The sequence below is a fragment of the Sciurus carolinensis genome, chromosome X, assembly GCF_902686445.1.
Source record: "Sciurus carolinensis chromosome X, mSciCar1.2, whole genome shotgun sequence".
NCBI lineage: Eukaryota > Metazoa > Chordata > Mammalia > Rodentia > Sciuridae > Sciurus > Sciurus carolinensis.
The window spans coordinates 83,759,959-83,904,137 of record NC_062232.1 but is presented as its reverse complement, the minus strand read 5'-3'; the positions used below and the strand labels follow the sequence as shown (position 1 = coordinate 83,904,137).

The 144,179-nt window shown below is 36.8% G+C and overlaps 2 long non-coding RNA genes and 2 pseudogenes across 4 annotated transcripts; 3 read left to right on the top strand and 1 right to left on the bottom strand.

Moving 5' to 3' along the window:
* Positions 1 to 30,927: 30,927 nt before the first annotated feature.
* LOC124972441 (uncharacterized) lies at positions 30,928 to 87,505 on the top strand. 3 transcript variants are annotated; one of them, XR_007106462.1, is made up of 8 exons: positions 30,928 to 31,178; positions 44,916 to 44,987; positions 45,419 to 45,652; positions 46,132 to 46,183; positions 47,529 to 47,627; positions 61,229 to 61,278; positions 64,957 to 65,101; positions 87,032 to 87,505. It is a non-coding gene; the product is annotated as an uncharacterized LOC124972441 (long non-coding RNA). The 3 variants fall into 3 exon arrangements; XR_007106461.1 differs by lacking the exon at positions 87,032 to 87,505 and having other exon boundaries at positions 64,957 to 65,217; XR_007106463.1 differs by lacking the exons at positions 64,957 to 65,101; positions 87,032 to 87,505 and adding an exon at positions 61,629 to 61,667.
* LOC124972442 (uncharacterized) lies at positions 72,173 to 81,801 on the top strand. The gene is made up of 3 exons (XR_007106464.1): positions 72,173 to 73,870; positions 79,678 to 79,767; positions 81,157 to 81,801. It is a non-coding gene; the product is annotated as an uncharacterized LOC124972442 (long non-coding RNA).
* Positions 87,506 to 88,322: 817 nt separating the features above from the next.
* On the top strand, positions 88,323 to 89,719 carry LOC124971572 (transmembrane protein 47-like; annotated as a pseudogene).
* Positions 89,720 to 110,931: 21,212 nt separating this feature from the next.
* LOC124971309 (transmembrane protein 230-like) lies at positions 110,932 to 111,293 on the bottom strand (annotated as a pseudogene).
* Positions 111,294 to 144,179: the final 32,886 nt, after the last annotated feature.

The following is a 144,179-nucleotide window of genomic DNA, read 5'->3' as shown; positions in this document are numbered from 1 at the left end:
GCTACTGAGCATGTGAAACATGGTGCATGCTATTAATGAATTGAGATCATAATTTTATTTATTATATTTAAATTTTCATGTGTTGTTAATGGCTACTATGTTGAGCAACACCAGTTCTTCACATTTTTCTGCATCTTACACTTTTTCACTTAAAATGTATCCTGGAGATCAATCTATATCAGGACAGAGAGGGAATCCTCTTTGCTTCCTGTACCTACATAGTGCTCTCACTTTTAGATGTATCCTAGATTACTTAATCAGTCATCTGTTAGTGTATATCTGTTTATGTTTCTAGTTTTCTACCATAGTAAATTATTCTGCCAGAACGATTGCTAGTTCCAAAAGTAAATACCTATGTAATTTTAGAGATAGCGTCAAATCCCCTCTACAAGGTTTATACCATTTTGACATTACCTGCAACACTGTCCAGTTCAAACCCATATGAGAAACCTTCCTAATGCTTGCATTTCAGACCTGCTGTCACAAGATTTCAAGCAATACAGTATAATTCCTTTTTCCTCTAAGGGGAATGCAGAGGGGAGGTAATGTTAATATCTATGAAAACCATTTCACTAAATCAGAATTAGATATTCAGACTGGGATCCTAGTCCCATGCTTGTCTTTTGAGAACTTGTTCTTTACTCCTTTTTGTTTCCTATGGATTTGGATCCAGTCACACAAGTGAAAGGAACCAAGACTAAAACCAAAATACGGTTGTCTTTGTCTTTCTCTCTGTGAGGGAGAGTCAGTTACCTGTTAGCATTATCCTGTTACCACTATGCAAGACGATGGAGGTACAGGTTAAAAGGTGCCTCAGTTTCCTAAGGTAGCAACCTCTGTTTACTCAGTCATATCAATTTTTTGTGTAGATGCTGTGGGAAGCTTGGCAAAATAAACTTGTTATATAGTTTGTTTGAATCATTCATTTTGTGTGGGCCCTATCACCCATTTTTCTCCCTGTCTGCATTTTCCTTTATGTAGGTCTAGAAATCAAAAGGGTGAAGTTGTGGAATGCAGATCTGGAATCGAATTGCTAATGCCTGGCACATAGTGAACTCCAAAAACATATTAATAAACCAATGACATGTAGATTCAAGGAGGGCTCTGTCTACAGCCAGCTTCTCTTAGAACAGGCCCGCCCAGTGAGAGGATTTCCATGCAGAACCAGCCCCCAACCCTGGACCCAGTAGCGGGCTAGGGACAGCTTTCTTTGGAAGCACTGCATTATCAAGTTCCTCCAAGACTTCAGGCTACTGAAGGCTGGGAGGTGATACACTGGAAATCTACAGGGACACTATAAGACAATAGAAGAAATCTGCAATATCTCAGAGTCGCACTGATATCTGACCAATAGGAGAAAACAAGGGAAGAAAATGTCGCAAACAAACCTAGAGACTATATCAATAAAACCCAATGACAGCACAGCAGAAGAAATGTCAGAAAGGGAGTTCAGAATGTACAGAATTAAAACAATCAGGGAAGCAAACGAGAAGATGAAAGAGCAAATACAGGCATTGAAGGATGAGATGAAAGAGCAAATGCAGGCATTAAATGATCGCACCAATCAACAGTGAAAAGAGCAAATACGGGAAGCAAAAGATCATTTCAATAAAGAGTTAGAGATACTGAAAAAAAAAACCAGACAGAAATCCTTGAAATGAAGGAAACAATAAACCAAATTAAAAACTCCATAGAAAGCATAACCAATAGGATAGAACACCTGGAAGACAGAACCTCAGACATTGAAGACAAAATATTTAATCTTTAAAACAAAGTTGACCAAACGGAGAAGATGGTAAGAGATCATGAACAGAATCTACAAGAATTATGAGATATCGTGAAAAGGCCAAATTTAAGAATTATTGGGATTTAGGAAGGCTTAGAGAAACAAACCAAAGGAATGAATAATCTATTCAATGAAATAATATCAGAAAATTTCCCGCTTCTGAAGAATGAAACGGAAAACCAAGTACAAGAGACTTATAGGACTCCAAATATACAAAATTACAACAGATCCACACCAAAGCACATTATAATGAAAATACCTAACATACAAAATAAAGACAGAATTTTAAAGGCCGCGAGAGAAAAGAATCAAATTACATTCAGGGGGAAACCATAAGAATATCAGATTTTTCAATCCTGACCCTAAAAGCTAGAAGGCCCTGGAACAACATTTACCAAGCCCTGAAAGAAAACGGATACCAACCAAGAATCTTATACCCAGCAAAACTTACTTTCAGATTTAACGATGAAATAAAATCCTTCCATGATAAACAAAAGCTAAAAGAATTTACAAAAAGAAAGCCAGCATTACAGAACATTCTCAGGAAAATATTCCTTGAGGAAGAGATGAAAAACAACGATGTAAATCAGCAACGGGAGGAACTAGCCTAAAGGAATAGCCAAATAAAGGAGAAACCAAATCATGTCAAAAAACAAAAATGAGTCAAATGACTGGGAATACAAATCATATCACAATAATAACCCTGAATGTTAATGGCCTGAACTCATCAATCAAAAGACAGACACTGGCAGATTGGATTAAAAAGAAACATCCAACAATTTGCTGCCTGCAAGAGACTCATCTCATACAAAGAGATACCCACAGACTAAAGGTGAAAGGATGGGGAAAAACATACCATGCACACGGACACAGCAAAAAAGCTGGAGTATCCATCCTCATTTCACATAATGTGGACTTCAAGCCAAAACTAGTCAGAAGGGATAAAGCAGGACATTACATACTGCTTAAGGGAAGCATAAATCAGCAAGACATAACAATCATAAATATCTATGCCCCGAACATTGATTCATCCATGAACGTCAAACAAACCCTTCTCAATTCCAGAAATCAAATAGACCACAACACAATAATACTAGGTGATTTCAACACACCTCTCTCACCACTGGATAGATCTTCCAAACAAAAATTGAATAAAGACCATAGATCTCAATAACACAATCAACAATTTAGACTTAACGGACATATATAGAATATACCATCCAACAAAGAGCGAATACACTTTCTTCTCAGCAGCACATGTATCCTTCTCTAAAATAGACCATATTTTATGCCACAAAGCGACTCTTAGCAAATACAAGAAGATAGAGATATTACCTTGTATTCAATCAGATCATAATGGATTGAAATTAGAAATAAATGACAGAATAAAAAAACAGAAACTACTCCAATACCTGGAGATTAAATAATACGCTATTGAATGATGAATGGATAACAGAAGATATCAGGAGGGAAATAAAAATTCTTGGAGGTAAGTGAGAACAAAGATACATCATATCAAAATCTCTGGGACACTATGAAAGTAGTAGTTAGAGGGAAATTTATTTCATGGAGCGCATTCAATAAAAGAAGAAACAAAATCAACAAATAAACAGCCTAACACTACAGCCCTAGAAAAAGAAGAACAGAGCAACACCAAAATAGTAGAACACAGGAAATAGTTAAAATCAGAGCTGAAATCAATGAAATTGAAACAAAAGAAACAATCAAAAAAATTGACAAAATAAAAAGTTGGTTCTTTGAAAAAAAAAAAACAAAATTGATAAACCCTTAGCCACACTGACAAAGAGAAGGAGAGAGAAAACTCAAATTACTAAAAATTGGGATGAACAAGGAAATATCATGACAGACACAATTGAAATACAAAACATAATTAGAAACTACTTTGAAAATCTATACTCCAACAAAATAGAAAATCTTGAAGACATCAACAGGTTTCTAGAGACATATGAATTATGTAAACTGAACATACAGGAGGACATACACAATTTAAATAGATCAATTTCAAGTAATGAAATAGACGAAGTCATCAAAAGCCTACCAACAAAGAAAAGTCTGGGACCACAAGGATTCTCAGCCGAGTTCTACAAAACCTTTAAAGAAGAGCTCATTCCAATACTCCTCAAAGTATTCCATGAAATAGAAGAGGAGGGAACCCTCCCAAACTCATTCTATGAAGCCAATATCTCCCTGATACCTAAACCAGACAGAGACACATCAAGGAAAGAAAATTTCAGACCAATATCCTTAATGAACATTGATGTGAAAATTCAACAAAATTTTAGCAAACTGCATCCAAAAATATATTGAAGAGATAGTGCACCACAATCAAGTGGGTTTTATCCCAGGGTGCAAGGTTGGTTCAACATCCGGAAATCAATAAATGTCATTCACCATATCAATAGACTTAAAGTAAAAAATCACATGATTATTTCGATAAATGCAGAAAAAGCAGTTGATAAAATACAGCATCCCTTCATGCTCAAAACACTAGAAAAAATAGGATAGTTGGAACATTCCTTAACATTGTAAAGGTTATCTATGCTAAGCCCACGGCCAATATCATTCTAAATGCTGAAAAACTGAAAGCATTCCCCCTAAAAACTGGAACAAGGCAGGGATGCCCTCGTTCACCACTTCTATTCAATATTGTCCTCAAAACTTTAGCTAGAGCAATTAGACAGACCAAAGAAATTAAAGGGATATGAATAGGAAAAGAACTCAAACTATCCCTATTTGCTGATTACATGATTATATATCTAGAGGAGCCAGAAAATTCCACCAGAAAACTTTTAGAACTCATAAGTGAATTCAGTAAAGTAGCAGGATGTAAGATCAATGCTCACAAATCTAATGTATTTTCACACGTAAGTAATGAATCCTCAGAAAGAAAAGTTAGGAAAACTTCCCCATTCACAATAGCATCGAAAAAAATAAAATACTTGGGAATCAATCTAGCAAAAGAGGTGAAAGACCTCTACATTGAGAACTACAGAACGCTAAAGAAAGAAATTAAAGAAAACCTTAGAAGATGGAAAGATCTTCCATGTTCTTGGATAGGCAGAATTAATATTGTCAAAATGGCCATACTACCAAAAGTGCTATACTAATTCAATGCAATTCCAATTAAAATCCCAATGACGTACCTCACGGAAATAGAGCAAGCAATCATGAAATTCATCTGGAAGAATAGGAAACCCAGAATAGCTAAAGCAATGCTTAGCAGGAAGAGTAAAGCAGGGGGTATTGCAATACCTGAACTTCAACTATACTACAAAGCAATAGTAAAAAGACAGCATGATATTGGCACAAAAATAGGTAGATCAATGGTACAGAATAGAGGACATGGACACAAACCCAAATAAATACAGTTTTGTCATACTAGACAAAGGTGCCAAAAACATGTAATGGAGAAACAACAGCCTGTTCAACATATGGTGCTGGGAAAACTGGAAATCCACATGCAGCAGAATGAAACTAAACCCCTATCTCTCAACCTGCACAAAACTCAATTCGAATTGGATCAAGGACCTTGGAAATAGACCAGAGACCCTGCATCTTATAGAAGATAAAGTAAGTCCAAATCTTCCACATGTCAGCTTAGGATCAGACTTCCTTAACAGGACTCCCATAGCACAAGAAATAAAAGCAAGAATCAACAACTGGGATAGATTCAAACTAAAAAGCTTTTTCTCAGCAAAGGAAACTATTAACAATGTGAAGAGAGAGCCTACAGAGTGGAAGAAAATCTTTGCCCCTCATACTTCAGGTAGAGCACTAATTTCCAGAATATATAAAGAACTTAAAAAACTTTACACCAAGAATACAAATAACCCAATCAACAAATGGGCTAAGGATATGAACAGACACTTCAAAGAAGATCTACAAGCAATCAACAGATATATGAAAAAATGTTCAACATCTCTAGTAATTAGAGAAATGGGTACCCTAAGAGTCCATCTCACCCCAATTAGAATGGCAATTATCAAGAATACAAGCAACAATAGGTGTTGGAGAGGATGTGGGGAAAAAGGTACACTCGTACATTGCTGGTGGGGTTGTAAATTAGTGTAACCACTCTGGAAAGCAGTGTGGAGATTCCTCAGAAAACTTGGAATGGAACCACCATTTGACCCAGCTATCCCACTCCTTGGCCTATACCCAAAGGACTTAAAATCAGCATACTACAGTGATGCAGTCATATCAATGTTCATAGCTGCTCAATTCACAATAGCCAGATTGTGGAACCAACCTAGATGCCCTTCAATTGATGAATGGATAAAGAAACTGTGGTATATATATATACAATGGAATATTACTCAGTCATAAAGAATAATAAAATTATGGCATTTGCAGGCAAATGAACGTAATTGGAGAATATCATGCTAAGTGAGATAAGCCAATCTCAAAAAATGAAAGGACAAATGATCTCACTGATAAGCGGATGATGATACATAATGGGGGGGTGGGAGGGAGGCACGAATGAAGGAAGGAGGGACTGTATAAAGGGAAAAGAGGGATGGTAGGGGTGGGGGAAGGAGAAAATAACAGAATGAATCAAACACCATTACCCTATGTAAATGTATGATTACACAAATGGTATGCCTCTACTTCATGTACAACCAGCAAAATAAGATGTACCCCGTTTGTTTACAATAAAACAAAAAGAAAATGAAGCTGGATGCCTCCTGGTTAATATAGTCAAAATTGTAGTAATAAGACTGTTGTAGGGCACTTGGCAAGGGTAGGAAGTCTGGAGGTTTTGACAGATGTACATATATTCCATTGTATAGGCCAGTGCTTCCCAGAAATTTTCATACCCTGGTAGCAATCTTGTTATATTTGCACTATCCTATAATCTTCAGATCCTAGGGGTGAAAGTTCAGTCCCTATGTAAACTGAAGAGAATGTTGCATCACTTAATTTGTTATCAAAATTTTATTCAACATATTTGATATAATTAAAACACTAATGTGTACCTTCTGAATTATTACAAAATTATTTTTTGAAAAACTGAACATTGAATCCAGGGCCTAGCACATACTAGGCAAACATTCTACCACTGAGCTACATGCCCAGCCCTTTTGATTTTTTAATTTGAGACAGGTGTTACTAAGTTGCCAAAGTTGGCCTCAAATTTGCTATCTTCCTGGCTCAGCTTCCTCTGTAACTAGGATTGCAGGCATGCATCACCATGTCTGGCTCCAAATTATTATTTTTAATGTGATATCATAATACCAGAATAAGGAACATGATTCTAAATCAATAAATATATGTCTCTACTATCACTTTCAGATTTATGTCATATATGTCCTGTTTTTTTTTGGGGGGGGGTACCGGGAATTGAACTCAGGGGCACTGGACCACTGAGCCACATCCCCAGTCCTATTTTGTATTTTGTTTAGAGACAAGGTCTCATTGAGTTGCTAAGGCCTTGCTTTTGCTGAGACTGACTTTGAACTCACCATCCTCCAGCCTCGGCCTCCCAAGCTGCTGGGATTACAGGTGTGTGCCACTGTGCCCGGCTTATAGTTCCTGTTTTTATTAAACTCTATAACTGTTTGGTAGTACCAATTAATAGCTTTTTGTCGTTTAATAAGTATCAATATAGAAATGTATATTTAGAAGCTGAAATTATTCTGTCCTTCTTTGCACCACCTCCTCTGTTCCATAATGCAAAATATTACTTCTGTTAACTTATTGTTGCCTATTTACTATATATTTTTCTTTGTATGTAATCCACTGAATTATGTTTAATCACACAAGTGTAACATCTACTGTTATGGTTACTTTTTGTGTCAACTGGACTGGTCATCAAGTGTCCAGCTTTTGGGTTAAATATTACTCTCAGTGTGTCTATGAAGGTGCTACTAGATGACATTAACATTTGATTCTTTAGACTGAGTTAAACCAGTTGACATACTCAATGTGTAGGGACCTCATCCCATCATTTTAAGGCCAAATTAGAATTAAAAGACTGAATGTCCTGTAATAGGGAACTCCTGCTATCTGACTTCCTTCAAGCTGGAATGCAGTTTTTTTTCTTGCATTTGGACTAGAACTGAAATATTAGCACTTCTTGGATCTTGAGCTGACTGGTCTTTGAATGGAAACTACACTGTTGGTGCTTCTGGTTCTCAGTCATTTGATCTGACATTGGAACTACACAGTTGGTTCTCTTGGGGCTCCATCTTCCTAACTGCAGAATTTGGGACTTGTCAGCAACCATAGCTGCATAAGTTAATATCTTATAATGAATGTCTGTCAATCTACCTATTTATCTGTCTCCATCCTATAAGTTATCTGTATTGGAGAGCCCCAATACAGATTTTAGTACCAAGAGTGTTTCCAGAGGCACAGAGTTTTAATGGTGCATTTCTGAATTTGTTTTGGGATTTCTCAAGTTAGTACTTTAAATCTGATTAGATTTAAAGATGCTAGGGACTCTATTTCCAATAGTGAAGACAGCACTGATAGGACATAGAATTATCTGGCAATAGAAATACATAAAATACTACCATTAGAAAATCCTAAAATTCTAGTTATAAGAAGTAAGGATCTGGGTGACTGTGTGTATAATTACTTTGAATATTTTGGTCAAACTAAAACAATGATATTGATACAATGTCATTGGAAAAAATGAAGAAAAATGGGATTTCCTTGGGGGTTCAAATTCCAAGATCAAATGCAGCATACATTTACCTGAAAGCTTCTATAGGTGCCCTGAATGAATCCGTTATCTCCTTGGGCTGTAGGGCTGAGATTTCTGAAAATCAAACAAAGCATCTCATCCTGAGACTGGCTAAATTCCAACACAACTTGAATTTCCAGGCTTTCAGGGAATAGACTGTTAAAGTGATTTTCCCATTGACTGGAAAGAATGGTACAGAAGTCCCCCTTACCAACAGTTTTGCTTTCAATAATTTTAGTTACTTGTGGTCAATCACAATCTGAAAATATTAAATGCAAAATTCCAGAAATGAACAGTTCATAAGTTTTAAATTGCACATCATTCTGAGTAACATAAGGAAATCTCACATTATCCCACTCTATCCTGGACAGGATGATCCCCTTGTCCATTGTATCTACACTGTATATACTACCTGCCTATTAATCATTTAGTAGTTGTCCAAGTTATCAGATTAACTATTGAAGAATTGAAGTGCTTCATAATGGCTCCAAAGCATAAAAGTAGTAATGAAAAATAAATATCAGGACATAAAACATGGAAGGAAAGGTTTACTCTGCTTGTGACCATACTGCAGGTCATACAGGAAAAAACATGTACACATAGGGTTCAGTACACTCTTTTTCAAGCATCCATTGGGGGTCTTGGAAAATAGTTTTTTGCAGTGATAGGGATTGAACCCAGGGCTTTGTGTGTGCTAGGCAAGTACTCTACCACTGGGCCACATACCCAGTCTTTGGAACATATCTTTTAGGACCACTGTGTCCTAAAAGTCTGAATAGGTGTGTGTGGGAAGACCCTGATGAAAGTGGGGGTATTAAACCTGAAAATTCTGATGATTCTTCTTTGCCAGAGATAGATACCTCTCCATCCAGCAGAAGTGACCTCTCTGCTCCTACTGAAATTACTTTCTCTACCCCTATTTGAGGGGATTAATACTGTGTTGCCTGAAGAAACTGTAATGGCTTCTCCCTAGGCAGTTGACATGCAAAACAATGATGAGTCTCCTCAGGAGCCACCCTGACCACCTCTATTTGCCTCTAGATCTATAACTAGGCTAAAATCCCAGCAGGCATGGTTAAAGTGTGGTACATAGTGTGACCCATGAAACAGTGCACTATACTCCAAAAGAACTACTAGAGGTTTCTAAATTATGAAGATAGAAATCAGAGAACAGGTATGGGGATGGATGTTCAAGGTATGGAATAATGGTGAAAGGAACATAAAGTTGGATCAGGCTGAATTTCTTTATATGGGTTCACTAAGTAGGGATCTTATGTTTAATGGTGCTGTTAGTGGAGTTAAAATAGAATCTGTTTGGTTGACTGAAATATGGACCAAAATGTAACTCACAGTGAGCTAGTTAGAAATGCCAGACTTGCTTTAGTTTAATGTAGTGGAATGGATTCAGAGGCTTAAGGAGATTAGAATGTTAGAGTAGACTTGTCACTTAAAACCTCCTCATGTACCCCTTTAGGGTTCTGAAGACATACCTTTCACCATGACCTTGAGAAATAAATTTGTGAGGGAGTCCCCAAATCCTTGAGGAGCTCTGTTATGACTACTCTGTAGGTCAGACTTTTCAGTGGCCACTGAATTGGGAAATCTAAATGCAGTGGGGAGTAATTGAACCCCAAGTAACAAGGGAAAAGTTGTGGCACTCAACCATCAAAGGGAAAGTGGGCATGGGTACCATATGAGTAGTGGCATCAAAGCTGCTATCAGAATATTATGGCTTGCTCAGGCCTATGACATTAACTATTTGGTCTTGGTGTTCCTAGATGTGAAATAAATAGGAAGTCTACTAAAATCTTACTTGATCTGTATAAGCAGAAATGTTCTAGGTCTGGTTAATAATAGTCTAACTTGAATCATAAAAAGAGAGTGATGGCCCCTAAGTTAATTCCCAGGTTGAGCTAATTTATAGACCCGTATTACTGCAAGGAAGAACCCTAGTGCACTGCCAAAATTTATACTGTCGGTTTTTTTTTTTCCTCCCTGCCTACTCCAATGAGACCTAGGACCTTTTATCAGGTAACTTGGGTAAATGAAATATTCAGACCCTTTGGGGACTACTGGACATTGGTTCTGAGCTGCTTTTGATTCCAGGGGACCCAAAATGTCACAGTGACCCACCAGTAAAAGTAGGGACTTATGAAGGAAGTCAGATAACCAATAGAGTTTTACTGAGTTCCATTACATAGTGGACCCAGTGAGTCACCAAGCACATTCTATGATTATTTCTTCAGTTTCAGAATGCACAATTGGAGTGAACATACTGAGAAGCTGGAAGAATTCCCACTTTCCTTACTGACCTGTGGAATGAGGGCTATTATGGTGGGAAAGGTCAAGCAAAGCCACTAGAATGGTCTCTATCAAGGAATGTAGTAACCCTGAAGCTGTCGCTCTCGCCAGCAAGAACGACCCGGAGACGTGATGGGTGGCAAACTTCTTTATTAACAGCAGATTCTTCTTCTTCCTTTAGGGAAGTTATTGTCACTTATATAGGTTATATCAACTAATTAGAATATTCATGATATGTGGGGAGAAGATAGACGTATATGGGTATAACTTGAAGCACCTAAGAATCACGCAAGAATCATGCAGAGGCCCTGACCAATTACTGAGACTTCCTCAAGGTGAAGTTAGTTGTTTGCGTGCAGAATAGCAGTTTTTCAACCACACTGGCAGCTTGCCAGGCGCCATCTTGGCCAGGCTCCACCTAGGGCCAGGGGTCCGGCCGAAACCCCGACAGTTCCCCCTTTTTTCTTTTAAAAGAAAAGCTCGGGACCAAGCCTGTCTTAGGCGGAGTGGTCAACCACCGTCCTTACCCGTCATCGGATAACTGCAGAGCATGCTACAGCTCCTGTCTTAGGTCGGTACGGGGGTCACCTCCTTCCTTACCCGTCTGGTCAATGGTACAGCCTCGCGAGCCACACTTGTGGGGAGCTGCCGGCCTCTAGGGCAGCCATGGCCTGATGGAAGATGATACGATCTCTCGCTTGACTCTGGCGCACACGCATGATAGTGCGTGAGAGGAAGATAACAGCAATGATCATAAGCATGCATAATGCTCCCATACCAGCCCACTGCTTAATAAAACTGAAAGAAGAGGATAACCAATTTAGTACTTCAGACATTGGAGCTACATCAACTCTAGTAGCATTAAGGCTAACAATTTGAGATCTAAGAATAGCTGTAAGATTATCAAATTCATAAGACCAGTTAGCGCGTAACTGAACAGACAAGCTTCTAGACAAATTTGCTGCATAGCTGAAGTTATGGTAAGCTACAGGTGTAACGCACAGTCCCGCCAGATGATAAATACATCCCACGTTTAACAGTTCCTGTAAAATGTCCATTTGTTCTTGAAGTAAGTCCACTCGCTGGTTCACTAAAAGAATCCCTGCTTTTAAGTGTTGATCCACTGTCTGCTGAGTAGATAAGGCAGTAGCAGTCTGTTGAACCACATTATTGAGTGTGGCTGCAGATTGTACAGACGTAGTTAAGGCTACAGCTGCTGCAGTGGCAGCTGCCACTGATGCAACTATGGCGGTAATGACTGCTGCGGTGATTCCAAAGTCCCTCTTATTTTTGGAAAGCAATACTGGCAATTCATCATCTGTAACAGAGACTGGCATAGGCAAGAAGGTAGGAACACACATTAAGTCTGCCAGCAGGAACCTAGAAGCATTTTAACATTGAGAGATAGCACAAATCTGAAGTACAATTGAGAGAAGCAGTTGTTTTGTTACATAGTTGAACTGTTCCTCCTAAGAGACTAAAAAGAGGTAGTAAGTTAGTTTATTTTGTGGAAACACACAAACTGAGCCGCAGCTCCAGTAAAGCACCGAGTTACCCTTATTACCCAGAGTTAAAAAACCCCAAACAAAGAGACAAAGAGAAAGTTTATCTTTAGGGGACCTGAAGGTCTCCTCTATTCCCCCTTTTTGTTTATAAAGAGCATTTTTGAGGGTGAGATGTGTATGTTCGACAATACTTTGTTTTTGTGGGTAATAAGGTACATCTGTGGTTAGAGTTATTTTAATTTTAGTGAGGAATTGGTTCTTACCAATTTTAGTTTTTAAAGAAAAATTTAGACTTTATAACGTAGTACAATCTTTAACAGTTGCTTAACCATAATTGTATAAACCCCTATTTTTAAGACAATTGTTCTAAAGAATAAAACTTAAGAGACACAAAGTTAAGAGTAAATTAGTGTTTCTAAGAAATCCTTGTCATTTTACCATGTCATTTTACCATATAGATTGAACTTTGGCTTATATCAGAACATTAGTATTTTACCTTAGGAAAAACCTTAAATAGCTTTAGCTGTTTTACATACATATAACCAACTTAGTTACACACAGACTTGTTGAAACTTGTCCTTTATTACACACAGACTTTTTTACCCAGAAACATTTCCTTTTACCTTTTACTAAATATATTTCTATACCCAAAACCTTTTATTTATTTATTTATTTATTTTTATCTGTTGATACCTTTTTGTTCACATTTTGAAACAACTCTTATGAAATTTCTGAATTTAGATAAATCACCCTATTTTAATAAGATTAAATATTTTGTTGTTTATAGTACTCTTAATTGAAACACAGTTGAAACTTTTGGGACCCTTTATATATAGAATTCCACTTGTTAGGACATAACTTTTAGTAACCTTGTTTTTAGTTTAGTGATGACACAAAGCAAGTTTAAACCCTTTTTATTTACCAACCTATGAAAACACCAATAATGTTTAAGTATGATACCCCATGTAATTTAAGAAGTTAAAAGTACTTGATGTTATTTAACAATTAGCATTTTAACTTTGTAAATTAACCAGACGTCTCTACAAACACATTTGAGTAATCCCATACATGTTAACTCCAATTTATTTATTTTATAAAAACCAAGATATCAGACAAGTGTCCTGAACAGGATCCGTTGCCTCTTTCCTGCTGAAGAAAAGTCCTAGAAGCAATTGATATTAGACATTGTTTAACATTAACATTTCATTTGCTTGACCACCTAGAGACTTGTGAGTTATTTTCAAAGACATTTTACTTTCATTAGTTTACCCAATTTGAATTGAACCTTAAATCACGTGAATAAAAGTATTTGGATCCATTTTTAAATTTTAATTTTTAGGAGCGCTCAGTATTGACGCAGACAAAACATGACATTAGACAGCACAACATAACACATAACACAGAATCAAAGGCCTTGTAACTTTATAGGTAAATGTTCATTGCAATGAAACAGCTGTTCAAAAACTTCAGTTGAATAAAAAATAGAACTGATCAAAAATAAAATCATTAACCTAGGTATGTAGGATCAAAATTATGAGCTCAAAAATACAGCATTAAAGAAAAAACAAAACAAAACAAGAATCCTGAAGAATAAGTTAGTTTTGTGTAGCGGCCCAGGAGTTTAAAACGGACACCTTTTTTTTTTTTTTTTTCTTTTCTTCTTATCTTCAGGTTACCCCCCTTTTCTCCTTGAGACACTGCAGTTACATTCCAATGTGGCTTTAGCAAGGACAGGCAGGGGGAGGGAGGATCACCCAGGACTTTTTAACCCCTTTTTTACCTGGTTGAGAAATCAGGTTAGGTTTGAATGCAGAAAATCACAAAACATTATTTTTTTTACTACTTTTAAGGAATGGAGCTGCTGAGCTCTCTGCCTAGGGGGACCCTTCCCTAAACTGATTTTTTTTTTTCTTTGTGCTCTGTTTGTGGTTTTGTTTGTACTTTCTCCTTTTTTTTTTTTTTCCACTGCGCCACTGTATATTTTTGTAAGCTCAACTCTTGTAAAGCCTTTTGTAACGCCTTTTTTTTTGTCTTCTAACTGCTGCCCTATGCTCTCCAATTCCCTTAATGCCTGTTGACTAATTGAACCAGCTTGAGAACACTTTGTTTCTTCACTAATTTTATTTAACTCCATCTCTGAGAGTCCCTCTTCGCTCTCATCAGAATCTGACTGAGTGCTAACAGAGCCCTTTTGTGACTCTTCTTTTACCTTTTCTAACACTTCCTCTCCCTGCGCAACTGCCTTTTGTAAAGCCTCCCGAAGGGAACGCAAGCAAGTTCTGACTAATGACCAAACTGCTAACGTCCCTGGGAGCATTACCGGACAGCGCTTTAAATCTTCCCCCAGGTGTTCCCACTGTGGGATAGTTAGCAATCCTTCCTCCAGAAACCAAGGTGAAATCTCCTCTACCTGCTTTAAAAATGCCCGAGCGGTTTTTGTCTTTAAGGAAGTGCCGTTAGCTTTAAGAATTTCTTTCAAGGGACCTTCCATTCGATATCTAGCAACCTCGTTCCCCATTTTTTGAGGAAACTTTCACCTCTCGTTCCTAGGAACTTTATCGCAATCACAATATTCTCGTCTCTAGGAAACCTCCCTGTCCACTGACAGATCTGGGTGCACACTTTCACCGATCCATTGCTCACCTCACTCACCTCTCCGCAGCACGTAAGACTCCCGGGTTTCGGCACTACTTGTCGCTCTCACCAGCAAGAACGACCCGGAGACGTGATGGGTGGCAAACTTCTTTATTAACAGCAGATTCTTCTTCTTCCTTTAGGGAAGTTATTGTCACTTATATAGGTTATATCAACTAATTAGAATATTCATGATATGTGGGGAGAAGATAGACGTATATGGGTATAACTTGAAGCACCTAAGAATCACGCAAGAATCATGCAGAGGCCCTGACCAATTACTGAGACTTCCTCAAGGTGAAGTTAGTTGTTTGCGTGCAGAATAGCAGTTTTTCAACCGCACTGGCAGCTTGCCAGGCGCCATCTTGGCCAGGCTCCACCTAGGGCCAGGGGTCCGGCCGAAACCCCGACATGAAGCAACATTGCATTTCTGGATGGATTGCAGAGATTAGTGCCACTATCAAGGACTTGAAATTTGCAGAAGTGGCGGTTTTCACTTATTGCTTTTAAACTTGCTATCTATCCCATGCACAAGACTTAGATCTTGGAGGATGACAGTGTATTATTATAGGTTTAACTTGGTGGTTACTCCAATTGCAACTGCTATACCATATGTGGTTTCCTTCACTGAGCAAATGACATACACACTGGCACATAGTATGCAGCTGTGAATCAGGCAAATGTTTTTTTCCCTGTGAATCTGTCAATAAGTAACACCACCAGTGCCAGTTTGAATTCAGTGGTAAATCAAGCAATACACCTTCAATATCCTATCATGGGATATATCAATTATCCAAGCCTATGCCATAATTTGGTTTTCAGGGATAGATTGTCTTTCTTGTCCATTAGATATTATACTAGTATATTGATGACATTTTGCTGATGCATCTAGTGAGCAGGAAGTAGCAACTCCTCAAAAAATGGATATGTCCATTTGGCACTTACTTACACTGTATGTGAAAATTTTCCCCATCAGCACCAGGAAACTAACACCAGCTAAATACATTTTTATGATTAATCTGAAGAAAATTTGAAAGCATACAAAATAACTTATTAAATGAAATTGGCTTGTTGATATTTTTTGTTCCAGATGCAAAAATCTCATGAATTGAGTGATGAGATGATAAATGATTGATGTGCCTTATTCTTAATAAGACACCATCCAGCTGGATATGGCAGTCCAGTATGGGCTCCTGGAGCTACCTCTACTTCACTTCCTGAATCATTTTCTGTGGACTAAAAAGTATGCTCCATCTGTGACTCTTTTTTTTCTTTTCTTCAGTACTGGGGATTGAACCCAGGGCCTCGGGCTTCCAAGGCAAACTCTCTGCCAACTGAGTTATATTCCCAGCCCTAGGATGTATGACTTCTGGAAATTAGTTATGGGGAGGAATGCTAGGAAAGTCATATGCAGAAGCCATGAGAGGTGGGCAACTTGATGCAAAAATTGAGTGAAAATGCTGGACATGGTGGCACATGCCTGTAATCCCAGCAACTCAGAAGGCTGATGTGGGAGGATCACAAAATCAAAACCAGCCTCAATAACTTAGGGGAGGAATGCTAGAGAAGTGTCAGCATACACAGAAACTATGACAGAAGGGTGTGATGGCTAAATGTGATGCTCCTCATTAATAAACTACACGAAGCTGCCTTTTGAGGAGAAGCAAACCTGATTCTTGCCATTTTGGAAACAGTTCCCCTGAGAGAGAGAGAAGCCAAGAAACCAGTCCCTTACAAGGGTGGTCCTGAAAATGCACCACCATCCTGTGTCTGTGTAAAACAGGCCCCATGCTAGTAGAACCCCTTCATGTTAAGGAGACCCTGGGGTGCTTGGAAAATGGAGGAGTCAACTGCCAGTGGAGCAGTCTGTCCAGAGCACAGAATGCTTGGCATACAGGCAGGACCATGGGGTGGGGCAGGGAGTCTTGGAGGGAAGAAGATGTGGACTGCTTTTGAGAATGCTTTGGAGGTATGATTTTTATCTGTTTTTCTTATAGCACCAGCATTATCTGGGGCCACTCTTCCTTCTAGGGACTATATTTGGCTCTGAGCCTCTGTTGCTATGCAACAGCCTGCCTCTGAGCTCAGAGCATGATTCAGGGAAATTGGTTTGGGCAGCTGTGTCCATGGAGTCCTAGAGTGAGGAAAGACAGTGAGGGTGTGGGGAGAAAGTGTGGGCAGCCATTACAGGGGTGGGGTCTTGGAGTCCTGATGGCCTGCTTTCTGGGAGGGGCCACACATGTGTACATGTGGACAGGTCTGCCAACACTGATAAGGGAACAGTGTAAGTAAAGGAGATGGTCAATGAACAAAGTTAGATATGGAGTCAACATCTAATGAACTTATGTTTTAGTTTTGTGATGCAAGTAGGGCTTACCCAAACAGAACTGACAACATACTCTCCAAATTGTTTCATGAATTATTCTAAAGAATAACATAAATGTTTTTTCACTTCTAAAATTAGAGGTTTTAATGTTTTAGAAAGCAGAGCCAAAAGCAACATGGAGGAAGATGCACTTTTGCTTATTTGTTGCTTTATGATTCTCAGATGGGAGGAAGATAGGGACCTAGACTTCATAGTATCAGCCATGGTCTTTTGGAATTTTCCACCTTGTGGCATCAGTTGTTCTGTATACAATATATTTTGGGATCTCTAAGCTTTAAGACAGAAAGCCCAGCTCCTCTTGAGGTGGAGAGATAGGTACATCCATGTTACCACAAATGGAAGAATGTCCATATTTATAGCTAGATAATATTTCATTTTACACACACACGCACACACACACACACACACACACACACACTACAATTATCCTTACCATCAACAGACATTTGTTTCTCTATCTTGGCTAATGTGAGTACTACTACAGTAAATATACTAATGTTTTATTCATTAGGTATATATCCAGAAGAAGAATTGGATTGTTGGATCAAAAGATAGATGTATTTTTAATTTTTTGAGGAACCACCATAGTGTTTTGCATAATGTGGGTATAGATTTACATTCCTACTATCAGTGTATATGGGTTCTGTTTTCTCCATATCCTTGCCAAAACTTCTTATCTTTATTTGTATTCATATCTGTGTTAGTCAAGTTTCTGATGTGGTGACAAAATACATGTGATAAAAACTTAAAAGGAGGAAAGATTTTGATTTGTGGTTTCAGAGGTTTTAGTCCATGGTCATCTAGCTGCATTGTTTTTAGGACTCTGGTGAAGAGAACATCATGGTGGGGAGTACATTGAGGAACAAAGTTACTCAACTCATTGAAGTGGAGAGTTTACTTTTATCACAAAGCTCCTCTTCCCAAACCCATGAAGCTATGAGTCCACAAATGGATTAATCCATCCATGAGGTCAAAGCCCTCATGTTCCAATCCCCTCCCAAAGGCCCCATTTCTGAACACTGCTGTGTTGGGGACCAAGCTTTCAACACATGAACTTTTAGGGACATTTAAATCCAAACCATAACAATAGCCATCCTAAAAAATGTGAGGTGATGTCTCATTGTGGTTTGTACTTGAGTTTCCCCTATGAATACTGAGGTTTACCATCTTTTCATATACCTGTTGTTCATTTATATGTCTTCTTTGAAATATGTCCCTTCAGTTCCTTTATCTATTTTTAAATCAATTGTTCTTTGCTATTTTGTTGTGTGAATTCCATATTATTTTGAATATTAAACTTATCATATATGTGGTTTAAAATATTCTCTCATTCCATAGGTTGTCTTTCATCGATTGTTTCCTTTGCTATATAAACAATTTTTAGCTTTGTAGTTTACCTTTTCTTTTAGTTTTGGATGTACCTTTTCTTTTATTTATTTTTATGTGGTGCTTAGGATCAAACCCAGTGACTCTCACATGCCAGGCAAGCACAATACCACTAAGCCACAGCCCCAGACCTGTAGTTTACCTTTTTAACTCCACTTGTTTCTTTTTTTCTTGGTTTCCTGAACTTTTGCTGTTATTTCCACACACAAAAAAATCATTGCTAACACCACTGTCATAGAACTTATCCTCTATGTTTTCTTCTAGGATTTTTACATCTTATCTTATATGTAAGTCTTTGCTCTATTTTAGTCGATAATTTCACCCTTTTACATGTTGATATTCAGTTTCCTAGCACTATTTATGGAAGAGATGATGCATTTTCAATTGCAAATTCGTGGCACCCTTGCCAAAAATATGTTTTCTTAGTATGCTTGGATTTATTTCTGAGCTGTCTTTCCTGCTCAATAATCTATGTGTCTGTTTTTATGCTAGTATCTTGCTGTTTTGATTACTGTGGCTTGGTAATGTACACTTTCAAATGAAATCTCTGTTGCTGTCATTTATCCTTTCTGTTGGTTATTAAATATGCTTTATACTTCAAGATAATCACATTTAGTTTTGCTAAGCATTTTCATATTGCTCTTCAGAGTGGCTGTATACTCAGAGACATGTGTCAATTACCCTTGCCTCAATCCTTCATCTGAAGGGGGGGTCTTTTCCCTGTGGACTATTCAGTATAACAGACTTGAATTGGGAAAATATCTTTAGCTAATTTTCATAGAAAAAAAGTCCTCACCCCTTTTTCATGATTTCTGGGCTTGGGCTTCCCTTCTAAAATGTCTAAATAACAGATTCTGACATTAATATAATATATATGTTAAATTATTATTTTAGTTAAAATTTTAGCCACAAGTGGTGGCTCACACCTATAATCCCAGCAACTCCGGAAGCTGAATCAGGAGAATCTCAAGTTCAAAGTCAGCCTCAACAATTTAGTGGGGCCCTAAGCAACTTAATAAGACCCTGTCTCCAAATAAAACATAAAAAGGACTGGGAATGTGTCTCAATCCCTGGGGAAAAAAAAAAAACAAAGCAAAAACAAAAACCTAAACCTCACTCCTTAGTTGCTTTCTGGTTTCTTGTTTGCAATGTAATCCCTTTTTCCAGCACATACTCCTGCATTCTACCATAGGGTCCTCACCAGAGCCTGTGTTCAGCCTGTGCCATGTTGTTCAGACTGTCGGCCTCAAAAACTATGAGCTACATAAACCTCTTTTCTACATAAGTAGATATTTTTATAGTAAAGCAAAAAATGACAAATACAGTATCAAATTGTAATAATTAAGAAGTATAAATTTATATCATAATCCCTTATTCTGAATTAAAATGGCAAGTACCTACAACACCGTTTTTTATTAATAACCTTTTAAATAACATTTTATTCAAGCCAGACTATCTGAAACATTCATCACAGACAAAAATGGAAGGGCAAGAGAAAGAAATAGAGATCATTAAAAGTTTGTTACTCATGAATGAACATGATTAAGCTTGACAAAATATATCTCATTAAGAAATTCTATGCAAATGTAATCAAGTGTATTTATAAATATCAGTGAGATAATACCTTACTTATAGCTTTGGAAACTGTTTTTTTGACATTTGTCATATATGAAGATTGATCCATGCCAATCTATATAAATAGAACAGAGATGACAGAAACATTGATGGCCAATTTAGTATGAGAGTAATAAAAACAAAAATGTTTATTGCTGACTTACTCAGTACCCAACACTCTTTTAAGTGATAACCTACACCTTCAAATTCAATCCCCACCACAACCTGTGAGGAGGAGCTATTAGCCCAACTTTAGACATCAGGGAATTGAGGCACAGCAAGGGCAGGGCTAGAAAACGGTGGGCTGGATTTGAATACAGGCTATGATGCTCCCAGTTATACACATCTGATCAGTATCTACTATTGCCTCTCATATGAAAAGATCAGCTTCACTGTTAAACAGGCCACAACACAATAGAACAAATTAAGGTTCCATATTTTTTTCTGTTAACTTGTCAGAAATTGAAAATACTGATAGTAATGTATGTTGTTTTGAATTTAAAGGAAATATGTCTAGTAATACTGTGGATAAGTGCTTCACAGCATCTTACCAGTTTTTCTGTGCCTTGGGGATGTGCCCATTCTACAGTGAGTAGCTTTCCTATGGTTGGGGCAGAGAATGATTTTTTCCCAACCATTGTGATATTTTGTATAATTGTAACTGCGATAAGTATTTATTATAGATAACAAAATAGATAGCATAGAAGAGAAAATAGCAAAACCAAAACATCACATAGCAATAAGGCATTCTAATGTTTTTATCTGCATTATAGTCTTCCAGAAGTTTTCTTATACAGGGATTTCTATATTTATGCATATATACAAAACATATCTGATCTTAGTTTTGTAACTTGGTTGCTTCACTGCAGTGGGTTAAATTGTGTCTCCTCTGTAAAATTCACACATGTATTAAAACAGTTCTATTTTGTCTTGACTACAAATCTTTTTTATTCTTTTCTTTTTCTTGGTACTGGGTATTGAACCCAGGGGTAAACTACTACTGAGCTACATCCCTGCCCCCACCCCATTTTAATTTAGAGACATGATCTCACTAAGTTGTCTAGGCTGACCTCAAACTTCCAATCCTCCTGCCTCAGCCTCCAGAATCTGCAATTACAGGCATGTATCACTGCACCTGGCTGCAAATCTACATTTTATTCATGGATTTACCTCCTTCCTCCTCAATTTAGTTTGAAGTGTCCACACTGTAGAGGGGTACCTCTCAGAGACTGTGGCATTCCCCCTCCATTACCCCACCTCTGCACAGGCTTTCTAAACCCTCACCTACCCCCATCAGTCACAGCTGGCTGGACCCCGCAACAGTGCTAGCATCCTTTCTCAGTCATTTCCTGCCTTCCCTGTGCTGCTCTATGCATGCCCACCTGCTATAGCCAAGGTGGGTTCCAACTACCTGGTATTTCATCATATGTATGCCCTGCAATATATGTGGGTTTTTTTGCATTCCTTTGCACAAATAAGTTGTAAGATAAAATTAGAATCATTCTGAAACTAGAATTGGGGACAGGCAGTTAGTGTAGAAATTTGGATCTGGTCAAATGCAGGAAATGGAGGCCATGAAAGCCATCTGCATCTGGAAGTTGGAGACTGCCCCTGGGAGAATGGAATGTCAAAGACCTTTGGAGCCCATTGATTACCAAATCTACCTGTCCTTATTGAGGACTACAAGCAGAGAGTTGCTAATTAATGCCCCCTGGGTCCCTACCTGCCTGAATCCTCCCTGCCATCCTCCCTGCCATCTGCTGTTCACCTTTTTTGCTATGTCACCAGCAGCTCCTGGGACTAGTCAGACAGGCAGGAAGGAGAGAGCTAAGCGGGGAGACAACAGGAGAACAAAAGAGACCCTAACCTATAAAAGATGTAGGGTGTGCTCACTTCTTGGGATTCTAGAACATCAGCCATAGCCCCCTTCTCCCTCCTGGGAGAAGTCTGTATTACCTTTAAATAAAACCTGCTTAATATGCTTGCCTTGGCGTGCTTCTCTAATGTTCAAACTTCAACATTTGAGGAAGAACTCATCACCGGTGAACAGCGGTATCAATTCTCATGCTTCTACGTAGTTCTATTAGCTAGGATTTTAGAGACGTCACTGAAATTTTTATCTTTGCATTCACTTCTTTCTAGAGAAAGTTGATGGTGGAGGTACGTTGGTGCTACCCTGTGACAGAATCTTGAACTGCAGCTTGAATGGGGCTGAACAGGAAGGTGAGACGGAGGGGCTATGGGCTAACCCAACTCTATAGGGTTTTCTGAAATTCTGGGTATAAAAAAGGCATACACAGATACTAAGGCTCTGTAACAGGAAGGTAAGACTTACTATGTTAAAGATAAAGCTATGTATGGAGAGAAACAAAAGGTCATTTTAATTATTTTGCATTCAGACCTCTAAATAAGTAGCTAGAAACAAATATAAGCAAAAATAGCATTAGGCCATTTATGATCTTTGCAACCTGCATTTACCCTTATTATGAACATCTTTCCCTATAAAAGCATTGTATGGCAACATTTAAAATTATACCAAGATTTCAGTTGCATTGTTTATTTCTCATGGCCCAAATGTTTTATTGTGTGGATGCCCCCAAATTTATTTCATGAGTATCCTAGTGATGAAAATCTACTTCTCTTATTGATTTTCTGTTATAAACGATAGTGTACTTAAGACACTGCTATATATACACAGATATGTTTATAAGCTTTTCTTCATAATAAATTCCTAAAAGTGTTATTTCAAAACCCTTTGAAATATAAAATTTTATATTAATTTAATTAATCCAACCACTAATTTATATTCCTAACGTAAATATGAAAATGTCTATTTCTCCACATATTATAAATAATGTAAATTATTAACCTAATATACAAGAAATCATCTCTCTCACTGTTTTCAGTGATGTTATAACTTATTTCTCTGCCTTCTGGAATTCCATTCTATGGATGTGACATAATCAGTTTTCACAGTCCCATGTTATTTAGAGAGTTGTGATATTCCCTGTTGTCTATGTTGTGGAGTGGCATCTTCTCAGAGTCTGTATACTATTAAAGGGCACGGTTCAGAGCAGAATTCTGTTTGCCTTACTGAGCAGAATAGGTCTTCTTTGAGCCCAGAAAACTGTCTTTTGAAAATTCTAGTACTGTGTTAACAGAAACTGGTTGATGTAGTAGTGCTGCCAACACATTTCCTATGCTTCCTTCTGCCTCTTCACAGGTTTGTGTCCTGTTGGTTTTCCCTTCTCAAATTTAGGCCCAGAAATGAAGGAAGAGAATTCTCAGGATTGCAATCCTAATAGCCAGATCCTTATCAACATCTTTACTACATTCTAAAGATAAACTCTATAAGGGATACTGGTGGCCCGAAAGCTATGCACCTTACTAAAGCCCTTTAGTAAGGACTGATACTCATAAAGCTAGTGCCATTGGGACTCCCTGGGTAGAGTCCCTTGAAGAAATCTGGAGAAGAGTGAAGACTAGTCATACTGATATCATGTCAAAGAGGGTGGGTCCTGGAGTCTGTTATAGACGCATTATTGAGCTATTTGGCAGATATGGAAGCAGTTGAATGTCATTGAATTTTGTGAACAAGTGTCACCTGAGGTAGCATGTGTGGGGAAGGACAGTCATTGGTTGGAGGAACAAAGGACATAGTGTCAGCAGGGTTGGAATGTAGCCACAGTTTCATATATGATTGTGTTTATATTAAATATGTGAATCAAGACCTTTGGAAAAGTCGGATTATTGATCCCCAGCACTGAAAGAAAAAGGTGGCTCTGTACTGTGGCATAACAAAAGACCAGACCAATACCACATTTTTAATCACTTTTCTTGCAATGTAATTTACAGATAATACAATTCATAAATTGTAGGGGTATAGTTTGATGATTTAAAAAATGTAGAAAATTGTGCAACCCTCACTATAATCAAGTTTTAGGTTTTTCATCACCACAAAAAGTTCCATTGTGTTCAAATGCAGTTAAATCCCTTACTTGACCCCGTCTGAAGAACAACAGATATGATTTCCATCTCTAGATTTGCATACTCTGGACATTTCATATAAATGGAATCATACAAATATTTTGTCTTTTGTATCTGGTTGTTTTTCACTTCTTAGAATATTTTCAAGGCTTATCAAAGTTGTACTTCATTTCTTTTTATTGCTGAATATTATGCTACAGTCTATTTATCCAGTAGTATGGGTTGTTGCTTACTTTTTTAAAAAAAAGACACAATCACTTTAATAACAAGACTATAACTAATTTTAATAATTCAAATGAGCATATGTAATCTAACACATTAATTATGCTTGTTTTTATTGTTTCTCTTTTATTATTAGAGCTTCATGGTTACACGTATTAGTTGGGTTCATCTCAAAAAACTCATACATGCATGGAAATTGAATTCAGTTCATGATCCTCCCTTTTCTCTCCTGTCCTCCCTCTCCTCTCCCACTCTCCTTCCTCTACTCCACTAGACTTCCTTTCACTCATCTATTAATTTGGGTTTGGTTGGTTCTTTATGTAATCATATCCTTCCCTCCCTTTCTGTTATTTTACTCTAGCTTTTGCCTATGATAGAAAATGTTTGACCTTTGAGTTTCTGGGTTTGGCTAATTTCACTTAGCATGATATTCTCCATTTCCATCCATTTTACTGGCAAATATCATAATGTCATTCTTTTTAATGACTTAGTAGAACTCTACTGTGTATATATATATATATATATATATATATATATATATATATTCTTAATCCATTTATCTATTGATGGACACCTAGGTTGGCCCCATAATTTAGTTATTGTGGATTGTGCTGCTATAAACATTGATATGGTTGTGTTGCTGTAGTATGCCAATTTTAGATATTTTACTAAATACCAAGGAGTAGGATACCTGGATCTTATGGTGGTTCCATTCCTAGTTTTTTGAGGAATCTCCATATGGCTTTCCAGATTGGTGCTACCTTTTGACTATTATTAAGAATGTTCCTACATAATTTGAATACAATTTTTTATTTAGCCATATGTTTTAACCTTGGGTATGTACCTAGGCATGAATTTGCTGGGTTATAGGGTAATTCTCTGTTTATCCATTTGAGGGACTTCCAGATAACTTTTATTGCCCTTAAAGTCATGGAAAGAACATGTTTAGGCTGTCATTTTTCCTGTGATTAGACTATGATTATTGGTTTTGGAAAAGAATATCACAGATTTGAAGTGCCCTTGTTCTCATATCACATCTAGATTTACATGATGGCTACATGAAGTCACCACTGGTGATACTAACTTTTAAGGCAGTGTTTGGCATATTTCTCCAGTGTACAGTAACTATTTTCTATTCACCTATGTGTTCTTTGATGCGAGTCACTAAGTGACCATGCCCTCTGGGAATAAAGGACAGAATTAAGCTTCACCTAATGGAGGGTAGGTAACTACATATGATATTTGAAATTATTTGATAAGGATAATTTGTCTCCTTTTACCTCTTAATTAAAATTTTATTTATAACTACATTTATACATGTAAGTATACATGAATTCATGTATACTTATTTTACAGTTCGTATTATTTTATTGAATGAATACATCACAATAGAAATTCCTGGTTTCTTTCATGCACCCCAGAATGTGAGTTTCCAAGGAGATTAGAATACTCAGATTCCTGGCAGCACAATTAGGACACAAATGTTTAGTGAAATTCCAGTCCACCACTGAGCAGATATTAACAACACAGTTTCACTGATTTACTTAAGCTTTCCTAACTTCCTATAATCTGATGTAAACTGTGGATTTAGTAATAGGTTACTTAAGTAAAAGTTAAAGTTAAAGGAGAAGCAAATTAGAGTACTAATTGGTTATATTGCTTTTAAAAGCACTAATATTCTATCCCCAGAAGAATCACCTGGTTTTCCAACAGCCCCTATTTGTTTACAACCTTAAAAGCTAATCAGTTCACATGGTGCCTATTATGGTTTGAATATGAGCTGAGAAGCTCCTGTGTTAATGCAGGAGGTTAAAGGATTGGATTATGAGAGCTATAACCTAATCAGTGGATTAATCCATTTGATGATTAAGAATTTGAATTGATTACTGGGTGATACCTGTAGGCGGGTGGAGCATGGCTGGAGGAGGTGGGTTATTGGTGGAATACCCTTGGGGATTATATCTTGTCCCCTGGCTCCTTTTTTGTTCTCTGCTTCTTGGCTGCCTTAAGCTAAGCAGGTTCGCCCTTCTGCAATGATGTTCTGCCTCATCTTGGGCCCAGAACAATGGAGTCAGCCATCCATAGACTGGATCTCTGAAACCATGAACCCCAAATAAACTTTTTCTTCTCAAAGTTGTTTTTGACAGGTATTTTGGTCACACTGATGAAAAGAAGACTAACACAAATAAGTTATAAAGAAAATTTAGTCCTGGAGCAAGATTTTGCTTCCACCATCTTCATCATGAAGAGAGGTTTTTGAGTGAGTGTGGGGACAACAAAATGAAAGTCCCTAAACCTTCCTTGGTGGCTCATCATCCACACAAGAAGTTACAGAGTATATGCAGTGTTTCTTAACTTCTTTCATTATCATACATCAAAAGAGGATTTTAGATATTGAGTTTTCTTCTTATCAAGCCATTCTTCTCTGGAACATGAATTTTTAATACCACAAATGTAAGGCTGTTTATGTACACAAACCATTATAATGTGTATTAACTCTCTGCCTTCGAGAACTATTTTTAACCCCTCAGAGGCAACACTTCCCCTGTTAAGATACTTGGAACATTGCCATGGATACAAAAACTGAAACCCCACTTCTTCCCCTTGCTTGTGTGATACTGAAACATTCTTAGCTTTTTTCTCCTATTGATTATGTACAAAAGGTAACTCACAATACCTTCCTTACAAAACTGCTCCATGAGGGGTAAAATGTAAAGTTCTATGCAGCATAGATAGCACATACTAGGATGCTAATAAATGTTCATCCTGGACCAACTTTCTACTCCCTTCTTGAAAATTGATGACAGCATAAACCAAACAGCACAACTACTATAGAGACAATTTGGAAATATAGCAGTAAGAAACAGTACATAGTCACATTGTAAATGAAATATTGGGACTCATTTGTATGCTTCAGGAGGACCTTGCTGAAGGATTTGGGGAGAGGGAAGAAGATCATCAACAATTTATTTAATTCTGTTTAATTTTATGTCCCTTTATCTGATCTTCTAGTTTGATATCAGAAAAGCAGAATGCTACTAAGGCCACAATGAAGAGACAGTGCATATAAAGAGGAAGTAGGAAACCTTAGACCCTGATACCAGATGCTCTGCCATCTACAGGACACTGCACTGGGATTTCCTCTGCATTGTCAGCTTTTTCAGTGACAGGAGTTGTTGAGTAAGTATCCATGTGAACAAAAGACTATAAATGTGTAAAAATATATTTTTAAATTTCTAGCAGTTAATCATTGATAACAGACTGTTGGGTGTCCTTTGGAAAGGATAAGAATTAGAATTCCATTCTTGCTACTTAATAGATGACTTCAAAGATTGATTTTTCACCAGTGAGTTTCATTTTGTCATCTTAAAATTGTGAATAATAGTGCCTTCCTGACAGGGTTATGAGAAAATAATGCAAATACATGAGTGATATCATAGAATAATTGCCCTTTTGCAACTTTTCAGTATCTGAAAATGAAGCCCCTGAAATCTAATAAGGTGATTTGGTACAACTAGCTATTCTGACATGACCATTCTTGCACAAGTGCTCCAAGATTATCTGTAGGCCAAACTTAATGGTATAGTAGCTGATGGGACCTCATCTTCTTCTCTCATAGATGTTGCCAAATATCTTTGTAAACGGGTTATATGAATATGTCCACCACTACTGCTGTATGGAGCTCTCCCCAATATTTTCCATGTAAGTGGGATGTAGCATAAACCCATACTCAGTCATCAGGGTATTTTTTCAAACTCAAGAATTATTCCAAGACATATTCTGAGGTATAAATGTGAACTATGCAATTTATTGGAAAACATGATAGGGAACATGAAAAATAGTTTGGCATTCTAACAATAGGATATCAGATTACTAAATATGAAAAAATCATGAAATTCATTATTTGTTCAGGTGTGAAAGAAACAGGTACTCTCTTCTCATACTTGTTTGGGACATACACTAATAAAAAGATTGTAGAACTCATTTAGACAGTGCATATTAACAGTGTTAAGTTTTCATGCTCTTTGGGGAAGCAGTCTCACTTGTGGGCATTTTATTGTCTTGTTGTAGCAGAGGAGCCTCTGACATCATTCATCTATCCACATCACTTGGCACAGCTGAACACTTCCCTAGCTGGCTCAGAGCCTTCAAGCTCCCTGTGTCTAAAGCACTGTTTTACAATGTAGGTTTTTACTATTATTCAGGTATAGTGAGGTCAAAACACCAGGGAACGTTTGCCACTGAGAAGATAGTTGTTTACTCATCATTCCTAGGAGGAGTATGCAGCTCCTCATGCCCTGCAAGTCCACACAGAGAAGAAGCAGATAAGGTTAAGAGGCAGAGGAAGTGGAAAGAAAACATGACAAGGGTCTTTACTGTGATTCTTATGCAAAGTGACAGACACGACAAGGTATCTTAATATTCAGTACCCTGAAGAATTGCGTCAGACTCTGGAGCATAGGAGCTGCCTGAATTGTCTGGCATCAATCCCTGGTATGATTATAGCACAGAATTATTGACCTGGAATAAAAAAGTCCAGTAGAGGAGGTATGACTATGTATGTATGGGAGCTCTGAATTGGTTAGTTTGAATATGACAGGTGAGTTGCTTGCTAGATCTAGGAATTAGCTACCCTGGGAAGGGAAGTCCCTTCCAAGTCAGAAAGGCCCCAAATGCCAGACCCTCAAGCGTACAAGAAATATTTTTTTTTTAAAAAATAGTTAATACAGAGGCATCTATCCCTCAATCCCAACATAAAAATCTTCCTCATAACTGGATACTTACCTTATGTGCTTTATGGTCTTTTCAGAAGCCACCCCAAGCATTGATATGGGGAAATTCTGAGGTCCCTACTCCTAGAGTTACCTGTACACTTTCTACCACACCCTAAAGGGAAAAAATCCCTCAGGAATTTTTTTCAACTCTCTATGTCCACAGAGGCCTTTCCTTCCCTATCTTGTACAAGTGACCCATTATTTTCTATAAGTTAAAGTTTTCATAAAGAATGGAGGAAACTTTGGCTTCAGATTGCCTCTGCTTCCAGCCCTGCCAATTACTTCCTCTGATGCAGGGGAAGGGACATTAAACCTGGTTTCCTGAAGGAATAATAACTACAGGAAGAAAAAAGATGGACCATTTCAAGTCTATGAGTCCTGATATGTTTGGTACAGATATTCTATAAGCAACTCAAGGTGTTTAGGCTGGCAGTTTCTGACCCTGGCTCTGGCAGAATGCTTGGTGAATAACTTCTTTGCCAACTAGCTCTGTATTTAAGAGCACATGCTTTGAAGTCACATCAAATAGAGAGAGGCTATTAATATCTTAATAGCAGGGTTGTGGAGAAGATTAATTCCAGCCACTAATATGAAGGATACAGCATTTGGTTCTGCTAAAAATCACTAGTTTAGAACTCAAATTTGGAGCAGTGGGCTCTTTGGGGGCCCTTTGAAGATGCAAGAATTTTGGAGGAAGAACATAAGAATAATTGGGAAGCCAGGGAGAACAGAAATAGGGGTAGAATTGTGGAGCTATTGTAAGACCTAAGCCTTAGGGCAGAGAAGAAAAGTGCTCCTGGACAGAAGCTTGCTACCAAGAGGGTTGAAGGGAAATGACCTGGGCTCTGCATTGTTTTCCAGATGCACCAATCATGTAAGTCATTCCTCCATAGATCAGGAGTGAGTGAGTAGAGAGGCTAGATGTGTTTTTTATGAATGGTCCACCCCATAGAAGAAAATATCAGAAATGGAACATAAGAATTCCCCAGGATAAAGTATTATATGGTTGAACTAAGTTTCTGCCTACTAAATGGCTGTACTATTGTAGGTCTCCCTTCCTAAAGTGACTTAGAGATTCCTCAAATGACATTTTTTGGTGTTCTTAGATCATTTAGTCATGGATTATGGACAGTTTTAGTTTCTTACAGATGGCTAACTGTATAGCACAGTGCATGAGTTCTGCATGTTCCCCTCAGAAGGCTAGTTCATCTCTTAGAGCCCTGGAATACCTCCCTTGGTCTTTGTTTACTGAAAATACTCCTCCAAGGTCATTTTTAAGGCAAATAAAATTCCTGGTAACAGACATATGCTTTGTTCCAACGACATGGGCAAAGCGTTCCAAATTGCCTGCATACCCGCCTAGGTTCTCTAATTAGTGTGCTTTCTCAGGTGGTCTGAAGAGTGAAGGTGTTTTGCTTTAAGGGAAAGGCAAGGCAGACAGAAGGGAAGACTGCGTGGAAGTCACTTCCGGAGTATAGGAACAGTCAGTGCATCACGGTTACCACAGAAACCTGATGTCATTAGGGCGACAGTGACGACATTCTAAAGGAGACCGACTTGCTCTGGTTGGAGAGCAGGGCCTCACTTCTAGGTGTCTGGACTCTGCAGAGGGTGTGGGTGCCTCGCGGTGGGGGCTGAGCCCTCCTGGGGTGTGGGGAGATGAAGGGATCCCAGACCCAAGTCGCCTCGTTCCTGCTCTGGGACTCGGTGCCCCGCTGACTGGAGAGGGAGAGAGATGCGGGACCCTCCTGACCCCAGGCAGCGATATGTCCTGCTCCAGGGTGTCCTGGATCGGCTTTCCGTGTGAAGGCGGGGTGCAGGAGAATAACACAGGGTACCGCTCTCTGTGAGCCAGCGCTCCTCTGTAAAATGGGTAAGAGCCAGGCGCTGTAGCACGCGTCTGTAATCTAGTAAATGGGAGTCTGAGGCAGTAGAATCTAAAGTTGGAGGCCAACCTCGGCAAGTTAGCAAGACCCTGCCTCAAAATTAAAAAAAAAAAAAAATTAAAAGGGCTGGGGATATAGTTCAGTGATAAAGTGCTCCTGGGTTCGATCCCCAATTAAAAAAAAAAAAAGGATAAGAATGCTCACCCTTAGGGTTGCGGGAACCTTCAGTGATAAAAATACATGCAAACCCATAACCCAGTGGTTATTGTGGAACCATAAATACCTGTATGAATTCAGGATATTTACTATTCCTTTTCAAATATGTTTTTAGGGGACAGCTGAGGCAAGGAGAAGAAAAAAGGCCCCGGTTAGAAACCCATTGTACCTTTTTTGTTGTTTTCGTCATGATCACTACCCGATTGTATTACTGTCACTGGTTTCAGATCAGTGCCTCGTCTACTGCAGGCACATAGACTCCAATAAAGCATCATGATTGCTGGATTCTTTGTCCCTGAGAATCTCTTGATGTGGATGACTGAGGTCATATCAAATGGCGAAAACATGTCAGAGAGCTTCACAAAATAGCCCGATAGTAGAGAAGTAATTTTGAACTCATCATTGGAGAATAGTTTTAGCAGGTGGAATTTCCTTACACCAACAGTTACATGTTTTGTAATAGACCTTGAGAGCCATCGTAGACCTGTCCTCTTTGTCTTAAAGCAATTATCCAGCTTGGAGAAGAAACCTGATTTTAACATGTGCTTGTGGCAAATGTACATATATTTTTCTGACTGCATAAACAATAATCAGTGATTGCCATATCTCTCAGGTGTTGAAATATATAGTTATAGGGAAGAACTTCTTAGCATTCTGAGATTGTAAATGAATTTTTCCCCAGTAACCACAGTTTTATCCTTTCTATACTGACATTTTTTGAAAGCTAGGAACACACCAGGTATTAATTAAATATATTAATTACAAAAATTTATAATTGTTAAAAAGTATAATTATCTATGTATTGTCACTATTTTTATTTATTCTTTTTAATTGTAGACAACACCAGAATACACAGACATGATCACAAAAGCATGAAATACAACCTGCTCCAAATCAGTCCCCAGCACTTTCCTCCTATCCCCTGCTCCTCTCCTTCCACTCCACCAATCCATCTTCAGTCAATTTACAGTTTACTTTTTTAAAACATTGCTGTCCCATGGATACACCCAGTGCCAGGATACATTGTGCCACATCCATGCATGTACTTATGAAAGTTTGGTCAGATTCATTCCACTGTTCTTTGCTTTTCTTGTCCCTTCTCTCTCCTCCTCAATCCCCTTTGTCTACTCTAATGATCTTTCCTCTATTTTGATGAAGTCCCCCCTTCTAACTATACCCAACAAAATCCTTTATAACCAAAATTCTAAAATATTATTATGATTATGTTCCCAGGACATTATAATCTAGTTTCTGTATACTTGACAGCCCTCTCCCCAGCCATGCCCTGTCCCAAGGCAAGTACTGATCTTTTATTGAATCAGTTTTGATTTCCTATTATTCCATGTAAATGAAATCATATAGTTTCATTTTTTGGAGGGAATTAGTATGGCTTGATAATTTTAACCTCTTTATAGTTTTAAAAATTATATTTTATTAGAAATGAACCTATGAAGCAACATAAGCATTATTTGTGGACACTTGGGGAACATGAACATGAATATTTGATGTATACTGTCCACTAGAGAAAGACTTATGCTTGAGAAACCTGGGGATTGCCAATTCTTTTATGGATCATCAAAATATTCTATTATAAATACACCAAAAAAGAAATACCCGCAGAATTATGTTGAGATTTAGGATTATAGAAAATACTTAACAATGAATATAACAAATTGGAGTGGTAAAACTCTCCTAAAAATATATGCTATGGATTGAATGTTTATGTCTCCCTAAATTCACATGTTGATTCCCTAATCCTAATGTGGTAGTGTTAGGAAATGTGGCCTTTGGAAGGTAATTAGGTTTAGATGAGATCATGAGGGTAGAACACCTAAATGGGATTCATGCCCTGGCAAGAATAGATGAGAGATCTCTCTGGTTTTGTCTCCACTGTGTGAACACACAGTAAGAAAGGGGCTATCTGCAAAACCAGGAAAGGGGGTCTAACCAGATAGGGAATATATGGGTCTCTGGATCTTGGATTTCTCAGCCTTCATAACTATAAGGAAAAAAACTTATTTAAGCCACTTAATTCATGAAAGCAACTTGCACTGACTAAACCAAGGTGCGATAAAAATACGAGTAATTTTGCCAGTTATGAATCAGCTATTGGATTTTGATGATGATAGAAATCAATGCATGAAAATGAGTTGGTTCCTACCCTTACTGTTTTGTGCCTACACATCTAAGTCCAAGAATAGGGAAGTTGTTAAGAAAATAATAATCACATAAATATTTTCAACTTCAGTAATTTTATAAATATTCATGTAACATATCCTTAGATGTAATTTATTACATATGTGGATTAAGTACATATAATTTTTGTCCTACTTATTGGTGAATGTAGTAAACGGATTATTTTAAACCTATGTAATATTAATAGTTTTCATCAGAAACTTTCACTAGCTATTGTAGACCAGTGTTTTTTAGATTTTTTAACAGTTGATTTACTATAAACATAATTGTTTATAACTAGAACCAGTAAATAATGCCTTATGTCCTGAAACCCACTGTATATTTAATTCCATTTGTCTTAATCTTTTCTTTAGTTCCCTTTAAAAATGCCCTGCCAAATTATTTTACAAGCCACTAATGTTTGTAGCTAACTATGTGAAAATCCCATTCTAGACATAAAAATCATATATCTGATAAAGAACTGTCTCTAAGACATAGGTCAAAGATCTGCTATTACTAGATTTTCCCTGCCTTTCATCTACCTGGGGGTACTGATGGTATAGGTATCCCTCCTCATGGTCACTATTGACTTTCAAATGAAAACATGCCTCTATCAATAAATATGAACACCCATTTCCTTTTAGAACCTGTAGCCATCATTTTTGGTACCAGGGATTGAACCCAGGAGCACTTAACCACTGAGTCATATGCTCAGCCCTTATTCATATTATATTTAGAGACAGCGTCTCGAGAGTTGCTCAGGGCTTCACTAAATTGCTGAGGATGGCTTTAAACTTGCAATCCTCCTGCCTCAGCCTCCTGCGCTACCAGGGTTACAGGTGTGTGCCACCACACCTGGCTTAAATTCTTCTTTTTAGTGTACAACTAAGTGGTTTTTAGTATTTAATAATGTCGTACAAACATTACCACTATCTAAATTTGTTGTTTTTTTTGCTCAAAATATGGTGTAATTTCATGAATGTTCCATGTGAGCTTGAGAAGAATATATATTCTGTTGTTGAATGAAATAATCTATAAAAATCAATTATATACAATTGATTGATGGTACTGTTGTTTACCTATATCCTTATTGATTTTCAGTCTGCTGGATCTTTCCATTTTTGAGAGAGGGGTGATGAAACATCCAACTATAATAGTGGATTAATCTGTTTCTCTATGCAGTTTATCTATTTTTGCCTCATGCCTCATTTATTTTGATACTCTTATAAAACACGTATACCTCTTATATTCAGTGTGAGACCTTAGTGGAATCCCTAGTGGTAAAACTTACTACATTGTGGGAGGCCCCTGTGACTGGCACCCCTGGACTTTTAAAAAAGAAATTATTATGGCAGTCAGGAAGTCTTCAGCTGCCACTGGAGCTCCCTTGTTTGGATGCCAGGTGCCAGAGCACGATGGCACATCTCACAGATAGGTTTCTTCACCTTCGGACAATTCTGAAGCCACATAGACCAACAGACATGTCTGCAGAGCACCTATACCATCTTCTCATCCACCTCTAAGCACATGGACCTTGGGAACCTGACTAGGGTATTGGCTTCTGTCATGGACCCTGCCAACCCTACACCAAGCCTCACAATCAAGCCGTTGTACCTATATCTTGCTGCCAAGTGCTTGAAAACTGTGGTGCAACTCACAGAGAGGTTTCTACCTTGCCAACACTTGACATGATTATTCTATAATTTTGATCATTTTCACAGAATATAATGGTATATCAAAGTAGTTTTTTTAATTTGTTCTTTAGGTACATATGACAGTAGGGTGTATTTTGGCATATCATATGTACATGGGGTATAACTTAATTCTGATTAGGATTCTATTCTTGTAGTTGTACATGATCTGGAGTTACCTTGGTCATGTGTTCATATCACAAGGATAGGAAAGTTATGTCTGATGTCATTTTACTTTACATGCCCCTAATGGCTAATAATGATGTCCATATTCACCATTTCTATATCTTCTTTGGTCAAGTGTCACTTCAGATCTTTTTTATTTCAATTTAGCTACTGCTACTGCAGTGTCTCTGTTTTCTTCTTATTGGCTTATGAGGGATTTTCTCTATTTTTGTATGCAAGTCCTTTATCAGATATATGATTTTCAAATATTTGCTTCTATTAAGTGGTTTGTGTTTTATCTTATTAACACTGATTTTGAAGTAACAGTTATTTTTAACATTCAGGAAGTCTTATTTGTGAATTTGTTCACTTATTGATAGTGGTTTTCTTGTCCCATCTAAAAGTCTTCACCTGATTCAAAGTCAAAAGGATTTCCCTTATGTTTTTCTTTCTGTAACTTTTTTTTTCTTGACCCAGACATGCAGAGTAACAAAGTACAGATTTATTGAAGGTGAAGGTGAAAGTAGTACTCTCTAAGGTACACAGAGTGAACCAAGTGAGAGAGAGAGGCTCAAGTTCTTTTCTGGAACATTTATAGCTTATATTGGGTGTTTGGTATTTTTTAGTTATTTTTTATATGTGAGATGATATATGAATTACAGTTTACATTTGAGTGTATGTATATTCATCTATCCCAGTAACATTTGTTGAAAAGATGGTGCTTTCTCCACCTTCGTACCTTTGTTGAAAGTCAGTTGTCCATATGTGCATGAATCCTTTTCTGGATTCCATATTCTGTTCTGCTAATCTAATGTCTTATCCTGTTGCAAGAAGCTCACTGTCTTTTGATTACCATAGGTTTATAATTATTCTTGAAAACAGTTCTTCCTTTTTTGAAGGTGTTTTTTCATAGTCTATATCTTCTGGATTTACACATGAATTTTAGTATTACCTTGCCAGTTTCTGAATTTCCACATCAATTTTAGTGTTACCTTGCCAGTTTCTGGAAAAAAAACTGCTAGAATTTGATTGGAAATACATGTAAGTGTTGATTGTTTGGGGAGAAATATACAAGTTTACAAAACTGAGTCTTCCAACTCAAGGAGAGGACAAAAAGTGTCCTAGAGAAAATTTTGCAAGTCATCTACAGAAAAACAAATCTCTAAAAGAATAGTTGTGGTTTTTCCATCTTTGTATTTGTGGTGAATCTGTTGAATAATGGTATTTTTCTTCTTTACCCATGCCTAGCATACCTACCTCAATGAATTCTGGTTTCTTTAATGGTAAGAGAAAGAGGGAAAGTGTGTGTGTATGTGTGTGTGTGTGTGTGTGTGTGTGTGTGTGTGTGTACCTGTGTGTACTTATATATAAAATTGCTGATTTTGCAAGGAGTAAATAGTATGAAATACTAGATGGAAAATACTAAGGTCATGCCATTCCCTTTCAGGTTCTACCACATTATATGAAATAAATCAGCGATGTTTTTTCTCACCTTTCCTTGTCCAACATAGTTACCACATGACCCAGTGACTGCTGTGGGATTTTGTCCAGATAGCATCCCCTTAGTGTTCTTGCCTGAATCACTAACATCTAGTTGCCTGTCTGTCAGGTATAGTATTACCTTTGATCTTATATGTAGTTGATCACTTTTCAAAGGCTCAGAGAAAACTTGCTTCACTTCTCTGATGTAAACCTATAGTTAACATGGGCAGACGATGAGTAGCTTAGAAGAAAAGGAAATGGGTTGATAATATTCTTATCCTGCCCCAAACTTCACTGGGAAATTAGAAGAAAAATTCCTGAAATCACACTGCATGTAGTCTTTTGTGTCTGGCTTTTTTTCAATCAGCATAATGTGTGTGAGATTAACATTTATTGTTTTCTTTCATTGTAGATTGATTATCCTCATTGTCATAAGGTATTATATGTACTCTTAATTTTCGTTGTTGAAAATATCATAAGTTGAAAATGGATTTAACATACCCAATCTATGGAACATAGCTTACCAACACAGTACATTGTAGAGAATCAGGTGTTTACCCTTGTGATTGATACCAGTGATGAGAATCAGGGCCCAGTTCAGTTTCCCCAGATGTGAAGATTGAACACCTGAGAAACACTGAGGCAAGTGTAGAAAGCAAGTTTTATTTAAAGACTAGAGCAGAGACAGACTTCTCCTGGGAGGAAGAAGGGGATCCAGAGCTGGTATCTGCGGGAAGGGGTGAATCTTGTATTTTTATAGTTTCCAGGTTTCTTCTCATGCTCCCTTCTATCCCACCTATGAGGCAAAAAGGTGGGAAAGGGGGCAATCCAGGGGTACCTCTTCCTATTTTCCATTGTCTGCCCAGAAAAGCAGAAAGGGAGCGGCCCAGGGGATACTCATTAACAATTCCTTGCTGGGATGAACAGTCCCTCTAGAGGCAGGTGACTCTAACTGCATGTGAGGGGAGGGGGATATATCTTGAAGGTATTAATATTTCAATCCCCCAGAGGCAGGTGACTTTGACCTCAAGTGTGTGGGGGGGATCGTGTCCTGAAGGTATTAACATTCCCTTCCCTTTGAGTTAGCTTCCATCTTGCAGACCCAACCCATCTATCTACATTAATTGCCTGGCCTCTGTCCTTGCTTCACGATTGTGTGACTAAATGGGAGCTTAAGTTTACTGCCACTGCCCAGTATCACAAGAGAGTATTATACTGCATTTTGATAGCCCAGGAAAAGATCCAACTTCAAAACACAGTTTGTACTGAATGCATAGCCCTCTTGCACCATTATAAAGTAAAAAAAATCATTAAGTTTAACCATTGTAAGCCAGGGACCATCTGTATTTGTTTCATAGTTCACAATATAGTTATCTATTAGGGCTATTTTGGTGTTTTCCAGTTTATGGTATCATGAATAATGGTATAATGAAAGTTGGATAGACCCTTATTTTCATTTCTTTTGGGCAGGTAATAAAGAATGACATTTCTGATAGGGTATATGTATTTTTTCTTTTGCCCAGTACATCCTGCCAAGCAGTTTTTCAAATAGGTTGTTTCAAATTGTATTCCCACCAACTTTGTACAAGTGAAACTCCACTTTCTCCACATTCTTGCAAACACTTGGTATTTTCTATCTTTTTCCATTTTGATGTTCTAGGTAGCATATGGCAACATCTCATGGTGGACTTAGTAATTCCTTTGAATTTTAATTAAAAGAAGATTCATCAATTTATAGGTAATCCTTTTTATCAATTTGTGGTTTAACCTTGTAATTTCTAAAACACGAGCAAATGTGTTTACATTAGATTTCTCCTATTTCAAAGTATAAAAATCAATGTACTCTAGATTGGTAGATTCCAATAGAATTCCCACAGAGATGAAAATATTCTGTGTCTACATTGTCCAACACACTGGGTTCTCTAACAGCATACCTTGTAGGTTATTTATTATAAGTAAACCTGAGCCTGTAACATAGAGATAGTGGAGTTATGAATGACAAATAAAGATGGAGAAAAAAAAGAAATAAATGTACTCTGTGTCAAATATTTATAAGGTATTGACCATGTAATGCTGATAGCTCCTAATAAGGTAGATATTGTGGCTGATATCCATTGCATAGTTGAAAAAATGAGGAACAGAGATAATAATGGCTTTGCCCAAGACTGCACAGTTAGGGAGTGGGATAGCTTAAAATTGTACCCAATACGTGATACTCCAGAGCCTGAGTACCTCTCAAAAATTTGTTGTTAAGTGAAATATGTAGTCTACAAAAACAAACATTTTAGAAGGACATTGAATTTAATACTCGTATGTTGGTACATCCATGCAGAATAACTGCCTCTACTTACAAAAAGTGGTTTATGACCTTGATGAGATCACATTCATTGCAGTCCCAGTGTCAGCAGCCCTAGTGCAGTGGAATAAGGAGTCAATGGAAAGTGAAGAATGTTAACAGGGAATAGAATAAAATACATGGAAAAGTATAAAATACTCTGGAACATTGAAGAAGAAGAAGAGAGAGAAAGGATCTCACAGTAGAGGTGAGATCCTTTGGCTAAATGGAGATTAAAAAATCTTCATTTCCTTGTTACTGGAGCAAGTTTAAAAGTAAAAGTGAAGGAGCCATTTCATCCCAGGTTAACCTTTGAAGTTGGTCATATATTCATTTCTCTTCTTACCTCCTTATTTTTACTTTATGAGATGCCCTTGGTAGAATAGCATGGATTATGAGCTCAGTACAAAACTTTCAGTTATTAGTGAATGAAAGAACAAACAACTATATGTTAAGGAAATTCTATTAATTATTGGATTTGTGTAAGGAAGCAGGTATCTGAAACCCTGATGCATTGGGGCCAGATAATGTATCATCTGAGGACCCTGCACTGGTGATGAGGGTCCAGGTCAGAATTTTCTACACAAATGTTAACATAGTCAGGAATAATCATTAGGCAGACACCATGCCTTGCTTCCCTGATGTGATCTGTCACTGAGATCCCCACACGAGTTCAAAGGCATTCCTGTCTTTCCATCGTGGGAAACTGGATTTGGGACTGCTCAGAGAGAGGCACAATGTGAAACAGCTCTTTTGAGCTGATGAAACACCAAAAAGGAGAGCATCTTCCGTCACTAAAACTTTGAACTCATGGTGTATCAGAGAGAGAGATATTTGCTTCCTTCATCTAGAGGAAGGGTAAACAATGAGCAGTGAATTTTTACAATGGTTACCTTAGGCCTAAGTCTGAACCTCAGGTCGTTTTGTGGCATTTGCTTAACAGAAATGGATATCCAAATATGTTTCTGATGAACTTTACCTCTTTTGTGATATGTTATTATTAAATAAGAAATTCTCTTATTCTTGAAGGTGGGCTTCATTATGATTTTGTCAAGTCTGTGCATGGATTTATGTGTCTATATAAATTTCTGAAGATTTCATCAATTTTTTTCTTAAAGAGATTTCCAAGGGTAATTTTCACAATCTATGATTTTCAAACTACCTTGGAAGTTTGAGCCTCTACTGCAGTCACGTTAATGAAGATACTGAGAGGCTGTTGACATAAACCACTCCGTAAAGAAAGGCTTGTGAGCTGGCTTAGTGAGTATTCATTCCAAACAAGGCACATTTATTTACTTTGGAGAAGTGTTTCTTAAAGAAGGTATCCTGAAGACACTGTCTCTTGCTACAGGGTCCCTTCAAAAGGAAGTCACTTTCTTTAGGCACACAGACAGGACTCCTTCAGCAGACAGCAGAAAGTTATGCATTGCAATCCTTCAACTTCGTGACTATCCCAAAACAGCACTCAGTTGGATGAGACTGTCCAGTTCTGGGGTTCATTTAGAAGGGCAACTTACTAGCAAATCTAAGTCAATATTCTCCAATATTACTTTTATAAGAAATCAAGTCAATATATTGCTTCTCTTATTCTTCAATCACATTGCTTAGTTTGTTAAAACTCCCACTATGAGTAGGAACATATTTTGGGGGCCTTTTAAAGATCCTGTTACCAAGCTTGATCCTTCTCCCTGAGGCTAATCCAAAAATGAGGACAAGGTTTGGAGAAAAATAAGTTTTTTTGCTTTGCTAGCAAAGGAGAAGCACAGGGAACTCCTGTCTTAAATGCTGTGATTCTCTCAGGGGAAACAGAGGGCTTTTTAACTGGTGATTCAAAGGCTACTTTCCAACTGTGTTCAGTCAAGGGTGATAATTCACTTGTAACATTGAGAGGTAGCCATTTCTTAGAACTTCTGGTACCAGACCTGAAGTCTGGATTCCTTCATTCTTGTGTTGCATGAGCTTAAGGACAGATAACTGGGCCTAGAACAGGAAGGTTAATCGTCCTTCCCTCATGGTTAGGGAGAGGGAGAAAAGAAAGGAATAAAAAAAAAAAAAACTTGTGTCAGTTTTAAAATAAGCCACAATGACAGAGCAGAAAGGGTTACATTCAGAGCATGAAGTAGACTCCTATCACAATCCAAGTACTGGGAAGTAAGTCTATAGGAAAAACTGAGAGGCTAAGGACACAAATAAAGAGGAATAGAGCTTTGATCCTATTATAATAATCACCCTTGAGAGTAGAGCAGAATGAGCATTCTGAAGGTCAGCCTCTTACCAAAATTATTGAAGGGAGAGGATCTGGACTGAGCAACACCTTTTTTTTCTTCCAAACTTATGAATTAGGACATATGGATATGCAAAGACTTTTCAGATGTGAGCGACAGGTCTGTGCATAGTGGTAGCCATAGAAACCTGATGACATTATGGTGACCATGACAACTTTTTAATGGAGGCTGATATGATCTGGTTTGAGAAAAGGGTCCCACTTCTAGGTGTTTGGTCCCAGTGAGGGTGTGGGTACCCTGTCCATGGGAGCTGAACTTCCCTGGGGTGTGGGGAGAGGAAGAGATCCCAGACCCAAGTCACCTCATTCTAACTGGGACTCAATGCCCCCTGTCTCAAGAGGGAGAGGGATGTGGGAACTTCCTGTTCCCAACGAGTGTGGTGTCCTGCTCCAGGGTGTCCTGGACCTACTTTCCATGTAAAGGGGCAATGGAGGATAAGACAGGGAATGACCCTATGTGACCCAGCTTCTCCTTTGTAAAATTAGAGTAAGAATGCTCACACATGGGATTGATAGGACCTTCAGGGGTAACACTTGCTCAAATAATTATCAGTGATCCCTGTGTATCTTTCTCTTGAATGTTGAAACATGCCATTGGTTATATGTTCTCCCTAGCAATTTGAGATTTTGGTATGCATTCTAAAATGGTCACCATTATATATCCTATAATGAAATTTATTAAGTCAGAATTATGTCAAGTGTAGTTAAACATGTCGGAATGTCAGGTTTGGTTTCTCTTATGTGTATAATTTATTTAAAAAGTTGATCTGAATGCAGAATAGTGATCACTAGAGAGTTGCAAAGTGGGGAAAGAGGATGGATAAAAGGGAGGGTGGTGATGATCATGTATGCTGTATGTATGTAGTGAAATATTGTGGTAACCCCATCAACATATACAATTAATACATATTAATAAAGATAAAATTTAAAAAGAATTCTGTATTTTCAAAAAATAATAATTACCTTATAGTTTGCTATATTATGATGATACCCAGTCACGTCCCCTAAAATAACTCTATAGACCTAAACATCATTAGCATTTTCCAAGACTTAACATTTTTAGTTCTGTGGTATCCAGTCTCCCCACCCCTCTACTGCCCCGGTCTCAGGCAAACACAGAAATTCAATAAATTATAAATTAGATTTCATGACCTACAAATTTATTTAAATGCAATCATACAAATGGGGTTGTTTGTTTTCAGCACAGTCCAGCTTCTTTCATTCACTCTAATTATCCATTTTTTATATGTCAGTACTTCATTCTTTTTTTAATTGCTGAATAGTGTTCTGGCATATGACTATCCCACACTTTTTTTTAATACCAGGGATTAAACCCAGGGGAACTTAACCACTGAGTCACATCCCCAGCCCTTTTTGTATTTTATTTTGAGACAGGGTCTCACTAAGTTGCTTAGGGCCTCACTAAGTTGCGGAGGCTGGCTTTGAAGTTGCAATTCTACTGCCTCAGCCTCCCAAGCCCCTGGGATTACAGGTATGCACCATCATACCCAGCTATCCACAAATTTTATTATCCATTTACTTGTTGATAGACTTTTGAATTATTTCCATTTTTAGGCTCTTGTAGGTAAAGATTTTGTGAACATTAGTGATTCTTTTCATGGAAATATGCAATATTTCCCTAGGGTTTATACTTAGGTATTCAAAGACTGGATCATATGGTAAATGTAAGATTTACTTTGTAAGAAACCATAAAATTGTTTTGAAGGAGTTGTACCATTTTTATTGCCACCAGCAGTATTTGAGAATTTCATCCTCCAAAAATGTTCCAGTAGTTGTTATAGCCAGTTGTTTAAGTTTTGGTCATTCTCCTGAAATTTAATATCTCATTGTAGCTTTTATTTACATTTTTTAATGATTAATAATGTTGAGTATTTTTCACTTGTTTATTTCACATTTGCATATCTTCTTTAGTGGAGTCTGTTTTCAAATCCTTTCCCAATTTGTTTATTGGATTGTCAGTTTTCTTATTGTTTGTTCAAAGTTTCCTATAATCTGGCCAGGCACAGTGGTCCACTTCTGTAGTCCCAGTGGCTTGAGAGGCTGAGGCAGGAGGATAACAACTTCAACCAGCCTTAGCAACTTAGCGAGGTCCTAAGCAACTTAGCGAGTCCCTATCTCTAAATAAAAGGGCTGAGGATATGCCTCAGTGGTTAAGCATCCCTGGGTTCAATCCCTGGTACCCCCCAAAATAATAATTTTTTCTATGATCTGGATGCAAGTCCTTTACCAAATATACGATTTTTCAAATGTTTTCTCCCAACCAGGGCCTTATCTTTTTTCTTTTTTCAACCATGTATTTGGAAGAGTCAAAATTTTTAACTTTGAGGAAGTTGTCAATTTCTTTTACTTATGGATTGTGGTTTGGGTGTTTCATATATGAACTCTTTTCCTAACCCTTGTCCAGCATGACAAGGGTTTTCTCTTGTCTATGATTTTTTTTTTTTTTTGCTCAAAGTTGTATAGCTTTAAGTCTTATGGTTAGACCTGTTATCTATATTGAGTTGACACTTACATCACAGGTTGTATTTGTGAATGTAGATATCCACGTGTCCCAGCACAATTTCTTGAAAAGACTATCCTTTTTGAATGTCATGACTTTGTGCCTTTGTCAAAAATCAATTGTCAATATTACTATATGTCAATTTCTCAATTCTTTATTCCTTTCTTCTGACTGAATTTTTTTTATGTTGATGCCAGCATCACTCTTTGAATTCCTGCAGGTTTATAAGGAGTGTTGAAATCAGATAGTTTGCCCCCTTGCGTTTTTATTTTTTACAGTTCCTTCATATTCTACATCCTTTGCATTTCCACATGAAATTTAGGCTCAGCCAGTCAATTTCTTTAAAAGAAAATGTCTGTTGGTCTTTTTTCAGTTTGAGGAGAATAGACATCTTTACAATAATGAGTCATCAAATTTATGAATATGGTATGTCATTCTATTTAGATTTGTTATCTCTCAGTGATGTTTAGTAATGTTCAGTCTGCAGGTATTATATATCAGTAAGAAGATATTCCTAATTATTTCATACTTACTGATGCTATTATATATAACATTTTAAATTATAATTTTCATGTATTTTATTATCACTGAGATGTCAGCAGCAAAATTTTTGACAGTAATTGTTAAGTAATCTATGACATTAATGTCTCAGGATACTTACTGTGTAGTTGCTTATGTCACCTTTTGATGTTATTGTGAATGTATTGAAACTAGGGAGAAAAATATCCTAGAGCTAAGTCAACAGATCACTTCCAGAAGAATCCATTTCTAAAAGAGTTTAGTTGCTTTCAGTTACATATGTGTGACCAAAACTAATTGTGTTTAATCATGTGGTTTCTTTTCTTTATCCCCCAGCAATCTATCTCCATGAATTCCTGGGAATTTGAGTGATAATGGTGCAGGGGAAGATAACATGTATATATGTAGGTTTGTATGTATACATGAATATGTATTTTGCTGATAATTTGGGGTGTTCTTATTGTGAGGGGACCTGCATGAAGTTAATCACTGTGCATCATATTAGCCCCAGTTGGTTCCTAGAACATATTACAAACAAGATCAGGGTGGTGGTTATTTTCTTCCAGCTTTCCTTGTTTAGCATCGTTACCACAGACTCAATGACTGCTGTAGGTTTGGTACAAACTGAGCATCCATTTATGATTCTTACCTTAATCATTTACTACAATGACAAACATTGCTCTTCTGATACTGTTATTTGTTCTACAATAATTACTTGGAATTTTTATACAAAGCTTTCACTTTTCCCTTGTTTATGTGTTTATTAATATATTAGTATAACTCAGAGATTCACATTTTTCTCAAAAATTTACTCTCTGTTATTCTCTTTTCATATTTAGATGCTGAAATTGCTGTAGAATTGACCAGCAGAAGCACCTTCAAGTTGACCTCAGTATCTATTTTTGATAACTCCCTAGAATTCCTTGAGAATGTACTTTGATCTCTGAGCCTTATCATCTCCACATCTGTAGAAAGGAAGTCATGATGCCTATCTCAAAGCATTGCTTTGAGGACTGGAAGAGAAAAAGCCTGAAAATAACAACCTATGGTGTCTAAAAGGCCTTCAACAAAATGTTAGTTCCCCATTCTAACTTTACTTCATTCTGTCAGTGAGATACCTCTCACATTAACATGATACCATAACTACAGAGAGAATACCTGTAAATATAGCAGCAAGCAATGATAAGCCCATGTTTCCATTATGAGTGAGCTACAGTGTCTCTGCTATGTGTGGGAGGGTTGTGGGATAAATCTGGGGAAAAAAACTGGGTGGGGATAGGCAAGACATCATCCCCCTATCGCTTGCATTTCATGTTCTTTCCCACCCTCTTACTTTCCTCTATTCCACTTGCTTTTTAAAAAAAATCCCTAGTTTAACATCAGAGAAGCATGTGGACTATGCATCCTAGAAAGAGGAATACCATTAACAATTTCTCTATTGCTTTTCACTTCATGATTATTGCAGTCTCTGCAGACAGCCAACTAAAGCTGCATTTCATAAAATGTTATAAAATGATGATGTTCTAATTCTGATTTATTTTACATTCATCAGTTGGAATTATGTAAAAGAAACTTCCCCTCATCAACTACTTGGATATACTGAGGTATGGTAAGTTGCATACAGGAAGGGTAGGGTGTATATTTAATTCTTTTTCAGTATCTCTACTTTTTTCTAGTTTCCCTAGGACCCTTCAAAGAGAAACATTGAGTTCGTTTTGTTTGTGTTTTGCTTTTTGGTAGAATGTCTTTGTGAACTCATAGGTGTTCTTGTATTTGGTGTACTTTAATACCCTGTGAGCATTAACCTTTTTGGTGTTCTTTGTCTAGTGGCAGCTTCTTCAGCTTGACTTTTGCATCTTTTCAACATATTCTTTGGTATGATATTTTGGTCCATACTGGTCTAGTACAATCCAGACTCTACACTTAGAATCAGATATTTCTCAAGGGGAACTCACTTTTTAAAAAGAGGATGAAGTTTTAGAGGATTCAGTCTGAGTGCTAGAGTATCTCATTGATACTTTGATGCTCATTGTTTCTATCCTTTTAAGTATATGAATCCACTAAATATGTATTCTATTTTTTAGAGAATAGACATCATCCACTTCCATCCTGGGCTACTTCTCTGTTGTTATTTTAATATGCCACTATAAAAATATAACCAAATACAATATGTAAATTATTTCTCTCCCCTGTTTATAGCTAGAATGTTGCATATTATACACCAACACTGTCCAGTAAATATTTCTGTGGACATGAAAATGTTCTGCATCATCACATATGGTAGCTAGTAGCTGGTGATGTATGGTGAAGGTTAATGAAGAGCTGAGTTTGCAATTTAAATTTGATCAATTTTAAATTACCAACTGTAGCTATTGGCTCCTACATTGGAAAGTGACAGCTAGCACTTCTTTCTGCACCTTTGTTTTTCACTTAACAATCTATCCCAGAGATGGCTCCATAGCAGTATCGTTAGAGTCTTCACTGCTTCTTATGATTACATAGTAACACTGAATATTGATGTACCTTAGGTTACTCAATCAGTTCCCACTTAGTGGTCAACTGTGATGTTTCCAGTCTTCTGCTGTTCCTCTAGGAAGAATTTTGTGTTATACCATTTGTCTTTTCATACCGTTTCTTTGGTATCAATCTTAGAAGAGATAGTGCTGGTTTCTAGAATAAATGCCTGCATAATTTTTCCCATGTAATTTTACTAGACAGTATCAAATCCCCTCCAGAGGTGTTGTTCCATTTGATATTACCACCAACAATGCCTAAAAGTGCCTATGTCCTTACAGTTTCTAAGAAGAACTGAAGGAATACTAACATCATGTAAGAAATTTGTGAAAATTATTCCATTAGTAAGAATGATTAGATGTTTGGACTGGGGCCTAGTTCTGTGCTTGTTTTTGAGAATTCAATCTTTATTATTTTCTGTCTCTGTGGCTCTAGGTCATTGCTGCCAACTAGGAGAGGGGGTCTTGCATGAATCAAAACTCCACATTTCATCAGAAGATTCAATAGGAGGAACCTCCCTCCCAGGGAAAAGAGGTAATTATGCAGTTCAGAAATCCACTACTCTGACTTAGCAAAAGGTTAAAGGAAAAAAGATGTAGATCTCTATCCGTGAGAAGAACTGAGACTATAATTGATTACACACAAGGGTTTCCTCATCCTTTACTCTCTGTGAGTGAGGTACCATGGGGAGAAGGTTGCCCATTAGCACTAGGTTCCTCAATTTCCCACAGTTCCATGTCTCCCCATTCAGCCATATAATTTCCTGTTTAGGGCCTCCTAGAATGGAGTTTGAGGTCATATACCATGGGCTGGGCAGCAACATCCATGTTTCTCCCTGTGGACATTTCCAGTTGTGCAAGGGTAATGTGGGATGCACATACAGAATTGGATTGACAGTGCCTGGAAGGCAATAATAAGTAAATTAAATGTAAGCAAATTAATTACATGTAGATGTAGGAGTAAGTAGGAAATGAAACTAAGTATATGACATTTCATTCCTCTTATTCACATATGAGTTTTTCAAAGACAGTTGCAGTTTCAGTGTACTATTTCTTTAGTCATCAGCTTTGAGGAAAAAATATCTTCTGATTATAAAAATTATGCCTTTTCATTGAAAAAAAAATGACCTGTAGAAAATGGAGCATGATACCAGTTGGGTGAAGAAGATGCCTGAATTCCTTTGTATAGTCCAAAACTTTCTGGACTTTTCTACATACCAGTGGCAATCCTACTATCTTCATGTCTACTCTGGGACCTTTCTTCCCTGGGACTGTAAGTGCAGGCCCTATGTGAACTGAGTAAAAAACCAAATAAGATAGTATATGAGTACTTACTACAAAGAAGTTTGAGACACAAGAAACAGATACCCCCACAGATACACTGTCAAATAATTGTTTTATGCTTCTTTTAAACATAAAGCAATATACCATGAACATGTTTCCAAATCAATGAATATATGAGCATCATGTTTATAATCAATTCACAACTAGGTTTTCAACATTTTATACAAAAAGGATCCTGTATATAAAATACTAGAAAATATACCTTCATAAAAGTAACAAATCTTCAGTCAGTACCTACACACCAAATTATTGATTTTTAATGTGCTATTTTCACTGAGTATATGAACATGATACTTCATCAACAACTGTTTTTCTGCACTTCATTTTGTAACCCAGTTTACACATTTTCCTCATCTACAAAATTTTTTCTTCATAACTTTGTCACATTATTTGTTAATTTCTTTTGTTATTTAAGATGTATCAAACATAACAAAAATTATGGTAGAAGTTAAAAATACTCTGCTTCTCATTCTGTTCTCACCATTTAATCCTCCATATTAGAATCTCTTTAATTTATTGGTATATGTTCTCCAAATGTTTTCTCTTATTTAGCCTACTAACATATTTAGTTATCATATAATCCTCAAAAACCATGTTGATTTATATATTCCATTGTATCAAGAGTTTATAATTTATATTATAGTTTACAATTTGTATGACTAAATATGATTCATTTTTTATTGCATGTTTTATTATGCCTCTGAGTGGTTTTCAGGATTGTTTTTATGTTTATTGTCTCTTGAAGTATTTGGGCAATCTGTATTTTTTAAGAGTATTTTATACATTGGAAGTATAAAATCTGATTGAATATGGGTTGAGAATAACTTCTCCCAAATTTTCACTCTTATATATTTTAATGACTTTTGGTGTGAAAGGAATTTCTTTTTTTGTGATGCTGGGGATTGAACCCAGGGCCTTAGGCATTCTAGGTAAGTCTTCAACTACTGAACTATATCCTTTGTCCAATGTCTTTTAGCATTTAAAACATACTTTAAAAAGGTGTCTTGATGTTTCTTATTGGAGAGGGCAGCATTTAAAAATATTGATAATTATCACTGTGGTTTGAAATCTTGGGAAAACGTTCTGTTATACAGTGGTAAGTTCTCCTTCAATATCTTGTCTTCCTTCCTGAGCCTAACAAACATTCCTCATACTGAAAATGAGTATCTTTTCTGTGATTAGAACTATAAATGCTTAAATTTCCCTGCCATTGTATTATTTTGTGTAATTGCAATACCAATAGGGGCATATTATAGTTAAAAATAAATAACATAGGAAGAGAAATAAAATAATATTACCCTAAAACAGACCATACAAATTGAAGTCTTGATAATGTCTTTATCTCTATAACATTTTCATAGAAAATTTCTCATGCAGTTATTTGTGCAGAGATGTATGCATTTATATGTTTTTATTCAAAAGATAAATTTTGGGGTTGCAGCTCAGTGGCAGAGTGCTTGTCTAGCATGTCTGAGGCACTGTGGCTTGATCCTTAGCACCACATAAAAATAAACACAAAAAATAAAGGCATGCTGTCCATCTGCAACTACAAAAATTTTTTTTTACAAAAATTTTTTAAAAAAGAAAAGTCTCATTCTAAAAATTTAAAATAAAAGTTTTGTAACCTGCAAGTCTTACTAAGAGCATATTTCAAAGGTCATTGAATGTGAATAAATATAAATCTATGTTTATAAAAACAGTAAAAATACTAATGGCCAATAAAGATAGAAAAAAAATAAATAAAAATAGGTAGAATGTAATGTACAAATATTTTTAAGGTATTGAGTTGTTTAATGCTCACAGCACCCTTACAATACTGCTAATATTGCTAACATCCTTTTTATACATGAATAACTGAGGACATAATATGGACATTGCCTAAGACTGCACAGTTAGGGAAAAGGACAGCTCGGATTTGAGCCATGTATGTTGTGCTTCAGAGCCTGGGAAACTGTCAAATAAATATGTCCTTTGAGTGAACAAGCAGTCTGCATAAACATGCATATTTTAGGTCATTAAAAGTATTTCTCAGTATATTTATTGACACAAACAATTGGACCTAGTGACAAAAAAATAGTTTGTGACCTTGGAAAACCCTAATATTGCAATCCTGAGGACAGAAACCATAGTGCAGTAGGATGACTCAGTGGGAAGTAACAAATGTTAAAAGGAAATGTCTGAAACTTTTTCAGAACTTTAAATGGGAAAGGGAAGAAAGAGGCAGAATATTTATCTGGTGCAGGTATGGGTAAATGGGGCCAAGAGGGATTGTTGAAAACCTCCAATATCTTGAAACTAGAACAAGTATAAAATTTAAGTTGAAGGAGCCATCTAATCTCAGACTTAACCTTTAAAATCACCCATGTATTTGTCTTTTCATTTCCACATTAGAGCACATGAGATGCCTCCAGTGAAATAGTATGGGTTTTAAGCACAAGAGTTATTCTAATGAAACATGGAAAAATGTGTGTAAAAGAAATGCCAGTAACAATTGGATTGTTGTCTCTGTGAAAGACACAAAGGATGACTGAACAATGTGATAAGACTGGATAGTATGTGATCTGAGGACATTGTGACTGTGGGATGTCTCAAATTTTCCTCTAAATATATTATCATATTGAGCAGTCTAGGAACAGCTATTAGGCAAACTCACTAGTGTTATCTATCACCGAGTTTACCAGATGAGTTCAGACACACCTGTCTTCCCATTGTGGGGAACTGGAATTGGATCTGCTCAGGTGAATGATATGGAACCACTTTATAAGGTAATGAAAAATCCAAGAATATAGAAAAACTTCTGTTTCTAAAACTGACTTCAAGCCATCTGTGAGAGAGATTTGCTTCCATTGTCCAGCTCTCTGTGTTCTTATTAGCAGAAACACTGAGAAATGATTTCACAATGCTTACCTTAGTTAGCCCTAAGGCTTCTAGTGCTGTGTCCCCAACATTTTAAAGGACACTGAAGTCCTGCTCTATGCCATACTCTCTGGGCAAGTTTTCTTAGTTACCCTCAGGTCAGTCCTATTTAATGGATGACCAAGTCAAGGCTCACAAAGCCTAAGTCACAGTAGCAGGACTGAAATGAGGTTCCATCCTTTACTCTCCCTACAGGTCACAGAGCAGATTTTCTTCTAAGAAGATGGACTTTCAGGGCTTGAGAAATGGTCAGCTTAACTCCCCTGCTATTGTATGGGCCCAGTAGAACAAGCCCTCTCAGTGGTGAAAAGGAGAGAAGAGGCGAAATACCAATCTCTGTGCCAGGAGACTTGGGTGTAGGGCCACTTAAGGTGGTTGATCCCTGATGTGGTGAATGGGATCAGAAATAAGTTCAGCTGTTGCCATTGAAGCAAGTAAACTAGAGAGAAAATAATATGTACTGAAATAAACTTTGTGCTAATGCATTTTATATTTCACTCCTTTAATCCCAACATCTATTCAAGTTACCAATTATTAGCACCATTATTCAGATTATAGTACCAACTTTGAGGGAGTTTAAACAAATCAGAAATAACCTTGTTGTCTCCTGATCATCAGCTAGCCTTGAAAGTACTGTAAAGTTTTTTTTTTTTTTCCCAATTGACTTCATTCTTTCTCAGCTCTGAATAGTCTAATCTCCAGGGTTTCTATTAAATGTTCTCTGAGGTATTTTTAAACTTTTTAAAAATATAAGGTCTGTATAGTTTTTAAGTAATAATATTATTGGAATTTTAAAACATTCTAAAAGAAAAAATATACTAAGAATTGTGTGAAAATGAGGAAAAACGTTTGTGAACTCATATAGTGGCTCAATATCCATGATTTCAGAAGCACATTTACTAATAAATAAAGATCTTAGCACTTTCAATGGATAACTAATAGAAGATATATACCGACAAGAAACATTGAAATATGCCAAAAACCACAGTAACTGGTGAAATGTTAAGAAAAATTATGACAATATTAGGTGAAAGAGAATAGTTTCAATATAAACCAAATGCTGAGGTTGTACTTTTGGAAAAGACTCTGTGTGTGTGTTTGTGTGTGTGTGTGTGTGTGTGTGTGTGTGTATTCATGTACACTTTTCATAAAGTGGACACGTCTGAAGAGTATGCACCATTGTATGGCCAACAGACATTTTGGGGTCAGGGGGCTAGGAAGGAAACTAGTGAGAGATGCAGTTTAATTTTAATTTATAAACATATGGTTGTGTATCATTTGAAATATTGTATTGCAAGAAAAACATTTTCATAAAAATTTCACACAAAATACTAGGGGAATATAGACAAAAGTAATGTGCACATATATTCCTTAATTTAGAAGAGCATCTGTTGCATTCAATTTAGTGTGGAAACAGAAGGATTGCTCATAGAAAGTGAAAAATTTTAAAACTCTCTACTTAATAACACTAAGCCAAGCTCCAAACTCCCTCCCTCCTCCCTCCAGCTGCAGAGTCCCCTGGTCTGAGATTTTCAGAACTGCTGTTCTGAATCTAATCAAAAGGTGGCAATCATATGCACTTTCTTTTTAATGAAAACAAATACATTTTCTAGGGTATCCAATATCATGAACTGGTTTGTTTACAAAGATAGTAATTTTATTTGGAAAACTCCCATGAATATTAAAGTTCTAGTTGCTGTTGACCCTAAGTTTACATGCCATTCACTGATTTATCTCTTCTTCCTTAATGTACGTTAAGGTGTCCATACTGCAGAGGGGTTCCCTACCAGAGAGCAGGACCTTTACCCTCCATTACCCATATTTGCAGAGGCTTTCCAGACTTCCAACCTCCCTTCCAGTTATCCCTTCTCCAGAACATTGTGGGCACAACTGTTCAGACCCTGCTTTAGTGCCCCATCCTCTTGATCACCTCTTACCTGCACTGCACTGACTGATGCCCACTGGTGATTGCCAAGGTGCATTAGAGCTACCTGGTATTTTATTGTATGCATTACCTGTGTATGTGTTTTTCGCACCTCCCAGGTTTTTTTCAGATGCAATTAAAATCATTTTGTACATAAGTTTACAGCTGGGTTTTTAGAAGTGTTAGAGTCGATCTTTCTTATCCTCAGGGGATACATTCCAAGAATTTCTGGGTTCTCTGAAACTGGGGATAGTACCAAATTCTATATATACTATATGTTTTACTTTAGTATATACCTATAATAAAGTTTGCAAATTAGGCACAGTTTTAGAGATTGACAAAAATAATAAGAGAAATTATAACAATATACCATTATAAAACTTACATGAGTGTGCACTGTCTCTCAAAATATCTTAGTTCCTCATTGCACTTTAACAGTATACATGAGTGTGCACTGTCTCTCAAAATATCTTAGTTCCTCATTGCACTATAACAGTATTTTCAGGTCCAATTTGACTATCAATAACTGTAACCTGTGAAAGCAAAACCATGAATAAAGAGGAACTACTGTATTTTTTGGCTCCTTGTATACAGTTCTTTGCAGAGATGTTTGACAATGAAGGTACATTGATGCCACCTTGTGACAGTAGCATGAACTTCATCATGAACTGCTGAACAGGAAAGTGGGAGGGAGGGGCTGTGGCCAAGCCCACCAGAACCTTCTGGAAGTTCAGATGGAAAAGGGAGCATTCCCAATATACAGGGATTCTGAAGGCTTCAATCATAAAGTACAGACTATCATTATGATGAAAAGAAAGTTCTATGTGAGACGAATTTATTTAATTTTTATTTGTATCCTTTAAGACATCCTGATAGGTAGACTTATATAAGTAAAAATGGATCTGCCAGGAGTGGTATCGCACTCCTGTAATCCTAGCAACTTGGGAGGATGTGACAAGATGATTGCAAGTTCAAGGCCAGCCCCAGCAACTTAGTGAGGCACTCAGTAACTTAGTGAGACTCTGTCTCAAAATAAAAAATAAGAAGTACTGAAGATGTGACTCAGTGGTTCAGCACCCTTAAGTTAAATCTCCAGTGCAAAAAAAAAAACCCTGTACCATATATGAACTTTGCAATCTACTCTTGTCCTACTTATGATGACATTTCTATATAAATACATTTCTATAATTTTTCTATTACTTTACAACAAAATTTCATTTGTGTTTTCTTTTTTCTATCTATTGAGGCTTTCATTATATGTATGGAGACCCAAATAAATTTCATCGATACTGTAGTAATTTAGACACCTTGCCTTATTTTCTGTTACACACAATAGTGTACTTGACAATATTTCTCATATATATGCAGACATTTTAATGCATTTCTTATTATAAGTTCTTGAAAATGTTCTTCAAAACTATACAATTTGTTAACTCTTATATTAACACATTATATTCAAAATTCTATTGCTAATTTATATTCCTAATCTTGCAGTATGAAAGTGCTTTTTTTTCTATACATTGAAGATAATGAAGATAATGAAGATGGTTGCTTATCGCGTTCCCTCTGCCCGCAGAGAGAGACACGACAAACGTCTGAAGCTTTGGAAGTATATTGCGTACAGTCTTCCTTTCTTTCCTTCTTATCTATCCCTTTCTCTCGCTCTCTTTCCCTCTCCTGCACTTCACTCTTCTCCCGCTCGGCTCTCGCCTGCTCCGGCCGCTTCGTTTCTCCCGCTCGGCTCACGCCCGCTTGCACGCCTCTATTCCCAGCTTATACTCCTACTCTCAGTTTCTTCTCTCTTTTCTTTCTCTTGCTCTCTTTCCCTCCGCTTAACTCTCGCCTGCTCCGGTCGTTCCGCTTCTCCGCTTCTACCCCTACTCTCAGCCTCTTCTCTCAGCTTCTGCTCTCAGCTTCTGCTCTCAGCTTCTTCTCTCAGCTTCTGCCCTCAGCTTCTGCCCTCAGCTTCTGCCCTCAGCTTCTGCCCTCAGCTTCTGCCCTCAGCTTCTGCTCTCAGCTTCTGCTCCTACTCCCAGCTTCTTCTGCTACTCCCCCGCCCATCAAGCTTATATACACCTCAACCAATCAGGGGAGAGCACACGAGGTAAACGCGCGGACAGCTGCAGGTATAGAATAGGTAAACGAGGGGGGCATGCTCTAATCACATCGTTAACTAGCCAATCATTGGAATTCGCTGGTTGTTTACTGTATAGCTGGCCGCTTTTGGCTCAGTGCCAGGCGCCATCTTGACCGTGCTCAAGGCTGGGGGTCCCGGAAACCCCAACAGTTGCTTGCTAATCTGATAGACAAAATATCATCTCTCATCATGTTTTTTAAAAATTAAACATACTTCAATATTTCTGAGTAATAATATTTACAATATTGGCATAATTTTATTCCATTGTACAAAAGCACATATATCTTGCATCACTATAAAACTGTAAAATTTAGACAGTAAGGTAGTTTTTGTTTATTGAAATAGCCATTTATATAAATTTTTTGGTACTGTTAGGTGACAGACAGATGAGGATGGTGGGAACATGAGGTTAAAAGAGTAATTCCATAAAATGGGCCCACTGTGCTGACCCCCACAGGCCTTTTTGCCAAAAAACAATTTACCTGTAACCCTGCCTGGCCTAAATGGACATTACAACTCATATTTACTGCCTACCTAGGATTCTATCCTATGGTTGTGATATAATCAGTTTTCACAAATCTGTGTTATTCAGAGTGTTATTAATATTCCCTATTATCAACACTGTGGATGACACGTTTCTAATGTTTGTACACTGATAAAGTTCATAGCACAGTTCAGAGAACATTGTGCCTGAATAGTTACACTAGTGAACTGAATGTGCTCTCATTATCCCAAGCAAAGTGTTTTGGGAAAATTCTAGTATTGTGGTAACAGAACTTGAGTGTACCTGAGAGTATGTGTGCATGAGTGTGTGTACTCACAATTTCAGCACTTCCTTTTTTTTCCTCTATCCCTGCATAGCTTTGCTTCCCACTTGGTCATTTCTGTAGAATCAAGATCTGACTACCAACCCAAACAGAGCTGCATTTTTGGCAAACTCTGTGCTATTGTAAACACATAAGCTTGTCATACTTTACTCAAATATGCCTTTTGCAGTTGTCCACACCACCTGATCTTTTCAACTGTGTTCTGTAGAATCTCTGCTCATGGTTCCCCTGAGGTATGATCTTCATTTCTGTATTTCTATTATGTTATCTGTACCTGCTTCCTCATAAAAAATTGCTCTTTCATTTTGGATTATTTTGGATGCTTTCAATGATTTATCATGATATCCTACAATTCCTTTTCATTTGTCTCTAAGTTGATCTCTGTCGGTTTGCCGAAGATTGGAATTTTACAAGAATGCATGGAATAATTCCTGGGCTTCCCCTAAGTCTTCTGACCTGTGGGCAGAAAAATTTAATATCCAGGAAGTAGATAGATTAAAATGTAACTGGTGGTATTTTCAATTTGGATTTTCTCTATCATCTTCCAATAGAGAAATATTTTAAAGTAACAGAAAGAGCATAGAGGCCAAAGCAATTGAGTGACTACAGGGGTTAATGGTTGAATTATGCTCCAAAATGATATGTTGAAATCCTAACTCCTAGTACTTCAGAATGTGACCTTATTTGGAAATAAGTTCCTTGCAGATGTAATTATTAACTTGAGATGAGACCATACTAGAATATCAGGGCCCTTGAGGCAAGAAAACAAAGCCAAGAAATTTTGTCCACCAGGTTTTACCCACAATAGATGCCCTTTATCATGTTAAGGAAGTTCCTTTGTATTCCCTTGAAGGGTATTGAATGTTGCCAATTTTTTAATGCATCAATTAAGATGATGATGTGTTTTTTTAATTTTATTCCACAAATAAAATATATTGAATTATTTGATTTTTAGATGTTCTAGGGATATGGTGCTGGATTCAATTTGCTAATATTATTAAAGTATTTTCATGACTATATTCATATGGGATATTCATTTATAGGTTAATTTTCTTTTGTCACTTTTGTTCCATTTTTTAAATAAATGTAATACTGCTATCATTTTCCAAATGAATTTTTGAAATATTGATGGAGTTCTTTGGTGAAGCCATCTAAGCCTAGGTTTTCCTTTGTTGGAAGATTTATAATTACCAGTTCATTTTCATTATCTGTTAATGTCTTGTACAAACTATTTCTCATTGCATTAGTTATGATAATTTGTATTTTTCTGGGAGTTTGTCCATTTCATCAAAGTTGTCTAATTTATTGGCATAAAGTTGTTGATAGCATTCTGTTTTAGTCAGCTTTTGCACTGCTGTGACCAAAACACATGACAACAACAATAATTTTAGAGAAAGGTTTATTTGGCACTCGTGGTTTCAGAGGTCTCAGTTCATAGGTGGTTGACTCTATTCGTCTGTGCATAAAGTAAGGCGGAGCATCAGGGTAGAAGGATGTGATGGAGGAAAGCAGTTCAGGATATAATAATCAAGAAGTAGAGAGGGGGGCTGGGGAGATAGCTCAGTCAGTAGAGTGCTTACCTTGTAAGCACAAGGCCCTGGGTTCGATCCCCAGCAACCCCCCCCCAAAAAAAAAGTAGAGAGAAAACACCACTCATCAGGGACAAAACATAAAGCACACCCAAAGGGGGACACACCTCCTCCAACCACAGCCTGCCTGCCTACAGTTACCACCCAGTTAATCCTTATCAGCATTAATCTACATGGCAATATAAAAGAATGAATTATTGATTCTTGTAACAATTTCAACAGACCTCCTAGGGAATTATGTTATATGATAAAATGCAGATCCTAAAAGGTTATACATTGCATGACATTTTATATATATAATTCTTTTTAAAAAGTTGTCAACTAACAAATAAAATTGACCAAAAGTTGACTGCTTTTGAGAACAGTTTAGTGATTGCCCCAGATGAAGAAAGGGAAGAGAGGGACCTGAGAGAAGGGCTCCAACTATAAAAGGAGGATAGGAAGGACTCTTATAGTGATGAAATTTTTCTGTATCTTGACTTTATCTGTCAATTTGCTGTTTGTGATTTCTTTTTTGGCAGTGCTGGAGATTGAACCCAGGGCCTTATGTTTGTGAGACAAGCATTCTACCAACTGAGCTATATCCCCAGACCTGTTTGTGATATCGTACTATAGTTTTTCATGATGTTAACCATTGGGGAAAACTGGGTAAATAGTACATGAGATTTTTTTCTGTATTATTTCTTATAACTTAATGTACATTCATGATCATCTCTAAAAAAGTTTAATTTTACAAAAATCTTTTGGTGTCTGGAAGAAAAAAGTACATGACTCAAATACTCTTTTTCCCCCAAAAGCTTTCCTGTTTTCTGGTTGCTTAAAGAGTATCATAGTATATATTTCATAATCAGTCTCCATATGGATGCAAATAAAATCCCCTGAAAGAAAATCATATGGATCCAAGGATCTGTTTTTTAAAACCTTTTAAAACATTTAAAACATTTTTAATTTAATATTTAAAACATTTGAGATAGGGCCTTGCTATTTTACTGAAGTTGGTTTTGAACTTGTGATCCTCCTGCTTCAGCCTCTCAAGTCACTGGAATTATAGGCATGTGTCACCACACCTGGCTCTAGGATCTATTTTGACATTTAAGCATTATCAATGCAGATTCAGAACTAAAAGAAGAATTCAGATAATAGTTTGTACAAAAGAGAACCTACTTATTGCCCACTCCTGCCCACAGGGTGGTCAAGCTTTTATGACCCAGCTACATACATTCTGTGTTAAAAATGTGAATGAAAGGTTTAATAGAAACCCAAGACAAACAATATGAATGACTCACCAATATAATATTGGTCAAAAGAAACCTGGCACAAAAGAGCATACACAGTAAGATGTTCGTTATATAAAGTTCAAAATCAGGCGAAACTAACCAATGGCTTTAGATGTTTAGGATGGGCCAGTGGTGAGTGAAAAGGATCAAGAATGGCTTCTTGATTTGAATATAATATTATGTTTTGTGATCCTGTTCCTTTTTATTTATTTATTGGTTCTTTCTAGTTACATAGGACAGCAGAATTTGTTTTGAAAAGTATGGGATATATCTTATTCTAGAGTTTCATTAGTATGGATGTACATGATGGTGGGATTCACTGTGTTTTTTCATATATGTACATGGGAAATTGTTAAATTTATTCTTTCCTTTGCTTATTCCCTTTCCTGACCCACCATTTCCCATTGTCTAATCTATTACATTTCTATTCTTTCACTTGGCCCCTCCCCCACCTTATTGTGGTTTAGTTTCCACATTCCTGATTACAAAGATGTATTCATTTTGTGAAATATGATTGAGCTATACTACTATGATTTGACCACTTTTCTGTGTGTATTTTACACTTCAATAAAATTTATTCCAAAAATCCCTATAAAAAGAAATCTCTACTAAGTTTGTGATATTTTATTGGTGTGTTATTTTGTGTTGAGGATCCTAGAAACTTGAACTCAAATAGCTAACATTGAATGACAGGCATTTAAATTTTCTAGTAGTTATACAGCATATGAACTAAGAGAATTAATGTTAAGTTCTGGAGACACCTAAAGGAATGAAAAAAACCTATGCTGAGGACACACTTGCAAAGTGTTAATGTTTACTTCCTTTCCCTTTGTTTTTTCTTCTCCTACCCCTATTCCAGCAGGAAATTTAGGAGTTTGTGGTAGGGCTAGAAGTAGAAATGCTTTTAATTATTAAGTCATCCTTTTCTCTATTCCTCACTGAATAAATTAAGATAGGTTATCTCTGGACAGCAAGGGAAAACCTTGAATTCTTAGCAAAGATCTCCTAACCTGAAATGTGGGATTAAAGAGTAGGGTCACATGATCCAAAGACAATGCTAGAAAGGACAGTGTTTATCTCATTCCCAAAGTATGTGGTGAGATAATTATTGCAGGAGAATTCACAGGATTTGGTACTAGATAAACTCATCAGTAGTGACTAAGATCAGCTTGTTAGGAATGAGTCTCAGTTTCATTTAAAAACCTTCTCTGATGTCTTCAAACCCTATCATTTGGAAGCAATTGTGCTTCCCTCCATTTTTCCATAGCATCTCATTTGTTGCTATAAAAGATAAAATGTACTTTATATTGGGTGGCTAAGATGTATTTTCTACTCCCATGTCATGTGAATACGTGTACACTAGTGCAAACTTCTGTCTTTCATGCATACACTTATGTGTACGAGAAGTAATATGTGAATGAGTGTTTCAGATTATAACCTTTGAGGATTTAAATAGATAAGCCAAACCAATCATGATTAAAATTCCTATACAGATAAAATATTAGTGCATTTATGTTGATAATTATGTTCTTATATATTAATATACTTATTTTATTATGACACTGATAATAATGTATATAAATTTTGTCATTCTGCTCTTATTCCTGTAGAACATATGGTATAAAGAAGGATTCTGCACAACATATTCTGATGACTGAGAATAATGCATGGTGCTACCCTATTACACAGATGAGAATACTGATGAGAGAGACTTAGCCAAACTGTGAGAGTCAGTGATGATTCAGGCACTAATATAAAGACGTTTTGACTCTTCCTGTAGTGCGTTGACCAGTAGCTCAATTATGATTGGTTCTTTCATAAGACCTTCTCATACAGGGTGTTTTTATCTTTCAGGGCTCAAAGTTATTTATAGACGTGCAATTCACTCATTTTTCTGATATTAACCTAAAGCAAAAAAAAACAAATCGGACAGGAAAACACAATTATTAAATGGTAAGATCACTCAGCAGGCCTTCCAGGAAAATCACAAGAGTGGTTTCTATTTTGGGTCTGCTACTCTTTCAGCTACTAATTGATTTTGCCTCTCTGAGCTTCAGATTCATTGTCGATAAACTGAAGTTGGTGGACTGGGTAACCACTAAGATCATTACATCTCTTACAGTAATAAAGAAGATGAAGGACTTGGATATTAAGGCTTTTTTTATCTACAAGGTAAGTGAAAATTGTCTGGTAATAATAGATAGGAACCTTCTTCACCATGTGTTTGATGAGACTTAAGGCTGACCTAATGAACTCTCACATATGGCTCCAATGTTAGTCACAGATATTTTAATCATGTTGATAATAAATATAGGTATACCCTAATCATCCACCTGTAGAGAAAAATGGAGTCTTGTTTAAGAGTGCTTTCAAAAAGTGAAATCAGGGCAAGGAGTAAACAACTTACATGAGAAACTTAGTGGTCTGGCAGTGCCCCGTTCAAGGACAGGATCTGGAGACCAAACGTACTGATGACACTGAGCCCAGTGGCTCCAGACAATAACTTTATATGTTTATTCCAGTGTATTTAAGAGAGAGGAGAAGAACTCAAAGGTGACAAGACTGCTTTCTTTGTTTATGTATGCTGCGAAATGCCTGTGATGTCTTTCTGGTGCTGAGTTGGTATGCTACCTGGAATGGTTTTCCTTTTGTATATACTTTATATGTCTTAATAAATATTATCTTTTCTATGTGGCTTGTGGTAGTACATTAAGTGGATCGACCCATATAAATTATAAGTCTGTGCACAGCCACGGGAAATACGTTCCTGGATACCACCAAATCCCAATGTTAAAATAGGGTATGAAGTGAGGGGGGAAGTGATATCAGCTCTATGCCCTCGATGACAACTGCTGTACTGGGCACTTTAAATATGTTGTTTCCTTAGCTACTTACAATAATTCACTAATGTAAGAACCATTGCTCACACTTTATAAATGAGGAATGAGGCACAAATAGTTTAAGATCATTTTTAAGATAACTAATATAAGGCATAATAAGAATTCCAGCTCACATTTGCCTGACACACAAGCAGGTCACCACCACTGAGCTATATCACTGACCCACTTCCTCTCTCTACCAATCTTTCTCACAGATTGCATAAAACTAAAACAATTATATGAGTGTTTTTATTCAAGATGATATGATCATCCTGCTTTAATATGTAGAAAAACACTTCATATATAGTTTTGACTTTATCACAGAGTATTAAAAGTACATATTCTCAAGTGTTGAGATCTAATAAAATGAATTGAATTTACACTGCTTCATAAAGGATATTTGCAAATGAAACTTTATTCCTTACTCTTCCTCTCTTTCTTTTTCTTACTGTCAGACTTTGCAGGTGAAGAATTTAATTAACACTATTACAATTTGGTGCCACAGCCTTGATTCATGTTCATATATCTTTTATACTGTGTTGAAATTTACATCAATGATGCAAATATGATAGTGGTTAAAAAATCATTGCCATTAAATTTGGCAACTTTTATAAAATGAAAAAAAAATCCCTGGAAAATAAAGCTAAAGAGATGGGTTCAAGAAGAAATAGAAAATTGGAACAATCCCATATTTATTAAAGAAATTGAATCCACAACTAAAATCTATCCAAAAACTAAATCTCCAAAACCAGATGGCTTCACTAGTGAATTCTTCCAAACATTTTAAGATGAAATTACACAAATAATACACAAATTCTTTAAGATGCAGAAAACAGAAAATGATTATTAATTTAAAATTGCTTCATGAACCTGATTATTCTTTTTCTTTATTTTGTTTTCAATGAATAGAGACACTTCATTGGATATTTAGTTCTCAATATGAGTTTGCCCCAATTTATTTACTGCTCTGTGATGTGTGTTTGTGTGTGTGTGTGTGTGTGTGTGTGTGTGTGTTCACACATGTGCATGGTTTAACTAGTCCTATAAAGAGCAAGATAGAGCTCAAAGTTAGCTTTTCTGATGACCACATACAATATTGAGCACAAAAATCCAATGGTGAAACTGGATTTTAGAATGAAATACACATTTAAATTGCCTTTTTTTCTGGTCACTTTTAAAAAATATATCTATTAATATATGTAAATTGTACAAATTAAAGGGATTAACTGTGATATTCCCATACATGCATACATTGTGCATTGATCATGCCCATCCATGCTACTTCTGCCCTCTATCCCTCTCCCCCAAGCATCCTTCTCAGTTCCAGAAGTCCCTCTTAATTTTTTTCTGTCCCACATCCCTTCTACACTTTCCTGTCTCTGGTGATAACAATTCTATCCCATACTTCTACAAGATTGACCTATTGTTTTCCATAAATGAATGAAACATTTTGGTATTTGTCTTTCTGTCTCTTCCTTGTTTCACTCAATATAATATTCTCCAGTTCATCCATGTTGCTGCAAATGATAGGATTTCATTCTCTTTATAGCTGAGTAGTACTTCATTGTGTAAATATATCACACTTTTTAAAATCCATTCATCCACTGAAAGGTATCTAGGTCGACTCCATTTTTTTTTGACTGGTGTGAATAGGGCTATAATAAATATGGGGTGCAGGTATCATTTTGGTATACATTTCATCTCCTTTGGGTGTATATACTCAGTAAAGGAATTATCAGTAGTGGTAGTTCTATTTTTAGTTTTTTGAGACATCTCTTCATACTGTTTTTCATATTAGATGTACTAATTTACATTCTAACCAAAAATGTTTAAGAGTTCCCTTTTCTCCTCAACCTCACCAACAATTGTTATTTCTTGCCTTTTGATGATATCCATTCTAACTTGGGTTAGAAGATATCTCATTGTGGTTTTGATTTGCATGTCTCTGATGATTAACAAAAACTTAGCATTTTTCATGTATTTCTTAGCCATTTTTATGTCTTCTTTTGAGAAGTATCTGTTTAGTTCTTTAACCCATTTTTCAAATAGAATTTGTGTGGTTTTGGGGGAGATAATCAACTTTTAAAATTCCTTACATGTTCTGCATGTCAATCCCTTATTAGACATACCATTTGAAAAATGTTTTCTACCATTCTATAGGCTGTCTCTTAATCTTGTTGATTGTTTCTTTTGCTGTGCAAAAGCTTCTTAATTTGATGTAATTCCATTTTTTTATTTTTATTTTTGTCATCTGTACTTTTTATTTTGATCTGAAAAATCATTGCCTATATCAGTATCTTGAAATGCTAGCCCCCTATATTTTTTTGTAGTAAATTCATATATTTTGGTTTAAGATTTAGGTCTTTGATCCATTTTGACTTGATTTTTGTTTATGTTGAAAGAAAGGGATCTAGTTTCATTCTTTGGCATATGCATATCCAATTTTGCCAGCATGATTTATTGAAGAGACTCTCTTCTCTCTGTTGTTTCTTTAAGGTATCTTTGTCAAAAATCAGCTGACTGAGTGTAGATTAATTTCTTGGATCTCTATTCTGTTCATTGATCTGTTTCTGTAATGATACTGGGACCATGCTGTGTTAGTAACTAGTTAGCAGCATGTTTTAAAGTCAGGTATTGTGATGCCTCTAGCCTTATTTTGATTTGTTTGTTTTTTGCTCAGGATTGCTTTGGGATTTTGGTGGTTCCATATGAATTTTGATATTTTCCCTATTTCTGTAAAGAATATCATTGAAATTTTGATGGCAATTTCATTGAATCTATACACCAATTTGGGTAGTAGTGGTTGTTTTAACAATAATGATTCTTTCAATCCTTGAACACAGGATATCTTTTGTATTAGTCAGGGTTCTCTAGAGGAACAGGATCAACAGGAAGTTTGATTATAAAAAGAGGATTTATTAGATTGACTTACATGACCAAAAGCTGAATAGTCCAAAATGTCCATCTGCAGGTTAGAGAGCTGGAAGAACCAGTGGCTGTGTAGTCCAAGAGGCAGAAGCCCCAGGAACAAAAAGGATAAACAGTGCTTCCCTCGTCCAAGACCAAGGCTTCTGGGAACTACCTGGAGAATCACTGGCAGAGCCCACTTTGGAAGAGTAAGGAAGTGAGAGTCTGATATCCTCCAATGATTGAAGTATCAATCAAGAACCCATTTAAGAAAAGTTGAGCTTGCATGTGCATCTGCTTTCTTGTTCTTCCAACTTTTATTCCATCCAAGCCACCATCCTATTGGGTGGTGCTACCCACGCTTAAAGAGGATCTCCACTTCAGTTCATTATCCCACATTCCGATCATTCCTAGACACGCCCTTATTGACACACCCAGAAGCCTCTTAATCATTGGCATCTCTTAATCTAATCAAGTTGACAATTCAACTTAATTACATCTTTTTTGTTGTGTTTGTATTCTTTCCATTCTTCATGTTGATTTGTATTTTTATTCTATTTTGGTCTAAGATCACATATGATACAATTTTTATTCCATGTGCTGAAGAAAAGACTGTGTATTCTTTTAAAAATATTTTTATAGATTGACACAATCTTTATTTTATTTGTTTATTTTTTTATGTGGTGCTGAGGATCAAATCCAGTACTTCACACAAGCTAGGCAAGTGCTCTATCACTGAGCCACATCCACAGTCCCAAAAAGAATATGTATTCAGTTGCTGTTGGATGAAACGTTCTGTGAATATCTATTAGGTCTGTTTGTTTAAATCGGATGTTCACTAATCCATTTTGAGATGATTTTTCTGCAGGGTGAGAGAGAGTTATCTGGTGTCAATTTTCCTCATGTGAATATCCAGTTTTCCCAGAAACTTTTGTTACAGAGGCAGCATTTTCTACAACATATGTTTTTGTACCTTTATCGAGGGTCAGATGGTTGTAGTTATATCTGGTTCAAGTCAGATGTTTCTTTGTTGATATTGTGTTTGGATGATCTGTCTACTGAGGAAAGTGAGATGTAATTTTGTTTCTCAATTTTTATTTTTTTTAAAATATTTTTTAGTTGTCAATGGATCTTTAATTTAATTAATTTATTTATACGTGGTGCTGAGGATTGAATCCAGGACCTCACACATGCCAAGTAAGTGCTCTACCACTGAACCACAACTCCAGTCCCTCAATTTAGATTAAATAATATTTGCTTGATATATTTGGGTAATCCCATATCAGGGGCAAATATGTTTACAATTGTTATGTCTTCTTGTTGAATTCATCATTTATCAATATAAAATGACATTCTTTTCTTTTTTGAATATAACTACTCCTGCTTGTTTTCATATTAGTGCATTATAATTATACAGAATAATAATTTTATTGTGGCATATTTATATATCCAAATAAGTTATTATTCCTTCCTTATGCACCTTTGGGTTTAGTTTTCCTACTTTTTCTAGTTTTTAAAGGTATACATTTACTTAATAATTTGAGATATTTCTTTCCTTTATAATGTATATATTCACATAAAAATTTTTATTCTGAGCGTTGCTTTTACTGCACCCTGTATATTCTACTGGTTTGAGTTCATTTTCATTAATTTCAAAGTATTTTCAAACCCCCCTGTTTTTTTAAAATAGATGGATACAATGCCTTTTCTTTATTTTTATGTGGTGCTGAGGATTGAACCAACTGCCTTATACATGTGAGGCAAGCGCTCTACCACTGAACCATTACCCTAGCCCTAATCCCCCTGATTTTTCCTTTAACTTATTTGTTGTTAAATTTCTTAAGTATTTATCTTTCCTTCTGTTACTGATTTCTTTCTTATGTCCATTGTGGATGAAGGAAATTCAAGTTATTTCAGTCCTTTTAAAATTTATTTAGACTTGTTTTCTCATCTAACATATATTCTATCCTAGAGAATAGTCCATGTGTAGTTAAGAAGAATATATTCTGCTGCTGTTGGATGTGGTGTTTATTTGAGTCTCTGTTGTTAGGTATGTGTGTGTTTGGGATCACTTTACCTTCTTGGTGAACATACACCTTCATTTATAAATAATATCTTTGCTTCTTGTAACAATATTTAACATGATGGTAATTTTGTCTGATATAGTCATAGACACTACTGTCCTCTTTTGGTACTCTTTGCTTGACATAATTTTTAAAAATCATTTTACTTTCAACCTAATTTTGTCATTTGATATAAATTAAATTTCTTGTATACAAAGTAGAGATGGAGCATATATTTTCATTCTACCAAGCTCTTCCTTTAGATGGAGAATTTAATATAGTCATGTTTATATTTTACATAATTACTAATGTAAATGGACCGTTTTGTGTTTCTTCCAAATATCTGTTATATCTTTTAAAAATTATTTTTCTCCATTGCTGCTTTCATTTGTGTTTAACTTATTATGTATAATATAATGTTTTTGATTCTCATTTCCCCTTCTTATAATTTTTAGTTATTTCGCTAGTGATTTCTTTGGAAATTAAAATATTAATCTTACAAACAACTGAATTTATATTAGAATCTGAATTGATATATCTTTGTTCCTTCTCCCTTATGTGGTTGTCATCAACAACATCTTTATTCATAGTGTGAATATTAACATACCTTTATAATTTTTGTCTTGTATGTTTACTTTTTAAGTCATTTAGAGAAAAAGATGATTTACAAACAAAAATGCAATATGATTGGCTTTTATGTTTACCTATATAGTTATCTTTATCATTATAATTTTATCTCTTCATGTGAGTTTATCTCCTTTTGACCTTTTATTTCAGCTTTGAGGAATCTTTGGCATTTTTCTAGGGCAGATTAGAACCAGATGTTACAGTACCTGTTGCAGATTTTAAAGTATATTTATTTTCACAATTGCCATTGTTTATTGACTTGTGTTATATGGAAAATATTTCAATTTGAAGCAAATAAAATCTTTTTTTTTTTGCGGTGCTGGGGATCGAACCCAGGGCTTTGTGTTTGCAAGGCAAGCACTCTGCCAGCTGAGCTATCTCCCCAGCCCCTGAAGCAAATAAAATCTTTAATGATGATTAAAAGAACAATAGTATAACTTTTAGCAGTAGAAAATTCTCATCTACCATGTAAGGGTTACTTAGTAGATTAGTGAAAAAAATTGTTTCTTGCATAAGCAGTATTCCACTTAGAAGCTATTCACAGCTTAGTAATCTTGAAAAAACATTTATTGTATTTTTTGAGGTGCTGGAGAATCAATGCCAGAGCTTCACACATGCTAGGCAAGTGCTCTGCCATTGAGTGACACCCCCAGCTCTTATCTTATTCTTTCTTTCTTTCTTCCTTTCTTTCTTTTTGTACTGGGGATTGAACTGAGGGATATTCTACCACTGAGCTAATTTCCCAGCCCTTTTTATTTTATTATTTTAAAATTTTGAGACAGGGTTTTCCTAAGTTGCTGTTCTTGCTAAAATGCTGAGGCTGGTCTTCAATTTGCAATCCTCCTATTTTAGCCTCCCAAGTCACTGGGATTATAGGTGTATGCTACCATGCCTGGCTTCTTATTCTTATTATTCTTCCTTGAGTTAGTAAACTTGCCCTTCACATACACATTTGCATAGTAAAATCCAATAGGAATATTTTCCAAATTTACTAACTTGCTGCAGTGTACATGTCTATTTTTAAATATTTTAAACAATCATTAAAAATAATATGGAAAAGCATAATTTGAATGGCATTAAAAATGAAAGAAAAAAAATTCAGTTGTCTATAAGTGTAATATTTCAATCTCCAAAGAAGTCACTAATAAAATAGCTAAAGAAAATTAAGAGTTTAAGATAATAATTAATTAAACTGAGCAAAAGTTATCCAGATTTGACTGATTTTCAGAATTGCTTGAAACCTTACTGACAAATGCATACTTCCACATAAGGGGGAAGGAACAGAGATATATCAGTTCAGATTCTACCTTATTAATGTTTGTGTCATACAAAAATCTTAAAGTAGCCTAAAGTTAATCATATTGAAACAATATATAAAACAAATTATGTATGTGATGAACTATGAATTAAAGAAATATTTATTAGGCAAACTAATAAGCAGAACTTTTATACTCTCTGAGTTTTTCTAACTTAACCAATTTGGACAATTGCCTGGGGTGACTCTTTAGGTTCCCCTGCGATACCCCAGACCTATTAAATCAGGTATTCAAGAAAAGGAATACGTATACTTGTTTTTAAAATTGCTTTCTGTATGTAGTTTTTGCAGTTATTTAATATACTTATTGAAAATTTTCATAAAGCAATAATAAAGTGGGAAACCAGAAGTATCACTAGTCCTTCTGAATATCATAATTATGAATTAATGTAAAAATGAAGAATTCTCCTAACAATGAGGATTCTGATAATGATTTGAAACATGTGCCTGAATGTTTGATTTGCACCCTTATGAATCTCTGGGACAACATGTTTCAAAAACACTATGAGTTCATTGCTTCAATGAAGAAAGAGAAGTACTATGTGATAAAGAAAAGAAAGAACTGAAATCAGTCAGGTGTGTGTCCTGATGCAGGCAAGGCCAGAGATTCACAGCAGGTCTGGACCAACAGAGTACCCAGGCTGGGAAACTTGATCTGGGGAATGGAAGGAGGAAGGTGAGAGGAGGTAAAAATTTCATTCTCTCTTGCCCTCCTCAGAAATATCCATGAGATACTCCAGAGTAACAGGTGCCTTCTAAAGCAGCTCTTGGCATGTCTGTCACTTTGTAAACTGAAAAAGGAAAACATTATTTGAGTATTTTAACCTTCTCCTAACAGAATTTAATTTAAATAATTGTCAGAAGAGAAATCTACATAATACTAATATTCCTCAAGTCCTGAATCTTTGAGGGAGGAGTTATGCATTGCATTTTATGTGCATATGGTTTGAAATACCACTGCCTGATGAAGCATGAAAAATTGAGTTGATGAGAAAATAACTGAATAATATAATTTCTACCAGTATGCTTATAAATGAAATTAGATTCTTTACCTTAGCATGAATAAAAATTAACAAATTGGGGGACAAATCATTGAATCATGTAGTTTCAGCTAATGAAATAAACTGATAAATGATATCTACTTTCCTCAGAATACCCCATGAGTCAATCTTCTGTTCTTTAAACTGTGTGAATGCACCTGAAATTTGGGAAATATGCCTACATGTATTCTCTCTTTATATCAATTAACACAAAAGAGAAACATTTTGTGTGTATAGAAATGATGTACATTTTAAAATCCAAGAAACTAGTCATAAGAGAAGCAGTAAGATAAAATGTATATGTGTATATATCCATTAGTCCTTCCATCTTTCAGAATTGTTTGAAGAGGGCCTAAGTGTCCTTGTGATGTGGTTATCTTTGTAATATGAAAGGGGAATGAGTCAGTATTCAAGATTTTTTTCTATGTGCCCAGGGACTTAAACTGGTGGACGTTTTGTTTCTTTAGCTAAAGAGTGCAGTAAATATTACATGAATTCATAAAAGCTTTAGGAGGAAAGCATGGGATCACAGAAGTAAAGGGACAGAGTAAAAGTGGGTCTTATTAGTTCAAGAAAAGCCTTAAGATATAGCTAATTTTTCCTGTGTGATTTACAAAAATTTCTCCAGATTTCCTGTCATGGTCCATGGGACATTTAATAAAGAAAAAAAAGGTGCTATATATTGGTACCTATATTGTTTTTAAAAACTGACATTCAGCTACACTAAGTAAAAATGATATATGACTCAAGTAATTTAAAACCAGAAACAAAAGAGAACACATTAAAACATACCACAGAAATACAAAGGATCATAAGAGACTACTGTAAACAATTTCATGCCAAAAGCTCATGTAACCTAGAAAAGTGGATAAATTACTAGAAATTTATAACCAAACAAGATTGAGTCATGAAGAAAGAGAAAATCTGAATAGATCTATAACTGAAAAGAAGATTGAATGTGTAATCAATAAATCTTCTAACAAGCCATCTTTAATAGCTCCAAAAGTAAAATACTTAGGAAAAAATATAACAAATGTGAAATATATCTATGTTGAACACTATGATGCATTGATGAAAGAAAATGAAGACAAATGAAAACAAAAATCTGTGCTCTTGGATTGGAAGAAGTAATATTGCTTAAGTATCCACACTGCACAAAAGCAGTCTGCACCAAAGACTTTCTTCACTGAAATAGAAAATAAACCCTGAAGATTGAATTGAACCACAGAAGACCCCAAATAGCCTAACCAAACTTATGCAAAGATAACAAAGTTCGACACATCACACTACATGAATTCAAATTATACCACAAAGCTAAAGTAACTGAAATTGCATGGTACTGGCATTAAAACAGACGTATAGACCAATGGAACATAAATAAACCCATGCATTTACAGCCTACTGGTTTTTAACAAAATTGCCAAGAACACACAGTGAGAGAAGGGCAGTTTCTTCAATAAATGATATTTTCAAAAACTGGATACCCACATGCAGAAGAATTAAATTAGATCCTAGTCTCACGCCATATACAAAAATCAACTGAAAATCAATTAAAGATTCAAATGAAATGTGAAACTACAAAACTTCTATAAGGAAACAAAGGGAAGGCTCTATGACATCAGACTGGCAATAATTTTTTGGACAAGATTCCAAAAATTGCAGGCAACAAAACAAAATAAATAAATGGATTATGTCAAACTAAGAAGCTTCTGCACAGCAAAGGAAACAAGGAACAGAGTGAATAGACAACCTAGAAAATGAGAGAACATTCTTTTTTTTTACTTATTTATTGATTCTTTTTAGTTATACATGGTAGGAGAATCCACTTTGATATAATTATACAAGCATGGAATATATCTTATTCTAGTTAGGATCTCACTCTTATAGATGTACGTTGTGGTGGGATTCACTGTTGTTTTCATATATGTACATGAGAAAATGATGACAGATTCATTCCACTGTCTTTCCTTTTCCTGTCTCCCCTCCCTTCCCTCCATTTCCCATTGTCCAATCTACTGCACTTCTGTTCTTCTACTCTCCCCCCTTATTGTGGGGATACACATATCAGAGAAAACATTCAACCTTTGAGTTTTTTGGGGACTGACTTATTTCACTTAGCATGATAGTCTCCAGATCCATCCATTTACTGCAAATGTCATAAAGTCATTCTTTTGTATGACTGAGTAATACTCCATTTTATACATACAACATTTTATTTAACCATTCATCTGTTGAAGGGCACCTAGATTGACTCCATAGCTTAGCTATTGCGAATTGAGCTGCTATAAACATTGATACTTTCAACTATATGTATCTGACAAGAGGTTAATGTCCAAAATATATATGGAGCACAAACAATATAAGAGCAAGAAAACAATTAAAATGGGAAATGAACTTTAATAGACATTTCCCCATGAAGGCATACAAATGACCAACAGGAATATTAAGAAGGTACTCAGAAGCACTAATCATCATACCTGTTAAGATGACTGTTATCAAAGTGAGGAAAGACAAGTGCTGGTGAGCATGTATAAATAAGGAAACCTTCATGCACTGTTCATTGGAATGTAAATTGGTACAGCCATCATGAAAGTTCCTAAAAAAAGTTAAAAATAAAACTACCATAGGATCCAGCAACCTCATCTCTGGGTATATATCCAAAGGAAATGAAATTAGTATTTCCAAGAGATATATGCACCCCAAGTTCATTATAGTATTATTCACAATAGCTAAGACATAGAAACAACATGTCTATTGATGGATTAATGAATTAAAATGTGGAAATGTGATATATATATTTATGCACACATACATATATATATAAAGGAATATTATTCAGTCATATGAAGAAGGAAATTTTGCCATTTGCAATAACATCAATAAACCAGCATGGCATTGTGGTAAGTAGAGTAAGCGAGACACAGAGAGAAAAATTTTGTATGTTATAATTTATATGTGAACTCTCTTAGAAAACAGCAGAACTCAGAAAGAGTAAATGGTGATTGCCAGAGTCTGAGAGGAGGATGGGGCAAGGTTTCCAAAAAGGTACAAACTTTTAGTTATAAAATGAATAAGTTCTGAAAAATATAATGTATGGTATTGTATGTACAGCAAATAACTAATAGCACTCTATTATATACTTGAAATTTGCTAAGAGAGTAATCTTAAGTGTTTGCACACAGAAAATACAAAGAACCAATAACAAAAATAACAGGGGATGGATTAACTTGATTGTGATTATCATTGCACCACATGTATGTGTATCATCACATTGTACATTCTAAATATATACAACGTATCTTTGAATTATACTTCAATACTGCTGAAATAAACAATGGCTGTCTTCAATGTTCACATTGCTAATGCAATTGAGAGGTGGTAGCAAGCTCATTCCTTCATTCCTTCACACCATTCTATAATATTCCAGAATGGCATTTTCTTTCACACTCTGAGTGGAAGAAAACTTTGTACAGCAAAGGACAAATGACCAACCCAAGGTGTTGTGGTTACTGTGATGTTAGGCAGATGTTTCTAATGCCTTAATCTGCCAAAGTTTATCTTGCTGGGGATTCAATGATATAGTCCCCCCCAAAGATTAAGCTATGAAATTAAAATTAGCTTGAATAAGGAGGTACATTAGAAAAGTTAAAGGGTGATTCTTATGGTTTGGATCGTGAATATCTTCCTAAAGATTGTGTGTTGAAGGCTTGGTCCCCAAAGCAACTGTGTTCAGAAGTTGGGGTTTTGGGAAGTGATTGGATCATAAGGGCTATGATGGCATGAGTGAATTCATCCACTTATTTAGGTATAGTTTAATGTGTTTAGGGGAGAGGCTTTATTATAAAAATGACCTCTCTCTCTTTGCTTCCTGGCCAGCATGAAGTGAGCAGCTATCCTTCATGACATGCTTCTGCCATGATGTACTGCCTCACCGTAAGTCTTAAAGCATCTGGGCCAATTGACTGTGGACTGAAACCTCTGAAACCTCACATATTGTTTATCTCAGGTATTCTGTTATATCAAAACAAGAAGCTGACTAATACAGGGATGATGATTGTCTTTACCCAAACTACACTCCACTTGCTTACACAGAAATGGTGGAATGCACCACTTCCTTTCTACAAACTCATCATATGACTCAATCACACAAATGTGGTATATGAGCTCATATGCTATGATAAGTTGTACATTTCCTTGCTCATTGTGAAGTTTCCAAATGTTTCTATGCTAGTTACACTATTTAGGGTATGTCACATGCATTTCTTTTATAGAACGAAGTAGAGACTGTGAGAAAGAAACTATCATATATTAATTGCTGCCCTCACTGTGGATGATACAGTGAATTTTTCTTTAACTCCTCACCATAACCCTCCGAAGTATGCAATATCCCTTTGTTTATGAGTTTAATTGAATTTAAAGAGGTTGGGTGCATTTTCTAAGGTCAACCTGTTCTTAAGAAGTAAAACAGAAATTCTAACTCACATTTACTATTGAAACTATTTTTTCACTTATCACTATATCAAATTTATCATTCTTACATGGCAATCTTCCCAATTTCAGAAATTTGTTGAGTAAGTAGATTCAAGGCATATATATATGTATGTATATATATACACATACATACATACATATATATATATATGCTGTGATCCACATATATGAACATATGTCATTATGATTTTGGTCCATGGTATGTCCAGTTAGCAGGTGGCTCTGGGCCTAAATGTCAGAAGAAAGATCTCAGATGGTAAGATAGGTCTTTGCTTACACTATCTAGCATACAACACTCAACCAACAAGTATTTATCAAAATGGGGTAGAAAAAGAGAGGGAAATGCAGAAAGTGGGAAGGAAAGCATAAAAGAAAGAATAAAGGAAGAAAATGTGGATATGGAGTCATCACCAAATGCAACTAAAGGCATTTTGGAACAGAATTGAGATCACACTTTGCAGTCTTTCATTGCCTGCTGTTTTAAAAATCTAAGTTCTCTGTGTTATATTCTCTTAGAAAAAATAAAGCTTGTATGTTGATACACAGCTAGAAATTTTAAATCTGTAAATTGAATATATAAATGCCATATAATTTTATCAACTAGAAATATTAACTTCTAATATTCTGGTAAATTAAGCAAATAGTTTTTCTATTCAACAGACTATTATGAATACCTTACTTGTCCCCAACTTACTGAGGTATAATTGACATTTAAATATTGTACACATTAAGTTATAGAACTTGATGATTTGATATATGTATGTATTGTGTAAAATTAACAATCAAGCTAATTAACTTATCTGTGGCCTTATGTAGCTACATTTTTGTGGTAAGACTACTTAAGAACTGCCCTCATAGCAAATTTCAAGTATACATGACAACATGGTTAACTACAGTCATATTGTTGTACCTTAGCTCTCCAGAACTTATTATCTTTCCTAACCAAAACTTTCACCCCATGATCAACATCTCATATCCCTTCCCCTAGTCCCTGTTAACATCCATTATACCCTCTCTTTCCATGAGTCTGACATTTTTATATTCCATATGTAACTTAGTTCATGCAGTGTTTATCTTTCTGTAACTAGCTTATTTGATTTGGCATAATGTCTATCAGATTCATCCATGTTGTCAAAAATGATAGGATTTCCTTTTAATTTAAAGACAGAATATTGGGTGTGTATTTATTTATATGTGCACCTATATACACAAAACACATTTTTTATCCACTCATCCATCAATAGATATTTAGACTATTTCCAGAATTATTTTGAATAATGCTGAAATGAATATATGAGTACAGATATCTCTTTAAAATACTGGTTGTTATTTCTTTTAGATATTTAGCCAGTAGTAGAATTCTGGATCATATATTAATTCAGTTTTAATTTTTTGAGTAGACTTCTTAATTTTTTCATAGTGACTGCACTATTTTGCATTCCTACACCAGTGTCCAAGGGTTCCTTTTCTCCCCATCTTATCTTTTTGATAATATTCATCGTAGCAGGTATGCTATGATATCTTACTGTGGTTTTCTTACATTTTCCTGATACTTAGTGATGTTTAGTACCTTTGCATATGCCTGTAAAAACATTTGTATGTCTATTTTTCTGCAGTTTGATTTTCTCTATATTTTAATGGTGGTTGTAAAATGAACCCATTGAAAGTTAATGCAGAAAGAATGATCTACAGTATTATTTATTTCAAAGAAATAAGGACTTGTTTTGTACATTTTCTTTCAAAAGTTTTAAATGCACAAAATAGTGTTTTTTTATATTTTTCTCTTATTGCTAATTCACCATTTCATTGAAGAAAAAAAATTAAAATGAAAGAAAATACTATCCAGTGGCCAGAAATAGAAATGTATCTTGACCATCCCAGGTGAGAAAGCTGAGTGGAGGGCATTAGAAGGCCACCTCCAACCCATCAGATGGCCCTTTGTGGATGTGCAACATTGCCCAAGACACTGTGTGATCTCTTCCACCAGGATCTCTAAGCCTAAGTATAGGAAATACTGCTCCTGCCTCTCGATATTAATAGGGGAAGGAAGGGTAATGTGTGTATGTTCATATTTGTATGTACTTAATGTGTGTGAGAGAACATGAGCACATTTTAGGTTGTAGACTTGGTGAATTTTATATAAAAATGAACAAAATCTACTGTGTAATAATAAATATATTTTACAATATTTTAATGAATAATTTTAGCAAAAATTTTCCACATTTCATATCTTAAAATACATTTCAATTATTTTCTTATATAAAACTCAGGTTATAAAACAATAACTTTTAAAGACACATGTTGAGATATTCATGTTTATAGTTAGGTATATAGTCTTCTAGATTTATTCGTGTATTGTATGTTTCTCTGTGTGTATTATTTAAGAACTCTACAACAAAGTTTATTTCAAGGAGAAAACTTCCCCAAGTAAAACATATTCAAGAGAGTGTTTGCTTAAAGAAAAAAGTGTTTGCAGATTGTTGTATTTCATCCACCAACTTTCCCTCATCAAGAAGTAAAAAGCTCAAATTTACATCCAGGTAATTTAAACTTTTCCCTTCATATTCACCTACTTTTTCTCTACTCTTATTCTCTTCCAGATCATGTTACTTCCTATTTTCCACCTTAACAACCAAGCTTCTCCAAAGAGTAACCTATAGTCACTCTCTAAATTTTTCACCTCCTACTCACTCCTCAGGCTACTCCATCTGTCTTCTGTCCTTGCAGCTCAATAAAACCATTCTTAAGAAGATCACAAGTGACACTATTGAGATACAATTCAAAGGGATATTTTTCACCCCCATCTCTAGTCTCAGCCTATATTTATTTCTTCCAGATTATAGTACATGGTTCTTTTAAAAAAAAAAAGCTAACAATATTTGGAATAGAAAGTGAACGTCTTTTTAGATCTCTACTTTCTGAAATCAACATTGTTAACAATTCTTTGTAGATATGTAAATCTAGGTATATTTTAATACAACTTACGAAACAATTATGCTTTAAAAATGTGTCATAATAGGTATAATGTTCTTCAGCTTTAATTTTTCAATTATCAATAATACCCGCTGGTTTATTATCTGAATTTTCCTCCCTAAACTCTCACAACAAAGCAAAACCTCAAACAAAAAGTCAAAGTATTTAAAGGAAAAATGTTAAACGAAATCTATTAATATAATATGAAAACATTCTGAGGAATGTAATTCATTGCTTTTCCCTCTTGAGACAAAAAAAGACATGACATAAGTCAAAAAGTAAATTAACAGACATAAATTCTACCAATAATAGAAAAATGTGAATGAATTAAGATCCAATCAAAAAGAATGGATTATCAGATTTGACTAGAAAAAGTCAACTATTGGGCTAGAAATGTAGCTCAGTGGTTGAACACTTGCCTCACATATGTGAGGCCCTGGGTTCAATCCCCACCACAGTAAAAACAAACAAAAACCCACCAACTGTATGCTCTCTATGGGAGACACATTCTAGTTAAATACTAAAAGTAGATTTATGTTAAATAATGACAAAATATATACCATGTAAACAGGAATCATAAGATATCTGATGCAGCTATACAAATATGAGGCAATATAGACTTTAAAAAATATCCACAAGTCTTAGATAAAATGGGACATTTCATAATGAAAAAATTGTCAACTTAAGATATAAGAATTAAGAATTATTGTGCACATAGTCATAGAGCCCTAAAATATTGTCATGGGAAGAATAGTGACTTCCTAAAGTTGCTCACATTCTAACCCCTCTGCCATTTTATATATGATTATATCCAAATGTATTATATGTATACACACATTATTTATTCATTTCCTATGGCTATGATTATATACATAATACATATTATATACATACATAATATACATACATAATATATATATATACATACATTATATATATGTGTGTGTGTATATATATATATATATATATATATACACATAGACACACACACATTGCTTTTTTTTCTTTTGAACATAAAATTGTATGAGTAAAGTATCTAAATTTTCTTTTTGGGGAACAGGGTACAATTGACCCAGCCCCATTTTTAAAAAATGTATGGTTTTTATTAGTGTATTATAATTGTTTATAATAGTGGAATTTATTTTGACAAACCCATTATTGAACTATATGTATCTGATAGTAAATAGCATCACACATTGCACATATGCATACAGTACAGTAAATTTGCCTGTATTATGCTCCTTACTGATAATACCAATATTGTTAAAAGGAATGAATATTTACTGATTATGAAGTATCAAGCACTATATTTAATGTTTTCCAAATATTATCTCATTTATTCTTCACTATAAGCATATGAGGTAGGTTTTATTTCCATTTTAGAAATTAAGACATGGAGACATGGAACAAAAGGAGATCTTGCTCAATACCATGCAACCAGAAATTAATGGTGTCTATATTTAAACCCCAGTTTATCTGACTCTAAAGTCCCTGTCCCTAAACCAGGATTGTATCAAGTATGACTTTGTGTTAGAACTGAGGCCAGCACAGAAGTGACTCACCCAAGGTCCTGTGGTCAGTGATAGTTCTGGTATCTGAAGCTCACACCCATTGATGCCAATCTTCTGTCCAACAGATCCTTTATTAGGTATTGTTCCCCTGGAATATCTGTTCTGCTAGAATTCAATGGTAATCAGCATTTCTCACATTCAATCTAAAAAGTAAAGAAACAATGAAAGGCGTATAGGTGGGATTAGATAAAAAGACATGACAATTTTCTTCCATTATTTCAACTCAATCAGGGATATATACAAAAACACAGAAATGACACCAAATCCATATGTTTCATAGAAGTATGTATGTTTGACCTGGTGCTACATTCCGGATGCTATCTATGACAGCTAAACCCTTTGTTTTAGATCATAGCCATCTCTTTTGTGAGAGTGAGGAGGCAACATAGGGACAGGACAAGTATTTGTTAAGTCCTATTATGTATTACTCATACTTCCTAAATTTTAGCATTTAAGTATGAGAAAAATTATGTTATTTCAATTTTACATATGACTAAACTCAAGCTTTGAAAGGAACATCCTCTTCCAGGGTCAAACATCTTTGGGTGACAGGAATGGATCTCTATTTCTTGTCCATTCCACAGGATACTCAGCAACCACAGATGTAGACAATGAGCTTCCTGGCTTGAGGACCATTAATTTTAAACACCATTTTTGTGAGTAGGATGGAACTCATCTAACAAGACATGAAATTTTGTGCTTTAGGTCAAAAGACTCAGATGAAAGACTGTGTGGGGCTGAGATACAAGCGAATGTATAGTTTATTCCTGAAAGAAAACCAGAAGCCAGCAAAAGGTCAGTTTATTTCTTTAAGCAAGAATTGTTTTACATTTTATTTGCTTTAATCTTAGCTATTCACAGTGCATGTGATTTTCCCCATTATTCAGATCAAATTACATGAATTAGGAGATGGTTAAATAAATCAGAGACACAGTTTTGTATGCCTGTGCAATAATTAAATCCGGAATTACTCTAAAGCTTTTCCATTGTGTTTTGAAACCTCAGAGCTATGAATGTTCTAATCTCCCTTGGCAATTGATGCTGGCCATGGTATTACTCAATTTCTATTACAACAATATGTGTTGTTTTAAAGTCAAAATACTGTTGGAAAATTTTAAATATCATCTATTTGGCAAAATAAAAGTTGGCTGAAAAGTCAACAAAATATCAGCAAACAATGTAAAACTGGTAACCATAGTGTTTAAAGTTTGTTCTATTTAAATAGGGGATTATGGGTAGATGATTACAACAGAATATTCTTATAATTAATATGCATACCCAATAAGTATCTGACAATATGCCAAAGCATATTAACTGACAAACTGAAAATTAAAATCCTGAGAAGAATATGGAGAATGAGATTCCAATATTGAAGAACACATGAGTGTGAATATATATTTGTTTTTATTTAAATACAAATTGACATATGATTTATGGAAAAACATATCTGGGGAACAAGCACTAATCTGTAGACAGTAGACAACTTTAGGCCAGGGGTAAGGATTAGGCAGGTGGGTGACACAGGATAATCTTATTTTTTTATATGTACTTCCATATTGCTTGACATACTGTAAATAGGAAAATTATTGAGATAACATTTTTAAAAAGAAATATATCTGTGGTATTACTTTGGAAATAAACTGAAAATAAGTTTTATAGGTAAAAGAAGCAAAATCAATTTTATTAGAAAGCAAATATTTATGTTATCTGTATTTGTTTCTATGATATTTGACAGTGAGTGAGTGAGTGTGTGTGTATATTGGCATATGTATGTATCAATCTCAAACCCTTTCACTTCTAATATTGAAATGTAGCTTTCTCGTCAGGGTTATATTTCACATCTTGTAATTAAACATGTCAAGAAGTTAAGGATTCAGAGGAATTCCTGCCAATGGGTAAAAGATTCCAAAAAGTTCTGCTGATGTCATGAAGCATAGACCCTTCCTTCATTCCCACACTACTTGCTGGACCCCTGGTCTGAGACTTTGTGAGCTGCAATTCTGACTTTGCCAGATGGCATCAATTTCCTTTTCCTCCATTTTTTACCTTTTTTGTTTTCCCCAGTGAAAGTCAGAATATTTATAAAGAGAAATAAAATGATATGTCTGAACCTAAATTTTCACACAGTACTTAGTGTTTCCAATTCTTTTCAAACAAATACTGACATGTTACCTTCTCTGATAGGATCTCACTCCAGATGGAGCTGGATGCTGAGTAAAGGATGATGCGATCCTTGGAGTGCTTGGATTCTTAAAGGAAGGAAGGAGGAGTTTCAGACACACTCTCATTTAGACCTTTGCTAGGTCATGGTGAGAGAATACTTGCCTTGACTTTGTGCCTGTCTTGTTTCTAGAACAGTGACTCCTTCCACTTAATCTTTCCATTGTACTATGGTACTGTGTCTGAACCATCATCTTTGAATTGGCAGGAAGTTGCTTTTTCATATACCACCTCATCCTCCAGTCACAGGGCACTGGGAGAGAATCAGTCCTGAATGGTTGGCCGAGAAGACAATAGGGCAGTGACAACAGTTCATCTAAGCCCATTACCAATGGTGCACATTTGTATTACATTATTGTGTCTAGCTTTCACCTCACAGCAGTAAACAGCTTCCTTTGCTGAGGTTCTAACCCATATTTGCTATAGGTTAGCAACAGGGAGGAATGTTCAAAATCAGCACACGATCCCAAGGTTTTAGTATTTCTGCCATTACCAATAAAGTTTGATCATGCTATACTCGAGTGCCTGTTTATGATATAGGTTCCTATTCTATCCAACAGAAATCAGTAATTTTCGGATTTCTCCAAGATGGACCTTCAAAGGTTCATTCTGAACCATCTTTCTGCTACTGGAATAAAATTCTCACCTGCTAAGTCCCCATGATACAGTCAGATAACACTGAGATCTCTACTTTTGAGGTATTTTCATCAGATTCCTGAGAGCCATTTCCTAATAGGATCAATGCCCAGAATGGAGGGTAGAGTTGTGTTTGGATTCCTTTCAGGAGCTTGGTTCTGTATCTACATGAGAGACAATAAGGATTCCTGAAATATGTTGCCCTTTGACTTAGGAGCAGATGATACCCAGCAGCCATGGAACAGAGGTTCTCAGACTCTGCATCTTTGCAAGACCATGCCTACGAATGTGGGTGCTCATGTAGAGATTTAACCCAGTAGTCACAATCATTCATTCATTCATTCATTCATTCATTCATTCATTCCTACGTTCTGAGTGGCCTGGAATGTGCCAGGCAGGATGCCATGCAGGATAAAATGTCAGTGTTAGCTCAGAAGCTCAGTCAGCCCCTGTTGCTTTATTTAAACAAAGTCCAACTACATGCTATAGACTCTGGACAGGTTTTCTTATTTAACCCCTGGGACAGATTAGTAAGAAATATGCCTTAAGTTCCTTTTTACAGATGACGAAGTTCATACTTACAGAGCTTATGTCACCTCTGAAGGTTAAGTGTGAGGATTGAAATGAAGTTCCATTCCTGGCTCTCCCTAGAGGTAACTGTGCAGTCTACCTGGCAGAAATTGGGCTTCCAGAGCCTGAGACATGATCAGATTACACTTCCTTGCTATTGGGGTCTCATGGGCCCCACTCAACAACCCCTTTCCATGACAAAAATAGAAAAGAAATTCCAACCTCTGTGCCAGAACACCTGGGATTAGGACCACATGAGGTGGCTGGTCCCTGAAGTGGCAAGTGGGGGCAGGAAGAAGTTCAGATGTTATCCTTGAGACCAATAAACTAGAGATAAAAAAATAATAAGTACTGAATGATTTATGCTAATGCACATTATATTTAATTTCCTTTATCCCAAAAGCTGTTAAAGTTACACATTATTATCATCATTATTCAGATTAGGGTACTAACTTTAAGGGAGTTTAAACAAATCAGAAACAACTTTGTTATTTCCTGATCAGCAAACCCTGGAATAATTGTAAAGATTCTCTTTCCCCAGTTTTGTCTTTTATCATCCTGACCTCCAAAAAGTCTAATTCAGAGTCCCTGGGGGTTACTAGTAAATGTTCCCTGGGTTGTTTTCAACATTTTAAAAAAAATATCCTGCCTCATATAGCTTTTAAGACACGATATTATTGAAAGTTAAAAACATGTTCTCACAGAATAAAAACACCAAGAATTGTGTGAAAACCAGGGAGAATACATTGGCAAACTCATATAATGGGTTAGTATACAGGGTTTGTGAAGCACACTTACTAGCAAAAAGGTTAAGAAGCTATTTAAACAGGTAATTCATATAAAATATACATGAACAATAAACATTAAAATATACCCAAACACAACAACTAATAAGATACAAAGGTGGATTCTGAGAATATGAAGTGAAAAAGAATACTTCCTATAGAAGAGGATTACTGTGATCCTGCTTTTGGAAAATACTATGGGTGTGTGTGTTTGTGTGTGTGTGTGTGTGTATGTGTGTGTGTGTGTGTGTAGGTCTGTATGCTCATCTATTCTTCATCTATACGTTCACATCTGGAAAATATGTTCCATTCTATGGACAACAGATATATTTGACTCAAGGGACAGAGTCGGACCAATTGGAGATGTAAATTAATTTCCAATTTATGAATATACTTTTGTCCATTGTTTCAAATTTTTAATCAATAAAATATTTTTCCTCAAAAATTTGAACACAGAAAATACTTGTGATCAGGTTAACAAAAGGAATTTGCATATATATTACTTTGGAAAATCACTTTATTTGATCGTATGGGGAAATAAAGCAGATAAAAACAATTGCTTTGGTAGTGTGTGTGTGTGTGTGTGTGTGTGTGTGTGTGTGTGTGTTGTATACATCCCGCGTTACACACTCACAAGGCAACTTTACCAGTTTTACCTTCACTTCAAACAGGAACTAGACTTCCAATTTTAGATTAGATAGTCCAGGAAGTAATGGACACAGAATGACTATTTGTCAGTAGATGAAAAATACCAGAAAACTCTGGTTGATATCATTAAACCAAGCATCCAACTTCAACCTCTTCTTGCCGCTGAACCCCCTGGTCTGCAATGCTGGATCCGGTCACTAGGAGGCATCACAGCAATTTCCGTTTTCATTGTTTAATGAAAAGGAGTGTATTTTGCAAAAAGTAACAAATGTCTTGGGATGGTTTATTTACTGTGGCGTCAATTCTGTTTTGGAAATTCATATGAAGGTTAAAGCAGTTCTATTTGCTGTTTTCCCAAAAGCTACATCATGTTCATTGATTTATTTCTTCCTCCCTTAGTGTAGGTTGAAATGTCTACACTGTAGACATTTGCCCTCCCGCAAAACAGGGCATTCATCCTCCATTACTTTACCCTACACAGGCTTCTGAGACTTTACCCACTACCTCTCGTTCACCTCCTCTCCAGGGTAGTCTGGAAACTACCCAGATCCCACCCAAGCATGTGAATCCTCTAACAGACTTCCTGCCTGCATTATACCTGCTGGTAACTACCAAAGTACACTAGAATTACTTTGATGTTTCATCCTATGGATGCCCCAGAATAACGGTTTTTAGTCTTTGCTATAGTTGGAATCTTGAGGGTCCCTCAAAGGTCCACATGTTAGAGGGTTATTCCCAGGGTGGCACTATTGGGAGGTGGTGGAAACTTGGACAGGTGAAGCCCTGTGGAAGCTCCTTAAGTCATTGTGGGTGTGTCCCTGAAAGGTATTGTGGAACCCCAGCTTCTTCCTTTTTCATTTTCTTTATTTCTTTTTGCTTCCTGGGCACAAGGTGAGTGGTTTTGTTCTGTCATGCACTCCCAACATGTTGTGCTGCCTTGCCACAGACCCAAAGCAATGGAGTCAACTGATTATGGTCTGTAACCTCCAAAACAATGATCTAAAATAAACATTTTTTTCTTTGTAAATTGATTACTTCAGGTATTTTGTTACGGCTATGGAAAGCTAACTAACCATCTTCTTTTACATCTTTCAGTATTCTTCAGAAGAATTAGAATATTTCTGTACATAGGTTCATAAACTATTTTTTATACCGAAGATTGAATCCAGAGTTGCTTAACTATTGAGCCACATCCCCAGTCCTTTTTATTTTTATTTTTAAATTTTGAGACAGGGTCTTGCTAATTTGCTTAGGAACTTGCTAATTTGCTGAGGCTGTCTTTTGAGCTTGTGATCCTCCTGCTTCAGCTTCTGCAGTGGTTGTGGTAACAGGTATGTGCCACCATGCCCAGTTCATAAATTAATTTTAAGGTAGGTATACTTTTTTGCTCCTTGCATAACTTTGTAGAAAAGTTTGAAAATATTGGTACATTACTGTTGCCTTGTAACCTAATCCTGAACTGCAGCTTGAACACCCTGAGCAGGAAGGGGAGGGGGCTGTGTTTCAAACCTTCCAGATATAGCTTTATGGAGGTGTGGGTGGAAAAGTGGATATTCTCTGTCTAAAGGGACACTGATGGTCTCTAGGCAGAATGTGCATTTTCAATGCTAAGGAGAAAGTTTTATGTGAGTAGAAGTAAAAGATCATTTTATTTTTATTCTGAGAGCTCTGGATAGAGATCTATATAAAAATGAATTTATGTCATTTCTAACCTTGATAATCTTTATAACCATCATTCCATGTAAAAACATTTGCAAGGCAACATTTTAAATTTCATTACAACTGAAGCTTGTTTTTTGTTTCTACATTGATGTAGTGTTTTGTAATATGAAATTCTCAAAATACTTTTCATCAGTACCCTAGTAATGTGAATTTGTAAGCATTCATGTATAATAGAATTCTGAAAGTGTTCTTTCAAATCCATAAAAGCTGTATTTAAATTGACACTTTTTTGCATTCAAAATACTATTACTAATTTATATTTCCAACAACAAAATATGAAAGTGCCTGCTTTTCCATGCATTAGAAATAATGTGAGACTTTGCTGGTCTGATAGGCAACAAATCATCTCTCCATTGTTTTCTTTATTAACTCACTTTTAATCTCTGCCTAGAATTCCATCAGTTTTCACAATGGTGTTTTAGAGTGTTCTGATATTACCTATTATCTATACTGTGTGACGGGCATTTTTTCTGAGTCTGCACACTACTTAAGGGTACAGTTCAGTGTAGAGTTCACGTGGCTATTTGCACTGGTGAACTGAATGTGTCTACTTTGAACCCAGCACACTGAATTAAGAGAATCCCAGTATTGTGATAACAGAACCTGGTTCTTGTATGAATGTGTGTGTGAGAGGGTATGCGTGCATGCAGTGAAAACCACATTTCCCTGTTTCTTTCTGCTTCTTTATGGCATTGTACCCCTATTCATCTGAGGAACCACTGTGGCTGGTGTCGAGGTGAAGTGCTTTATCAGCTTGAGCCTCTGGACAGTGCAACATTTGCTGTTCTGATTGGTCCTTTCCATATTATCAGTGTTCTTTTCCCATATGACAGGTCATAAAACACTTGTCAGGGATAGTATATTGACAAAAGAGAGAAAGAAATACAGTAGGAGAGAAAAATAAAATAATAGACTAAAATGCAATAAATTAGAAGATTAATCCCAGAATTCTTCATTCCTATTAAAGTTCATTTTGTTTGAATATTTTGGTTAGCTATTTTTGTGCATTGTGTTGTTCTTTGTGTTACCTGGGTACTTTGAAAAATATATTTTTAATGTATGTACTTCCAAATAAAAGCTTGAAAATCTCTCAATGGAACCTATTAAATCTAGGTGTTGGGTTGGTGTTGTGGCTCAGTGGTAGAGTGCCTAGTATGAGTGAGGTCCTGGGTTTGGTCCTTAGTACCACATAAAAATAAATAAAATAGAGGTATTGTCTCCATCTACAACTTTCAAAAATTTAAAAATCTAGGTGTTACAGGTGGAGTCTTTTCAAACTAAATGTTCCGAAGGCCATTTTCTGCTACTTTGCTGATTAATGACCTGTTGATGTCCAATAGGACTATCCAATCAGAATTGAGCTGGAGTATATTGTTTACATAAATTCCTAGGTTGCTTTTACTTCACTCAGACTTTGAGTTTGCCCAAAACCTTGTCTGAATATTTGTCATGATTCCAGAACCAATCCTCTTTTCCAGGCAATCTCAAGTCTGATTTATCACAGTAGAGCTTCATGAATCATGAGCCCAACTTGAGAAGAAGAAAGGTAAGAAGAGAAAATGATGCAGTATGAATAACTATGCTAACTACTTCTTTGTGAGTTGCAAAATCAGGTTTGCCTCAGGGATAGCTTTTCCAAGGCCACATGCCTGGAGGACTGCTTTGGGCACTTTTTGTCTTGGCCCTTTATTTATAGTAGATACCTGATGATTCTAGAAAAGCCAGGTGTCTGAGAACCTGCTGCTGCCATGGAGCTAGCCCAAATCACAGTTTCCAAGAGCACTAGCAACAATACCAAGGCTCCTAGAAAACCTGAGAGAGAGGTAGGGACCTGCCTGCAGACAGGTGAAAGGTACTTTACAAAGAAATGAAGTATGAGTCGTGGTCAATTAATGTACTTTGTCCCTTTTGAAAGCCCTAACTTGTTCTTTTTGAGGATTGTTTTGTTTGTAAACAATTTTCTGCGATTTTTTAAAAATAGAAAACGTTTTATTCCTTGCATTTCCCATATCAATAAGGATGAGATCTGCTTACAGTTGTTTTTGTGGTTGAAGTCTGCATAAGCTTATGTTATATGGATGTTTTACCACACAGACCTTTTCTAAATTATTAAACAACCAGAATTTGCCTCAATGGTACTATTGAATATCTTTTCATATGTCTGTGTATCCTTCTTCTTTGTACTAACAAAGATAATTGTCACTAAGTTCTAAAGCCCATTTAACTATGTTCTGAGTGAAGAATGAAATTTACTCTTCAAATATCAAGGAAAAAAAAGAATTTTCTTTATTCTTATTTTTCTCTAATGTTCAAACACACATATACGTAATACACTGTACTCTGGAAAATTGTACTTGAATTAGATTAAATCTGTAAATTAATTTGGGTAAAATTTGGTCTTTTTTTCTGTTCTGAGTTTTTCTCTCTCAATAGGTTCATATGTATGAACCTGTTATATTCCTTTTTAGATATTAATGTTTTCATGATTACACATTTTATGCAATTTTCATCCAAATTGTGTGTAGAGTTGAAGTCATTAAACTGTCAAGTAATATTTTATTGATTTGTATCTGCTATTTCTGCTTTTCCTCCTCCAGCATTTTTTAGGCATGCAGTCCATTCAACTTGAAAATACGATTTCATGTCATCATTTCTGTAGTTTTTGTTCATGCTTAGGTGCACTGTCTAAAATTCTTGGGTAATAATTAATATTGAGTACCATAGGAATCCTTGCCTTGCTTCTAATAACAGGGACACTATGTGTGACCCATGGATGCAAGATCTTCTCTTTCCCTTTAGAGCTGTCTGATTAATCAAGTTAAAGAAATATTCAGAGAGAGCACGAGGTGAAAGTCCATGCGTGGCAGGATCGGTGTCACTGGCTGCTAATGACCTCCATCTGACCACCTGCCTCCACAGACTCAACTTTCCCAGGGGCCGAGGAACAATTTCTGCCCCCCAACCTCCCAGTGATTTGGCTGCTTTGCCCCTCAGGAGGTTGGGCTCTGGCTCTCAGTACCCAATTTGCATCGTCACCTTGGGGCGGGCAGCTACTGCACTCCAGACAGTTTTAGCAGGCAGTGGCATGGAAGAGGTGCTAATTCCACTGAAGCTGGTTGCCTTTGTATACTTCTTCCTGGCGCTGTATCTGGACCTGAAAGTGGTACTTATTAGGTATGGAAAATGAAAAATCCCCAAGATAATGTGGCCTGGGAAAAGGGAGCGAAAAAGAAGGCCATACACTGAGAGCCTGCATCTCCTGAGACAAAGGACTGACTACAGACAGGGAGGAAGTGTTTTATCAACCCTAAAGTGACAGTCCCTAAAAGGCATTAATTCCCTTCAAAACAGATCCTCTCCAGATGCTGTCTGCAGACCCTTGACCCAGAAGGTTAAATTCCCAAGCCCTCAAACTGTCACTTTCACTGATTAATAGAACAGACCCCAAAATCCTGAGTGCCAAGAAAAACTAATATGCTCACTAGACCACCCCTCACAATAGCTTATATAAACCCAGTTTCTTTCTTTGTTCAGTGACTCATTTTCCACCAGGAAAGTGGGTCCACCAATGCCATTTCATCCCTGCATCCCCTGTTCCTGTGTGAAACTTCGTTCCTGAATAAACAACTGAGATGATTCGTGAGGTTTGCATCTTTTTTTCTTTTTTTTATTAAAATATTTTTTATTTTTACAGACACATTTTGATTCATTGCACACCCGGTCTTTTTATGCTAATGGTACTGTGCTTGACTTGGATCACCAATTACCACCAGTACTACCTGTTCTTGTGGGAGTCTTGCAAGAAACCCACCAGCTTACACAACTGGCACTTCAAGTCCACATTCAGCAGCATTTGGAGTAAAGCCTCTCTGGCTTTACTCTTGGGAGGCACTGCCATCCTCATTGCATTCCTGGTGGGTTTGATTTATATCTGGCTGGAACATTGAAGGTGCTTCTACAGGCTTGTTGCTGTCATGCTTTTTGCAGCAGTTGTTTTACAAGTGTGCAGTCTGGTCTTTTACCAAATCAAGTTGATTGAAATTGTAAGCTTTAAATTTTACCATGAGTTCAACTGGGGTAATAGTGTGTGGGGTGCAACTATTTTCATTTGGGGGTGCCATCTTGGGTACAAGATAAACCCTAAGAACTATGAAAGGTACTACTAAAACCAAGACCCAAATAAAAAAAAAAAATAGAAAAAGCAACCAATCAACAAAAGATGTACTTCTCTTTTTTAACTATTTTCTAAAACACTTGTGGTGCATCAATCAGTTTGCTCAATTGATTTAATATCCTTTGTCTTTTTCCTGTCAACATCATAACCAGCTTTTACATCCATTTTAGTGGCCTGCACAAATTAAGACACTGATTAGACATAGGCAAAAGCTGCAAACTTCCACTACATTCATGTCATTTTTCTTGACAAGTGAAGGGGCTATATGAACCAGCAACTATTGTGAGAAACTAGTTGGAATGAGAATTACCTGAATTTCTTATTGCCTGCAGGGGAGCAGCTGGCATAAACAACATTTAAAAGTTCCTCTGCCACATTATCCATTCATCAATTGAAGGGCATCTGGGTTGGTTCCACAATCTGGCTATTGTGAATTGAGCAGCAATGAACATTGATGTGGCTGTATCTCTGTAGTATGCTGATTTTAAGTCCTTTGGGTATAGACCAAGGAGTGGGATAGCTGGGTCAAATGGTGATTCCATTCCAAGCTTTCTGAGGAATCTCCACACTGCTTTCCAGAGTGGCTGCACTAATTTGCAACCCCACCAGCAATGTATGATTGTACCTTTTTCCCCACATCCTCGCCAACACTTATTGTTGCTTGTATTCTTGATAATCGCCACAATGGAATATTACTCAGACATAAAGAATAATAAAATTATGGCAGGCAAATGGATACAGTTGGAGAATATCATGCTAAGTGAGATAAGCCAATCTCAAAAAACCAAAGGACGAATGATCTCACTGATAAGCAGATGATGACACATAATGTGGGTGGGAGGGGGCAAAAATGGAGGAAGGAGGGATTGTACAGAGGGAAAAGAGGGGTGGGAGGGGAAGGGGGGAAGGAAAAAATAACAGAATGAATCAAACACCACTACCCTATATAAATTTATGATTACAGAAATGGTATGCCTTACTCCATGTACAGAGAAACAACATGTATCCCATTTGTTTACAATAAAAAAAGATAAAGAAAAATAAAAATAAATAAAAATAAAAGTTCCTTCACACTGACAAGGATTCCATGGCTAGAGTTCTTATCACCTGCTTATCCCACTCAATGATTACAATGAGTGCTGGTTATTTGCTTCAGTGAGTTCTTGAAAAGTGAATGCCCTTCAGCACCTAATGCGAATTGTGAATATAATTGGTTAATGTTATACATTCCACCTTCAAGAATACTCTTTGTAATGGGAGGTTATGCTTTAGCAATCAGCATCTCCCTGGGGAAGGAAGTTACGACTTGGAGACATGTGCTTTTCATTATGTAGTCAGACCCATGTAGAATGGAGGGAAATTGAAAGTCTCTGCTTTCCCTGGGATAATCAGAAAGAAATATGCATGAGTTCTTTTTGAGCACTATAAATCATTTACCAAATATTGCAATAAACAATTGTGCATAAATTTTTATAGAAAAAAGTGAACCATTAGTACAAATGGTAATAAGTTGTTTCATAACCCTCCACATACATTTACCAATTACACATAAAATTACTATTTGCTCTAGTGAAGTGGATTGAACACTAATCTTACACACATTCTTAAGAAGCTTAGATTGGTATTCAAACTTATTTACCATACAGAAGTACATATACCTTAAAGATTTTGTTCTATGTTCCATATTGTTCTACTGGAAAATATTAATGGAATTGCCTAAGAAGAAAAATTGAAATGGTGTTAATCTCAGTATTAATGATTCTTCTGTAAGCACCGCAGTTCCAAAGAGAGAAGCAATTAGGATGATCACTTTGTGTGAAATTCACTTAAATAGAAAGCTATTTTTGCAAGTATTTAAAATGTCTTAATTTAAAAAAGAAATAGCCATAGATTTATATACATTTCCTGAGAGAGGAATATAATTCATGTGATTATCACCTGGTCCAGTAAATTCAATTAGTGTACTGATTCTTGCACAGAATTTTGATTGATTTATGTTAGGGGAATCATTTACTGACTATGTAACAGTGGACCACGTCATGCATTGAATATAACCCTTGCTGCTCTTCAACTGAGGCTTATTTTAAAATGAACCTGTGTTCTTTTCCTCTTCTTCTTCTCCCCCTCCCTAACCTGGGGATGGGGAACAGGATTACCCTTTTTCCATCCTAGGCTGAGTTATTTGTCTTTGATCACAAACCAAGAAATTTAGACTTCAGGGATAGCTCCAGAAGATCTAAGGAATGGCTATCTCCCAAATTAACAAGTGAGTCACAACACTCCCTCCCACTCTCCCCACCAGGAACACCTACAATCAATGTCTTCTTTAAAAATCCTATGTTCTCTCTGATGGGCAGAATCAAAGCCTCTGTGACAGGAGCCCTCTGTGCTTCTACTTTGCTATTAAACCAATATACCATTTTCTCCCCTTTTTCTCAAACCCATGTCTTATAACCATGGTTCACTTTATGCTTTTGAATATAGTCCTTGCTGGTCTGCCACTGCAAGTTATTTTTAAAACAGATATGTTATTGATCTTCCTTTTTCCCTCCCTCTCTTTCAGGGAAAACAAGATTATCTTTCTTCCCCATCCTAGGTAGATTTATCTGTCCTTCACCACATACTCATCACAGGAACCAAGAAATTCAGACTTTGGGGATGGCACCAGAATATCTCAGATATGACTATCACACAAAGTAACAAGTGAATTAAAATTCCAGCATAAAACATGTAGAATGTAGCCTTTCAATCACCTCTTTAAAAACCCCATGCTTCCCTTGATGGAGAGAACAACTGTCTCTGGGTCAGGAGTCCCCTGTGCTTCTTTAATAGCAAAGCAATAAAACTGCTTTTGCCTTTATCTCAAAACTGTGTCCTCATTATTGGATTGGCATAGAGATGAGGACCCAACTTTCAGTAACAAATTTTGGCACCCCAGATAGGACCCAAGAGCTGCCTCCACTCCAGCTTTCTTGGGCAAGCCTGATTCTTGAAGGAACCACACTTCCATGCTGAGGATGCAAGGTGCTGGTGAACTTATTGAGATCCAACTGCAAGAGTTAGGAGATGGGTGATTTTACCTCAGGTTGAAACAGAGAAACTATTCCCATGAGTAAAGGGAGGGAATGAGGGAGCATCTCACAACTGCCAAAACTCCTTTTATTTTGGCAAACTCTCGCCTTCTCTCCCTGAATAGTATAGGTTTCTCCATCTTGGTCCACTTTGAGAAAAAGGAAATGGAATTCAGGAAAGTCATGACAAACTTGGTCATCTAGTAAGTCCCTTGGTGTCCACACCATGACCCTTGATTCCACACATCTGATTCCTCTGTAGGGACATCTGGTCCCTCTGTGTGGGGCATATATGGTGCCACTGGTATATGTGGAGTCATGATTAAGTGACATATGAGAATTTAGGAATATTTGCTCCCTTCTGGTCTGTTCTAGGTTCTCATCTGTTTGTTGGTCTTGGGTTTGGGGATTCCCTCTGATCATCTGTGTTTTTGTTTGTATCTGTTATTGCCCCTTTTAAGACATGGACAAATGCTATGTTGATCCTATAGGTAGTCTCTTGTGAAAGATCTTGATAGTCTGTTTTAAAGGCTCCTCTCTGTCAGTCATGGTTTTAGGGATCCTCTATGGTTGTCTGTTTCTGTGTTTCTTTTTTGTAGAATCTTTCATTTGGAGTTGGTCTGTCAGAGGTAAATTAAGTGGAAGAAATTCAATATGTGCAGGTCTGTCTGTTTTAAAGGCTCCCATGTGTTGGCCATGGTTTGGGGGATTCTTTCTGGTAGTCTGTCTCTGTGTTTTGTTTTTTGGTATCTGACACTGTCCCTTTAAGGCATGGGATATTCTACATTGATCTTACCAGTTGTCTCTCAGGAAGAAAATTGTGACTGAATGGGCCATCTATAGCTAAAATTTGGTCTAAGAGTAAGATGCTTTTCTGTAAACACAATCTGGCCTTCTGAATGTTTTTTCTGAGTTATTATTCAATCTCATAGTTGGAGTTGTTCTGTCAGAGATAAAGTACAAGGAAATTCTGTATATACAGGCATTTATGCAATTGTAAGATAAAGAATCTGAACAGTCAAGTTGAAGGTGTAAGAAGGCACTGCCTCTGGTGTGCAAGGATAGGACAACAGAATAAAGTGTTTAAAAATATGTAAATCCTTTCAACTCAGTGTTGGCAGTCCCAGCACTGTTTTTCAGTCTGGCTCCAGTGACTACAGATCATCTCACTGTGGATCAGGGACACCAGCCCTGGACTGGAAAAAAATCCCAGGAAAGCTTCCTGGGCTGTAGAAAAACGGACAAGGGGAACCTGGCCTCTGCCTTGCCTTCCATACCCTTTTGCCCATGGTGGGTGGGGTCTACTAACCACAAAGAACATGACAGTAGTTTCCAATACTGTTAGTTTATGACCTGGGGACAGGAATAATCTCCTCTTTTAAGTTCTATCAGAACACCCCACTTGACCAGGGGATATCCATCACTGGGGCAAAGCAATTCCTGCTGTAGCAGTTTCCCATCAAACTAAATGCATGGGGAGACTGGCAGGATAAACAACTGCACCCAGAAAAAAAAACAGGAACTAGGGCCAACCTGTGCTTTGTTGACAGCCTCTATAAAGGGATCTTCAAGGAAGCCTAAAGAAAAGAGTGGAAAGGGACTCCTCTATTGAATATCAATATGCTTACTTATGAAAAAGCCCCTAGAAGAAACCCTGGGTACAATTGACAGTGGGTAACTCACTTAAAGTTGATGGCATTGTGATAATGATAAAGGAGACAGGTCAGGCTTAAAAATACCCTGCGCTCCAACCCCTTAAGTGGAATCTGGGAGAAAAATGATTAAGGCACAGTTTTTGTATATGCTAGATTATCCATAAAATTTGTTGTGTAAATTAAATGCACAGAGAACATTCATAAGCATTGTTTCAGAATGAATTTAAAAAGGGTCTGAAACTAGAAAAAAGATATAAGAAAGTTATAGGTATGGAAATATTTTTTGTATGGAAAATTAGAAGGTAAAGAAAATGTTTCTGGATGAGAAAGTATTTTGTCTGGTAAAGTAATATTCTTGTGCTAAAGTCCAAGACAAAAGAGGACAAAATTAAGGATGTAAAGTTGCGAATGTCTAAGTTCAGAAGGTTTGTGGAAGGTAAATCTCAAGAAGTTTGTGTATGTGATTAAGTTGGCTATAATTATCACAAAGTTATTCAAATTCTAATGTATGAAGAAAAACTTGAAACATTGATCTACTCTTATCTATCAAGATAATTTTCTTGACTCTGCTAAGTTTTATTACTTAGGTAAACTAAGTCTTAAAGGAATTAAGGTTTGTACGTGCTTTAAAGTCTTCTAAATGATTACTTTGTAATGGGTTAAATAAACAACTGTTATTTTAGGTAAAACAATATAGTTGACACCCCAAATATGTAACTAGATATATGTATACATCTGAGAACTATATATGGGCCTTGTCTAATTGTTATATAAAAATTAAAAAAATGGAAGTTTATCTATCTAGGTTTACTGGCAAGGTAACTGAAACTGATAAGTGCTCCCTTTTATACATTGTATCTAACATAGAAGGATCACACTGTCATTTGAAGACCTGTTTCATATCTATTTGCTTTGATTAAGTCTGTTTCTGATTATTAACACTGCTTCCTAGATGTATAAGAGATTTAAGGCTATCCTTTGAGTTTTCCTAGTACTGCTAACCCATGCAGACCTGTGATTACTATGGATTTTAAATTTTACTCTAAATTTAAAAGTTAAATGTAAAGTTTAGGAGAGCTCTTTACCAAGTTGGTGTTCTCCAAACTAAAATTGTAGCAATAGTCTCCTTCAGATTTATATCAAAATGACAAATTTGGTTGGCATTTATTTATGTCATTTAATGTTTTATAACTGGATAAAGGTACCCTATTGAACCATTCTTGTTCAGAGAGACAGGACACCAGGGCCTTCAACAGGAAGCAGTGTTTATTTCGTGCCAGCACAGAACTCGGTGGAATTATATCCAAAGGTCAAGCCCCTTCATTGTAGTGGGGCTTTGCCTTATATACCCCTACTAGTGCCCTTCTCCCCTTCATCACTACATACTAGTCCCTTTGTTTCCACTATATGGAAATATACATTTTCATGGATTTTTCTATACTACAAATTTGTAAGGAAGTTGGGATAAAACTGCACAGGTACATGGGACAGCCATGGCTGCAAGATCTCATAGGCAGAGTGGCTAGCCTTGAGCAACAGAGTCAAGTTGCTTGGAGAGGTATGCCACTGGAGGATGCCTTGACCCTGACATCTAGATCAGCACTCCCACTGCAACACCAGTATACTCATGTACATAGAAGAATAAAGGCTTGGGCTGGGGATGTAGCTCAGTTGGTAGAGTGCTTGTCTGTCAAGCACAAGACCCTGGGTTCAATATCCAGCAGTGCAAATAAATAAATAAATAAATAAAGACTTGGACACATCTGGGAGTCCCAAGCCTAGCATGTTGATGAGAGCCACTTGATTTCCTCAAAGGACTTTTTGTTGGGCTGTTTCCTATAACAAATGTTCTTGCACTCCCAGCTTTGTGGACTCATAAAGATGTTTTGCTAAGATAGAGAAGTTAGGTATCCAGATTCTACAGAAACCCACCACCTCCAAGGAATTCTTGAAACTGGCATCAGGTTGACAGAAATGGAATTGAGCAGATGGCCTGCTTTCTCTTTGGGCCGAGTTGACATGGGCCCTGGGATAGATAAAAGCTGAGGTATTTGACTTTTTCTTGACAGATTTGGGCCTTTTTCCTTGAAACTTTTCAGGCAGCTTCCATAGGAGTGTGAAGAGTTGCCATGTCCCATACAATCCTCCTGCCTCTGTCTGGCCAGGTTGTTTATGCACTCAACCAGTGTACAGCTATCTTGGTTCACTGGGAAGGCTTTTAAGTCAGAGGCTAACATGGTGCTGAAAATGGTTGGAGAATATTTGAATCCTTGAGGCAGTCTAGTCCATGTCAGCTGGAATTCATCCCCTTTCTCAGGGATTTTCTTTTTTTTTTTTTTTCTCCCGGTGTTGGGGATCAAACCCACGGCTTTGTGCTTGCAAGGCTAGCACTCTACCGACTGAGCTATCTCCCCAGCCCTCAGGGATTTTCTTATTGGAAGATGAAGATTGGTTGACTTAGAGGAGCCAGGTGAATAGAGAAGAAGGAACCCTTGAAGTTCAGACATGTGAAGAAGGCAGATTCAGTGGAGATGAGGCTCAAAAGATTATAGGAGTTATGGCCTGATTTACTGCTCTTAATCCTTGAACTGGACAATAATCATCTGTTCCTGGTGTTTTAGTCAGCTATTTCGCTGCTGTGACTAAAAGACCCAACCAGAACAACTGTAAAGGAGGAAAGGTTTATTTGAAGGCTCACAGTTTCAGGAGTCTTAATACATAGAAGGCTGGCTCCATTCCTAGGGTCTCAAGGTGAGGCTGAACATCATGGCAGGAGAGAGTGGCAGAGGGAAGCACCTCACATTACATTTATCAGCAAGCAGAGAGAGAGAGAGAGAGAGACTCCACTTTCCAGATACAAAACATATACCCCATAGTCCTGCCTCCAATTAACCACTTCCTCTAGCCACACCCCACCTGCCTCCAGTTACCACTAAGTTTATTCCATTAAGGATTAATTCACTGATTAGGTTAAGACTCTCACAACCCAATCATATCTCCTCTAAACCTTCTTGCATTGTCTCACATGTGAGCTTGGGGAGGGGAGACACCTCATATTCAAACCATAATACCTGGCTTCTGGACTGGCAGGAGAGGCATGTTCCAGGCTGACAGGCAAGGTTGGAGGATTCCATACTTGAGAAGCCTTTCCAGGTACCTCTGTATCCCAATATGTGCCTTATGAGGAATGAAATATTGCTTTGGTGGGCAGGTGCAGTCCCTGGCTTTAATTCTACTATTGTTGGGGGTATGGTTTGGGCCCATCCAGGAGGACTGTCCTCAGCACATGCCCCCAGGCACCTTGAAAGGAAGCTCAGATCCCTGTTGTGGACTTTGCACAAGACACCTCTACAGGTGCTGCTCTTCTCCTTGGGATACTATGAACATCAGAATTTTTTCTTCTGGCTTTCCTAGGGTCAGGGAAGCCTGACCACAATAGTTGAAAATTATCTGGGCCTATAGTTTTCCCAGTAGGTCCTGACCCATTGGAGCCACAGGATAGTCCAGGAGGTATAGGAATTCATGAATAACTTCATGGCTGTCTAAATTTTATTGTCAGGGCAGAAAGAAGGGGTAATGAGCTTGGCTACCTGTAGCTCCCCAAATAGTGGCTTGTCTCTGCAAGAGGGGACCCACAGGTTGGGTCACCATGAAATGTTTTGCACCAGTATCAACCATGAAGCTCATGGGCCAGCCCCACACAGTCATTCAGACCATAGGCTCCTGGGGACCTAACAAAATGGAACCCAATTAGTCCTGGTCTTCTTCATAGTTTCCCATGGTGGTCAATCCAACAAAATTACCCTCCAGAACTTACATACAGTTGCCGTGGTGGTTGGTACTGTCCTTGAATCACTTGGCCCCTCCCTCTTCTTCCAGGGACTGGGCCTCTGACTGTTGGGGTCACTTGTTCTTCCAGTGACCTTAATAGCAGCAAGCACACTGGTTCCACCTTAATCTCCCCTCTGAGCAAGGTGGTCCTACTTGTCATCTCCTTCTTTGACTTCAGCTCCAGCCTCACAGGGTATCTCTCCAGGGGTGTGACTGCTCCACTAGGGTGGCAGCAAGTAGATCTACCTTCCTCTTCATTCTCCAGTCTGCCTCACACCAGGCTTCTTGGTTTTGGTTGACAAATATTTTCGTTGCAACTTCCAATAACTGGCTCACATTCATTCCAGCAAAGCCCTTGCACTTCTTCAGTTTATACTAGATGTCTTCTTTGGCCTGACTGACAAAAGCTGAATTAACTATCCACTGGTTTTCAGCTGCTTCTCGGTGGAAATGGGTATAAAGATGGAATGCTTCCCAAAGCCTCTAGTAGAATTGACTTGGTCTCTCTTCTGGTCACTGGAGCACCTCTGAGGTCTTGCTCATGTTCACAGCCTTTTCATTTCCTTCTTTCATGCTGCCCAACACCACCTCTCAACAATGCTCAAGCATCTGAAATCCCAGGTCATTGTTGTGACCCTACTGGGGATTTTTCTCAGGGAATTGACTCTGGGCATAAGCCTGGACATTCACAGTTCCAGCCAGGATGTGTTTGTCCAGCCACTTTAACACAGCCTAGGTAATTTGGTGACATACTTCAGTGTTAAACTGAGTCAGGAGTAGCTGGTAGCAATTAGTCCAAGTGGGCTTGTGGATCTGAATGATGGATTGCATTAAATCAGTCAAAGTCTGAGGCTTGTCAGTGAAGGAACAGGTGTGGTTTCTCCAATTCAGGAGATCAGTGGTAAAGGTGTGTTGTCCCCCTTGCACCTGACCATCTTGATCATAGTAGATGGGCCCCTAGGTTTCTCTCGATGGCATCTGCAAAGCACCTTGGCATCTACTGGGAGGGGGACTGCCAGCAGGGTCCTCCTGACACTTCCCATCCAAAGTATATAGGGTTAAAACTGGTGACTCCAGGGTGGCTAACGTCAGGGCCATTTGGGGTGGCTCCATGGGAGGAGTGGTCTTAGGGGGTGAGCAGCCTTTGGCAGGGTTCTGGCTTCAGTAGGTACAGGAACTGCAGGCAGTAGCAAGGGTTTTGGGAGTGCATAAGGTCAGGGAATCTCCTCAGATAGAATGGGCTTCTTGGGTTCTAGTCAGCATTTTTAGGGAGCCATCACCAGGGCCATCATAAATTTACAGATCTCTTCCAGACAAGCCTTTAGATGACATGGCCAAGAGAGGACCAGGTCTTGCTAGCAACCAATATAAGGAAACTGGTCAATGTTCCCAATGTCCCCTATAATGACCCTAAGTACTTTGCTAACTAGCTCTTTGTCTAGGGACCCCTTGGTGAGCCAGCCTACTCCCAATGAGGGGCAATCTATTTCACGAAAGATCTAGAGTTTTCTAGGAGTCAACTTAACCCTATGGCCTCTAGAATATCCCTTTTTAAAATTATTTACCATACACTCTAGGGGTATACACTTACTCTGTAACACATTTCCTCCACCTAAAAGACAACAGTTACACACAGAAGGAAGGGGAAGAGGAAGAAGAGTGTACAATCACTTCAACCATCTCTGGCCACTCCCCTATTGGGGATGTTTCAGGCACCTCTTATCATTGGCAGGTTGGTATAAACCCCTAACCTGGACCAGGCTCAAAGACATTGTGGAGATCCTGGCACTGCCATAAGTTGTGTGAGGATCACCAGAGAAACTCGGATCCATACTCACTCCTCTGGGCTTAGCCTGCATCATCCAATTGCCACTGACTTGCACCCAGTCTCCAACCTTCCACCCAGCACCTTAGAGTTGTGGCTTCGTCTAGTGCAATCAAGACTGGTGGGGTCACTCTGAGAGTGGATCAGGCTCTCCTTCTGCTGATTTAGGGCAGGTCTACCTCTTGAACCTAGGTTTCTACCTGTCCAACAGGCAGAGCTGCTTGAGCTGGTTCCTGCAGCCCAACTGGGTTCCCTTGTGTTCTTGGGGTCTTTATGCTAGCACACCAGGAGGGTTAGTCCACTACAGATCAATCAATCCTCTGGTGCCAGGTGAGATCACCTCCCCTGGAATCCTAGAACCTGTACCCTGGTGACAAAGGAGGTGTTATCATTGCCTCTGAATGCTAGGCACGAACTCTCTAGAAATGTTGCAGGATTCATGTACAGAGAGACAGGGCACTGGGGCATTCAACAGGCAGCAGTGTTTATTTTATGCCAGCACAGAACTTAGGGGAATTACATCCAAAGACTGAGCCTGTGAATGCACTGGGGCTTTGCCTTATGCTCCTCTCTCCCTCCTCAGTACATACTAGTCCCTTTGTTTCCCCTATATGGCAAAATACATTTTTCGTGGGTTTTTCTATACTATAAATTCATAAGGAAGTTATGGCAGAGCTGTGCAGGTACACAGAGGGGAGGGGTCAGCAGGGTTGCGTATGTGCCCAGAGTATGGGCAGAGTTGCACATATGCCCAGACAATGCTATGTTGCTTCTCTTTGTCTAGGGAATGCAAGTGCACATGATTACTATAGCGCTAACTATGCCACCTAGTCTTTATTTGAAGAGGGCTTCTGTCATAGCCTGTTGTCAATCAGTTATACATAAAATTTAGTGTTCCTTTACACTGAATGGGAATTTAAATGTATTTTTGGAAGGCAATAGGGGGAGACTGATTTGTTCAAAGGTTGACAATGTGGACCATGAAAACATTCTGCCACCTTTTCCACAAAAGGGAAGTTAAGAGCTCTTATAGTTTTGTTTGATTATGTTGTGAATGTAATATTGTATCATTAATTGATATTCAGATAGACTCAAAAATGATACATGAAAACTGATACATGATATTTTTTAAAAGGGTAAAGATGAGATTCAGAAACAAAACACTTTTTAAAATTGCCACTAGGCCAGCCTCACTGAGTTAAGGCTCTGCCTCTTGTCCTTCTCCATGTTAGGATGACTCTGAAGTAGGCTAGAATTAAGTTGTGTTAAAAAGATAGATTTTTTTCGGTGGTTGTTGTAAAGATTACTGTGATCTCAAAGTAAACAGGGGATATAATATAAAACTTAAGTCAAAGTTTGGGTAAATTGAAAAAAGATATTTAGGTTTATAAAAGAGTTTTTTTTATGTTTTTTTAAAATTTATTTATTTTTAACGATACATATGGTAATGATGTTTATTTTTTTTCCTTCCCCCCAACCCCTCCCACCCCTCTTTTCCCTCTATACAGTCCTTCTTTCCTTCATTCTTACCGCTCTCCTTATCCCTAACCCTAAACCTAACCCTAAACCTAATGGTAACCCCTCCCAACCCCCATTATATGTCCTCATCCGCTTATCAGCGAGATCATTCGTCCTTTAGTTTTTTGAGATTGGCTTATCTCACTTAGCATGATATTCTCCAATTTCATCCATTTGCCTACAAATGCCATAATTTTATCATTCTTCATTGCGGAGTAATATTCCATTGTATAAATATGCCACAGTTTCTTTATCCATTCATCAACTGAAGGGCATCTAGGTTGGTTCCACAATCTGGCTATGGTGAATTGAGCAGCAATGAACATTGATGTGGCTGTATCTCTGTAGTATGCTGATTTTAAGTCCCTTGGGTATAGGCCAAGGAGTGGGATAGCTGGGTCAAATGGTGTTTCCATTCCAAGCTTTCTGAGGAATCTCCACACTGCTTTCCAGAGTGGCTGCACTAATTTGCAACCCCACCAGCAATGTATGAGTGTTCCTTTTTCACCACATCCTCGCCAACACCTGTTGTTGCTTGTGTTCTTGATAATCGCCATTCTAATTGGGGTGAGATGAAATCTTAGGGTAGTTTTGATTTGCATTTCCCTTATTACTAGGGATGTTGAACATTTTTTCATATATCTGTTGATTACTTGTACATCTTCTTCTGTGAAGTGTCTGTTCATTTCCTTAGCCCATTTGTTGATTGGATTATTTGTATTCTTCGTGTAGAGTTTTTTGAGTTCTTTATAGATTCTGGAAATTAGCGCTCTATCTGAGGTATGGTTGGCAAAAATATTCTCCCACTCTGTAGGCTCTCTCTTCACATTTCTGATAGTTTCCTTTGCTGAGAGAAAGCTTTTTAGTTTGAATTGATCCCAGTTGTTGATTCTTGCTTTTATTTCTTGTGCTATGGGAGTCCTGTTAAGGAAGTCTGATCCTAAGCCAACAAGTTGAAGATTTGTACCTACTTTTTCTTCTATAAGATGCAGGGTCTCTGGTCTGATTCCGAGGTCCTTGATCCATTTTGAGTTGAGTTTTGTGTAGGGTGAGAGATAGGGGTTTAATTTCATTCTATTGCATATGGTTTTCCAGTTTTCCCAGCACCATTTGTTGAAGAGGCTATCTTTTCTCCATTGCATATTGTTGGAACCTTTGTCTAGTATGAGAAAATTGTATTTATTTGGGTTTGTGTCCATGTCCTCTATTCTGTACCATTGATCTACCTGTCTATTTTGGTACCAATACCATGCCGTTTTTGTTACTATTGCTTTGTAGTAGAGTTGAAGAACTGGTATTGCAATACCCCCTGCTTCGCTCTTGCTACTGAGGATTGCTTTAGCTATTCTAGGTGTTTTATTCTTCCAGATGAATTTCATAATTGCTTGCTCTATTTCTGCAAGGTACATCATTGGGATTTTAATTGGAATTGCATTGACTCTGTATAGCACTTTAGGTAGTATAGCCATTTTGACAATATTAATTCTGCCTATCCAGGAACATGGGAGATCTTTCCATCTTCTGAGGTTTTCTTTAATTTCTTTCTTTAGTGTTCTGTAGTTCTCATTGTAGAGGTCTTTCACCTCTTTTGTGAGATTGATTCCCAAGTATTTTATTTTTTTCGATGCTATTGTGAATGGGGTAGTTTTCCTAATTTCTCTTTCTGAAGATTCATCACTTATATATAAAAATGCATTGGATTTATGAGCATTGATCTTGTAACCTGCTACTTTACTGAATTCACTTATGAGTTCTAAAAGTTTTCTGGTGAATTTTCAGGTTCCTCTAAATATATAATCATGTCATCAGCGAACAGGGAGTTTGAGTTCTTCTTTTCCTATTCGTATCCCTTTAATTTCTTTGGTTTGTCTGATTGCTCTGGCTAGAGTCTCAAGGACGATGTTGAATAGAAGGGGTGAAAGAGGGCATCCCTGCCTTGTTCCAGTTTTTAGCGGGAACACTTTCAGTTTTTCACCATTTAGAATGATATTAGCCATGGGCTTAGCGTAGATTGCCTTTATAATGTTTAGGAATGTTCCCACTACCCCAATTTTTTCTAGTGTTTTGAGCATGAAGGGATGCTGTATTTTATTGAATGCTTTTTCTGCATCTATTGAAATAATCATGTGATTCTTAACTTTAAGTCTGTTGATATGGTGAATGACATTTATTGATTTCCGAATGTTGAACCAAACTTGCATCCCTGGGATAAAACCCACTTGATCGTGGTGCACTATCTTTGTAATATATATTTGTATGCGATTTGCTAAAATTTTGTTGAGAATTTTTGCGTCGATGTTCATTAAGGATATTGGTCTGAAATTTTCTTTCCTCGATGTGTCTCTGTCTGGTTTAGGTATCAGGGTGATATTGGCTTCATAGAACGAGTTTGGGAGGGTTCCCTCCTCTTCTATTTCATGGAATAGTTTGAGGAGTATTGGAATGAACTCTTCTTTAAAGGTTTTGTAGAACTCGGCTGAGAACCCATCTGGTCCTGGACTTTTCTTTGTTGGTAGGCTTTTGATGACCTCTTCTATTTCATTGCTTGAAATTGGTTTATTTAAATTGTGTATGTCCTCCTCGTTCAGTTTAGGTAATTCATATGTCTCTAGAAATTTGTTGATGTCTTCGAGGTTTTCTGTTTTGTTGGAGTATAGATTTTCGAAATAGCTTCTAATTATGTTTTGTATTTCACTCGTGTCTGTTGTGATGTTTCCTTGTTCATTCCGAATTTTAGTAATTTGAGTTTTCTCCCTCTTTCTCTTTGTTAGTGTGGCTAAGGGTTTATCAATTTTATTTATTTTTTCAAAGAACCAACTATTTATTTTGTTAATTTTTCCAATTGTTTCTTTTGTTTCGATTTCGTTGATTTTGGCTCTGATTTTAACTATTTCCTGTCTTCTACTACTTTTGGTATTGGTCTGCTCTTCTTTTCTAGTGCTTTGAGCTGTAGTGTTAAGTCATTTATTTGTTGATTTCTACTTCTTTTTTTGAATGCACCCCATGAAATAAATCTTCCTCTAAGTACTGCTTTCATAGTGTCCCAGAGATTTTGATATGATGTGTCTTTGTTCTCGTTTACTTCTAAGAATCTTTTAATTTCCCTCCTGATGTCTTCTGTTATCCATTCATCATATAATAGTGTATTATTTAGTCTTGAGGTATTGGAGAAGTTTCTGTTTTTTATTCTGTCATTTATTTCTAATTTCAATCCATTATGATCTGATAGAGTACAAGGTAGTATCTCTATCTTCTTGTATTTGCTAACAGTAGCTTTGTGGCATAAAATATGGTCTATTTTAGAGAAGGATCCATGTGCTGCTGAGAAGAAAGTGTATTCGTTCTTTGTTGGATGGTATATTCTATATATGTCTGTTAAGTCTAAATTGCTGATTGTGTTGTTGAGATCTATAGTTTCTTTATTCAATTTTTGTTTGGACGATCTATCCAGTGGTGAGAGAGGTGTGTTAAAATCGCCTAGTATTATTGTGTTGTGGTCTCTTTGAATTCTGTAATTGAGAAGGATTTGTTTGACGTACGTGGATGAGCCAATGTTCGGGGCATAGATATTTATGATTGTTATGTCTTGCTGATTTATGCTTCCCTTAAGCAGCATGTAATGTCCTTCTTTATCCCTTCTGACTAGTTTTGGTTTGAAGTCCACATTATCTGAGATGAGGATGGTTACTCCAGCTTTTTTGCTGTGTCCGTGTGCATGGTATGTTTTTCCCCATCCTTTCACCTTTAGTCTATGGGTGTCTCTTTCTATGAGATGAGTCTCTTGCAAGTAGCATATTGTTGGATTTTTCTTTTTAATCCAATCTGCCAGTCTGTGTCTTTTGATTGATGAATTCAGGCCATTAACATTCAGGGTTATTATTGTGATATGATTTGTATTCCCAGTCAATTGACTCATATTTGTTTTTGACATGATTTGGTTTCTCCTTTATTTGGCTATTCCTTTAGGCTAGCGCCTCCTGTTGCTGATTTGCATCATTGTTTTTCATCTCTTCCTCATGGAATATTTTGCTGAGAATGTTCTGTAATGCTGGCTTTCTTTTGGTAAATTCCTTTAGCTTTTGTTTATCATGGAAGGATCTTATTTCTTCGTCAAATTTGAAGGTAAGTTTTGCTGGGTATAAGATTCTTGGTTGGTATCCGTTTTCTTTCAGGGCTTGGTATATGTTGTTCCAGGCCCTTCTGGCTTTTAGGGTCTGGATTGAAAACTCTGCTGATATTCTTATTGGTTTCCCTCTGGATGTAATTTGATTCTTTTCTCTTGCGGCCTTTAAAATTCTGTCTTTATGTTGTATGTTAGGTATTTTCATAATAATGTGCCTTGGTGTGGGTCTGTTGTAATTTTGTATGTTTGGAGTTCTATAAGCCTCTTGTACTTGGTTTTTCATTTCATTCTTCAGATTTGGGAAATTTTCTGTTATTATTTCATTGAGTAGATTGTTTATTCCTTTGGTTTGTTTCTCTAAGCCTTCCTCAATCCCAATAATTCTCAAATTTGGCCTTTTCATGATATCCCATAATTCTTGTAGATTCTGTTCATGACTTCTTACCATCTTTTCTGTTTGGCCAACTTTGCTTTCAAGATTAAATAATTTGTCTTCAATGTCTGAGGTTCTGTCTTCCAGGTGTTCTATCCTATTGGTTATGCTTTCTATGGAGTTTTTAACTTGGTTTATTGTTTCCTTCATTTCAAGGATTTCAGTTTGTTTTTTTTTCAGTATCTCTAACTCTTTATTGAAATGATCTCTTGCGTCCCGTATTTGGTCTTTTAACTGTTGATTGGTGCGATCATGTAATGCCTGCATTTGCTCTTTCATCTCCTCCTTCAATGCCTGCATTTGCTCTTTCATCTCATTAGCTTCCCTGATCATTTTAATTACGTTCATTCTGAACTCCCTTTCTGACATTTCTTCTGCTGTGCTGTCATTGGGTTTTATTGATGTAGTATCTAGGTTTGTTTGGGACATTTTCCTCCCTTGTTTTCTCATATTGGTCAGTTGTCAGTGGGACCCTGAGATATTGCAGTTTTCCGCTATTGGCTTATAGTGTCCCGGTAGATTTCCAATGTATCACCTCCCAGCCTTCAGTAGCCTGATGTCTTGGAGGAATCTGATAAAGCAGCGCATCCGAAGAAAACTGCCCCTAGCCCCCTACTGGTTCCACGATTTGGAACTGGCTCTGTGCTGAAATGCTCTCACTGTGGGCCTGCGCCGTGCAGCTGGCCGTGTGGGAAGAGCCCACTGCCAGAGTGTGGAAGGCTACCTGGGGAAGACTCTAGCTGCCCTGCCCGGCTCCAATAAGCCACCTCTATCTGGGCCTGCCACCCGGGCTGAGCTTTACCCAGTGGGCAGACTCACCCGTGGCTCTATTTCAGTCCAAGTCTCTCAATGCCTCCCCTTCTTAACTCCTGGGTTCTGGAGCGACAGGGGGTGCAGTCTCCCTCTAGGCCACCATCTTGGATCACCCCATGAAGAGAGCCTGCAGCCGGAGTGGGCAGAGCCGCCTGAAGAGCTCTCTGGCTGCCCTGCCCTGATCCCAGAGGCTGCTTGCGGATCGAGGCTCTCCGTTGGTTCGGGGGCTTGTGGCTGGTTCTATGTAGAAAGTCTCTCACTGGGCGGTCAGCTTCGAGAAACTAGCCTTGAATGGCACCTCCCACCGCAGGGGTCCAGACTACTTGGGGAAGTCTCTGGCTGCCCTAGCTGGTCCCTGAATCTGCTTGCGTGCTGGAGTACGCTGCGATGCGCTGGCTCCGGGACTCGGAGCTTGTTCTGGTCAGAAAGGCTCTCACTAGCGGGCCAGTTCCGTTCAGAGAACCTGGAGAAGCTGGCTGTGTGGGCGGGGCCCACCGCCAGAGTGCGCAGGGCTGCCTGTGGATGACTCTAGCTGCCCTGCCCGGCTCCGATAAACCACCTCTATCTGGGCCTGCCACCCGGGCCGAGCTTTACCCAGTGGGCAGACTCACCTGTGGCTCCATTTCAGTCCGAGTCTCTCAATGCCTCCCCTTCTTAACTCCTGGGTTCTGGAGCGACAGGGGGTGCAGTCTCCCTCTAGGCTGCCATCTTGGATCGCCCCCTATAAAAGAGTTTTAAAAGAACATAAAACTTGTATGTAATTGGGTTGATAAATATATGGGTATTTATAGAGGTTAAATAGACATCAAAGACACATTAGTGTTCATTTTGTATTTTCCTTGTAAAACTTTATAACTGTTGCCTGTTAGTGTTTTGCAGAAGTATTACTTCTAACAGAACATCCTTAATTAATTTGAGACAATAAGCCATCACCTATAGAACAGATAGAATATTAATGCTGACTTCTGGTACTAATACTGACCCCAATTAAAAGAAAAGAGTAACTGTAAAATGACAGATATTGAAGTTGTAACCACTTTAAGACTGGTAAAACTGGCCTGCTGGATATTTAAAACCCAAAACTTAGAGACCAAAGTCAAAGAAGGGCCAAGGAAAGAGCAGTCAATATTTTGGCCCTTGCCCTCTAAGGTCAGCCAAGACCCAGAGAATGATGGGACCCCTCTCTGGGTCCTGCAACTCCAGTGAGTCACTGGATCTGCAGATCAGGGGTATTTGGAGGACCCTAAAGAGGAGGTCATTGGGAGGAGGCAATGTCCCTGATGCTCCCAAGGAAAGCCATGTATGGTCAGCAAGACTCTGACACATCCTGGCAGATGGCATTTCTTGTAGAGGAAAGCTGAAGGAGCCAAGAGGCTTCACACATGTTCCCAAGAGTGATCTCCGAGGAATCTCAGTTGTCTCTTAACGGTGGGTAGGAACAAGGTCTGTTTTGACGAACTAGGTCTTAAACACCTGACAGGAGAGTACAGCCAAAGCACAGTCCTATATGGGCACTTAAAAGGAAGGAAATGTATTTTTAATGTAACTTAAGATGTACAGTTTCATCAACCCTACCAAAAGTAAGCAAAGCTGAAGGCTATAAGGAAGGGTTCTTGTGTGGGAGTGCCTAATAATAATGATCACAAAGAATTCTAGAGTCACAGGTTTGTTCTGAGTCAGTTTGAGTGTGATCTCATAGACATACAAATCTTCATAAATTCCTACATATATAAACTTGATCTGTTTTTCACTGGCATGGTTATGGGTTACTGTCTTCATGATTTTCAGACTGGCTGAAATACTAACTGCTTTTATGCTGATTGTTAACAAAAAAGTAGTTCTTTGCTGTCTTGTTTACTGTCATCTTATCTGATCCCTGTCCTGCATATGCCTTGTCTAGCTGCCAATGTGAACCTCTGTACTGCCATGATGCTGAATACACTTAACTGTCCATGCCCCACCTGATATAGAACAAGGACTTTGGATCACTTCCTGCAACTTTGCCCTCTCTCAGCAGTAAGCAGCTTGGAGATGTCCTCGCCTGTTTCTCATAAAAATGGAATGTAGAAATTGACAGTGGGAAATGTAACAGTGGTTCACTTTATGCTTTAAATATAGCATTTGGTGCTGCCACTGAGAATATTTTTGAAAGGACCACTTTCTTTCTATTCCCCTCTCCTTCCTCCTCCCTAATCTCTCCCCCTCCCTAATCTTGGGGAAAATAAGATTACCTTTCTTCCCCATCCTAGGTAGAGTTATCTGTCCTTCACCACACACTCACCACAGGAACTAAGTAATTCAGACTTTGGGGATGGCACCCAAATATCTCAGAAATGACCATCACCCAAATTAGGAAGTGACTTAAAATTTTAGCAGAGAACATGTTGAATGTAGCCTTCAAATCAACTCTTTAAAAAACCCCTGTTTCCCTTGATGGAGAGAACCATAGCCTCTGAAACAGGGGTCCCTGTTTTTCTCTTTTGCCAGTGAAGCAATAAAACTTCTTTTTCCTTTTTCTCAAAACCATGTCCTTGTTATTGGATTGGCATTTGGGACAAGGACCCAGCTTTCAGTACTGTTTTAGTCAGCTTTTTCACTGCTGTAACTATAATATCTGACCAGAACAATTGTAGAGGAGGAAAAATTTATTTCAGGGCTCACAGTTTCTTACTCCATAGAAGGCTGGCTCCTTTCCTTGGGGCTCAAGGTGAGGCAGAACATCATGGCAGAAGAGCGGGGCAGAAGGAAGCAGCTCCCATGATGATCAGAAAGCAGAGAGATAGATCTCCACTTGCCATATACAAATATATACCCCAAATCCATACTCCCAATCACCCAACTGTCTTCAATGATTACCTCTCAATTAGTCCCATCAGGTGATTAATTCACCTTTGGGTTAAGGCTCTCACAACCCAATCATTTTCCCTTTGAACTCTCTCACATTGTATCACATGTGAGCTTTTGGAAGATACCTCACATCCAAACCATAACAAGTACCAACTACTTCGAGGGAAGGAAATATCAATGCTAAGAAATAAGTTTGCAACTAATCTCTCATTGCAAGCTTGTGTTAATACTGTTTAATATACAATTTAGAAGTTTTATATACAAATTTAGAAATTGAATTATGAACTTATTTTTATATAAATATATAATTTTTTCCTTTTTAGTAACCACTTATCTTCATTTTTCATTATGGAACAGTCAAAAACTCAGTCTTTAAAGGCATGCTACACAGAACATGTTAATCTACAAAGGATAGGATGACCCAAATTATATTCAGGCCATCCTATTGGGAAACCAGATCAGAACTGACCAAGGATTGGTTATTGAAGTATTACACTTTGAAAACTTGCTCTGTGGATTAAAAAAGGATTAAAAAAATTCCTGGTTCATGGCACTAAGAAACCAAGTGAAAAATATTACAGATGGACCACACCAATATTTGATTTTGCTGAGATCTCCCACCAGAACATGAAAGTAGAGTTAAGAGCAGGGGTTAAGATCTTTTGATATTTTAAAAATAAATTATGTAGTAATAAGAAATTAGACATACCACACTCTTCCATTTGGTACAAAAGCAAATTGACAATTAAGACTATTTAAAAGAAATGCTCACTATAAAGAAGGAAGTAGTGGTAACACTACAGCAAAATTTTCTTCATTCCCAATTAGCATTGCTTTTCTTCCATGATACACACTCACATGGTAAAACTTGTTGAGCTTTTGCCAGGGACAGGAGATGAAAAACATCATGTCCTGCTCAGCTAATTAAGTTCAGTGAACATTCTTGGAATGGCTCCATAAACTCTGGCCATTTTTTTGTTAAACATCTGCAAACTGCAAGATTCCTCAGTCTTCAGTCATAGTTTTCGCTCAAAATCTTAAAGCTGGGTAAAGTCCCATTGTGGCTCTTCTCAGTGCTTAGGTGAGTGCTAATTATCAAAGTTTGGAATGACATCGTAAGAGTAAACCCTGTAGCCTTTGGATGTATAGTAGGCCATACACAGATGGTAAAATCCTGGCAGGAACACCACAATGCCAATGATCAGGATAGGAATCACTTGGTCTGCCCCCACTTTGCTAATGTAGCCTGACAGCAGGACAGAGCCTAAAATAATGGGAAAGGTGCAAATCAAAAACAGCATAAAGATAAGTGCTGGGCCTTGTAATGGATCTTAGGAGGGTTTTTCTTAAACTGAAGGTCAATGTAGCCATTGTCTGTGCAGGAGACACTTGAATATTTTACTTTACTACTGGGGATTCCAGTAGCTAGGTTTGTACAAGATAGCATCATTAACACCCTGACATAGCTATAGTACTATTTTCCTGCTCATCTCCGGACATTGCCGTGTGGAGAAGAACTGTTGCAAATTTAGACCAAAATCAAACAAAGCTGGTTTCTGGAAAGCAGCCAAACTGTTCAAAGCTACTTCACACCAAGAACTAGGATGTGCTTGCTTTAGGCAGGAGTGCTGGCTCCTGACAAGGAGGGCATGTTGCTCCCACCCTGCCTCAGGCACATATTACCAGAGCACTTCACCAAGCTGCCCTCTTTAGATAAACTTGCCCACAGCTAGTGGCCTAGAGGTCCCAGGCTGCATGGCATGGTTAGCCTTACTGCCACACTTAAAATATACAATTCTATAAAAGTAATAAATAATTATTTTGTTGACAAAACACTAAAACAGTATGTTCTGGTTTGGTCCTCTTGCAAAAATAAGCTTTGGAAAAATAAAAAGTCCCTATGTGCTATTGTATTGCAACATTAATTAAAAGTAGGATGTCAACAAAAGTATTTAATAATTTGCTTTACTGTCCAGAACAGAGTTCTGCTTTCAGCTTATCTTAAGAATGGTTGTCAAAACCAACAGCCCTACTCCCCTCAAATAAAACTATTTTATTATTCAAATGCCCAAAAGGCTAGATATTGTGAATTTTCAGTGGAATAACAAAGCAAAAAATACCAGGTTTATTACTACTAGGTTTTGTTGTGATAGACAAAAGTGATTAAGTGTATCCTAAAGAGAAAACTTTATAAAAGTATAAGATTCTATAAAGAATCTCAAGAAATCATGAGTGGAAAATTTCCAGAAAGTTATTAGTATTATAGAATATTTTGAAGGAATTTTCTTGAGAAATAGTAAAATCTGGGGCAGACTGTATTGTCATTAATTGCTTATTGTAAGAGCAGCATGAGGAATATGATATTTGAATAGGGATTTCAGCTACCAAACACACTCTATTGTGAGACCTCTTTATTCCTGAAAAATGAAAGTACAGTTCTTTGGTGCTCACATTATTGAGGCACTTTTCTTGAATCTAGTGGAGGATTCCGTGTGCTGTTAGACCAATATATTTTCTAGAGTCTTATCAAGTTTTCATTCTCTGTCAGTATGACAAGCTGGGCAGTGACAGAATATGCCATAGATTGAGGCACACATATTTGCCATTTATTGAAAAGTAGATTTCTTCTATAACATTTTCCTCTTCCCAGTAAAGAACCCTACAAAATATTTCTTCCATCACTAATATTTGAGAGTGTCTCATATCTAACAAGGTTCAGTACAACAGGAAAATTGTTGCTCATCTGAAATTTTTATCTATTAGAATAAACATAAGTGGAGTTTTCACTTAACATTATATATTTGTAGCTTTAGGTTTGCTTTATGTTTGCATAAGCAAAATTGTTAACTACAAACCCATTGTTCATCTTAGAGAAATAATACACACACACACACACACACACACACACACCATAAAAGTACTCATAAAAGTACTCAGCAGGGCTATTTATATTTCTTGCATAAGTATTTAGCTTTTTGTAACTTCAATGTGTATATTTTAAAAGCATAAATATAGAGAGATCTATGTGTGTGAAATATAAATGATATATATGGGTTAGCATGTATCTGTATATTATTATATATGCCATGAACTAAGTGGTGATGTTTAATTGTATAGCCTGTAATGTAATTTATTCAGACTATATTTTTGTACAGAGCAGTGAACACTAACATGCCTCTGTGTCCTCTTTAATGCCTAAAACTTTTTCTAGAAGTGTCATCTGTCTTAGAAACTATGCTTCAGTCTCTTTGTGCTCTTCATTTGCCCTCTGCTATTCTATATTATTTTTTGATGTTGTGTTTAATACTTCAATATAAATTTTTGATATCCTAGTTACTTTTAATAGTGGGAAAACTGTTCATCATTCCAGTGATTTGGGGTTTGCAGTTTCATGATCGGTTCTTCATTTCATGATTTTTGTAGTTGACATGAAGTTAGTTATTTGGAAAAAATAAAAATAAAAGTGGTTTCACTGAAAAAAAGAAATATTAAAAACTTTCTGCTTTCTAAGGATATTTAATTAATATGAAATATCACATAATAAATAGATTTTTCACAACTGCTGAGATAACCATGTTTTTCAGTTTTTTGAAGTACAATGGACAGATAAAAATTATAAAAATTAAAAGTGTATGATGTGATTTTTATATATATGCAATGTGAGATGATTGCTACAAGCTAATTAACATATTAGTATCTCAGATGGTTGCTTTTTGGATGATGAGAATATTTAAGATCTTCACTTTTAGAAAATTTGAAGTATATGATACATTAGTATCTATAGTTACCATGCTGAATATTAATGTCCAGAACTGACCTCCAGACCTTATTCATCTTAAAACTGTAAGTTTTTATCCTTCAACCAACATCTACCCATTCCCCTCACCCCAACCCTGAAAACTATGATTCTGCACTTCATGAGTTTAACTTTTAAAATTTCATATATAAATGGGGTCATACAGTACTTATCTTCCTGTGTCTAGCTGATTTCACTTAACATAATGTCTTCTAGTTTCATATGTATTGTTGCAAATAGCACATTTTCCATCTTTTCCCAAGCTGAACAAATATTTCAGTGTGTGTGTGTGTGTTTGACATTTTCTCTAACCATTCTTCTGTTGACGGACAATTAAGTTGATTCCATGCCTTGGCTTTTGAGAATAATACTGTGATAAATAAGGGAAGGCAGCTATCTCTTCAAAACAGATAGTTTATTCCCTTTGGATATACAATCAGTAGTGGGATTGTTGGATAGCATGTTGTATTTTTAGTTTTTTGAGGAATCTTCATAATGTTTATCATAATGGTTTCAAAAATTTACATTCCCACTGATAATTTATAAGTGTTCCCTTTTTCTACGTTCTTGCCAATACCTGTCATCTTTTGACATTTAATTAATAACCACTGTAACAGGTATGTGGTTATATCTTGTGGTTTTGATTTGCATTTCCTGATGATTAATGATGTTAAGAAACTTTTTATGTACCTGTTGGCCATATATGTGTCTTTCTTGGCAAACTGTCTATTCAAGGATAGGCAGTTATCACAAATAGGATTATGATGATGATGATGATGATGATGGTTATTTGCTATTGAGGTATATGAGATCCTTATATATTTTGAATATTAATATTATTATGGTTGTCCTCCAGAGTTTCATGTGCTGAAAGCTTGGTTTCCAGTGTGGAGTGTTGAGGTAGTAGACACTTTAAGAAGTGGGACCTAATAAAAGGTAATTATGTCACAGGGGCTCCACCCTCATGCACAGATTAATGCTGTGCTATGGTTTGGTTGGGCATTTCTCCCCCAAGAGCATATTCATTGGAAGCTCATCAGTCTCAATGTTAAGAGGTGTTGGGACCTTTAAGATATGGGGCCTAGTGGGAGGTCCTTAACTCATTGGAAGCATGCTTGGGATGGATTAAGGTACTTCTTATGGGGTCCCAGTAAGTCCACAGTATATATCTGGCTTCCTGTCTCATCATGTGACCTCTCCCTCTCTCACAAGCTTCCACCTTTGTGATGCCATCTGTCATGAGGCCCTCACCAGAACCAAGACAATGTCAGTACCATGCCCTTGACCCTCCAGAATTTTAAGCTAAACAAATTTATTTTCTTTAGAAGTTATCCAGCTTCCAGCATTTTATTATTTAGACTAACACATGCTGTCTTGTGAGAGTGGGTCTGTTCTGGTAGAAGTGGATTAGTTCACATTAGAGCACGTTGCTATGAAAAGAGTGATCCTGGTCTCTCCCCAATCTTTTATTTCCATTTGAACTTGTCCACATGTGCTCCTGCCATTTTGATGCCATCTGCCATGTGGTCCTCATCAGACCCAAGAAGATGCCTTGCTCTAACTCCATGAGCTAGATAAACCTCTTTTCTTTATTAAATTCCCATCTTTACACATTTTTATAGCAACACAAAATGAACTAAGACACCTCTTATCAGATATATAATTTGCAAATATTTCTCCCATGTCCTAGGTTGCTTTGTCATTTTGTTGATTCCCTTTCTCAATCCTGCAAAGTCAGTCTTAGTGTTAAGATCTTCACTTTTTTCCCCCTAGGATAGTGCCCTGAAATGCTCAAGTTAGTGTGCCTTCTCCCAATCTTGCAAAGTCAGCTGACTGACTGCATTACACAATTATACTAACAGTCCACAATTGTGTACTTGCAGAGCTGATTCAGTGGGGAGCATAAAGTACATGGAATGTTTGGAATGTTTTGGGGGCCACATGGAGGTGTGTTCTGCAGGCAACCCAAGCAGCTCAGAGGCAATCATCCTGATGGAGTCTGCAGAGTGATTAGTAGATTTTGTGGCTACTTCTCATTGTTCCCAGCCTCTTTCTGGAAACAGCTGTGACAATTACCTCAGTATTGGGTGGGGTGAGGAAGAACTGGGCATTTTGGGCTGTGTCTCACACTCACTATGCTCTCATTTTCCATTATGGGAAAAGTGCTTTCTTTCTTATGATTTACTATCAGTGAATTGCCAAATAAACCAAAAACCAATTAGGTATTACACATGATGCTTGTAATTTCTATTTTCTGCACTTGTAGCTTGACGTTTTAGTAAATATAAGCTTACTCTCTGATGAACCAGGTTTAATTTAAATTATTTCTGTCTTCTAGAAGCTTATTGATATTTACTTTATGCTTGTTTAAGGACTGGAATTAAACATGTGCTTTTATGCCAAGCTTCATTTCATCAGCTCCTGAAGGAGCACTGACTGTGCAATTGTAGCATTTTTTTAATGAAGTCCTCTAGGAATTACCCTGGAGATTGAAATTGAGAATAGCCCAAGGGACAGTGTCTCAGTCTTTTTGGAACCATAGCATTCTGCACTTGGCTTCCTCCAAATTCATGTCTTTTTCACAAAATATATTTATTCAGTGCTAATATCCCCAAAAATCTCAATTCATTCCAGCATCAAATTTAAATTCAAAGCATAAAGTATAATCTAAATATCAATTAAATAATTTATGTATGAAACTTAAGATGTGATTCATCCTGAGGCAAATTTTTCCTCGCTGTGAGTCTATGGAATCAAACAAGCTAGGTACTTCCAAAATACAATAGTGGGACAAGCATAAGGAAGAACTAGGGGAGAAGAAAGGGAAAATGGGTCCCAAGTAAGACCAAAATCCAACAAGGTAAACTTTAAATCTTGAAGTTGAGACTAACTTTATGTCCTGCTTTCTGGACACACAGGGCAGGGTTTGGGCCCACTTGACTCCAGGTGGGCCTGTACCCATGATTTTGTCAGGTCCAGCCCATGAACAGCTTTCATGGGTTGGAATCAGATACCTGAAGTTCTCCCAGGCTTGATTCCATGCTGGTAGCTCCATAGGTATGAGATCATGCTGGATAGCCCATCCATGACAACTCCACTAGGCATTGCCCTTGTGAAGACTCTCTGAAGTATTCTTGACCCCCACAGTTCTGCTGAGCATTGCCCTAGTGGAAACTCTACAGCAGTCCTGACCCTATGGCTCCACTGGGCATTTCCATAGTGGAGTCTTTCTACAGCAGCCCTGCTTCAGTGGGAATTCTTTGTCTAAGTCCCTAGGCTCTCCATGACATTCTTGAAATCTAGGATGAGATAACGATGCCTCTGCAGCTTGTGTACACTGCATGACTATACCATGTGGATGCTGTCAAGGTTTAACACTTGTGCTCTCTGGAGCTTGGATCCAAATGAGCCATAGCTATCTGAGCCCTCACCAAAAACACTGGAGGCTCCATTTATAGCAATATAGGCTTTGTCTAGCACATACCTCCAAACTCTTTCAGCTTCTACCCATTATCTAGTTTCAAAGTTACTTCCATACTTTCAGAAATTTGTTATAGCAATGCCCCACTTTTCAGTACCAATTTCTGCCTGTCTGTTTCTGTTGCTATAACAAAATGCCTTAGGTTGGGTAGTTTATAAAGAACAAAAATTTATTTCTCACAATTTGGGAGATTGGGAATTCCAAGATCAAGACACCAGCATTTGGTGTCTTGTGAGGTTCTTTTTCTTGCCCTCTTACATAGTTGAAGGGTGGAAGGACAAAAGAAGAACCAATTAGTTTTCTTTATCCCTTTCTTAAGGCACTAATTCCATCCATGAAGGCTGAGCCCTTGGGGCCTAATCACCTCCTAAAGATACTACTTCTTAGTACTGTTGTATTGGGTATTATCAACATGAAATTTGGAGGGGACACAAACATTCAAGCCAAAAGAGACAATAATCTTCTTCGGCAATTCTGTAAGTGTCCCCACCTTGCCCACATAGACTTGTAATAAGTGACTTTCTACTTAGTATAAACTGAGTGTATTTATGACTGAATATGCATTTTTGAAATGAAGACCAGGATGTCTTATTCACTACTGAAAGATAAGGACTTAAGAGTTCAAATCACTGAGGACATTGGAATAGTCAAGCATTAATTAGGTTTTGCTCCATATCTATCTAGATTTACTTAGGAGAGAAAGTATGTCTCACAGTCTAGCCAACTCAGGAAATTTTTTATTTTTGGAATTTGAGGCATCAAACAAATACAAATGATGTGTCCCTTTGTGTCACAGATGAAAGATCTGTTGAGAGCAGGGTAATTTATGTACAGTTTCTGTGCCCCCTTTTTACCCTCACTCTCAATAGTATCCTTATGCCACTTAGAACTGAACACCACAATCTGAACCTCGTTTCTGTCCAAAACTCATTATGTTCATTGATTTACTCTTGTAGCCATTTATCCCCCTTACATCATTCAAACTTCAACACCATGCAGAGGGCTGCTAGCAGTGTTGTCCTGAGTAGAGATAAATATTTCACCCTGAACCAAAGTCTGACTCATAGCATTACAGCCACTGCTCTCTTACCTCATCTTTGACACACTACACTAGGCTAATGCCACTTGCTGCCTTCTACTGACACTCTTGGTAACCCACTTTCTTTTTTTCCTTTCTTTTTAGTGCTTCTGTTTAGTTATGCATAACACCAGGATTCATATTGACATAATTTAAAAAGCATGGAGGATAATTTGTTCTAATTCAGTCCCCAGTATTCCCCCTTCCTTTCCCTTTCCTCCTCCCTCCCCCTGTTCCCCTCTCTCTATTACACTGATCTTTCTATATTTACATTTAATCTTTTAAAAAATTAGTGTCTTGCAGATGTACATGATGGTGAGATTCACTGTGGTGTGTATATATATATATATATACACACACACACACACACACACAAATGAAAGTTAGGTCAGAATTATTCCTCTGTTCTTCCATTATCACACCATTTCTCCCTCCCTCTCAATCTCCTTCATTTAGTCCACCAATATTTCTTATATTTTAATGGAATCCCCCCTTCCCCCCTCTCTTTTCCCCCTTAGTTTAGACTATCTTCTGCATATCAGAGAGAATATTCAACCTTTGGTTTTGGGGACTGGTTTATTTCACTTAGCATGATATTCTCTAGTTTCATCCTTTTATTTGCAAATTCCATAATATTATACTTCCTTATGGCTGAATAATATTCCATTGTGTATGTATACCACATTTTCTTTATCCATTCATCTGTTGAAAGGCACCTGAGTTGGTTCCATAGTTTGGCTATTGTGAATTATGCTGTTATAAACATTGATGTGCTGTGTCACTATAGTATGCTGATTTTAGATGTTTTGGCTGTATACCAAGGTGTGGGACAACTGGATCATATGGTGGTTCCAGTCTTAGTGTTTTGAGAAATCTCCATACTGCTTTCCAGAGAGGATTCACTAATTTTCAGTCCCACCAACAATGTATATCCCACTCATATTTCAACATTCTGCTCCTGATCACATCTACTCACACTCACTACCTACATGGCCAAGTACTCTGCTCAGTCCCCCTAATTCCTGTTTTATTTATATTTTTAGTTTTAAATAATAATATACTCATAAGAATTGCCAAAATAATGCAGAGAGGCACTGTATACCCTTCTCCTAGTTTCTCCAAATGGCATTGTTTCACATAACTATAGCACAATGTGAAAACTGAGAAATTGATATCAGTACAATCAAAAAACCATATTCAGGGCTGGGGATATAGCTCAGTTGGTAGGAGTGCTTGCCTTGCAAGCACAAGGCCCTGGGTTCGATCCCCAGCACTGCAAAGAAAAAAAACATATTCAAATATAGTTTTATTTTCAATCACCTGTATGTATCTCATCCTTTTGGAAAATCATTTGACCATAGATGTGAGGATTTCTTTAATGATTTAGTTCTGTTCCATCTCTATATACGCATATCTTTATTTCAGCATTATACTCTTTTGATTGTGGGTGTTTTGTAGTAAGTTTTGAAACCAAGAATTGTGTCTTCCAGCTTTTTCTTTTTTAGATTACTTTTGACATTCAAGTCCTTTTCAGTTTCATATGAATTTTAAGATAAACTTTTCCATTTCTAAAAAAAGATGTGATTTCAACACAGATTGCATTGGATCTGTAGATTGCATCAGTAGTATTGCCATCCTGACAATACTAAGCCTTCCAATTCATGAATACTGGATGCCTTTAAATTTATTTAGTTCTTCTTTCACCATATTGTCTTCATTGTTCAAAGCATGCACTTTCTTGATTAAATTTATTCCTAAATATTTTATTCTTTTTCATGTTGTTAGAAATGGAATTATTTTATTATATTCCTTTAAGAATAAGTATTGCCAGTTCATAGAAATATAACTGATCTTTACATGTTGATCTTGTACCTAGAAACTTTTCTTAACTCATTATCTCCAGAATTTTCTTTTTCGTTATATTTTGGGATTTGCTATATGTAGGATCATTTCATTTGTGTTTAGAGGTATTTTCACTTTTTCTTTTACAATTTTCATGCCTTTTATTTCTTTTCCTTGCTAAAATGCTCTGGGTAGAATTTCTAGTTCAATGTTAGCTGAGTGTGGTGGTGAACACCCTTAATCCCAGCTACTTGGAAGTCTAAGACTGGAGGAACACAAGTTGGAGCACAGCCAACTTAGTAACTTAGAAAGACCCTATCTCAAAATAAAAAATTAAAAGAGATGGGTATGTATCTCAGTGGTAGAGTGCCACAGAGTTTAATCCCTTGTACCACAGAATAAAATAAGAGAATTTCTAGTGCAATGTTGAATAGCACTGACAAAAACATCCTTGCCGTGTTCCTGAATGTAGGGGGGAAAGTTAGTCTTTCTACACTGAATATAATATCAGTTGTGGGTTTTGTATAAATACTCTTTATACTGTTGAGAATATTCCTTTTATTCTTAGTTTTCTGAGTGATTGATTAATCATGAAAGTATGTTGGACTTTTAAAAAACTTTTTGCATTAATATAGAAAATTATGAGTTGTTTTTCTATTTATTCTACTAATATGATATATTACATTGGTTGATTTTTGCATGTTGAACCACTGCTATGGTTTGAATATGGTTTGAGTATTTTCCCCAAAGATTCATATGAGCTGTAGCAGTGTTGAATTGGTGGAACTTTTCAGAGGTGAGGCCTAGTAAAATGTTATTAGGTAAGCCTATTAATATACTACTATATTTGCTTTACTTATATTTGTTTAGGACCTATATTTATAGGCATTATTGGTTTATAATTTTCTTCAGATGTCATTTCTTTCATATAAGGGCAGTGCTAGACTCAGAGAAAGAGTTATGAGATATTGCTTACTCTTCTATTCTTTGGGAGAGTTTGAGAAGGATTGATATTCTTTTTAAAATCTTCATTAAAACTCACAAAACCATCTGGTCCTTGGATTTACTTTGTTAGGAGGATTTTGCTTACTGATTCAATGTTTATTTTTTAAGATCAGAATGTATATTCCAATTTTTATCATGTCAGTTTTGTTAGTTTATGTCCCTCTAGGTTACCTTATTAGTTGTTAAATAATTGTTTATAATCTTCCATTAAAATCCTTATCCCTGTATGTTCTGTAATATTTCCAGTTTCAATTTTGATCTTAGTAATTTGAATCTTCTCTCATTTTTTTTCTTGACTATTCTAGCTGAAGATTTATGAATTTTGTTATTTTTTTTAAAAAAAACAGTTTTTGGTTTCATTGATTCTCTCCATTGCTTTTTTATTCTCTATTTTATTTCTACTGTAATCATTATTATTTTTTCTTATGATTTTGTACTTAACTTGCTTTCCTTTGTCAGTTACTTAGGGTATAAAGTTATGTTATTCATTTGGAATAATTCTTTTCTAATTAAAGCATTTACAACTATACATTTCTGTCTAAACACTCTTTTTACTCCATCCCATGAGTTATGTTTGGTTTTCATTTTTATTTATCTCAAAGTACTTTCTAATTTTAGGTGTAATATCATTTTTGACTCATTAGTTACTTAAGAATATGTTATTCTATATTTGTATATATTTGTGAATTTTTCCATTTTTTTTCTATTAAAGATTTCTATTTTCATTCCCTTATAGTCAGATAATATATCTTGTATGACTTCAATATTTTAAAATTTAGACACATTTTATCCTGAATAAAAGTGGAAAAAGTGAACATCCTTTTTTGTTCTAGATTGTAGAAAGCTTTCAGTTTTTCCAATTTCTTATTACATTAACTTTTGGCATATTATAAATGACTTTTATCATTTTAAGGCATATTACTTATATATATGATTTTTTAGTGTCTTTATCATGAATTGATGTTGAATTTTCTCAAATGCCTTTTCTCAATCTATTGAGGTGACCATTTGCTTTGTCCTTCATTCTATTAATGTATATCACATTAACTGACTTTTATAAGTTGAACCATCCTTGCCCTCCTGGGATGAATACGATTGATTATGGTGAATAATCTTTACAGTGAGCTGTTGGATTTGGTTTATTAGTATTTTTTGAGGATTTTTATATCTATGTTCATAAAGGATATTTTCCTGCAGTTTTCATTTCTTGTTTTGTCCTTGTCTGGTTTTAGTATAAGGGTAAAGTCGGCCTCACAGGTGTATTGCAAAGAATGACCAACTCTTTATTTTATTTTATTTTTTCTAGTTTTTGTAGCAAGGAATTGGTTATTTGAAATTTTTCTGCTTGTTTGATGCAGATGTGGATTGCTATAAACCACCTTCTTAGTACTGGGTTTGTTATATCCTATAGGTTTTGGCATGCTATGTCTGCAATGTTCTTTGGTTTCAAGAAATTTTAAATTTTTCTTCTTGATTTTTTCCTTATTCTATTGGTTTTTCAAGACCAAATTTTTAGATTTTTATGCATTTGTAGAGTTCCCAAAGTTTTAAAAATTGTTCTACTTAGTTAAACATGATAGCAGAATACATTTTGATTCATTGTACACAAATGGGGTACAACTTTTCATTTCTCTGGTTGTACATGATATAGAGTCACACCATTCATGTAATCTTACATATACATAGCGTAATAATGTTTGTCACATTCCACCATTTTTCCTTCTGCCCACCTCCTACCCTCCCCTCATTTCCCTCTATACAATCCAACATTCCTCTATTCTTCATTAGTCCCCCCCTCATTATGTATCAGCATCCACCTATCAGAGAAAACATTTGACCTTTGGTTTTTTGGGATTGGCTTATTTCACTTAGCATGATATTCTCCAACTCCATCCATTTACCTGCAAATGCCATAATTTTATTCTTTATATCTGAGTAATATTCCATTGTGTATATATACCACAGTTTCTTTATCCATTCATCTATTGAAGGGCATGTAGGTTGGTTCCACAATCTAGCTATTGTGAATTGAACTGCTATAAACATTGATGTGGCTGTGTTACTGTAGTATGCTGATTTTAAGTCCTTAGGGTATAGACCAAGGAGTGGGAAAGTTTTCTTGTTTTATTTGAATGTGGTCAAATCGTATTTCATATGATTTGAATTTTTCAAAATTCATTGAGTCTTATTTTGTGGCTTACCATATGATCTATCATGGATAATATTCCATGTACTAAAGAGAAGAATAAGTATTTTGTAGTTATTAATTAGAATGTCATTTAAGATGTCTGTTATTCCATTTGGTCTACTATGCAATTTAACTCTGATGTTTCTTTGTTGATTTTCTGTCTGGATGACCTCTCCATTGCTTGAAAGTAGGGTGTTAAAAGTCCCCCTACTATTATTGCACTGAATCTATATATCCCTTTATATTTAATAATATTTGCTTTATATATATATACATATATATAATGCTTATATATTTAGAATTGTTATTTCCTCTTGATGAATTGACCACTTAACCATTATATAATGAATTTCCTTGTCTTCTTTTTACTGCTTTTGATTTAAAGTATATTTTAATTGGTATATATAGGGTTACTCCTGCTTTCTTTTGGCTTCAATTTACATGAAATGTCTTATTCCATTCCTTCACTTTCAGTCAAATGCATGTCCTCAGAGGTAAAATGAATTTCTTGTCATCAGTTTATACTTGGTTCTTATGCTTTTAAATCTATTCCATCACTGTATATCTTTTAATTGGAAAATTTAATCCATTTACATGAATGACATTTATTGATAGGTAAAGTCTTACCACTACCATTTTGTAATTTATTTTTACTAATTTTATTGTAAAATTTTATTTTTGCTTCCTTCCTTTCTTTTTTCTTTCTTTCTTTTGCAGTATCTCCCTTTGTGCTTAAATGACTTACTCTAGTAGTTAATTTTTGATTCCTTGTTTCTTATTTTTGGTATGTCTCTTACAGATTGTTTGCTTTGTGGTCACTTTGAGGCATACATAAACATCTTTTGATTATGACACTATTTTGAAATGATAGCAACTCATCAAGACTGAAATAATAACAAAAGAAAGAAAAGTAATAGAATATATCAATTTAAAAGTTTACACATGTCCTCCATTACTTCCCACAGTTTGAATTTTAAATATTTTATTAGACATTTCTATATTGTCTATCTTTTCATATGTTAATGCAGTTATTTTACTTGTTTTGTTTTAATTCTTCATAGTAAAGAAGAGAATGGTTTGCAATAGTTGAGCATTCTGTAATTGAATAGTCTTACCAGTGGGTATTAGATCTTCTGATATTTTCTTTTTACTCATTAATATATCTTTCAGTTTGAAAAACTTCCTTTAGCATTTCTTGTAGGACAGCTCTGGTAAGTGATAAATACTCTCCCTTTTGTTTACCTGGAAATATCTTTATCTCTCCTTTATTTGTGAAGGATAGTATTACTGGGTACAGGCATCTTGGTTGGCAGTTTTCCTTTAGTACTATGAAACTCATGTCATTCTCTCCTGTAAGGATACTGCTAAGACTGTAGACACCCTATTGTGTTCTTTTCTCATAGAGTCCTGAGGATCTTCTTTGTTTCATGTTGAGAGCTTAATTATAACATGCCTTGGGGGTAGACTTAGGTAAATTAAATCTGGCTGCTGACCTCTGACCTTCCCATCCATATCATTTGTATCCTTCTTTAGGTTTGGAAAGTTTTTCATTATTATCAGTTTAATTAAGCTTTCTACTCCTTTGGCATTCTCAAGAACATTTTGAACCTTAGCAATACAAATATATGTTCTTTTAACGCTGTCCCAAAGTGCTTATAAGCTTTCTTCTTTCCTCTGCATTTTAAATTTTTCCTCCTCTAACTGTATTTTCAGAAAGCATATCTTTGAGCACACTAATTCTTTCTTCTGTAAGACCTTTCTTGCTATTGATACTTTCTATCATGTTTTTAATTTTGCTTAGTGTATTTTCAGGTCAAGTAATTCTTGTTTAACATTTTAAAATTGCTTTCATCTTTCTGTTAATTTTCTTTGTCAGAGTATTGTATCATTACTCTTGTGTTTTCTTGAAGCTTGTTAAGTTTCCTTAAGACATCTGTTTTAAATTCTCTGTTGGAGAGATTGTCTATACTGGTTACCATCTGGTCAGTTTCTGGAGCATTATGTTGGTGCCTAATGAGGGGAAGTCATGGTTCTTTGAAAGTTCTCGATGATTATTATATGATGAAATCTGCACATTGAAAGCTTAGGCATTTATTTCAGTCTTTGTTATCTGACTTTGTTTATGCCTGTATTTCCTGTAATTTTAAGTAAGCTGCTCATTTTCTCTGAGTCTGTAGTCATTTCTACTACTTTCACACGGGATGGTGCTCAGGTCCTGGTTTGCCTAGAATCTGCTATTGTTGTGTTGTCACCTTTTTACCACTAGAGGTCAATCCAAGCCCAGGTTTTCCCCAAATACACAGTCAGTATGCTGCTGAGAATGAATCACAATACCTAAAAAAGTAATCTATCCCCTAATCTATCCCCACAATTTTCTCCCTGGGGTTGGTGTAGGCCCAGATACCTTGTAAACAGTCACTGGTTTGTGTTCAGGTATTGCAAAATTCTACTTGGCTCTGAGCAGTTTTACCATGGAGGAACCAGTGCCGGCGCTGTTATGCCAACATGTCCATAATAATACCACAGAACCATGTCACACACTGAGATCTCAGCCCACCTATGGCACCTGGGTAGGACAAAGATCCACACATCTATTGGTTGCCTATTTCTGAGGGGGAATGGTGGCCCAAGGCTTATTTCACTTAGCATGATAGTTTTCAGATCCATCCATTTACTGGCAAATGTCATTCTTTATGGCTGAGTAATATCCTGTTGTGTGTATATGTTGCCACCTGCAGCAACGAGACCTCGGGAAGGAATCAGAGGCGGATTGGGGATGAACAACTTCTTTATTTTTCTCTGAATGTGCTTTCTTGCTTTTTAGAGGAAGGTGCTTCCTATCAGAGGTGCTTCTTCTCTCAGGGGTGCTTTTCTTTTTTTTTTTTTGGTGCTGGGGATTGAACCCAGGGCTTTGTGCTTACAAGGCAAGCACTCTACCGACTGAGCTATCTCCCCAGCCCTCAGGGGTGCTTTTCTTTCAGAGAAAGGGAATGTCTTATATATGCTACAGCAGCCTATCAGCTTAGGATTAAGTAGCAAGATAGGAGCACGCGCCACGGTACCAATTAAAAAAGAATGAGGAACATGCGTGACGAGTGCAGAAGAGACATCAACCAATCAAGCAAAAGGTCAGGAGAGATCCCACCTTTTTAACACTAATTATGCGCCACCTCTTGGTCCAACGCCAGCCACCATCTTAGAGCTACTTCCTCAAACAGCTGTAAATATGTCTCTACATGTATATACCACATTTTCTTTATCCATTTATCTATTAAAGTGCACCAAGTTTGGCTCCATAGCTTACCTATTGTGAATTGAGCCACTATAAACATTGATGTGGCTGCATCACTGTAATATGCTGATTTTAAATGTTTTGGATATATACTGAGGAGTGGAATAACTGAATCAAATGGTGGTTCCATTCCAAGTTTTCTGAGGAATCTCATAATGGTTGCACCAATTTGCACTCCCACTAGTAATGTATGAGTGTACTTTTTTCCCCACATCCTCACCAACATTTATTGTTGCTTGTATTCTTGATAATTGCCATTCCAACTGAAGTGAGATGGACTCTCATTGTAGTTTTAATTTGCATTTGTCTAATTGCTAGAGACATTGAGCAGTTTTTCATATGTTTGTTGACCAATCATATTTCTTCTTTGAGAAGTGTTTGTTTAGTTCCTTTGCCCATTTATTGATTGAGTTTTGGTTTTTTTTTTTTTGGTGTTAAGGTTTTTTTGTTCTTTGTATACCCTGGATATTCATGTCCTATCTGAAAAGCAGTTCGCAAATATTTTCTCCCATTCTGTAAGTTCTCTCTTCATGCTCTTGATTGTTTCCTTTGCTGTGAAGCAGCTTTTTAATTTGATGTCACCCCAATTATTGATTTTTTAATTTTACTTGTTGGGCTTCAGGATTCTTGTTAAGGAAGCCGTTTCCTGAGCCAGTATGTTGGAGTATTGGGCCTACATTTTCTTCTGGCAGGTGCAGGGGTTCTGGTCTAATTTCTAGGTCTTTGATTCGCTTTGAGTTTTGTGCAGTTAAAGACGGAATAGAACTTCATTCTATTACATATGGATTTCCAGTTCTCCCATAACCATTTGTTGAAGAGGCTATCTTTTCTCCAGTATATGTTTTGGCACCTTTTAGAATTTTTTTTAAATTTTATTTTACAGACTGTATTTTGATTCATTGTACACAAATGGGGTACAACTTTTCATTTCTCTGGTTGTACACAATGTAGAGTCACACCATTCATGTAATCATGCGTATACATAGGGTAATACTGTCTGTCTCAGCCTACTATCTTTCCTTCCTCCAGCCCTTCCCGCCCCTGGCACCTTTGTTAAGTATGAAATAACTATATTTATGTGGGTCTGTCTCTGTGTCTTCTATTTTATTACATTGGTCTTCATGCCTGTTTTGGTGCCAACACCATGCTGTACTGGTATTGTGATACCTCCTGCTTTTCTTTTCTCTCTAAGAACTGCTTTGGCTATTCTGGGACTCATTTTTTCAAATGAATTTCACGATTGCTTTTTCTATTTCTATGAAGAATGTCATTGGAATTTTGATGGGAATTGCTTTGAATCTATATAGCACTTTTGGTAGTATGTTCATTTTGAACATATTAATTCTGCCTATCCAAGAACAGAAATATAAGTAATAATGATCTAAATATTTATTTTTCTCCTGGTACCATAAAAATCTTTCTTATTGTAGCTTTGCAGGTTTTGAAATTGGGATTGGTAAAAGGGTCAACTTTGTACTTTTTCAGTGTTATTTTGACCATCCCTGATCTCTCTGTATTCCCAAGTGAATTTTGGTGTTCCCTTGGCAATTTCCATAAAGTGTTCAACCAGTGCTGACAAGCAGGAACTTCCTCTACCAAGTTCCTAACAGTTCCCATTGTTAATACTGCTTAAAGTCATTGCTTCCAATGCTCCTAGAGGGATACAAAGTGCTTTATTTCCCACCAAATATGCAGTCTCTAACATATATAATATGGCCCTATTTTTCTTTGGTTTTCTCATCATAACTTTTCACTTTCACATCATATGCTTTCTTTTTCTTTTTTCTGTTTTCTGTTGTCTATTGTTATCCTTCATCTACAATAACATAGGGATAGGTGGTTCCATGTGGACAACAACTTTATATGTTTCATTCAAATACTGCTTTATTTTCAAGCCAAGAAGAGTTCAACATACAAATAAGATTGATAATAAATAATTGTGGATAAACAAATTAAAAAGCTTATAAAATTGACTTTTGCATTCTAGAGAGAATAGACACACAACTTGCTTGTAGTAAGTTAATATATTATGTGTATTGTTTATCTAGGAGACTGAAGCCAACTGAGAACTCTTGGACAAACACGCATTGACATCTAGATGGACAAGAGCAAAGAAAATTGGCTGGAAAGAGTGCTTGTTTTACATGGTGCTTTCGTGTGAAGACCATCAGGGCCTGTCTTGCAGAGCCATACTTGGATAAAATCCAGAAAGTCAATGGTAAGAATTATTTTTTTGGGGGGTGTACCAGGGTTTAAATTTAGAGGCACTTAACTACTGAGCCACATCCCCAACCCTTTTATATATTTTATTTAGAGATAGGGTCTTGCTAAGTTGCTGAGGCTGGCTTTGAACTTGTGATCCTCCTGCCTCAGCCTCCTGAGCAGCTGGGATTTCAGGTGTGTACCACTGTGCCCGGCACAAGAATTCTTATCTAACACCATGAGTAGCAATTAATTTCATCAAGTGAATTTGATTCAATATATTGAAGCATAAAGAAGCATCCTTCTTTTTCACATTTAACCTTTAAATATGGTTAAATGAATTATTTTTCTCATTCCTTTGGAAATCCTGGTCATATCTAGCAGCTTTTGGGGCTTCTTTCACATGTAAGAATAGTTTGTTGGCGATCCAAGATGGCGGCCTAGAGGGTGACTGCACCCCCAGTCGCTCCAGAACCCAGGAGTTAAGAAGGGGAGGCATTGAGAGACTCGGACTGAAATAGAGCCACAGGTGAGTCTGCCCACTGGGTAAAGCTCGGCCCAGGTGGCAGGCCCAGATAGAGGTGGCTTATCGGAGCCAGGCAGGGCAGCTAGAGTCTTCCACAGGCAGCCCTGCGCACTCTGGCGGTGGGCCCCGCCCACACAGCCAGCTTCTCCAGGTTCTCGGAGCAGGCCCCCTAGTGAGAGCCTTTCTGACCTGAACAAGCTCCAAGTCCCGGAGCCAGCGCAGCGCAGTGTACTCCGGCACGCAAGCAGCTTCAGGGACAAGGATAGGGCAGCCAGAGACTTCCCCAAGTAGCCTGGACCCCTGCGGTGGGAGGTGCCTTTCAAGGCTAGCTTCTCGGACCAGACTGCCCAGTGAGAGGCTTTCTACATAGAACCAGCCACAAGCCCCCGAACCAACGGAGAGCTTCGATCTGCAAGCAGCCTCTGGGATCAGGGCAGGGCAGCCAGAGACCTCTTCAGGCGGCTCTGCCCACTCCAGCCGCAGGCTCTTTTCACGGGGTGATCCAAGATGGCGGCCTAGAGGGTGACTGCATCCCCAGTCGCTCCAGAACCCAGGAGTTAAGAAGGGGAGGCATTGAGAGACTCAGACTGAAATAGAGCCACTGGTGAGTCTGCCCACTGGGTAAAGCTCGGCCCGGGTGGCAGGCCCAGATAGAGGTGGCTTATCGGAGCTGGGCAGGGCAGCTAGAGTCATCCACAGGTAGCCTTCCACACTCTGGCGGTGGGCTCCTTCCACACGGCCAACTGCACGGTGCAGGTCCCCAGTGAGAGCCTTTCCGCACAGAGCCCGTTCCAAACCCTGGAACCAGTAGGGGGCTAGGGACAGCTTTCTTTGGATGCACTGCATTATCAAATTCCTCCAAGACATCAGGCTACTGAAGGCTGGGTGGTGATACACTGGAAATCTACCGGGACACTATAAGCCAATAGCAGAAATCTGCAATATCTCAGGGTCCCACTGACAGCTGACCAATATGAGAAAACAAGGGAAGAAAATGTCCCAAACAAACCTAGATACTACATCAATAAAACCCAATGACAGCACAGCAGAAGAAATGTCAGAAAGGGAGTTCAGAATGAACGTAATTAAAATGATCAGGGAAGCAAATGAGGAGATGAAAGAGCAAATGCAGGCATTGAAGGAGGAGATGAAAGAGCAAATGCAGGCATTAAGTGATCGCACCAATTAACAGTTAAAAGACCAAATACGGGACGCAAGAGATCATTTCAATAAAGAGTTAGAGATACTGAAAAAAAACAAACTGAAATACTTGAAATGAAGGAAACAATAAACCAAGTTAAAAACTCCATAGAAAGCATAACCAATAGGATAGAACACCTGGAAGACAGAACCTCAGACATTGAAGACAAATTATTTAATCTTGAAAACAAAGTTGGCCAAACAGAGAAGATGGTAAGAAATCATGAACAAAATTTACAAGAATTATGGGATATCATGAAAAGGCCAAATTTGAGAATTATTGGGATTGAGGAAGGCTTAGAGAAACAAACGAAAGGAATGAACAATCTATTCAATGAAATAATATCAGAAAATTTCCCAAATCTGAAGAATGAAATGGAAAACCAAGTACAAGAGGCTTATAGAACTCCAAACATACAAAATTAAAACAGACCCACACCAAGGCACATTATTATGAAAATACCTAACATACAACATAAAGACAGAATTTTAAAGGCCGCAAGAGAAAAGAATCAAATTACATCCAGAGGGAAACCAATAAGAATATCAGCAGATTTTTCAATCCAGACCCTAAAAGCTAGAAGGGCCTGGAACAACATATACCAAGCCCTGAAAGAAAACGGATGCCAACCAAGAATCTTATACCCAGCAAAACTTACCTTCAAATTTGACGATGAAATAAGATCCTTCCATGATAAACAAAAGCTAAAGGAATTTACAAAAAGAAAGCCAGCATTACAGAACATTCTCAGCAAAATATTCCATGAGGAAGAGATGAAAAACAACGATGCAAATCAGCAACAGGAGGCGCTAGCCTAAAGGAATAGCCAAATAAAGGAGAAACCAAATCATGTCAAAAACAAATATGAGTCAATTGACTGGGAATACAAATCATATCACAATAATAACCCTGAATGTTAATGGCCTGAATTCATCAATCAAAAGACACAGACTGGCAGATTGGATTAAAAAGAAAAATCCAACAATATGCTGCCTGCAAGAGACTCACCTCATAGAAAGAGACACCCATAGACTAAAGGTGAAAGGATGGGGAAAAACATACCATGCACACGGACACAGCAAAAAAGCTGGAGTATCCATCCTCATCTCAGATAATGTGGACTTCAAACCAAAACTAATCAGAAGGGATAAAGAAGGACATTACATGCTGCTTAAGGGAAGCATAAATCAGCAAGACATAACAATCATAAATATCTATGCCCCGAACATTGGCTCATCCACGTACGTCAAACAAGTCCTTCTCAATTCCAGAAATCAAAGAGACCACAACACAATAATACTAGGCGATTTTAACACACCTCTCTCACCACTGGATAGATCGTCCAAACAAAAATTGAATAAAGAAACTATAGATCTCAACAACACAATCAACAACTTAGACTTAACGGACATATATAGAATATACCATCCAACGAAGAACGAATACACTTTCTTCTCAGCAGCACATGGATCCTTCTCTAAAATAGACCATATTTTATGCCACAAAGCTACTGTTAGCAAATACAAGAAGATAGAGATACTACCTTGTACTCTATCAGATCATAATGGATTGAAATTACAAATAGATGACAGAATAAAAAACAGAAGCTTCTCCAATACCTCAAGACTAAATAATACACTATTATATGATGAATGGATAACAGAAGACATCAGGAGGGAAATAAAAAAATTCTTAGAAGTAAACGAGAACAAAGACACATCATATCAAAATCTCTGGGACACTATGAAAGCAGTACTTAGAGGAAGATTTATTTCATGGGGCGCATTCAAAAAAAGAAGTAGAAATCAACAAATAAATGACTTAACACTACAGCTCAAAGCGCTAGAAAAAGAAGAGCAGACCAATACCAAAAGTAGTAGAAGACAGGAAATAGTTAAAATCAGAGCCGAAATCAACGAAATCGAAACAAAAGAAACAATTGGAAAAATTAACAAAATAAATAGTTGGTTCTTTGAAAAAATAAATAAAATTGATAAACCCTTAGCCACACTAACAAAGAGAAAGAGGGAGAAAACTCAAATTACTAAAATTCGGAATGAACAAGGAAACATCACAACAGACACGAGTGAAATACAAAACATAATTAGAAGCTATTTCAAAAATCTATACTCCAACAAAACAGAAAACCTCGAAGACATGAACAAATTTCTAGAGACATATGAATTACCTAAACTGAATGAGGAGGACATACACAACTTAAATAAACCAATTTCAAGCAATGAAATAGAAGAGGTCATCAAAAGCCTACCAAAAAAGAAAAGTCCAGGACCAGATGGGTTCTCAGCCGAGTTCTACAAAACCTTTAAAGAAGAGCTCATTCCAATACTCCTCGAACTATTCCATGAAACAGAAGAGGAGGGAACCCTCCCAAACTCGTTCTATGAAGCCAATATCACCCTGATACCTAAACCAGACAGAGACACATCGAGGAAAGAAAATTTCAGACCAATATCCTTAATGAACATCGACGCAAAAATTCTCAACAAAATTTTAGCAAATTGCATACAAATATATATTAAAAAGATAGTGCACCACGATCAAGTGGGTTTTATCCCAGGGATGCAAGGTTGGTTCAACATTCAGAAATCAATAAATGTCATTCACCATATCAACAGACTTAAAGTTAAGAATCACATGATTATTTCAATAGATGCAGAAAAAGCATTCGATAAAATACAGCATCCCTTCATGCTCAAAACACTAGAAAAAATTGGGGTAGTGGGAACATTCCGTAACATTATGAAGGCAATCTATGCTAAGCCCATGGCTAATATCATTCTAAATGGTGAAAAACTGAAAGCGTTCCCCCTAAAAATTGGAACAAGGCACGGATGCCCTCTTTCACCACTTCTATTCAACATCGTCCTTGAGACTGTAGCCAGAGCAATTAGACAAACCAAAGAAATTAAAGGGATACGAATAGGAAAAGAAGAACTCAAACTCCCTGTTCGCTGATGACATGATTATATATTTAGAGGAACCTGGAAATTCCACCAGAAAACTTTTAGAACTCATAAGTGAATTCAGTAAAGTAGCACGTTACAAGATCAATGCTCATAAATCCAATGCATTTTTATATATAAGTGATGAATCTTCAGAAAGAGAAATTAGGAAAACTACCCCATTCACAATAGCATCGAAAAAAATAAAATACTTGGGAATCAATCTCACAAAAGAGGTGAAAGACCTCTACAATGAGAACTACAGAACACTAAAGAAAGAAATTCAAGAAAACCTTAGAAGATGGAAAGATCTCCCATGTTCCTGGATAGGCAGAATTAATATTGTCAAATGGCTATACTACCTAAAGTGCTATACAGAGTCAATGCAATTCCAATTAAAATCCCAATGATGTACCTTGCAGAAATAGAGCAAGCAATTATGAAATTCATCTGGAAGAATAAAACACCTAGAATAGCTAAAGCAATCCTCAGTAGCAAGAGCGAAGCAGGGGGTATTGCAATACCAGATCTTCAACTCTACTACAAAGCAATAGTAACAAAAACAGCATGGTATTGGTACCAAAATAGACAGATCAATGGTACAGAATAGAGGACATGGACACAAACCCAAATAAATACAATTTTCTCATACTAGACAAAGGTTCCAAAAATATGCAATGGAGAAAAGATAGCCTCTTCAACAAATGGCGCTGGGAAAACTGGAAAACCATATGCAATAGAATGAAATTAAACCCCTATCTCTCACCCTACACAAAACTCAACTCAAAATGGATCAAGGACCTCGGAATCAGACCAGAGACCCTGCATCTTATAGAAGAAAAAGTAGGTCCAAATCTTCAACTTGTTGGCTTAGGATCAGACTTCCTTAACAGGACTCCCATAGCACAAGAAATAAAAGCAAGAATCAACAACTGGAATAGATTCAAACTAAAAGCTTTCTCTCAGCAAAGGAAACTATCAGTAATGTGAAGAGAGAGCCTACAGAGTGGGAGAATATCTTTGCCAACCATACTTCAGATAGAGCGCTAATTTCCAGAATCTATAAAGAACTCAAAAAACTCTACACGAAGAATACAAATAATCCAATCAACAAATGGGCTAAGGAAATGAACAGACACTTCACAGAAGAAGATGTACAAGTAATCAACAGATATATGAAAAAATGTTCAACATCCCTAGTAATAAGGGAAATGCAAATCAAAACTACCCTAAGATTTCATCTCACCCCAATTAGAATGGCGATTATCAAGAACACAAGCAACAATAGGTGTTAGCGAGGTTTTGGTGAAAAAGGAACACTCATACATTGCTGGTGGGGTTGCAAATTAGTGCAGCCACTCTGGAAAGCAGTGTGGAGATTCCTCAGAAAGCTTGGAATGGAAACACCATTTGACCCAGCTATCCCACTCCTTGGCCTATACCCAAAGGACTTAAAATCAGCATACTACAGAGATACAGCCTCATCAATGTTCATTGCTGCTCAATTCACCATAGCCAGATTGTGGAACCAACCTAAATGCCCTTCAGTCGATGAATGGATAAAGAAACTGTGGCATATATATACAATGGAATATTACTCCGCAATGAAGAATGATAAAATTATGGCATTTACAAGCAAATGGATGAAATTGGAGAATATCATGCGAAGTGAGATAAGCCAATCTCAAAAAACTAAAGGACGAATGATCTCGCTGATAAGTGGATGAGGACATATAATGGGGGGTGGGAGGGGTTAGCATTAGGTTTATGGTTAGGTTTAGGGTTAGGGATAAGGAGAGCGGTAAGAATGAAGGAAAGAAGGACTGTATAGAGGGGAAAGAGGTGTGGGAGTGGTGGGGGCGAGGAAAAAAATAATCAAACATCATTGCCCTATGTAAACGTATGATTACACAAATGGTATGTCTTGACTCTATGTACAAATAGAGAAACAACATATATCCCATTTGTATACAATAATAAAAAAAAGAATAGTTTGTTTATTTGTCATTATGAAGTTAAATCAAATGTAATGTCAAAATCAAATCCTTAACTAGTTTGAAAGTTCTCTTTCCTATTTTTCCCGTCTAACTGAAATTTTGTACCCTTTAATGAGCGTTTTCCCATTTCTTAGTATGAATGCCTCAGGCAAAGAACTCTATAGCTTAGAGGAAGGATAAAATTGACTTCTTCACTCTTTTCTTTCTCCATCTTCTTCCCTACTAACTAAATATTCCTCCTGGCAATTACATAATTAGAAAGAGGAGAGGAAGAAGTGCTGACGGACAGAACAGGACATGATAACTTGTAGTTGTCATCCAAAATCAGGACCTTCAATAAAGCAGATAAAATACTGAGTATTCATCTGCTAGGGTGCTTAAGGAGGTTTCTTGGTGATCTTTCTCTGGGAATATCTGACTGTGAACCATGCCCCCTTCATCTGTCATTTTTAATATCCCTCTCAATCCCTGAGATTCTGATGGATCTGTGTCTTCAGAGGTCTTGGTGTTCTCTAGACAGTCTTCCTGCATGTGGTTAATTTTAAGAAGAGCACTCTTCTCTTGGAATTGTATTTAGTATACAGGACAACTCACACCTTTGTTATGCTTTCAATGAAACTGTAGTATGTTTCCAACAGAGCCATAGTATAATTTTATGAGCAGGCTAGTGTTGCATTAGTCACAGCTTGTCCCCTTCAGTCTTCTACAGGCAGGACTAAAATATGGATAGCTTTCATCCCTTAAAGTGTAGAGATATGAATTAATTTTTTCAAGTGTATCTTATGAAACCCTCCTTGGAAGTGAAGAGTGGATATCTAGAACACTGAGAACTCTCCCCACTACCCCTCCGCATCCTCTTTGTCTTGTTCTTCATATCTATAAAGATTCATCTTTAACTAAAATTTCCAGGGAATGAATATTACCACCTGTCAGCATATCTTACAGTGGTGTCTAGATTGTCCTAAGGGAGTGATGATTGTATGTGATAACTACAATTTGTGTGGACAGAACATGAGAGTTGTTTCTAGCCAATAGAACAGGGCAAAAATAATGAGTTATCACTCCTGTGATTACAGGATTAACCTGATTATATTATATAAGACTTGGACTTACTAGATTGGAGAGATTTCAGTTCTGGCCTTGAAAAAAGAGGCTGCTTGCTATATTGTGAGAGAGACAGACATCAGGAACCACTGTTGGCCTCTAGGAGCTGAGAGAAGTCTGTGGCTGACAGAAGACAAGAAAAGGGGATTGCTATCCTGTAACCACAAAAAACTAAAAGCTGCCAACAACCACATAAACTTAAAAAAGAATTTGTGATATTTCATCTCCTACCAGTAGGAATGACAGTCAATAAATGCTAGAGAGGATGTGGAGAAAAGGAACATTTTACACTGTTGGTGATATTGTAAATTAGTACAACCACTAAGAAAATAAGTATGGAGGCTCCTCAAAAGACGAGGCATCATACTACTGTGATCCATGCATACCCATGTTTACAGCAGCAAAATTTACAATAGCCAAACCGTGGAACCAGCCTAGTTGTCCATCAACAGATGAATGGAGTTTTATTCATCCATGAAGAAAAATGAACTTGTCATTTATAGGAAAATGGATAGAACTTGAGAACATTATTTTAAGTGAGATAAGCCAAATTCAAACGGTCAGGGGTCATATGTTGTCTCTCATTTGTGGAAACTAGAGAAGAAAAAGGAAAAGAAAGGTGAGGGTGATCACATGAAAAGAAAAGGGAGATTGGTAGTGTAGAGGCAAGAGCCATGTAGGTAAGAGGAGATGAGGGAGGAGGAAGCATTAGGAAGGAATATTGATCAAATTATATTGTTATATTGTGTGCATGTACTAACATGTAACAACAATTTCCACCATTATATGCATAATGCACCAATAAAAATGTGGAGAAAAAAACAGATATCCAGAAAACAAAAATAGTATTGTGCACACCTTGATTTCAGCTCTGAGACCCTGAGCAAAACACCCAGCTAAACCATACTTCAGACTTCTGACAAAGTGAAATAGAAAGAAAAAAAAATATATATATACATATTCCTTTAAGCTATGTTTTATACTATTTGTTGAGCAGCAATAGAAAACCAACAGTAGTTTTATACAGATCTTACAGTATTCACAGTTTCCATTTTAATAGTTACTACCAACTTGTTCTCTTATGTGGCAGTACACAAGAGTTCCCTATTATCTAACAACCTTGTTCATACTTGATTTACAACTGAAATTATTGCTGTTGTAGACTATATTGCAGTCATCACACACACACACACACACACACACACACACACACACACACATTATACATTTCTATATTTCCTGAAACAAAATTTGAAAAGAAATAAATGGCACATACATAGTATCAAGATTTTCATCTAGACTGTGTGATTCCTTTATAGTAAGTTATTTATTTGTGTTCAGGGGAGTAGCTTAGGAAATCAATAAAATTAGTAATTAGGACAAAAGTTAGAAATCCTTGGATCATAAATAGTGACACTGAGGATATTACCATATTGTAGGACAAAACCCATGTTTTTTCACTTCCATTTCCTGAGAAACCAATATAGCAAATCAGTTTCCCTTTTGAGGATGTTTGAATTTAGATGGGGTTTTTATTATAACCTAAAATCTAGTTAACTTAGAAAATGCAGGAAGAGAAAAATCACCACACAAAGGTAGGTGCCTTTAACATTTTGGTATACCTTAAAGTCACAGTTTGATATGTTTATACTATGGAGTTAGAATTGTTAAAGAAATAGATTTGGTCCAAACCAGCCTCCATACTTCAGTGATAAAGTTTAGCCTAAAACAGCTTCCAGACTTAGTTTGATGTGTTAAAAAAAAAGTAGCCTGAGAGTAGACCTTTGTAACCAAGCAACAAAATCTCAGCCAATCACACCAGTTGAACTTCAGCCAATCACAGGCTGCCAACTGACCAGACCATGACCATATAAGGTAAATGCAAACTGCAGTCAATCAGGTTATTTTTGTATGTCATTTACCTTTTTTTTTTTTTTGTCTATAAATATAACCTGACTTGGAAGGGGATGGTGGACCGGGGAATTCTGAACCATCTTTGGTCTCTAATGGTACCTGGTATTAGCATATTCTTGCTGAAGTAAGCTTTGTTAAATTCAAGTGTCTTTAGCTTTTCTTTTAGCAGAATCTTGTGAAAGGAATAATTATTTTTTTCCACTTAACATTTTAGTTATCATGTATGCTACTGCTCCCTATTATGAATATAGAATTTAATGTCTCTATATTGAATATGTATATTTACTTAGGGGTGACATAATTGCATATTCATTTTTTAAAGTTACTAACACAGATCTTTTATTTCAAGGAATGACTACAGAATTTTTTAAAAATTTATATTGCAATCACAAATGTTACTAAAATGTTAACACAATACTAGTAATAATGGTAATGGTGGCTTAGGTGAAAAACCTATAAAGTGAAAAATTCTAAAACATTCACTTTTTCTTTTTATTATTTTGCCAACTTTTTTGATATATAATTGAGAAATGAAAGTGTATATAGTGTAAAACATGATGTTTTATATATATATTTATATATATATGCACACATGTATATTCCTTATTTTAAAAATAATGTCTCAAACTGACCACTTCACAGGCAAGTAACTATTTCTTTGAATGTATTTGAGATAATGTGGAGCGGCATCTAATAAAAACTATGACTTCTTTGTCCTTGCTCACATTTTGGGATCCTGGTAAAAAATATTTTCTTTAAATGAGAACTGAAATGAACTCTAGAAAAAGGAGTAGGAGAATCGAAAAGAATGTAAAACTGAGTAATCCATAAAAGTTTATCTATAGGTCACTCTAAAAATTGGTGATGTTTTATAATAGATTCACTTAAGTATAATTCATGTACTGTAAAATTCAACCTTTAAAATAATTTGATTCACCAGTTTTAGTATTTTCACAGTTTTGCAACCATGACTATTATCTAACTTAAGAAAATTTTCACCTTAAAAAAATTTTAGATTCATTTTCTGTCACCTAACATCCCCCGGCCCCTTGCAATTCATATTATTTTGAGCCAGACCTTTCTCCAATCACAATGAATATTCTTGTTCTTATGTTGTGAGAATTAAAATGTTATAAGACTATCAACTGCTTTTAAAAGTTAAATATTAATATAACTTAAGGCCCAGTAATTCACTCCTAGGTATTCATTCCAGAGAAGTGAAAACACATATCCAAAAATCTTTGTACAAAGATGTTCATAGCAGATTTCATACATAATAACCAAAAACTGCAAACAGCCTAGATATTAATTAGTAAGAGAATCCATAAACCATTTATGCTCCACTAATATAATGGAATACTACTCAAGAATGAAATAGAAGGGACTGGGGATATAGCTCAGTCAGTAGAGTGCTTGCCTTGCAAGCACAAGGCCCTGGGTTCGATACCCAGCACCACAAAAAAAAAAAAAAAGAATGAAATAGAATTCATTGTTGATATTGCAATTAATATTGCAATAATATTGGATATCTCAAAAGCATTATTCTGAATAAAAGTAGATATATTCATAAATGCTATATATAATTCAATCTATGTGACTTTCTAAAATGTCACATAAAACTAACTTTTGATGGTAAAAATCACACTGATTTCCTCTAGTTTCAGAGGTTGGCAAATTGTCTACAAAGAGCAATAGGGTGCTTTTCTAAGTGATGGGAGTGTTGACTTGATATTGGTGTTAGGTTATAGTAGTGCATGCCCTTCACAAAACTGATTCAGTGGTATATTTAAGATTTGAGCATTTCATTTTATTTTATTTTTTTATTTGCAGGTACTAGGGATTGAACCAGGGGCACCCTACCAATAAACCACATTCCAAGCCCTTTTTATTATTTTTTTTATTTTGAGACTGGTTATCTAAGTTTCTGAGGCTGGCCTAGAATTTGTGATCCTCTTGTCTTGGCCTCCACAGTTGCCAGGATTACAGGCATACACCACTGTACCTGGTTGTACATTTAATCTTAAAACCAGGATAGTATAATTGATATTTAAGGCAATTTATTTTGCAAATGTCTACACATAAAAAACTATAGGTAATATCCACAATTAAGGATATTGGAGCAAGAATTTGGATCCAAGTCTGACTTCAGAGGTCACACTCCTTCCGTTATATTCATTCTGTCATTGATAAGCAGAGATTGAGAACATGAGGTTTGCTCAAGTCTCATGCCATCCTTTCCCACACTTTCTGTAACCTTCTAAAGCCATGTTATGATCACATTTCTTTTTAATTCTCAATTTTTTTCAACTTTTGACAAATTTTTTTTAAAAAAAGGAAAAATACAGATAATTCTCATATGTATTTCACCCCGCAGATTTTTTAAGTACCACTGTCTTTCATAACCACAGAAAAATTATCTGATCAAGGCAATTAACATTGATACAAGCCTCTTTAGGGATACTTAAGATTATTCTATTATATCCAATTAACAATTAGGTTTTATAGTGTAATGGCTAAAAGCAGAAGCTCTATCAGCAGATGGACCTGGGTCCTAGTCAATTTCCTATTACCAGCGACTGGTGTGACATTTGGCAGCTTATGTAACCTCCTGACATTCTGTTTTCTATTCCATAAAGTACAAATATTAACATCATTTTACTATTGTAAAGATTAAGTTAGATAACATATGGGTATCACAAGCACATGGGAAGAACTCAGTAAATGTTAGTTGCTATAACAATCTTCCTGTTTCAACATAGTCATTGACATTGAGAGGAGCATCCTGTCTTGTCTATGGGAAGTTACCACTACCACATATCCAAAGCCACCTTTATACCCCTTGTCCATTGCCTACATTGTAAGCATTGCAGCTTCAAGTTAGGTCCCCACCATGAAACACTGGCTCTCATCTCCCTGATTCCCAACACCCTTCAGTTACCAAAATGTTCTTGGCCATCTTCTATTTCAGCCTGGGAAAAGGAAGACTTATTTCCAATTTGACTATCCACATGGACTAGATGACTTCCTTACAGGAATAGAAGTCACTTTTCAGAGCATGGAAAACTCCTTCAGGACTTTTAACTAAGAAGCAGCTGAAACCTTCAAAAAGGAGGAGTAGAGAGGAAGGGAGAAAAAAAGAGAAAGAAAAAAGCAGGGGCGGATGAGATAATGAGGAGTGGAAAGTCAACAGGAGCATTGCAGCAGCAGAAACACACCTAATTACAGGTTCTTTACCATTCTTGATCATGACACTTAAAAATTATGGTATCCTGAATGGTACATAACAGTCCAGATATAATGCCATCAACTCCTCTTGCATCTGGACAGTAGCTATCTTTTTAGCTCTTGTACATATTAGCTTCTTCAGCAAGACCTCATACTAATTTAAGTTGGGTTACAAATATAGTCAATTATAATCTTTAGGTATTGCTGGAGATTTAATCAATAGTGCTGCCTAGTGAGAGCTTTCCTAGGGTTTCCATATTGCAAGTTTTAAAAAGTAATATGCAGTCAGATTTTCACTTTAATATTGTCTGGTTACTGTAAGTCTAGCACACCAAAATCAATGTAATTTTGATTTTTGATCATTCTATCTTTATATTTCTGGGCCAAGTTTTGAGTTATCTGCAAACATGAAAATATGTCATAGGTCAATAAAGGGAAGATGGATGTGCACACTCTGGGTGTCAGAACCCAGACCTGGAATATAAACAAAAGGCAAGGAAGAAAATGATGAAGGTCAGAAATAGCCTGAAGGGGGAAGCAAGCATGATCATAATAGTTATCACTGTTAGTCCATGCCTTTTCCTACCTCTACTCCATTTGCCCCAAAGACACTTCTTAGATAACAATCCCACAATGAAGTAGCTCTAATGTTTTATACCCAAAATTATACTTATAGAATACTTCCAGTATAATATTTAATATTCTCCAGGAATCATGGGCACAAAATTCCTACCATTTCCATCTAATATTTCCCTCTTTATTGTTCAAGGTTGCACCAGGAAACCCATGCTTCTTATTAAGTAGAATTTCCCTATCCTTTGCCTCCTGGATCTTATCACTTAATACATATCAAACTGGTCCTGATTCTCTAATAATTCACCTGGCATTAACTATAGCTGTATTATACCTGTAATAATAAGTTCTCTTATGGGGAATAACACCCTCTGGGACAGGAGTCCCCTGTGCTTCTCCTTTGATAGCAAAGCAATAAAACTTATTTTTAAATTTTTTCTCAAAACTGTGTGCTCATTATTGGATTAGCCTCACAGACAAGGACCAAGCTTTTGATAACAAATTGGCAAACTAGATGGAACCCAAGAGCAGTCTCTACACCAGATTTCTTGGGCATGTCTGGCTCTCTGGGTGACTCCCCCCACCCCCACTTCCATGACTGAATTGTTGAGTCAATTTCTGGAGAATTAGAAAAGAGGTGAGTTTGCCTCTGGATGAATTGGAGGAACTGTGAGTAAAGGGAGGAACTGAGGGACTGTCCTAGCAGCTGCCAAAACTTCTTTTGCTTCAGAGAACTCCTACCTTCTCTTCCTCAATGGTAGGGATTGCTCCATCTTGGTCCACTTTGAGGAAAAGGAAACTGAAGGCAGTAAAGTTGCAACACTTTTGACCATCCAAATTATCTCTGCTCTATTTATTCCCTGTCCAGTTACCTGCCAACTGCCACCATGGACCTCTGTACTGCCCTGATGCTGAATACCCTTAACTGTCCATGTCCCACTTGATAGAGAACAAGGACATTGAGCCACTTCCCCCAGTTTTGCCCTCTCTCAGCAGAAAGCAGTTTGGAGATATCATTGCCCATTTTTCCGTAGAAATAGAATGTAAAAATTGTCAGTGGAGAAATGTAACAGTGGTTCACTTTCTGCTTCACTTGCTGCTCTGCCACTGCGAATTATTTTTAAAATAGACATGTTTCTTTCTCTTCCTCTCTCCCTTCCCCTTCCTAATCTCAGGGGAAACAGTATGACTTCTCTTCCCCATCATAGGTAGAGTTATCTGTCCTTGAGCACACACCCACTACAGGAACAAAGTAATTTGGACTTGGGGATGGCAAGAGAGTATCTCAGAAAAAGTCATGTAATAAGCGAATTACTCTAGGCCTGTAATCTTAACAGCTCAGGAAGCTGAGGTAGGAGGATCATGAGTTCAAAGTCCGCTTCAGCAACTTAGTGAGAACCTGTTTCTAAATAAAATATAAAAGGGCTGAAGATATGGCTCAGTGGTTAAGCACCCCTGAGTTCAATCCCCAGTGCAAAAAAAAAAAAAAAAAGTGAATTACAATTCTGAACAGAGAGAACATGGAATGTAGCCTTTGAATCACCTCTTTAAAAAATACCATTTCCCCTGATGTGCAGAATCACAGCCTCTGGGACAGGAGGCACATGTATTTCTCCTTTACTAGCAAAGCAATAAAACTTCTTTTTACCTTTTTCTCAAGCTGGGGGTGGGAGGGAGAACAATTTTCCTATGTCTTCAAATTCACAAAGAACCATTTGGAACAGTAGAAACTGTAAGATAGGACCCACTAGGGTTGCAATAGTTACTTCACCACATTCTTTTTTTTTTTTTTTTGGTACTGGGGATTCAACTCAGGGGCACTCGACCACTAAGCCACATTCCCAGCCCTATTTTGTATTTTATTTAGAGACAGGTTCTCACTGAGTTCCTAAGTGCCTTGATTTTGCTGAGGCTGGCTTTGAACTCTTGGTCCTCCTACCTCAGCCTCC